At 56.9% G+C, this 121,896-nt stretch overlaps 8 protein-coding genes across 10 annotated transcripts; 5 read left to right on the top strand and 3 right to left on the bottom strand.

The window, feature by feature from the left end:
- The first annotated feature begins 9,070 nt into the window (after nt 1-9,070).
- Nucleotides 9,071-15,098, top strand: SLC25A35 (solute carrier family 25 member 35). 2 transcript variants are annotated; one of them, XM_029055980.2, is made up of 5 exons: nt 9,071-9,744; nt 12,872-12,937; nt 13,196-13,348; nt 14,039-14,173; nt 14,473-15,098. In XM_029055980.2, the coding sequence occupies exons 1-5, from the start codon at nt 9,370-9,372 to the stop codon at nt 14,656-14,658; spliced, it is 915 nt and encodes a 304-aa protein (XP_028911813.1). In that variant the 5' UTR covers nt 9,071-9,369; the 3' UTR covers nt 14,659-15,098. The 2 variants fall into 2 exon arrangements, with proteins under 2 accessions (XP_028911813.1, XP_028911812.1); XM_029055979.2 differs by lacking the exon at nt 13,196-13,348 and having other exon boundaries at nt 9,288-9,744.
- Nucleotides 15,099-15,347: 249 nt separating this feature from the next.
- On the bottom strand, nt 15,348-21,646 carry RANGRF (RAN guanine nucleotide release factor). Its single transcript, XM_029055982.2, is given in 6 exon segments — nt 15,348-15,513; nt 16,087-16,172; nt 17,837-17,953; nt 17,955-18,000; nt 20,163-20,279; nt 21,534-21,646. Coding segments are annotated over 6 exon segments (573 nt in total). The 5' UTR covers nt 21,611-21,646; the 3' UTR covers nt 15,348-15,383.
- Nucleotides 21,647-30,629: 8,983 nt separating this feature from the next.
- LOC100090636 (2-acylglycerol O-acyltransferase 2-A-like) lies at nt 30,630-34,338 on the top strand. Its single transcript, XM_029055978.2, has 6 exons — nt 30,630-30,884; nt 31,079-31,257; nt 31,975-32,179; nt 32,687-32,861; nt 32,956-33,134; nt 33,619-34,338. Exons 1-6 carry the CDS (start codon nt 30,791-30,793, stop codon nt 33,771-33,773), a joined length of 987 nt encoding a protein of 328 aa, XP_028911811.1. The 5' UTR covers nt 30,630-30,790; the 3' UTR covers nt 33,774-34,338.
- Nucleotides 34,339-34,612: 274 nt separating this feature from the next.
- On the top strand, nt 34,613-42,936 carry MOGAT3 (monoacylglycerol O-acyltransferase 3). Of its 2 annotated transcripts, XM_029055750.2 has the most exons (8): nt 34,613-34,732; nt 35,122-35,250; nt 35,375-35,482; nt 36,293-36,363; nt 37,860-38,064; nt 39,390-39,570; nt 41,405-41,607; nt 42,371-42,936. In XM_029055750.2, the coding sequence occupies exons 2-8, from the start codon at nt 35,181-35,183 to the stop codon at nt 42,523-42,525; spliced, it is 993 nt and encodes a 330-aa protein (XP_028911583.1). In that variant the 5' UTR covers nt 34,613-34,732; nt 35,122-35,180; the 3' UTR covers nt 42,526-42,936. The 2 variants fall into 2 exon arrangements, with proteins under 2 accessions (XP_028911583.1, XP_028911584.1); XM_029055751.2 differs by lacking the exon at nt 34,613-34,732 and having other exon boundaries at nt 34,827-35,250.
- Nucleotides 42,937-48,780: 5,844 nt separating this feature from the next.
- On the top strand, nt 48,781-49,992 carry NAT16 (N-acetyltransferase 16 (putative)). The gene is given in 4 exon segments (XM_029055553.1): nt 48,781-48,959; nt 49,655-49,740; nt 49,743-49,829; nt 49,832-49,992. Coding segments are annotated over 4 exon segments (513 nt in total).
- A 9,036-nt stretch (nt 49,993-59,028) lies between these two features.
- On the top strand, nt 59,029-60,840 carry VGF (VGF nerve growth factor inducible). Its single transcript, XM_029055552.2, is given in 3 exon segments — nt 59,029-60,429; nt 60,432-60,601; nt 60,760-60,840. Coding segments are annotated over 3 exon segments (1,632 nt in total). The 5' UTR covers nt 59,029-59,048.
- A 1,902-nt stretch (nt 60,841-62,742) lies between these two features.
- AP1S1 (adaptor related protein complex 1 subunit sigma 1) lies at nt 62,743-70,073 on the bottom strand. Its single transcript, XM_029056143.1, has 5 exons — nt 69,995-70,073; nt 67,316-67,494; nt 64,980-65,088; nt 63,920-64,057; nt 62,743-62,814 (listed from the first exon to the last, which is right to left on the bottom strand). The coding sequence occupies exons 1-5, from the start codon at nt 69,995-69,997 to the stop codon at nt 62,767-62,769; spliced, it is 477 nt and encodes a 158-aa protein (XP_028911976.1). The 5' UTR covers nt 69,998-70,073; the 3' UTR covers nt 62,743-62,766.
- Nucleotides 70,074-81,229: 11,156 nt separating this feature from the next.
- On the bottom strand, nt 81,230-95,842 carry SERPINE1 (serpin family E member 1). Its single transcript, XM_029056324.2, has 9 exons — nt 95,598-95,842; nt 92,475-92,746; nt 88,700-88,933; nt 87,743-87,937; nt 85,883-86,081; nt 84,133-84,233; nt 83,255-83,341; nt 82,604-82,687; nt 81,230-82,138 (listed from the first exon to the last, which is right to left on the bottom strand). The coding sequence occupies exons 2-9, from the start codon at nt 92,743-92,745 to the stop codon at nt 82,101-82,103; spliced, it is 1,209 nt and encodes a 402-aa protein (XP_028912157.1). The 5' UTR covers nt 92,746; nt 95,598-95,842; the 3' UTR covers nt 81,230-82,100.
- Between the last annotated feature and the right edge of the window lie 26,054 nt (nt 95,843-121,896).

Below are 121,896 nucleotides of genomic sequence, written 5' to 3'. Positions count from 1 at the left end.
CCCTGAACGTCTGCAGGCCGCATATCGTTGTACTGTCCTCTCCCAAGCGCTCAGTCCGGTGCTCCGCACACAGGGACGCTCAATAAATACACCCGAACGAACGAGTGATGGTTAGCTGCAACTGGCTACGTTCTGTATTGGTGGGTTCCAAGACTGTAAGCTCGTCGTGGGCAGGGAACTGCCTACTCTGTTAGGGTGTCCTCTCCCAAGCGCTTAGTAGAGTGTTCTGCACACCGTTAACACTCAATAATACGATTGATTGGTTGTCGGGTGTGCCTCTCCCTGTGTGGGTCTCTTTGCATGTGTGGATGGGTCTCTGGCTCCCCTGGTCTTTCCCTCTCCCCTCTACCCCGACTCCCTCTCCTCTTGGGATCCACGCGGTCTGTCTCCCCACCCCAGGGCCTCTGTTCCAGCTCGGAACCCCCAAATTCCATTCTTGGCTTCCACTTCCTACTGTCTCCCTCCCCTGCCCACCTCATTCGCTACCAGATCTCGAGCTGAGGGGGGTTGACAAGCTTCAGGGTGGGGGGCTGCGGGTACCTTGGATCTCCCACCTCCAGTCTCCAGTGCTGCTACTGGGGAAGCTGAGTTCCTTGGGCTGCAGTGAGATCTTGGGGGTGGCGGGTAGGTGAGTCCCGCGGAGGGGTGGGGTTTGGTGGGGGCGGGTTGACTCACCCAGCCTCGGATGGGAAGTGGGACACCCGGGTCCCAGGAGCGGCTGGGTGTCCTGCCAAGACTAAGGGAGGGGAAGAACCTGGGGGAGAAGCGAATTGAGGGGCGGCAAACGTCGCTGCTGGCCACCCTCTCCCTCCCCCCCGGCTCCCCGGTCATTACGAAACCTTCCCTAGGGTCACAACCTGAGTCGGTCTTATTTACCGAGGCCTCACTGCACTAAGCGCCGGGGAGAGTACAACGGGACACATTGCCTACCCACCATGAGCTTCCAACTTAGAGGACGAGACAGACAGTAGCAGAAATAAATAAATAAATGATGGATACGGACCGAAGCGGTGCGGGGCTGGGAGGGAGAAGCATTTATTGAGCACCTAGTGCGTGCAAAGCACTGTATTAAGCACTTTGGAGAGTATACAAGACACACTCCCTGCCCACAAGCTCACAGTCTAGAGGAGGAGACTGATATTACTGTATATAAATAAGCAACAGATCTATACATACGTGCTCTGGGGGTGGGAGGGAGGATGAATGAAAGAAGCAGTGTGGCTCAGTGGAAAAAGCACGGGCTGTGGAGTCAGGTCATGAGTTCGAATCCCAGCTCTGCCACTTGTCAGCTGTGTGACTGTGGGCAAGTCACTTAACTTCTCTGTGCCTCAGTGACCTCATCTGTAAAATGGGGATTAAGACTGTGGGCCCCTCGTGGGACAACCTGATTCCCCTATGTCTACCCCAGCGCTTAGAACAGTGCTCGGCACATAGTAAGCGCTTAACAAATACCTTAAAAAAAAAGCAAGCCAGGGAGACACAGAAGGGAGTGGGAGAAGAAGAGAGGAAGGCTGAGATAGGGAAGGCTTCTTGGGAGTGGGCCTTCAATAAGGCTTTGAAGTGGGGGAGAATCACGGTCTGCCGGGTGTGAGGGAGGGGGGTCCAGGTCAGAGGCAGGATGTAGGCGAGAGGTCGACGGCCAGATAGACGAGATGGAGGTACAGTGAGAAGGTTAGCCTTAGAGGACTGAAGTGTGAGGGGTGGAGCAGAAGGAGGTGAAAAAAGAGATCAAGTTAGAGCGACACAGAAGGGAGTGAGCGAAAACAGGAAAAGAGGGATTTAAGTAGCCCCTTCAGAGGGCAGGGCTTCCTCTGTCACTGACCCTTTCCTACTCTCTATAGGGGTTCATTTCTAAAGCAACCCCCCCCCCCCGGCTTCCAAATCTGCCCCCACTGACTGACTGATTGATTGATTGATTGATAGCACTAAGCATCCCCAAGTGCTGCCCTGTTTTAGCCTCCCTCATCATATAAATGGGCAGGGAAGGTCACTATTTACTGTTGTATTGTACTTTACCAAGTCCAGTGCTCTGCCCACAGTAAGCGCTCAATAAATACGATTGATTGAATGAATCTGACAGATCATCGTTCTCCCTCTCTTCAAACCCTTATAATAATAATGATGGCAGTTGTTAAGCGCTTACTAGGTGCAAAGCACTGTTCTAAGCGCTGGGGGGCTACAAGGTGATCAGGTTCCCCATTTTACAGATGAAGTAACTGAGGCCCAGAGAAGTTAAGTGACTTGCCCCAAGTCACACAGCTGACAAGTGGTGGAGTCAGGATTTGAACCCGTGACCACTGATTTCCAAACCCATGCTCTTTCCACTGAGCCACGCTGCTTCTCGTGCTGCTTCGCTGCTTACTAAAAGCACATCTCCTCCCACGGGTCCTCCCCGACTTTCCTCTTTTCCGCTTCTCCCACTCCCTTCTGTGTCACCCTTTCACCTGGATTTGCACCCTTAATTCATCCCTTCCTCGGCCCCACGGCTCTTATGTATATAACTGACATTTATTTATTTACATCAATGTCTATAACCCCCTCGTTGTGGCTCGTTATGGGCAGGGAACTGGGGCTACCATCTCTGTTATACTGGATTCTCCTCAGCGCTTAGCGCAGTGCTCTGCATGCAGTCCGCTCTCGATCAGTACGATCCGTTAATTGATCTCCTACCCGGGTGTCTGCCTTACACCTGATTGAGTAATTGTTCTTCAGTCCCCGGGTTCAATCAGTGGTATTTATCGAGCTCATACTGGCTGTAGGATACTGTGCTAAACACTTGGGAGAGTACAATACAGTTGATGGGCATGATCTTGGCTCACAAGGAGATGATAATGTAGTGGGGGAGGTGGGCAATAAATAAAGTTGGGGCTCTCCTCACCTCCCCACTCCTGGACTCTTCTAAACTCAGGCACCCTGCCCCAAGTCTTAGCTCTTTTGGATCAAGATATTCGGAGAAGCAGTACGGGCTTGGGAGTCAGAGGACCTGGGTTCTGCCACTTGTCTGCTGGGTGACCTTGGACAAGTCATTTAACTTCTCTGTGCCTCCGTTCTCTATCTGCAAAATGGGGATTCAGGACCTGTTCTCCCTCTTACTTGGACCGTGAGCCCTCTGTGGGACCCGGTTAACTTCTATCTACCCCAGCACTCAGTACAGTGCTTGGCACATAGTGAGCCCTTAACAATTATTATCATTATTTTTGTTATTATTTGGGAACCTGGGCCAATTTTTAAAATCCCCTTGTAGTAATAATTGTGGGACTTTGATCAGAAGAAGAAGGAAGGAGGGAGGGAGGAGAAAGAGGAGGAGATGGCCATCAAACACTATGCTAAGCACTGGGATAGATATAAGCAGATAATAATTGTGATTTTTTTAAGTGTTTACTATGTGCTAGGTACTTTACTAAGCACTGGGGTGGATACAAGCAAATCGGGTTGGACACAGTCCCTGTCCCATGGGGGGCTCATAGTCTCAATCCCCATTTGACAGATGAGGGAACTGAGGCACAGAGAAGTCAAGTGACTAAGAGTCACACGGCAGACAAGTGGCAGAGTCAGGATTAGAACCCATGACCTCCAGATCCCCACGCCCGGGTTCTATTCACTACACCAGATCCTGCTCCAATATGTGGCTCCCAGACTAGGGGAGAGGGAGAGCACGTATTTAATCTCCGTTTTCCAGATGAGGAAACTGAAACACGGAGAAGTGACATACCCAAGTGACAGCTTTGGAAATTATACAGAATGTGTGTTGTAATCTGACTGAAATTACATATCAGATCAACTTTTTTTAAAAAGAAAAGAACATATGTTATGCATTTGACTCCTTGGCTGGAGGAGACTAGGAAACAGGAGACCTGGATTCTAATCCCAGTTCCACCAATTGCCTACTGTGTGACCTTGGGTAAATCACTGAGGTAAACTCACTCTGGCAAGGCCACATGTCTGTTTATATTGTTGTGTTGTCCTCTCCCAAGCACTTAGTACAGTGCTCTGCATACAGTAAGCGCGCGATAAATACCTCTAATTGATTGACTGATTCAAGGAGTTTACAGTCCAGTGGGGGACCCGGACATAAAATAATTTACAGATTGGAGGGTGAGGGTAAAGTGGATATGTAGAGAACGTGTGTTATATTGTTGTGTTGTCCTCTCCTAAAGCACTTAGTACAGTGCTCTGCACACAGTAAGCGCGCGATAAATACCTCTGATTGATTGACTGATTCAAGGAGTTTACAGTCCAGTGGGGGACCCGGACATAAAATAATTTACAGATTGGAGGATGAGGGCAAAGTTGGGTATGTAGAGAACGTGGCCTAATGGAAGGAGCACAGGCCTGGGAGCCTGAGGACCTGGGTTCTAATCCCCGCTCTGTCAAATGCTTGCTCTGTGACCTTGGGCAAGTCACCTAATGTCTCCGAGCCTCCGTTCTCCCGTTCCCCCTCCTACTTAGACTGTGAGCCCCATGAAGGACAGGGACTTTGTCCAGTCTAATTCACTTATATCTACGCCCAGCTCTTAGAACGGTGCTTGCCCTCTTTCCCCCGGCTCACTCTCCATTCTGTATCATCTTTCCACTTGGGTCTGGGACCTTTGGACATTCGATATTGGCCCCACCCCAACCCCACAGCTCTTAGGTCCATATCTTTAAATTGTACGCTGTAAACTATTTATTCGTATTGTCCGTCTCCCCCCTTAGAGTGTAAGTTCGTTATGGTCAGGAACGAATCTGCCAATTCTGCTGCACTGTGCTCTCCCAAGAGCTTCGAACAGTGCTCCGCACACGGGAAGCGCTCGATAAATACCATCGGTTGATCGATTGATAGTAGACGCTTAACTATCCCGGCTCTGCCACTTGTCAGCTGTGTGACTGTGGGCAAGTCACTTATCTTCTCTGTGCCTCAGTTACCTCATCTGGAAAATGGGCATTAAGATTGTGAGCCTCACGTGGGACAACCTGATGACCCTGTATCTACCCCAGAGCTTAGAACAGTGCTCTGCACATAGTAAGCACTTAACAAATACCAACATTATTGTTATTAGTACTCTAAAAAATGTAGAAGAGGGTGGGCTTTAAGTAACGGGGTATGTAAAGTTTCTACTTAAACTGTGAGCCCCATGCGGGCCAGGAACCGTGTCCAACCTGCTTATCCCTGCTCATCGTGTCAGGGAATGTGTCTGTTATACTGTACACTCCCAAGTGCTTAGCAGAGTGCTCCGCACGCAGTCAGCGGTCAGGAAATATGATAATCAGGTATCTACCTCAGTGTTTAGAAGAGTGTTTGACACATAGTGAGCGGTTAACGGATTCCATAAAAAGTACAATAATAATAATGAAGTAAAATGTGTATGGAAGTGCTGTGGGTGGCTTGCGATATAAATATGGACATGATTTTATATCCGGCTTTACACGATAAACGAGCGTTTAACGCAACGCTGCCCCGGGCCGTGGCGGGACCCAGCTTCCAGCTCCTCATTCCCCTCCGGAACCCAGGTTCCGAGCAGCAGCGTGGCCTAATGAGAAGCCTGGGAGTCAGAGGACCTGGGTTCTAATCCCGACTCTGCCTCTTCTTTATGGTATTTGTTAAGTGCTTAGGGCGGGTCGGACACCGTTCTAAGCGCTGGGGTAGGGACAAGTTAATTAGGGCGGACACAGTCCCTGTCCCGCGTGGGGCTCACAGTCTACGCAGGAGGGAGGACAGGCATCCCCGTTTACAGTTGAGGAGACTGAGGCACAGAGAAGAATAATAATAATAACGTTGGTATTTGTTAAGCGCTTACTAGGTGCCAAGCACTGTTCTAAGCGCCGGGGTAGATTCAAGGTGATCGGATTGTTCCACGTGGGGCAGAGAAGTTAAGTGACTCGCCCCAGGTCACACAGCAAGCAATTGGCGAGTGACTGAGCCTCATGTAGACCAGGGACTGTGCCCAGCCTGATTCCGGAGCGTATAGAACAGTGCTTGACACATAGCCTGGAAAAGCTCCTTTAGACTGTAAACTCGTTTATGGGCAGGGAACGTGCCTGCTGATTCTACTGGGACAGGATGGTGCTCTGCACATACTAGGCGTTCAGTAAATACCACTAATTGGTGGATGGATTAATAATAATAAGCGTCTAATAAATACCAGAATAATAATTCTAATAATTCTTGGCTCCCAGGGACTTGCTCTCCCCCAACGCTGCTCCGACGCCTCCCTCTGGTGGCCGTACGGTTGTGTCTGTCGCCTAAGTAATTGCGGTATTTGTTAAGCTCCTACTGGGTGCTAAACACTGTTCTAAGTGCTGGGCCGGGGAGAAGAAAATGAGGTCCCCCATGGGGCTCCCAGTCTAAGCAGGAGGGAGAACAGGAATGGCATCCCCATTTTGCAGAGGAGGAAACTGAGGCCCAGAGAAGCGAAGCGACCGGCCCCAGGTCCCAAAGCGGGCAAGTGTCGGCTGCGGGGCTTCGGGCGAGTCACTTCGCTTCTCTGGGCCTCAGTTCCCTCATCTGTAAAACGGGGATGAAGCCCGGGAACCCCATGTGGGACCTGGACCGTGTCCGAGCTGATCAGCTTGAGTGTCCCCCACCGCTTTCATCATTCATTCAGTGGTATTTATTGAGCGCTTACTGTGTGCAGAGCCCTGGGAGAGTAAAATATAACAATAAGCAGACACATTCCATGCCCTTAACGAGCTCGCAGTCTAGAGGGGGAGAGAGACATTAATCTAAAGAAATGACAGATATGGACACGAGTGGTGTGCGGCCGGGAGGCGGGGGATGAAGAAAGGGAGCGAGTCGGGGCGAAGCCGAAGAGGGAGTGGAAGAGGAAAGGAGGGCTCAGTCAGGGAGGGCCTCTTGGAAGAGATGGGCCTTCGATAAGGCGGGGAGAGTCATTGTCGGATATGAGGAGGGATGGCGTTCCAGGCCGGAGGAAGGACGTGGGCGAGGGGGTCAGCGGCGAGCTAGACGAGATTGAAGAAGAGTGAGAGGGTTGGCATTAGAGAAGCGAAGCAGGCGGGCTGGACTTTGGTAGCGAGGGGAGGTAGGAGGGGGCGAGGTGATGGAGAACTTGGAAGCCAATGGTGAGAACAGCTCAGGACAGTTCCCGACTCATAGTAGGCACTTAACAAATACCATAAACACAAAAAAAGGGACGGATCAGGGATCAGAATCCAAGTCCTCCTCCTCCCCTCAGGCCCGTGTTCTTTCCTCTAGGCCACGCTGCTTCCAAAGGAGGTGGGGGTCCGCTTAGGGACACCCAGAGTCGGGTTGGCATAGAGCTAGTCGACCATATCTCTCTACCAGCCCCCCTTCCCAGACCCAGATAGAGAGTTTATTTTAGATCGGGGACTCTGCAAAAGCGGCAGGAAGCTGGGGGCGGGGCAGAGAGGAACCGATCCCGAAAGAAAGGTCACTCCCGGACGCCGAGCCGGTTGGCCAGTGGTTTCCTGACCTTCCCAGACTTGGCTCCTCTTTCCTCCCCAACCTCTAAACCTCCTTCTTGCGCCCCACCCCCTTTTACAAGGCAGGATCCTCAGGACACGGGCGGAACCATGGATCCCGAAGGAAAGGCGGGAGAACGGGCTTCAGACCTGAAGGGCAGGTGGAAGAGGGTGGGAGGAAAGCCGGGGCGCCTCTCCGGCCCGGTCCAGTGGGTCGAGCCCCGGCCCGGGAGTCACGAGGACCCGGGTTCTCATCCCGACACCCCGACTTGTCTGCTGGGTGACCTTGGGCAAGACACCGCACTTCTCTGGGTCTCCGTTCCCTCGTCTGTAAAATGGGGATGAGGCCTGGGAGCCCCATATGGGGCAGGAACTGGGTCCCACCCGGCTCTGCCACTTGTCAGTTGTGTGACCTTGGGCAAGTCGTTTCACTTCTCTGGGCCTCAGTTACCTCATCTGTGACACGCAGATTCGTGAAGCATTCGTATTTTTCTCATTTGCTCATTTGTATATACTTTTACTACCCTATTTATTTAGTTAATGAGGTGTACATCCCCTCGATTCTATTTACTGCTATTGTTTTTGTCCGTCTGTCTCCCCTGGTTAGACCGTAAGCCCCGTCGATGGGCAGGGATCGTCTCTATCTGCTGCCGAATTGTCCATTCCAAGCGCTTAGTACAGTGCTCTGCACATAGTAAGCGCTCAATTGAATGAATTGAATGAATAAAATGGGGATTGAGGCTGCGAGCCCGATGCGGGACAGGGACTGCGTCCAACCTGTTTAGCTTGGATCTACCCCAGTGCCTGGCATCTAGTAAGTGCTTAACAAATCTCATCATTTTTGTTATTATTATTATTATTCTCTACCCTAGCGCTTAGAACAGTCCTTGGCACATAGTAGGTGCTTAGTAAGCAATGCCATAGTAAGCAAACATAGTAAGCAATGCCAATATTCTTCTTCTTCTTCTCTGGGCCTCAGTTCTGGGTCGAGCTGGGGATGAAGACTGCGAGCCCCACCCGATCTGCTTGTAAGCGCTTAGCACAGCACTTAGCACATAGTAAGCGATTCAGAAATCTCACGATTGTTATCGTTATTTATTATTATTATTGTGATTATTAAGTACCGGTGGCCCTTCCTATTGGTGGAGCCGCTCCGGAGCCCCACCCCGTCGGCCTCCCCCATTGGCCGGCGGCGGCCGCGAACCGGCTGGGCGCTGATTGGTCGAGCCTCTCCGAAGCCCCACCCCGTCGGCCTCCCTCATTGGCCGGCGGCGGCCGCGAACCGGCTGGGCGCTGATTGGCCGGGGCGCTCCGGAGCCCCATCCCGTCGGCCTCTCCCATTGGCCGGCGGCGGGCCGCGGTGAGGCAGGCGCGGGCGCCGATTGGTCGGGCTGCGGGCCGCCGTCCGGGCCGGTCCAGGTGCAGGCGGCGGCGGCGGCGGCCGCTGTCCCGGCTGCTGTTGCTGCGTCCCGGCGTTGCTGCCTGCATCCCCCATTCCCGGATTCCCGATCCCGCAACCGGATCCTCCCCGCACGTGAGCGCCAACCCCGCCATCCCCCCCGCCTTCAAGCTGCCCCCAGGCCCATGGACTCCTTTGACCTCTGACCTCCCAGTCCCTTTTCCTCCCCCAAGCCCCTTGCCCCCGGGACACCCCTCAATTTCCCCCTCTGCACCCCGACCCCGGGTGCCCCCCTCCCCACTTCCCAACTCCATCCCTTCTGGAGCCCCCTGACCTTTGAACTCGACCTTCTCCTGACCCCGGATTTCATCCCTCCAACCCTTCCTGCTAAACACCTGCTCCCCGTCTCCCCCGGCCCCTGTCAAAGCCCCCCGGCCTTCGCCCAGCTGCCCCATCCATCCGGCCGCCCCATCCGTCCGGCCGCCCCATCCGTCCGGCCGCCCCATCCATCCGGCCGCCCCACCCATCCACCCCACCCAGCCACCCGAAGGATGGATTTCCTGCTGAGCGGGCTGGCGGCCTGCGGGGCCTGCCTCTTCACCAACCCGCTGGAGGTGGTGAAGACGCGGATGCAGCTTCAAGGGGAGCTGCGGGCCCCGGGGTCGTACCCCCGCCACTACCGCAACGTCTTCCACGCCTTCCTGACCATCGGGCGGGTGGACGGGCCGGCCGCCCTGCAGAGGGGTCTGGCGCCCGCCCTGCTCTACCAGTTCTGCATGAACGGGATCCGGCTGGGCGCCTACGGGCTGGCGGAGGCCGGCGGCTACCTGCGGGGACCGGACGGCGGGCTCAGCCCCGTCCGCAGCGCCGCCGCCGGGGCCCTGGCCGGGGTCATGGGGGCCTACCTGGGCAGCCCCATCTATATGGTGAGTCTCCCCTCCTGGGCCGCGGAACCCCGGGGGCCCGGAGGAGGAGAGACCCTTGGGATGATGACAGTGATCCCGGCGTCTGTTAAGCGCTTACTCTGTGCCGGGCACTCTGCCGAGCGCCGGCGTGGTTAGCGGCAAATCGGGTGGGGGACACAGTCCCCGTCCAGCGTGGGGGCCCACGGTCTTCATCCCCCTTTCACAGAACTGAGAAACAGAGAGGTGAAGTGGCGCGCCCGAAGCCACCCGGCGGACGAGCGGCGGAGCCGGGATTGGAACCCGTGACCGCCTGACTCCCAGACCCGTGCTCTAGCCGCTAGGCCACGCTGCTTCCCCTCTCGAGGCTTATTCGTTCTTCGTCCCCATTTTACAGACGAGGGAGACAGAGAGTTAACTGGCTTGCCCGAAGCCGTACAGCGGACGGGTGGCGGAGCCGGGATTAGAACCCATGACCTGACACCCAGGCCCGTGCTCTCTCCACGGTGCCACGCTGCTTCCCCTCTCGAGGCTTAATCATTTATTCTTCACGTTTATCGAGTGCTTACTGCGTGCAGAACACTGTACTAAGCACTTGGGAGAGTCAATATAACAATAGACACATTCCCTGCCCACAGCGAGTTTACAGTCTCAAGGCTTCATTCATTCAATAGTATTTATTGAGCGCTTACTATGTGCAGAGCACTGTACTAAGCGCTTGGAATGAACAAGTCGGCAACCGATAGCGACAGTCCCTGCCGTTTGACGGGCTTACGGTCGAATCGGGGGAGACGGACAGACGAGAACGATGGCGATAGATAGAGTCAAGGGGAAGACCGGTGGTCCGGGAGGGGAGAGCTAGGAGCGAAGGCTTCATCCCTCCCGGGGCCGGGGAGTCCGAGGGCCCGGAAACTCCAAGCGCGGGTGAGGGGGCAAGGCGAAGGGTTGGCCTTCCTTGGGGAGGGCCCACGAGGCATTCGTATTTATCGAACGCTTACTGTGGGCAGAGCACTGTGCTAAACGCTTGGGAGAGGACAGTCCCACAGAGTTGAGGGAGGGGTGAAGAAAGGGACCAGATCCAAGTGCAAAGGCGACGCAGAAGGGAGTGGGAATGAAGATTTTGTCAGGGAAGGCCTCTTGGGGGAGCCGGGAGCCGGGGAGAGAGATTGTCCGTCGGATGTGAAGGCAGGGTCCTCGGCCCCCGTGAGGGGGACGGGGAGGGCTGAGCGGGGGAGGAACCGGGGACCAGGCGCCCAAACAATCCGGGAGAAAGGGCCGGGAAGCCTGGGGGACGGCGCACGGTGAAACCAGAACGGTTTAGCGAGGAGAGAGCCCGAGAGGAAAAAGGCGGAGGGTGAGCTCTGGCCCGCGTCGGGTTCTGAAAGTGAAACGGGCAACTCATTTCCAGCCCATCCTCAATCTGGATCATCTCCCCGATCGGCCTCGGTGATTAGTTTTCCTTCAAGTGTTGGGGGCGGGAAGGGGGCTCTGTCCCATCCCTGTAAACGGGGGAGAGGGGTGTGAGCGCCACCCCTGGCGGGAAGCCTAGAAGGTTGTGTGCTCGGACCCTGTGCGGGCACAGGGGACTGGGTGTCCCGAACCCTCATGGGGCCCTGGGGCACCGTGGGGGGGCCGAGTCCACCTGGGGATGGGTTCCGGGAGGGGCCGGGGGAGGCCCTGTGTGACTTTGGCCTAGAGGGAACTCACCTCGGGACACTGGGCTGTGGAGAGGGAGGGAGGGCGGCTCACAGGTGGCAGGAGGAAGCGGAAGCTGGAGGAGTCCGTGACGGCTTAAACAGCCTGGGATTTGGGGGGCAAAGGGCCAGCAAGTGAGGAGGCAGAGGAAGGGGAAATCTCAGAGGGGCTGGGGGGGTGGGGAGCCGGAGATAGGACTGTGGCTTTGAAAGGTCGAGGGTGCCCGGAGGTCATTTCATCTGAGGAGAATTTGGGGGGCTCCAAGGGGCCGGGGGAGGCGGTGGCAAAGGGTGCCTTGGCCCCATCGGGTTCTGTTACTCCTTCCCGAAGCCACTCTAGGCCTCCGGGAAGATTCGTTCATTCGATCGCATTTATCGAGCGCTTGAGAGAAGCCCCGCGGCAGAGTGGAAGGAGCACGGGTTTAGGAGTCAGAGGACGTGGGTTCTAATCTCGGCCCCGCCACTTGCCGGCTGTGTGACCCTGGGTTGGGTCGCTTCGTTTCTCCGTGCCTCAGTTGCCTCGTCTGTAAAACGGGGATGAAGACGGTGAGCCCCACGTGGAACCGCCTGATTAACGTGTATCTACCCCAGCGCTTAGAACGGTGCTTGGCGCTCAGTAAGTGCTTAACAGATACCATAATTATTATTATTATTAATATTATTATCAGTCCCAACCCCTTGCCCTCAGGTGCTAAGTGCCCAGGTGGCCGGGGGAGGGGGGCAGGGAGGGAGAGGAGGGGAAGCTGGAGATCTGGAGTCTACCGGGGTCAGGGGCCCTGGAGACTAAAGTTTCAAGCGCTCTTTCTTTTTGGTTCAAACCGATAATTATCGGATTAAAGGATTTTTTTTTTCCCTGCCCCTCCCTCTCTGCCTTGGTGTGAGCACTGGATTCAGCGGGATCCTCCGGAACAGATCTGGGTGCTGGGCACGGTGGGCGGGGCAGAGCAGGGTGGTATTTAAGTGCTTACTATATGCCAGGCACTGTTGTTTTGTCGTCCGTCTCCCCCTTCTAGACTGTGAGCCCGCTGTTGGGTAGGGATCGTCTCTATCCGTCGCCCAGTTGGACTCTCCAAGCTCTTAGTACGGTGCTCTGCAGGCAGGAAGCGCTCAATAAACACGATCGAATGAATGAATGACTAAGCGCTGGGGTGGATTCAAGCCGGTCAGGTTGGACCCAGTCCCCATCCCGCATGGGGTTCACAGCCTCCTCCCCCATAGTACCGATGAGGTCACCGAGTCCCAGAGAAATGAAGTGGCTTGGCCAAGGTCCCGGAGCAGACGAGGGGCGGAGGTGGGATTGGAACCCAGGTCCTTCTGACTCCCAGGCCCGGGCTGCTGGGGGGGAGGGGTTTCGGGGAGAGTCGGGGTCCTAAGGGGGAACAGCAAGGGGCCTCTGGGGGCAGGGGCAGTTGAGGCACCCGTCCCGGGCGGTGACCCCCGCCTCTCTCCCCGTCCAGGTGAAGACTCACCTGCAGGCCCAGTCGGTCTCTGAAATTGCCGTGGGGCATCAGTACAACCACCAGGTGAGGGTGTTGGCCCGCCCCCCGCAACCCCCAGCCCCTCCTCGACCTCCGTCGGCATCCTCTCTGACCGAGCCCCTCCATCCCCTCCCCCCAGTCCCTCCGACCGGGGCAGGGGACCGGTTGCCAGGGCGACGTGCCGGACTGTCACCCTGGCAACCAACCTCCGAGGGGAGGGGGCAGGGAGGAAGAGGAGGGGGTGGCGTGGGCGCGTCAGAAAGCGTGCGTGTTCGTGTGTGTGTGTGTGTCTGTGTCCCACAGGGCATGGTGCAGGCACTCGTGCTGATTGGCCGGAAGCAGGGGCTGTGGGGACTGTGGCGAGGGGCCCTGGGGGGGCTGCCTCGGGTCATGGTGGGCTCCTCCACCCAGCTCTGCACCTTCTCCTCCGCCAAAGACCTGGTGACCCAGTGGGAGGTAGCGGTCCGAGGTGGAGGGAGGGGGACGGACCACTCGGCCAGGATGGGGGGGAGGCGGCGGGGAGCCGGAGGGGGCGGTCCAGGGGATATCACCCGGGTCCGGCCGTGGGGAGGGGAGAACGAGTGAATCAAATGTCATGATTATGAAGTGAATGGAGACCCCCCCCTCGGGGAGGGGGGCCGCCCCTCGAGGTTCATTCTTTCAATAGTATTTATTGAGCGCTTACTATGTGCAGAGCACTGGACTAAGCGCTTGGAATGGACAATTCGGCAACGGATAGAGACGATCCCTGCCCATCGACGGGCTCACGGTCTAATCGGGGGAGACGGACAAGAACAAGGTTGGACAGGAATGATGGGATGGGATGGATGATCATAATAATAATGGTGGTACTTGTTCGGCGAATACCGTGTGCCTCGCACTGTTCTAAGCGCTGGGGTCGGGCACGGTCCCTGTCCCACGTGGGCCTCACGGTCTCCGTCCCTATTTTCCAGATGAGGGAACCGAGGCCCAGAGAAGTGAAGTGACTTGCCCGAGGTCACCGGGACGGGGGGGGGATGATGGGTGGAGCCCCGGAAGTCAGTCAGAAAGGGGCGGAACTAGAGGCTGTGGGATGTAGAGGGAGGAAGGGTGGGACCCGAGTCTGACGCCCCTCCGTCCACCCGTCCGTCCATCCCCGCCTCCCAGCTGTTTCCTGCCCAGAGCTGGCAGACGGCCCTGGCCTCGGCCATGGTCAGCAGCGTGGTGGTGGTCCTGGCCATGACGCCCTTCGACGTGGCCAGCACGCGGCTCTACAACCAGCCCACCGATGCCCACGGCAAGGTCAGGGGGGCGGGGGACCCGGCGGAGCCGCGGGATCGTAGGCCGGGGGGCACGGGAAGTCCCGGTGGGGGGGCGGGGGCGGTCTCGGCCGCGGCCGGATACCGGGAGCGGTAGCGGGGGTCAGGAGGTGACGGGGACCCGGGGAGGGGGCGGGGAGGTTCGAGAGGGAGTCTGGGTTTCAGAGCCGGATGGGGCTGCACCCCTCCATCGGGACCGGAGCCGCCCAGGGGTCAGAGCTGATTTGGGGATGGGCTGGGGAAGCCTCCTGACCTCGGCCCCCCGCCCCCGTCCCCCCTCAGGGTCTGCTGTACCGGGGCCTGGTGGACGCCCTGACCCAGATTGCCAGAGCAGAGGGCTTCTTGGGCCTATACAAGGGCATTGGCGCGGCCTACTTCCGCCTGGGCCCCCACACCATCCTCTCCCTGCTCTTCTGGGACCAACTCCGCCACCTCTACACCCGGCACAGCCAGGGGGCCGGCCGGTGACCCCCGATCCCCGCCCCCCCGCCCCGGGCCTCTCCCTCCCTTCCCATCTTGCACTAGGAGAGGTCAGCCCTCCCTACCCTCTTTCCCCACACCCGACCTCCCCCGGCTCTCCCCAGCCCCTCCCTACTTCCGGGTGTCCCCGGGTCCCGGTGGCCTTTGGCCCTCAGCACTTTCCCCCCCCCATTCTCAGGGCCTCAGCACTCCTCGGGGCTCCCGCCCCAATGAATGATAGGCACAGGGCCGCCCGCGGCCCCCCGGCTGTAGGGGATCGGGGCGGGGAGGGGCTCAGGTCTCCTCCCGCCACCCCCCACAGCCGCATACCTTCTCTCCCCCCGGGCCTCCGCCCCGCTCCCACGGGGAGTGCCTCTCCTCGGTGCCAAGCCACCAAAAAGCCACAGAGATTGTTTCGTATAATAAAGGAAGGTTTATTTCTGCAGAGATGGAGGTGTCTGCGTCTGTCTGACCCAGGAGGGGAGGAGAGGGGACGGGAGCCAGGGGTCCCGTGCCCGAGCTCCCGCCCCGTTTCCTCCCGGGGACCCCAACGTCCCGCCTCGGCGGCCCCTTCGGCCTCCCGATCCCTCGGGGGACGCCCCCTCCTGCCCCCCACCCCGAAAGGTGCCTCGGCCCCTCGGGCCCACCTCTCCTCGCAGTCCTCTGAGACCCGGGGGTTCCGGCCCCGGGGACGGGGGGGGGGGGGGGCGTGAAGAGCTGGGGGGGGGGATCCCTCACGGGCCTCGCTGAGGGCCGAAGATGGCGGGATCCAGGAGCCGGAGGCTGGTCACCAGCAGCTCCAAGTCTTGCAGCGTCCAGGCTGGAGGGGTCTGAGGGAGCGGGACCGTCAAGCCGTCCTCAGGGCTGAGACACAGAGAGGAAGGACTGACCTGCGGGTGTCCTGTCCGGCTCCCCGCTTCCTCCTCCCTTCCCTCCGGCCCTGGGGTCTTCCCTGAATCATCGTGGTAACTGTGGTGTCGCTTAAGCGCTTACTATGTGTGCCAGGCGCCGTTCTGAGCGCTGGGGGAGCTACGAGATAATCCGGTTGGACGTAGTCCCATTGTGGGGCTCACAGTCTTAACGGCGTGGCGTCGTGGGTAGAGCACGGGCGATTAAAATGGCCATTAAGAGTGTGGGACAGGGACCGACTCGATGTGCTTGTATCCACCCCAGCGCTTAGTACAGAGCCTGGCACCCAGTAAGCGCTTCACCGCTACCATTATTATTATTCCCCATTTCACAGATGAGGGTACTGAGGCCCAGAGAAGCGAAGGGACTTGCTCAAGGTGACACAACAGACAAGGGGCAGAAAAGGAATTAGAACCCAGGTCCTTCTGACTCCCAAATCCGGGTTCCGTCCACCAGGCCACACTGCTTCTCTTTAACCCTTTACCCCCCCAGCTCTCCCCCGCCCTCCTCTCTCTGTCCGTCTCTCACAAGGGCTGGTTGAAGGTCAGCAGCAGGTCCGTCCCGTGCTGGGGCAGGCGAAGCAGGACTTGATGCAGGGTCACGTCTTTCTCTACCTACAGGGAGGCAAAGAGGCAGGGGGTGAGGAGGGGATGACGGGAGGATCCTCAGAGGCAGGAGTCCTGTCTCCTAAATACGAAATTATCCCAACCGCTTAATAAAATGCTCAGCGCACAAAAGGCTCTTATTAAGTAGGGGCGTAGCGGATCGAGCACAGGCCTGGGAATCCAAGGTCGTGGGTTCTAATTCCAGCTCCGCCACGTTTCTGCTGTGTGACCTTGGACAGGTCGCTTCACTTCTCTGCCCCTCAGTTTCCTCATCTGTAAAATGGGGATGGAGCCTGTGAACCCCAGGAGGGACAGGGACTCTGACCATCCCGCTTTGCTTGTATCCGACCCCGGGGCTTAGTACAGTATCTGCATATAGTAAGCGCTTAACAAATGCCATAATTATTCATTTGAATGATTCTTATTGATTAATAATAACAATAAGAGCGGTATTTGTTAAGTGCTTACCGGAAGGCGGGCACTGCGCTGAACACTGAGGTAGGTACAAGTCGGACCCGGTCCCCGACCCACGTAGGGCCTACAGTCTAAGTAGGAGGGAGAAGGGGTTTCGAAACCCCATTTCATAGATGAGGAACCTGAGGCCCGGAGGATTTAAGTGACTTGTCCAGAGTCGCCCAGCAGGAGAGCTGGGAGTTTGAACCCAAGTCTCCTGGCTCCCAGGCTCATGTTCTTTCCACTAGGCCACACTGCTTCTCTATCGACTGACGGAGGCCTTAATCCCCCCGGACGACGTATCGCCTATGCACGACTCCTCATTCCATGTGGATTTAGATGCCCCCCTCCACCCCCCCAGAGCCCTTAAGACCTTAAAATTCTGTGGCTTCCCCTACTTGACATTAATTTTAGTGTGTCTTCCCCCGCTAGATTGTAAGCATGTCCCCTAATTCTGCTATACTCTCCCAAGCACTTCGCAAAGTGCTCTGCCTGCAGTAGGCATGGGGCGCCCTTCTGGACTGTACGCTCCTCTTGGGCAGGGATCTTATCTAATATTAATAAGTATGGTATTTGTTAAGCGCTTACTACGAGCCAGGCGCTGTTCTAAGCGCCGGGGTAGATACAAGATGATCGGGTTGGACACAGTCCCTGTCCCACACAGGACTCACGGTCTTAACCCCCATTTTAGAGATGAGGGAACTGAGGCCCAGAGGAGGGGACTGAGGCCCAGAGAAGTGACTTGCCCAAGGTCACAGAGCAGACGTGGCAGAGCCGGGATTAGAACCCATGACCTTATGACTCCCTGGCCCGTGCTCTATCCGCTAGGCTGTGCTGCTTCTCCAAATTATAGTACGGGTATCTACCAACTCTCTGTAGTAAATTCTAAACTCTCCTTAGTACATTGCCTTGCACAACGGTAAGCGCTCAAATCGCTGATTCATTCATTCATTCATTCAATCGTATTTATTGAGCGCTTACTGTGTGCAGAGCACCGTACTAAGCGCTTGGAATGTACAATAAGGCAACGGATCAGTGTGGACCCCAACCCTCCCCCACTTCCTTCCTTTCGCCCCCATTTCTCCTCTTTCCCGCCAATGAATCAATCAGTGGTATTGATTGAGCGCTTACGATGTACAGAGCACTGTACTGAGCGCTGGGGAGAATCCAACAGAATTAGCAGACACATTCCCGACCCAAAACGAGCTTCCGGCCCTCACCTCCTCGTGTTCCTTGGCCACTCGCTGGTGTCCGGTAAGGAGCCACGCCTCCGAGCAGCCCTGCAGGGCCAGGGCGTCCAGGGGGAGGGGTCGCACGGACTCCACCTGCCCCGGCCCCGCTTCCTCGGCCCCCTGCAGCCCCCCCGACGTCCTCAAAGTGGAACCTGCCGGGACGGAAAGGAACCTGATCTAGTGGACTCCCTCAGCGCACTTAGGACAGCGCTCTGCCCACAGTAAACACTTGATAAATACGACCGATTGACTGAATAATAATAATGACGGCATTTGTTAAGCGCTTACTATGTACCAAGCACCGTTCTAAGCGCTGGCGGAGATACAACGTCATCAGGTTGTCCCACGTAGGGCTCACAGGCTTCATCCCCATTTGACAGATGAGGGAACTGAGGCCCAGAGAAGTGACCTGCCCAAAGTCACACGGCCGACAAGTGGCCGAGCCAGGATTAGAACCCCTGGCCTCTGACTCCTGAGTCCACGCTCTTTCCACGGAGCCACGCTGCCTCTCAGAATCAGAATCCATTTCTAATGGGACGTCTCCACCTGGATGTCGGCCCGTCACCTAAAACTCAACATGAGCAAGACTGAGTTCCTCATCTTCCCTCCCGAATCCGGTCCTCTCCCGGACTTCTCTATCGCCGTGGATGGCACGACCGTCCTTCCCGTCTCTCGGGCCCGCGATCTCGGTGTCGTCCTTGACTCGTCAATCTCGTTCGCCCCGCGCATCCTATCCGTTACCGAGACCTGCCGGTTTCACCTCTACAATATCGCCGAGATCCGCCCTTTCCTCTCCACCCAAACGGCTACCTTACTATTACGGGCTCTCGTTGTATCCCGGCTAGACTACCGTGTCGGCCTTCTCTCCGACCTCCCTTCCTCCTCTCTCGCCCCGCTCCGGTCTATTCTTCACTCCGCTGCCCGGCTCATCTTCCCGCGGAAACGATCTGGGCCTGTCACTCCCCTTCTTAAACAACTCCAGTGGTTGCCTATCGACCTCCGCTCCAAACAGAAACTCCTCACTCTAGGCTTCGAGGCTCTCCATCACCTTGCCCCTTCCTACCTCTCCTCCCTTCTCTCTTTCTACCGCCCACCCCGCACGCTCCGCTCCTCTGCCGCCCACCTCCTCGCCGTCCCTCGGTCTCGCCTATCCCGCCGTCGACCCCTGGGTCACGTCCTCCCGCGGTCCCGGAACGCCCTCCCTCCTCACCTCCGCCAAACTGATTCTCTTTCCCTCTTCAAAACCCTACTTAAAACTCACCTCCTCCAAGAGGCGTTCCCAGACTGAGCTCCTCTTCTCCCTCTACTCCCTCTGCCATCGCCCCTTTACCTCTCCGCAGCTAAACCCTCTTTTTCCCCTTTTCCCTCTGCTCCTCCACCTCTCCCTTCCCATCCCCACAGCACCGTACTTGTCCGCTCGACTGTATATATTTTCGTTACCCTATTTATTTTGTTAATGAATTGTACATCGCCTCGATTCTATTTAGTCGCCATTGTTTTTACGAGATGTTCTTCCCCTTGACTCTATTTATTGCCATTGTTCTCGTCCGTCCGTCTCCCCCGATTAGACCGTAAGCCCATCAAACGGCAGGGACCGTCTATCTGTTGCCGACTTGTTCATCCCAAGCGCTTAGTACAGTGCTCTGCACATAGTAAGCGCTCAATAAATACTATTGAATGAATGAATGAATTTAAGCGCTTACTCTCTGCCAAGCACTGTACTAAGCACTAGGATGGACACCAGCAAATCGGGTTGGACAATCTCTGTAGCACGTGGGGCTCAATCCCCATTTTACAGATGAGGCCCAGAGAGGTGAAGTGACTTGCCCCGAATCACGCAGCAGACACGTCTGTACTCGTCCGCTCAACTGTATATATTTTCATTACCCTATTTATTTTGTTAATGAGATGCACATCACCCTGATTCTATTTATTTGCTATTGTTTTAATGAGATGTTCATCCCCTCGATTCTATTTATTGCTATTGTTCTCGTCTGTCCGTCTCCCCCGATTAGACCGTAAGCCCGTCAAAGGGCAGGGACCGTCTCTCTCTGTTACCGATTTGTACATTCCAAGCGCTTAGTACAGTGCTGTGCACATAGTAAGCGCTCAATAAATACTATTGAATGAATGAAATTTATGGAGCCAGCATTAGAACTCGTGACCTCCTGACTCCCAGGCCCGGGCTCTTTCCGCTGCTTAGGTGTGGCCGACCACGGTCCCCTTTCCCGGTATTCCCACCTCGCACCCACATCCCCCCCAGCTTCCCAAGCCTCCCATTTGTGGGCTGGCTGTTCCGGCCGCGCCCTCTCACCTGGCGGCCCGCTCCCCTCGCACGTGGTCCTGCAATTCCAGCAGCTCCAGGATGAGGCTCTGCTCCGTCCCGCGGTGACAGAAAACTTCCTGGTTGTCGGGGACCGGTCTCAGGTCGCTGAGGAGGGAAGCGGGATGCAGGCTTATCTCTGGCAAACTTTCTCCCCCCCCCCCTTTTTTTAACTAAATAATATCGGTTAAGTGCTTCCGAGTCACAGGTCATGAGTTCGACTCCCGGCTCTGCCACTCGTCAGCGGCGTGACTGTGGGCAAGTCACTTCACTTCTCTGTGCCTCAGTTACCTCATCTGTAAAATGGGGATGAACTGTGAGCCTCACGTGGGACAAATTGATGACCCTGTAAATCTACCCCAGCGCTTAGAACAGTGCTCTGTACATAGTAAGTGCTTAACAAATACCAACATTATTATTATTATTATTAATCAGGTCGGACACAGTCCACGTCCTCCATGGGGACAGAGGAGAAGCAACGTGGCTCAGCGGAAAGAGCCCGGGCTTGGGAGTCAGAGGTCATGGGTTCTAATCTCGGCTCTACCGCTTGGCAACTGTGTGACTTTGGGGCAGTCACTTCACTTCTCTGGGCCTCAGTGACCTCATCTGTAAAATGGGGATGAAGACTGTGAGCCCCATGTGGGACAACCTAATTCCCTCGTAACTACCCCAGCGCTTAGACTAGTGCCTGGCACATAGTAAGCGCTTAACAAATACCAACATAATTATTTTTTATTCCCCCTTTATAAACTGTGAGCCCGTTGAGGGGCGGGATGGTCTCTATCTGTTGCCAAATTGTGCTTTCCCAGGGTTTAGTCCAGTGCTCTGTACCCAGTAGGCGCTCAATAAATACCCCTGAATGAATTCTTTGGATTCCCTCATCTGTAAAATGGGGATAAAAAGTGTTTTTCCCCCTATTATCCCCCCAAAGCTCAAAACAGTGCTTGGCACAAAGTAATAATACGAATAATAATGATGATGGCATTTGTTAAGCACTTACTAAGCAGCGTGGCTCGGTGGAAAGAGCCCGGGCTGGGGGGAGTCAGAGGTCGTGGGTTCTAATCCCACCTCTGCCAGCTGGGCGACTTTGGGCAAGTCACTTCTCTGGGCCTCAGTGACCTCATCTGCACAATGGGGATGAAAACTGTGAGCCCCACGTGGGCCAACCTGATGACCTTGTATCCCCCCAGGGCTTAGAACAGTGCTTTTGCACATAATAAGCGCTTAGCAAATACCACCATTATTATTATTACTACGTGCCCAGCACTGTTCTGAGCGCCGGGGGAGGCGATGGTAAGCAATTAATAAAGGCCATCGTTATTAGGGCGGGGTTATTAATGATTAATAATGATGATTATTCACCTGACGTCCTGCGCCCCGGCCGGCAGGGTGGCGGAGAAGGCGCCGCCGAAGAGGGGGTGGTCTCGGCTGGGCTCCATGACGGGGGGAGGGGCAGGGCGGGCCACGTGGGCCCGCGCGCCGCACGTGGGCCGGGGGGGTCACGTGGGCCGGCGCGCGCCGCACGTGGGCCGGGGGGAGGTCACGCGGGCCGGCGCGCGCCGCACGTGGGCCCGCGCCCCCTCCGCTCTGGCCAATCGGCGCCCGCGCCGGTCCGGGGTCCCCGCCCTCCGATTGGCCGACCCCCGCGCGCCGAGGCTTGGTGACGTCACCCGCTCCTCGAGCCAGCCCCGCCCCTCCCCGCTCTCTCCCCCAGAGCCCCACCTGCTCTTAATCCCCATTTTCATAATAATCATGTTGGGATTTGTTAAACGCTTACTCTGTGCAGAGCACTGTTCTAAGCGCTGGGGGAGATACGGGGTCATCAGGCCACGTGGGGCTCCCAGTCTTCATCCCCATTTGACAGATGAGGTCTCTGAGGCCCAGAGAAGTGAAGTGACGTGCCCAAGGTCACACAGCTGACAAGCGGCAGAGTCTGGATTTGAACCCATGACCTCTGACTCCCCAGCCCGGGCTCTTTCCACCGAGCCACGTACCCCAGCGCTTAGAAGAGTGCTTGACACATACGATATATACTATATTATCTATATACTGTATTAAGCACCGGGGTGGACACAAGCAGATCGCATTGGACACAGTCCCTGCCCCATGTGGGGATCATAATCTCAATCCCCATTTTGTAGATGAGGTCATTGAGGCCCAGGAAAGTGAAATAACTTGCCCAAGGTCCCACAGCAGACACGTGGCAGAGCTGGGATTAGAACCCATGACCTGACTCCCAGGCCTGTGTTCTATCCACTACACCACTATACAATATATTGTATAATACATATACAATGCATTGTGTATATTAATAATAATAATTAAGGTATTTGTTAAACGCTTACTATGTGCAGAGCACTGTTCTAAGCGCTGGGGTAGATACAGGGTGATCAGATTGTCCCTCGTGGGGCTCACATTTTTTAATCCCCATTTTTTTTTACAGATGAGGTCACTGAGGCCCAGAGAAGTTAAGTGACTTGCCCAAGGTCACACAGCAGGCAAGTGGTGGAGCCGGAATTAGAACCCACGACCTCTGACTCCCAAGCCCAGGCTCTTTCCACTAAGCCACTCTGCTTCTCTAATATACTTTATATTATACAATGTAACTGTGCTATATAGAGCACAATGAGGATAGGAGACACGATCTCTACCCTGAAGGAGTTTCTTATCTAGCCAGTGAGTCAGACTAAAGTAAATATCAGGCAGGATGAAGCAACTGAGGTAAAATGTATGTACATAGCCGGCTGCGATGGGGAGGGGTGAAAATATAGATATCTTGGGGCAGGAGGTGGCAGTGAGGGTGGTTGGGGGGATGAGATTTTGCAAGCCTTAGTCTCAGATTTAGTTTTAGACTTCATCTAAGTCTCAGCGCTTAACAATTATAATAATTAATTATAATGGTGATGGCATTTGTTAAGCGTTTACTATGTGCCAAAGCACTGTTCTAAGTGCTGAGGGGGATACAAGGTAATCAGGTTGTCCCACGTGGGGCTCACAGTCTTCATCCCCATTTTACAGATGAGGTCACTGAGGCCCAGACAAGTGAAATGATTTGTCCAAAGTCACACAGCTGACAAGTGGCCAATCAGGATTAGAACCCACGACCTCTCCCAAGCCCAGGCTCTTTCCACTAAACCACACTGCTTCTCAAGCTACGCCGCTAATAGAAACACATTACAGATACGGACATCTGTGCTGTGGGGCTGAGAGAGGAGTGAATAAAGGGTGCAAATAATAATAATGAGAAGCAGCGTGGTTCAGTGGAAAGAGCCTGGGCTTGGAAGTCAGAGGTCATGGGTTCTAATCCTGGCTCTGCCTCTTGTCAGCTGTTGGACTTTGGGCCAGTCACTGCACTTCTCTAGGCCTCATTTCCCTCATCTGTGAAATGGGGATGAAGACTGTGAGCCCCTTGTGGGACAGGGAATGGGTCCAACCCAATTCGCTTGTCTCTACCCCAGCGCTTAGAATTCCATTGTTGTTATTATTTATTGTTAACTGGGCCTAATTTTCTAACTTCCCCGGGAGGGAGGCAAAGGGGGACAGAGGAGGTTAAGCTAGCAGTGGGGACAGAGGAGGTTGGAGAAGAAGGAGGCGCTGAGCTCCAGGGGGTTGGGGGAGGAGGGGCTGGAGTTGGTTTTCTCAGAGGTGGCCAGAAAAACTGTGCAATCCAGCCAGGGCGGAAACCTCGCCCTCCCCGGGAAACCTCACACCAGGAAGCACGAGGAGCCACCCGGGACCTGCCGGGAGCGGGAGGGGGAGGGGGCCTCTTTCCTACTCACTGTGATTTTAGTACAGTGCTTGGGGCAGTGTAAGTGCTCAACCAAGCACTGGGGTTGACAGAAGGTCCTAGGGTCCCATAGGGGGCTCACGGTCTAAGTAGAAGGGAGAACAGGGATGGAAGCCCCATTTTGCAGATAAGGGAACTGAGGCCCAGAGAAGTGAAGTGACTTACCCAAGGCAACAACAGCAGACAAGCGGCAGAGCTGGGAGGTGAACCTAGGTTCTCCGACTCCCAGCCCCGGGTTCTTTCCACTAGGCCGCACTGCTTTCCCAAGTCCCCCACGAATTTTATGATATTTGTTGAAAAGCAGCGTGGCTTAGTGGAAAGAGCCTGGGCTTGGGAGTCAGAGGGCGTGGGTTCTAATCCCGGCTCCGCCACTTGTCTGCTGTGTGACCTTGGGACACACTTAACTTAACTTCTCTGGGCCTCAGTGACCTCATCTGTAAAAAAAATGTGTGCCCCACATGGGACAATCTGATTACCCTGTATCTACCCCAGCGCTTAGAACAGTGCTCTGCAAATAGTAAGCGCTTAACAAATACCATAATTATTATTAAGCACTAACTATGGGCCCGGCACTATACTAAATAACGGGGTCTTATGCTGTCAAGTCCTCTCCGACCCAAACTGATTCCATGGATGCATCTTTCCCAGAACACCCCCCCCCCCTTTCCAGTAGTCGATCCAGAGAGTTTTCTTGGTAAAACTACGGAAGTGGTTTACCATCGCCTCCTTCCACGCGGTAAACCTGAGTCTCTGCCCTCGACTCTCTCCCGTGCCGCTGCTGCCCAGCACGGGTGAGTTTTGACTTGTAGCAGATTGCCTGTCACTCGCTGGTCACTGCCCAACCTAGGAATGGAACGGGTCTAATAATTATGTTATTTGTTAAGTGCTTACTGTGTGCCAGGCCCTGTACTAAGTGCTGGAGCATGCCTCCCCTTCCCATAGCAGAGACTGGTAGAGTACTAGAAACTCTCCAGGTGCCATCCTGAGAGGGGAAATCAACGGGGTAGATATAAGCTAATCGGTTTGGACACAGTCCTTGTCCCACAGGGGGCTGGCTGACGGTCTTCATCTCCATTTTACAGACGAAGGAACTGAGGCACAGAGAAGTGAAGTGACGTGCCCAAGATCACACTAGTAACAGAGCCGGGATTAAACTCCACTCTCTGCTTTACCCTTCCTGCTGCCCAGATGGGGATAGGGGACTCTCCAAGGAGGACAGAATAGGGGAGGAACAGATATTCATTCATTCAATAGTATTTATTGAGCGCTTACTATGTGCAGAGCACTGTACTAAGCGCTTGGAATGTACAATTCGGCAGAGATATCATTACGGGGGCAATGAGAAGCAGCGTGGCCTAGTGGATAAAGCCCTGGCCTGGGAGTCAGAAAGACCTAAATCCTAATCCCTGCTTCTGCCACTTGCCTGCTGCACAACCTTGGGCAAGTCACTCCACTTCTTTGGGCCTCAGTGCCCTCATGTGTAAAATGGGGATTGTGAGTCTCATATGGGGCATGGACCATGTCCGGCCGATCTTGTATCTGCCCCAGTGTTTATTGCAGTGCCTCGCAGATAGTAAGTGTTTAACAGATACCTTTTTCATTCATTCATTCATTCATTCAATCGATCGTATTTCTTGAACATTTACTGAGGACAGTGCAGAGCACTCTACTAAGTGCTTGGGGAAGTACAATACAACAATAAACAGTGACATTCCCTGCCCACAACGATCTTAAGGTTTGGGCTGGGGGGAGATAGACATCAATAGAAATAAATAAATTGACAGATCTCCGTACAAGTGCTGTGGGGCTGGGAGGGGGGAAGAGCAAAGGGCTTACAGTCTAGAAGAGGGAAGACAAACATCAAAATAAGTAAACAGGCATCACTATAAATGGAATTATAGATGAGTACATATATACATAAGTGCTGTGGGGCTGAGAGGGGTGGGGAAGGGCAAAGGGAGCGAGTTGGGGTGATGGGGAGGGGAAGCTGAGGAAAAGGGGGGCTTAGTCTGGGAAGCCCTTTTGGAGGAGGTGAGCCTTCAAAGGGCTTTGAAGGGGGGAAGAGTGATTGTTTGGTGGATTTGAGGAGGGAGGGAGGGAGGGAGGGCGTTCCAGGGCAGAGGAAGGACGTGGGCCAGGGGTCGACGGCGGGACAGGCGTGAACAAGGCCCAGTTAGAAGGTGAGCGGCACCAGAGGAGCGGAGGGTGCGGCTGGGATGGAGAAGGAGAGAAGAGAGGTGAGGTTTAGACTGTGAGCCCGTTGTTGGACAGGGATTAGTCCAGTGCTCTGCACACAGTAAGCACTCAATTAATACGACTGAATGAAAGGTAAGAAGGGGCAAGGGGATGGAGAGCTTTGAAGCCAAGAGTGAGGAGTTTTTGTTTGATACTCTGGAGATTTTTGAGAAGGGGGGGTGACCTGCCCAGAACGTTTCTGTAGCAAGATAAATCGGGCAACGGAGTGAAGTAGAGACCAGAGTGGGGAGAGGCAGGAGGTTGGGAGGTCAGAAAGGAGACTGATGCAGTCATCCAGTCGCACATAGTAAGTATGAGTGCACATAGTAGCGCTCAATAAATGCTATTGAATGAATGAATGAATCCAGTCGGGTTAGGAGGAGTGATGCTCTTCCCCCGTTTTCCACGAGGGGGCGCCAGATGAGCCAGTGAAGGCCCGGGATTGGCGCCGGCCCTCCAGAGTCCACCAGGCGGCGCCAGAGAGTCAGGGAAGGCCCGGCCCGGCCATTGCAGCCCCCTCCGTTATAATAATAACGTTGGTATTTGTTAAGCGCTTACTACGTGCCAACCACTGTTCTAAGCGCTGGGGGAAATACAAGCTCATCAGGTTGTCCCACGAAATAATAATAATAATCATGTTGGTATTTGTTAAGTGCTTACCATGTGCAGAGCACTCTTCTAAGTGCTGGGGTAGATACAGGGTCATCAGGTTGTCCCACGAGAGGCTCCCAGTCTTCATCCCCATTTTACAGATGAGGTCACTGAGGCCCAGAGAAGTGAAGTGACTTGCCCACAGCTGACAAGTGGCAGAGCCGGGATTGGAACCCGTGACCTCTGACTCCCCAGCCCGGGCTCTTTCCACTGAGATACGCTGCTATCCACCAGGGGGCGCTAGAAAAGGTCAGGGAGTGACGCCCCCTCCGTTCCCCACCAGGGGGCGCCAGAGAAGGCCAGAAATCGACGCCCCTCCTTTGTCCAGCAGGGGGCGCCAGAGGGCCAGACAAGGCTCGGGGATTGGCGTCCTTCCTCCCCTCCACACGTTGTACGCAACATTTGCACACTATAAACACACGGGTTCATGTACTATTTAATTGCTCACTATTGTGTCTAGCACTTGTAGCCACATTCCCTTTTCTCTCTTGGATATCTGGCAATTACCTTTGCACCTACACCCCCATCTTTTGCCTCTTACGGCCTGGGGTCAGTGGTACGCACAGTAAGCATCGCTAAATGCTGGGGGTGTAGGGGGCCGTGGGCCATTCCTCTTATAATAATAATAATAATAATAATGTTGGTATCTGTTAAGCACTTATTATGTGCCAAGCTCTGTTCTAAGCGCTGGGGTGAATACAAGGTCATCAGGTTGTCCTACGTGGGGCTCACAGTCTTCATCCCCATTTTACTGAGGAGGTAAATGAGGCACAGAGAAGTTAAGTGACTTACCCACAGTCACACAGCTGACAGGCGGCGGAGCCGGGATTCAAACCCATGACCTCTGACTCCCAAGCCCGGGCTCTTTCCATTATAGTAATAATAATGTTGGTATTTTTTAAGCCCTTACTATGTGCCAAGCACTGTTCTAAGCGCTGAAGTAGATACAAGGTCATCAGGTTGTCCAATGTGGGGCTTCATCCCCATTTTACAGATGAGGTAACAGGCACAGAGAAGTTAAGTGACTTGTCCCAGGTCACACAGCTGACAAGCCGCAGAGCTGGGATTAGAACCCGTGACCTCTGACTCCCCAGCCCTTGCCTTTTCCACTATAGTAGATTAACTACTACGTCGGTTTTCTTTTTTTTAATGGTATCTGTGAAGTACTTACTATGTGCCAGGCACTGTACTAAGCAGTGGGGTCGATGTAAGCTATTCAGGTTGGATCCAGTCCATGTCCCACCGGGGACTCACAGTCTTAATCCTCATTTTTCAGCTGAGAGAACTGAGGCCCAGAGAAGCAAAGTGACTTGCCCAAGGCTACACAGCACACAAGTGATGGAGCTGGGATTAGAACCCAGGTCCTTCTGACGCCCAGGCCTGGGCCTTTTCCACTAGGCAACACTGCTTCCTGTCATCCCAGCCCCCTCTCTCCAGCCCCCATTTCAAATCATCTTTCTGAAAAGTGCTCCTGAAAGGTTTTCTCATTCCTTTCCACATCAATTAATGACTCTATCTTAAAGGTAATTAGCTCTCTCCTCCCACTGATGGTATTTACTGAGCACTTATTTTGGGCAGAGCACTGTAAATACAATAGCTGGCACACATTAAAATAAGTTATAATTAGGGGAAATAGAGTCTAAGAATATGTACATATGTGCTGAGGAGCTGGGGGGAATCAGAATGCTTAAAGGGTAATAATAATAATAATTATGATACTTAAGTGCTTACTATGTGCCAAGCACTCTTCTAAGCACTGGGTTAGTCACATAAGCAAGTGCTTACCATTCCACTCCGTAATTGGTTTGGATGTGGTTCAAGGGCTGGAGGATCAGTGATATTTATTGAGTACTTACTATTATTTATTGAGCCTTTACTCTGTGCAGAGCACTGTATTAAGCGCTTGGGACAGTCCAATACAGCAATAAAGAGTGACAAGCTCTGCCCACAACGAGTTCTCAGTGTGCAGAGCACAGTAAAACAGTCGGTGGTATTCACTGAGCACTTCGTGTGAAAGCACTGTACTAAACACTAGGGAGGGTACAATACAGCAGAGTTGTTCCCTGTCCCTAAGGAGTTTACAGTCCCGAGGAAGACAGACAGGAGGACACAAGGGCTCACAAGAAACCAGAATAAATTCTGTGGGAAGGGAACTAGAGAGGATGTCAGGGTACTTGAGAAGCAGAATTAGCAGACACTTTCCCTGCCCACAACAAGCTTACAGTCTAGAGGGGGGCACAGACATTAACAGATTTATTCCTGTTCCTCCCATTCCCCTCCCTCTAGACTGTAAACCCGCTGTGGGAGGGGATTGCCTCTCTTTATTGCTGTATTGTACTTTCCAAGTGCTTAGTACAGTGCTCTGCACACAATAAACGTTCAATAAATACCACTGAATAAATATAAGCACTCAATAAATATCAGTGATCCTCCAGCCCCGGAGTCACATCCAAATGAATTACTCTCTGCATACAGTAAGGGCTCTCAATAAATACGATTAAATGAATGAAAGGAATAAACGATTTATGTGACATAATTTAAAGATATATATAAATGCTGTGGGGTGGAGCAAATATCAAGTGGCCAAAGGTCACAGATCTGAGCAAAACATCCCCTCCCTACCCCCATCCCCTAGTTGGGAGACGGAGACCTGCCCCATTTGGTTGTTTTCCCTGCCTCCTAGGTGGGTCTACCAAAGCAAGGGCCTGGGAGTCAGAAGGTCATGGATTCTAATCCCACCGCTTTTCTGCTGTGTGGCCTTGGGCAAGGCATTTCACTTCTCTGTGCCTCAGGTACCTCATCTGTAGAATGGGGATTGAGACTGCGAGCCCCACGTGGGACAGTTGCTTGTATCCACTCCAGCACTTAGTGCCAGGAATGTAGGAAGCACTTACAGAGGCTCTATCATTCAATCAATCGTATTTATCGATTGCTTATGAGTGCAGAGCACTGTACTAAACGCTTGGGAGAGCACGGCACACCAGTATAACGGTTCGTTCACAGGGGGGCAACACCCCCACTGATTCCCCCCTCCCTCCACAACCTAGAAAAGACACTTAGCTATGTAAGGGGGGGGGATACATCCCCCTCCCCTCCAGGATCCATTCAATCAATCCTATCCACTGAGCACTTACTGGGTGCAGAGCACTGTACTAAGCGCTAGCATGGCATAAGAATAATAACGATGGTGCTTGTTAAGCGCTCACTACGCGCCCAGCACTGTTCTAAGCCCTGGAGTAGACACGAGGTTCTCCGGTTGTCCCACGTGGGGCTCCCGGTCTTCGTCCCCATTTTGCAGATGAGGGAACTGAGGCCCAGAGAAGTGAAGTGGCTCGCCCAAAGTCACACAGCTAAGTGGCGGAGGTGGGATTAGAACTCGCGAGCTCTGACTTCTAAATCCACGCGCCTTCCCCAGGTCACGGGCCTAGAAGTCATGGGTTCTAATTCCGGCTCGGCCACATGTCTGCCGGGGGACCTTGGGCGAGTGACTTCTGTCCTCTGGGCCTCAGTCCCCTCATCTGCGAAAGGGGGACTGAGAGGGTGAGCCCCGCGGGGGACGGGGGTCCAACCTCATTAACTCGTGTCCACCCCGGGGCTCGGGCCAGTGCTTGGCACATAATGAGCGTTTAAGGAGCACCTTAACGACTATTATTACCATGACAAGATGCAGGCCCTCCAACTCTTCGGCGACGCCCCTTCGGGGGAGGTTTAAGCCCCCGCCCCCATCCCCACCGCCGATTGGTGGGGGTCTCCCCTGGGCCCCGCCCTCCTCCCACGGTACCCGATTAACCCTTCCCGGCCCGCTGGGCCGTCGGGAAGGTGACCCCCGGGGGTCAGTGGGGAGGCGGATGAGAGAGGAGGGACCCCGGGGGCGGGGCTGAGGAGGATAAGAGTCCCGGTTGGGGTCGGGCCCACCTCCCGCCTCCCTCCCGGCCCGACCCCCAGCATGCGACCCGGAGGCTGCCCTTCGGGCCCAGCGCTTCGCAGACGGCTGCAGACCGCGGCCGTGATCCAGTGGGTCTTCTCCTTCCTGGGGCTCGGTGAGTCCCCGTCACCCCCTCCCCAAAGGCCGGAGGGTCCAACCACCTCCACCCCCCTTGCACTGACCTGCGAGGGGTCAAAGGTCGTGCCGCCCCTCTCCACTGCCCCGTGGGGGTCCATTCCTTGATCTGCGGCAGATTTGGGGAGGGGGCCGGCGGGGGCGTCGGTGTTGAGGCCGCCCCCCGTCCCCCAGGCCCGCTGTGTCTGGTCCTGTTCGCCCTGACGTTGGTCAGCCGGGCCTGGCTGGTGGCCCTGGGCTACGCCGCCTGGCTGTTCTGGGACCGGGAGACCCCCCGCGCCGGAGGGCGTCGAAACGCCTGGGTCCGCAACTGGCCCGTCTGGACCCACTTCCGAGACTATTTCCCCATCTCCGTGAGTCCCCCCAAGCCCGCGACGGGGGGGAAAAAGGGGGCCACCCACGTTCAGGGTCCTTGAGGAGGAGGGGGCAAGTTGTGGGGGCGCAGGGAGAAGCAGCGTTGCCCAGCGGGGAGGGCACGGGCTTTCCTTCCCATCGTTTGTCTGCCGAGAGACCTCGGGCCAGTCGCTTCTCTGGGCCTCATCCGGAAAATGGGGATTAATAGTAATTGTGGTATTATTCATTCATTCATTCAATAGTATTTATTGAGCGCTTACTATGTGCAGAGCACTGTACTAAGCGCTTGGGATGAACAAGTCGGCAACAGATAGAGACAGTCCCTGCCGTTTGACGGGTTTACGGTCTAATCGGGGGAGACGGACAGACAAGAACAATGGCGATAAACAGCGTCAAGGGGAAGAACATCTCGTAAAAACAATGGCGACTAAATAGAATCAAGGCGACGTACAATTCATTAACAAAATAAATAGGGTAACGAAAATATGTGGTATTATGCCAGGGACTGAACTAAGCGCCGGGATTAAGAGTGTGAGCCCCGCGTGGGACAGGGACTGCACCCGACCCGATCTGCTCGTATGCACCCCAGCACCCAGAACGGTGCCGGCCGTTGAGTTAGCGCCCGACAGATGCCGAAAGGAAGAAGCGGGGAGAGGAGGGGGCTCGGACCGAGGGGATGATGAGAAATGGCTAACTCTTTCGGCCCTGGCTCTCAGCTGGTGAAGACCGCTGAGCTCTGTCCGTCCCGAAACTACCTGTTCGCCTTCCACCCTCACGGGGTCCTGGTGGCCGGGGCGTTCGCCAACTTCTGCACGGAGGCCACCGGCTTCTCGCGGCTCTTCCCGGGCCTGCGGCCTTACCTGCTCATGCTGCCCTGCTGGTTCCGTCTCCCGCTCTTCCGGGACTACATCATGAGTGGCGGTGAGACCCCCCTTCCAGTCCCCAGCCACGACCCCCGACCCCCAGCCCCAACCCACGGGAGGGCCGGCTCTGCTGCGGGACCCTCTACACCGTCAGCTCGTTGTGGGCAGGGAACCCATCAACTCTTTTCTACTGGACTCTCCCAAGTGCTTAGTCCAGTGCTCTGCACGCAGTAGATCCTCAATAAATACCATGGATTAGCCCTTCCCTGCAGGCGCGAAAGTCAGAGAGAGGGCCCCCCTCCACTCCCCTCATTGCTATGGCTATCTCTCCCCCCCCCCGGGGGGCGTTCCCCACTCATTCAATGGTATTTATTGAGCGCTTACTGTGTGCAGCACATTGTACTAAGTCCTTGGGAGAGTCCAGTACAACAATAAACAGACACAGAGACAAGGAGTGTCCAGTCTAGAGTGTCCTGCATAGGCCCGGCTATCTCTCCCCGCCGAGGGTGGGGGACGGGTCCGCCACCCCCCACGAAGTCCCTTGTGCGTCTCTCCTTCCACCCAGGTCTGGTCTCCTCGGACAAGGCCAGCGCCTCTCACGTGCTGGGCCAGGCCGGGGGCGGGCAGGTGGCCGTGATCGCGGTGGGCGGCCCCGCCGAGGCACTGGAGGCCAGACCCGCAGCCTTGACCCTGCACCTCCGCAACCGGATGGGATTCATCAAGCTGGCCCTGGAACACGGGTGCGGGACCAGGGAAGGGAGGGGGGCGGGCAGGGGGCGGCGGAAGAAGGAGGTGTGAGTCGGCGGCGTCGGCGTCCCCCTCTTCCCCGCGCAGGGCTTCCCTGGTCCCCGTCTTCTCCTTCGGCGAGAACGATCTGTACGACCAAGTCCCCAATCCGCGGGGCTCGGGCCTGCGCCGCGTCCAGGATTGGCTCCTCCGCCGGCTGGGCCTCGCCTTCCCTCTCTTCCACGCCCACGGCCTCCTGCCCTTCCGCAGCCCGGTGACCACAGTCGGTGAGCGCCGTCCCCGCCGCCCCCGGTCTGCTGGCAACGATAATAATAACGCTGGTGTTTGTTAAGCGCTTACTATGCGCCAGGCACCGTTCTAAGCCCCAGGGTAGAGACAAGGTAAGCAGTTTGGCCCACGTCTTCATCCCCGTTTTACAGATGAGGTAACTGAGGCACAGCGGACAAGTGGGGGAGGCGAGATTAGAACTCAGGTCCTCTGACTCCCTCTTGCCACTAAGCCAGACTGCTTCCCTGCTCCTTTCCCCGTCCCCAGCCTGGTCTCTCTTCCCCGGGCCTCCAGGACTTGGGCTTCTGCTCTCCGCCTTCTGTCGTGGACTTTGGCGACCTCTCCCCGGCCCTGGACTCTGGCCTGACACGTGGGGGCGGGGCGGTGAGGGAGCGTGGGGGGCAGCGGAGGGTCGCCCGGTCCATCGGGGCGTGGGCTGGGTCCTTCCCCTTCCCCTCCATCCGGTGTTTTGTCATCCCGTAGTGGGCGCCCCCCTCCCCGTGCCCCGGACGGCGCAGCCCAGCCGGGCTCAGGTGTCCAGCCTCCACCGGACCTACGTGGCCGCGCTCATCCGCCTGTTCGAGGAGCACAAAGGCCGCTACGGGGTCCCCCCGGACCGACACCTGGTCATCGACTAGACGTCCCCCGGACCTGGTCACCCGCCGGTCCCCCCGTCTGCCACCTGGTCACCGACTGGTTCCCCGGCCCCCCGGTCTGACACCTGGTCATCGACTCATTCCCCCCCCAACCCCGAACGACACGTGGTCATCGACTAGATGCCCTCCCGGCCCCATACCTGGTCACGGACTGGTTCTCCTCCCTCCTAGTCTGCCAGCTGGTCATCGACTGGTTCCCCCCTCCCAGACCGACACCTGGTCATCGCCTAGACACCCCCCGGCCCCATACCTGGTCACCGAGTGGGGGGACACCGGCCCGAACCCTGGTCATCCACTAGATGACCCCCACACCGTCGCTATGGGGTTCCCCAGGACCTGGTCATCCACCAGACGCCCCCCTCTCGGCCCTACAGCTGGTCATCGACTAGCCCACCGCCCCCCACACCCCCACCATGGCGGGGCGCCGCGGACCCCCTCTCCCTCCTCTCGTTCCCGGTGTCCCCCCGGGGCCCGGGTCTGTCTCTGCCCCCTCCCCCAGCCCCGGGAGCCGCTACTGCAATCTAAATAAAAAGGAGTCTGCCACGTGTCTGTGGATGGGCCGGGGGTGGGCTTGGCGCGGAGAGACCCCGCAGGGGACGAGGGGAGCGGAAGCCGAGACTCCATTTCGCCCCCTCCCCTAGTTCCCGCCCCCGTGACCCCGTGACCCCTGCAACCGCGTGTGTCTGTGTGATTTGGGGGTCGTTCATCCCCTCCAAGGCCGAGCTCCAGGAGCCCTGCTCTCCCCGCCCCCCCCCCCACTCAGGACCCCGACTGGGCACCCCTGCCTCCCTCCCCCCACCCCACCTTCGTCCCCACCCTGCCACACCCCGGACTTTGGAACTGCCCCGACTGCCAAAGTTCAAAGATTAACCGGGGAAGGAGGCTGGGGGCTCAGACTGGGAGCAGGGCCTCCCTCCTCTCGCACCCGTGACCTAGTTCAGGTGAGTTCGCCCCCTCCCCTCTCCCCGCAGCCCCCTCCCTTCTCCCTCCCCGCCCCCTCTCTGACCCCTTCCTCGAGGTCCCCGTCCCTATTTTCCATCCTTGGGATCTGGGCATTCAAAACGTTCCCCTCAAGCCGCCTTCTCCCCCAGGTAGGGGGTTTCTCCCCCATACCCCCTGGTTTCTCTCCCAGGCCTGCCCGGAGACCCTCCCTCTTTTCCCCTAACCGGTTGTTTCTTCCCCAGACCGGTCCGAAGACCCTCCCCTTATTCTCCAGGCCGGACCAGAGACCCTCCCCTTAATTTCCCAGGCCGGTCCAGAGACCTATTCTTCCCCAGGCCTGTCCGGAGCCCCTGCCCCCTTTTCCCCTAACCGGTGATTTCTCCCCCAGGCCGGTCCGGAGACCCTCCCCCTTCTTCCTCCGCACCACCCCGGTCGCCCCCCAGCAACATGATTTTGGGGAAGCAGCAGTTGGAAGTCTTGTCCGCCTATCAGTTTGTGTTGTCCTTTCTCTTTATGGGTGAGGCGAGGGCTGGGGAGGGGGCGCCGAGCTCAGGGGACACACGGGGGGGGGGAAGGATGGGGGTGGGACAGGGTCTAATCGTCCAGCCCGACCCCCCCCCCCCCCCTTTTCTGTCTCCCAGGCATTGGCTTTACTCTCCTCCTTGTGTACCTGCTGTTCACTTGGCTGTGGTCCGTTTCGGTCCTCTACCTGATCTGGCTCTACCTGGACTGGGACACCCCGCAGAAAGGTGCGGGGCGACCAACGGGGCTGCTCCTTCTCTGGTAGTGAACTCTCCCGAGCGCTCAGCGCAGTGCTCCGCACGCTGTCAGCCCTCAATAAATACCATCGTATGATGGAGCTCCTTAAGGGCCGGGAACCGGTCCGCTCGTTGCGTTTGGGCCTCTGCTTGGGCAGGGACTGTCCCTCCTTGGTGCTGAATTGTAATTTCCAAGCGCTTAGTACAGTGCTCTGCACGCAGTAAGCGCTCAATAGACTGAATTATCGGCACACCGTCAGCGCTCAATAAATACTACTGATTGATGGAGCTCGTTATGGGAGGGGAACGTCTCCACCGATTCAGTTGTGTTGTACTGTCCCTAGCTCTGCACGTAGTAAGCGTCCTAGAAATAATAATGACGATGGTATTTGTTAAGCGCTTACTATGTGCCGAGCACCATTCTAAGCACTGGGGGAGGGACAGGGTTATCAGGTTGTCCCACGTGGGGCTCACAGTCTTAATCCCCATTTTCCAGATGAGGTAACTGAGGCACACAGTTCACAACCTTGATTGTAAGCAGGGGGCGGGGAGGCAGGAGTTGGGGGAGAGGGAGAAAGTTGGTATGTGTGTATGTATGCATGTGTGTATGTATGCATGTGTGTATGTATGCATGTATGTATGCATGTATGGGGACTTTGTCTCCAACTTCCTCCTCTAGATTCTAGGCCTCGAGGGCGGGAATGGATACTTTAGGCACCTGGGACTGTCTTCGTGCCCTCAGAAGGTGCTCAGTAAATACTTGTTGAGACCCAAATTCTGAAGGTCCTTCTCCCAATCCAGGCGGACGTCCCTCGGAATGGATCAAGGGTTGGAAGATTTGGGAGCACGTGCGAGATTATTATCCCGTCAAGGTGAGAGGGCATCGCCACTACCTCCCCGTCAAGCCGCCACACAACCCATAGAGCCCCGGGTCTGGAGTCAGATGGCTTGAGTTTGAAATCCCACTCTGGCACTTACCTGCTGTGTGACCCTGGACAAATTGCAACTTCTCTGGGCCTCAGTTTCCTCATCTATAAAATGGGGATTCAGCACCTGATTTCCCCCCATCATCTTAGACTGGGGGCCCCGGGTGGGCAGGGATTATCATCATTATTAGCATTAATAATAATGACAACACTTAATAGCAAGCACGCTACTAAGCACTGGGTTGGATACAAGATAAGCACGTTGGACAGTCTCCGTTCCACATAGGGGTCCCAGTCTTAATCCCCATTTTACAGGTGAGGTAACTAAGGCCCAGACAAGCGAAGCAGCTTCCCCAAGGTCCCACGGCAGACAAGTGGCAGACTCGGGATTAGAACCCAAGTCCTCTGTCTTCCAGGCCTGGGGTCTTCCCACGAGCTTCTCACTGTATTCAACCTGATTACCTTGCATCTTACCCCAGTGCTTAGTACAATGCTTGGCACATAGTAAGCACTTTCATTCATTCATTCAATAGTATTTATTGAGCGCTTACTATGTGCAGAGCACTGTACTAAGCGCTTGGGATGAACAAGTCGGCAACAGATAGAGACGGTCCCTGCCGTTTGACGGGCTTACGGTCTAATCGGGGGAGACGGACAGACGAGAACGATGGCGATAAACAGCGTCGAGGGGAAGAACATCTCGTAAAAACAATGGCAACTAAATAGAATCAAGGCGATGTACAATTCATTAACAAAATAAATAGGGTAACGAAAATATATACAGTCGAGCGGACGAGTACAGTGCTGTGGGGATGGGAAGGGAGAGGTGGAGGAGCAGAGGGAAAAGGGGAAAATGAGGCTTTAGCTGCGGAGAGGTAAAGGGGGGATGGCAGAGGGAGTAGAGGGGGAAGAGGAGCTCAGTCTGGGAACGCCTCTTGGAGGAGGTGATTTTTAAGTAGGGTTTTGAAGAGGGAAAGAGAATCAGTTTGGCGGAGGTGAGGAGGGAGGGCGTTCCGGGACCGCGGGAGGACGTGACCCGGGGGTCGACGGCGGGATAGGCGAGACCGAGGGACGGTGAGGAGGTGGGCGGCACACTTAATACCAGTTATTATCTCCCTCATTCCACCTCAACAGAGGGGGCTCCCAATTCCTTCCTTGCTTCCCCGCCCCCGTCTGCTTATGTCCTGCTGTGTGACCCTGGGCAAGTCGCTTCACTTCTCTGTGCCAGTTACCTCATCTGTAAAACGGGGACGAAGACTGGGAGCCTCAGGTGGGATGGGGCCTGTGGCCAACCCAACTACCTTGCATCTATCCCAGCACGTAGTCCAGTGCATGGCACATAGTAAGGGCTTAACAAATACATTATTACCATTATTACTATAACAGATACATTATTACTACTATTTATTACCCCTGGCCTATCCCCCACTCCCTTCCTCTAGCTGGTGAAGACGGCCGAGCTGCCACCCCAGGGGAAGTACATCTTTGGCTACCATCCTCACGGGATCATGTGCATCGGCTGCTTCTGTAACTTCAACACCAACACCACCGGTTTCTCCCGCCTCTTCCCCGGCCTCCGGGTTTCCGTGGCCGGACTGGCCGGTCTCTTCAAGCTCCCGATCTACCGTGACTACCTCATGAGTGTCGGTGAGCTAGGGCCTGGGTCAGAAGACCCGTTGCCTGGGGAACAGAGAGGGGATGCAGCGGAGAAGCCTCTTGCTCTCGAGGAGACAGAGGCTGTGCAAGAGAAGAATCTTGCCCCCGGGAACAAAGGGGGGGATGCAGAGGAGAAGGCTTTCATTCTTGGGGAAATAGAGGCTGTGGAAGAAAAGGCTCTTGCCCTGGGAACAGAGGGGGCTGCAGAAAGGCAGTGTGACCTAGTGGAGAGAGCCTGGACCCTGGAGTCAGAGAACCTGGGTTCTAATCCCGGCTCCGCCACTTGTCTGCTGGGCAGCTTTGGGCAAGTCTTTGAACTTCTCTGAGCCTACTATCCCATCTGGAAAACGGGGATTAAGTCTGTGAGCCCCACGTGGGATATTGACTATGTCCAACCTGATTAGCTTGTATATCCCAGCATCTAGTCCAGTGCCTGGCGCATAGAAAGCAAATGCCATTGAAAAGGGAAAAAAAAATAAAGGGTGCCTCATGGTTACAGGGGCTGTGGAGGAGAAGACCGCTCACTCCTGGGATATGGAGCTGTGGAGGAGAAGGCTCTCTTTCTCTCCTGGGTTACTGGGGCTACAGGGGAAGTAGTGGATAGAGCCCAGGCCTGGGAGTCATAAGGACCTGGGTTCCAATGCTGGCTCTGCCACTTGTCTGCTGAGACCTGGGGCAAGTCACTTCACCTCTCTGTGCCTCAGTTCCCTCATCTGTAAAATGGGGATGAAGACGGTGAGCCTCACGTGGGACAATCTGATGACCCTGTATCTCCCCCAGCGCTTAGAACAGGGCTCTGCACATAGTAAGTGCTTAACAAATACCAACATTATTATTAAATGCTTACTACTTGCCAGACACTGTAATAACAGTGCAGAAGCAGCGTGGCTCAGTGGAAAGACGGGCTTGGGAGTCAGCGATCAGGGGTTCCAATCCCGGCTCCGCCACTTGGCAGCTGTGTGACTTTGGGCAAGTCACTGCACTTCTCTGGGCCTCAGTGACCTCATCTGTAAAATAGGGACTAAGACTGGGACAACCTGATCACTTTGTATCCCCCCCGACGCGCTTAGAACAGTGCTTTGCACATAGGAAGCGCTTAAATACCATTATTATTATTATTTGGTATTTGGTATTACGTGCCAAGCACTGTTCTAAGCGCTGGGGTGGATCAAGTTAGACACAGCCCCAAGTGGGGTTCACGGTCTCCACCCCCATTTTACAGAGGAGGTGACTGAGGATAAGGGAAGTGAAAGGACTGGCCCCAGGTCACAAGGCAGGCAAGTGGGATTGGAAGCCAACTCTCCATCCTTTGGCAGGTCTGTGCCCCGTGAGCAGCGAATCCCTGGACTTTCTCCTGTCCGGTCCCGGGCGAGGCGGCGGGCAGGCCGTCGTCATCGTCGTCGGAGGAGCCAACGAGTCCCTCGACGGCGCCCCGGGCGAACACCGCCTCACTCTGCGCAGGCGCAAGGGCTTCGTGCGCCTGGCGCTGAAGCACGGGTCAGTGCGCAGGCGTCGGGCCAAGAAAGCCTCCGGCGGGGGGGGGTGGAGCTCAAGTGCGCAGGCGCCGCTCCGGGGGGGGGGCAAGTGCGCAGGCGCCGCTCCGGGTGGGCGGGGCTTAGTGACGAAATACCTTTCGAACGTGTCTGCCCGGGCGGCCTACTGACGTTCCCTGCCCTTGGGTCCCCGGTTCGAGACCCGGGCCGGGATAGAATAATAATTATAATTATAATCATAACGACGATATTTGTTAAGCCCTTTCTATGTGCCAAGCACTATTCTAAGCGCTGGAGCACTATTCATTCATTCAGTCGTATTTACTGACCAATTACTGTGCGCAGAGCACTGGACTGGACTAAGCGCTTGGACAGGACAATTCAGCCCCAGAGGAAATCCCCGCCCACAACGGGTTCAAAGTCTAAAAGCTAATGGCGTTTGGGAGAGTCCAATAGAACAGACACATTCCCTGCCCACAACGAGTTTATAGCCTGGGGGTGGGTGGGGTAGACAGATATTAATATAAATTAATTACATATATGGACATAAGTGTAGTGGGGATGGGAGGGGGGATGATTAATAATAATAATGTTGGTATTTGTTAAGCGCTTACTATGATCAGAGCACTGTTCTAAGCGCTGGGGTAGAGACATTCAAAAGATTCATTCAATCGTATCTACTGAGCACTTACTGTGTGCAGAGCACTGTACTAAGAGCTTGTACAGTACAATTCAGGGACAGAGATAATCCCCGCCCACAAAAGGTTGAAAGTCTAAAAGCTAATGGTGTTAAGCGCTTACTATGTGCCAGGCACCGTACTAGGTGCCGAGGTGGATACAAGGTAATCAGGTGGGACACAGTCTTTGCCCCATGTGGGGCTCACTGTCTTAATCTCCATTTTACAGATGAGGTCACTGAGGCACAGAGAAGTTAAGCATCTTGCCCACAGTCACACAGCTGACAAGTGGCAGAGCCAGGATTCGAGCCCATGACCTCTGACTCCCAAGCCAATGCTCTTTCCACTGAGCCACGCTGATTAGACTGTGAGCCCATTATTGGGCAGGGATTGCCTCTATCTGTTGCCGAATTGTACACTCCAAGCGCTTAGTACAGTGCTCTGTACATAGTAAAAACTCAATAAATGCTATTGAATGAATAAAACACAAACACACACACCCACACACAAACTGTACACACGCTGCGGCTAGAAGGGAAATTTCTTGAGGCACAGAAAGGAAAAGGGAAGCAGCGTGGCCTAGTGGATAGAGCCCGGGCCTGGAAGTCAGAAGGACCTGGGTTCTAATTCCGGCTCTGCCACTTGGAAGCAAAGTGGCCTAGTGGATAGAACCCAGCCCTGGAAATCAGAAGGACCTGGGTTCTAATTCCGGCTCTGCCACTTGGAAGCAGCGTGGCCTAGTGGATAGAACCCAGCCCTGGAAATCAGAAGGACCCGGGTTCTAATTCCGACTCTGCCACTTGTCCGCTGTGTGACAGGTCACTGCACTTCCCTGGGCCTCAGTTACTTCATCTGTAAAATGGGGATGAAGATTGTGAGCCCCACATGGGGCAAAGACTGTGTCCCACCTGATTACCTTGTATCCACCCCGGCGCCTAGTACAGTGCCTGGCACATAATAAGCGCTTAACACCGTTAACTTTTAGACTTTCAACCCGTTGTGGGCGGGGATTGTCTCTGTGGCTGAATTGTACCGTCCAAGCGCTTAATACAGTGATCTGCACACAGTAAGGGCTCAGTAAATACGATCGAATGAACATGTGTCAATCTGGGGGGGGTGAAAATAGGCTTGTCCCCCTCCCTTACTGTCCCTCTCCCACAGGGCCTCCCTGGTCCCGGTTTACTCCTTTGGCGAGAACGAGATCTTCTCCCAGCTGGTATTCAAGGAGGGGAGCTGGGCCCGCAGGCTGCAGCAGGTCTTCAAGAACATCATGGGCTTCTCGCCCTGCCTCTTCTGGGGCCGCGGCCTGATCTGGCCCCGCTCCTGGGGCCTCCTGCCCTTCCGCAAGCCCGTCACCACCGTCGGTGAGCATCCCGTCCGGTCGGACCCTTCTTCTCCAGAGAGTTTCACAGGCCCTCCGCCTGGCGGGAGAGCCTGCTTTTCTGCCCCGAGCTGACCTAATCGATCAATAATATTTATTGAGTACTTACGAGGCACAGAGCACTGTACTAAGCCCTTGGGAGAGCGATAATAATAATTGTGGTATTGAGCACTTACTGGGTGCAGAGCACTGTAGTAAGTGCTTGGGAGAGTAACAATTATTATTATTACATTATTATTGAGCACTTACCGTGTGCAAATCACTGTACTTAGTGCTTGGGAGAATAACAATAATAATAATAATTGTATTTATTGAGCACTTGTAAGCAAAGCACTGTACCAAGAGCTTGGGGGAGTAATAATAATAACTGTGGTCTTTGTTAAGCGCTTACTATGGACCGGGCACTGTTCTAAGCCCCGGGGCAGATACAAGATAATCGGATTGGACACAGTCCCTGTCCCATATGGGGCTTACAGTCTTCATCCCCATTTTACAGAGGAGGGAACTGAGGCCCAGAGAAGTGAAGTGACTCGCTCGAGGTCCAAGAGCAGTCAAGTGGCGGAGCCGGCATTAGAACCCAGGTTCCTGTGACTCCCAGACCCACGCTCCATCCTCTAGGCCACGCCGATTCTTATGACGGAATTGGAAGACACGTTCCCTGCCCCAGTGAGCTGACGGTCTAGAGGGGGAGACCGACATTAATCTCTCTCTCTCTCTCTCCCCCTCCTCCCCCCAACCCCTGGCAGTGGGCCGCCCGATCCCGGTTCCCCACAGCCCGAACCCGACCCCGGAGGAGGTTAACCACTACCACCGGCTCTACATGGAAGCCATAGAGGAGATGTTCGAAGAGCACAAGGCCAGCTGTGGAGTCCCGCCCGACAAGCACCTTGTCTTCTACTAAGGGTGTGTGTGTTTGGGGGGGGGGTCCTTCTTCCCCTTCCCACTCAAACACCATTACCTTAAGGACTGCAGCCCCACCTTTACCTCCCCCCGGCCCCGTTTTCCTCAGTCCCTTGTGGAATTCAGGGAGCAAAAGCCCTCTGGGCTTCTATGAGCCACGAGAGTGAGCCCGTCGTATAGACTGTGAGCCCGTCGTCGGGCAGGGATTGTCTCTATCTGTTGCCCAATTGTACATTCCAGGCGCTTAGTCCAGTGCTCTGCACAGAGTAAGCGCTCAATAAATACGACTGAATGAATGAGAGGCGTCTCTGGGGCCACCGAGAGTATGGAATTGAGGGATTGCCCTGAGCCCCGGGAGGGAAGACTTGGCTTTTGCTCGGGCAATAAAGTTGTCTCCCCTGTCATGGATATACACTTAGGCCACGTGTGTGTGTGTGTTCACCTGACCTGTTCCTTTCCAGGAGGGGGAATCGAACACTAACTCCGCCCCTGTGTCATCATGGAAATTGCATCTGCCTCGGGTGTTTGGAGGGGCAGGGGCACATCTAGCCCTTCTCCTCATCCCCTTCCCACCTAGCAAGAAGATGACCTGGAGGGGAACTAACTGGAGAAGGTGGTGGAGGCGAGGCGTGTACGACACGCCAATGGAATCCAGCCTGGGCGACTGTCTCTGTCTCTGATGTTGTGTCTGCCTCTCTCCCTGCCTGTCCTCCCTCCGTCTGTGTCTCTCTCTGCCCCACTGCTAGCTGAGTCGGGGGAGGAGATCGATGGAGCATCGTGGGCAGTAGCGGGAGGGTCACTCACGTGGACCCCTCTTCTCTGAGAATATTCATTCAGTTGTATTTATGGAGCGCTTACTGTGTGCAGAGCACTGTACTTAGCACTTGGGAGAGGACAATACAACAATCCACAGACACACTCCCTGCCCACAATGGCCTTACAATCTAGAGGAGGGGAGACGGACGTCAATGCAAATAAATAAATGACGGATATGGACATAAGTGCTGTGGGGCTGGGAGAAGGGAAGAACAAAGGGAGCAAGTCAGGATGATGCTGAAGGGAATGGGAGAAGAGGAAAGGAGGGGTTTAGTCTGGGAAGGCCTCCTGGAGGAGATGCACCCTCAAGAAGGCTTTGAAGCAGGGTAATTGTCAGATTCATTCAGCCTTACTTATTGAGCACTTACTTTGTGCAGAGCGCTTTACTAAGTGCTCGGGAGAGTACGATACCACAGTAAACAGACACATGCCCTGCCCACAATGAACTTTGAGGAAGGAGGGTGTTGCAGGCCAAGGATTGAAGGCCAAGAGGAAATCTGGGCATAATCACCATGATAATAATAACAGTAATGGAATGATATTTGTTAAGCACTGACTACGGGCCGAGCACTGTTTTAAGCGCTGAGGTAAATACAAGGCAATCGGGTTGGTCACAGTCCCTGTCTTTTGTGGGGCTCACGCTCCCATTCCTCATTTTACTGATGAGGTAACTGAGGCCCAGAGAGATGAAGTGACTTACCCAAGGTCACGCAGCAGTCACGTGGCAGAGCCGGGATTAGAACCCACGTCCTCTGACTCCCAGGCCCGGTCTCTATGCACTAGACCCCGTTGCTTCCCGGCTGTTCCAGTTCACTCTGCTCAGGTAGGAGCGAATCTTTCCTTTCTCTCAGCGCCTCAGATTGATTTTTCTGGTCCCTCAAGACTGTAAGCTCATCGTGGGCAGGGAATTTATTGTAATGTCCTCTCCCAGGTGCTCGGTACAGTGCTCTGCACGTAGAGAGCGCTCAAAAAATACGATCGAATGAATCTCTAACAGGTAAACGACTGTAACTCGTAAAAATTCCCCAGTCGTTTCCTTTCCCGAATGACAAGAGGAGGACAACTTGTTTTCCCTGAGCTAGCCAAACTGCTGCAAAACAGTCGGTGGTGGAAAAAGAACAGCCAGACCCATTTCCTTTAGTAAAATTCACACCTCCTGTGAAGAGACAAACAAAACAGTTGGGACTCCTGGCCATCCGCATGTTTGCATTGGCTTTGAGAGGGGCGTGACCATCCCATTCTCCGGGAATATTTGAGTTATCTTGCCATGGGGCAACGGGAGGGGTGGGGTCTGGCAAAGAAAGGAAGAGGCCTCCAATTTGGACTGTATTGATTGTGATAGCATTCTATAGGAGTAACTGACAGGTAAATCATTCCGCCGCATGGACCTTCGAATGCGCACCCCTCTGAGAGGGATGATGTGGGGGGCCTGGATTAGGGGCGGAGCGGGGCCTTCAGATGGCTCCATTTCCCCCAGAGAAGGGAGCTAAGCTCTTAGGTAGGAAGCAGCTTGGCCTGGTGGAAAGAGCATGGGCCTGGGAGTCAGTAGGACCTGGCTTTTAATCCCAGTTCCGCCACATAATACTAATAATAATGATAGAATTTGTTAAGCACTTACCAAGTGTCCAGTTCTAAATACAAGGTAATCAGGGTGGGCACCATCCCTGTCCCACATGGGCTCTCACTCCCAATCCCCACCTTACAGATGAGGTAACTGAGGCCCAGAGAAATGAAGTGACTTGATCAAGGTCACACAGCAGACAAGAGGCAGAGCGGGGATGAGAATTCGAAGGTCCATGTGGCAGAATGATTTACTTGTCAGGTACTCCTATGGAACACTATCACAGTCAACACAGTCCAAATCGGAGGCGTCTTCCTTTCTTTGCCTTCGGACTCCCAGGCCCGTGTTTTATCCACTAGGCCATGTCTGCTGTGTGACCGTGGGCAGGTGACATCACCTCTCTGGAGCGCAGTTACCCCATCTGTAAAATGGGCATTAAGACCATGAGACCTATATGGGACATGAACCGGAACGAACTTGATTATTGAGGGAACTACCCCAGCGCCAGGTTGTCAACTCACTGTGAGCAGGGAACGTGTCTATTCTATTGTCCTCTCCCCAGCGCTTGGAACAGTGCTCCGCACACGGTAAGCTCTCAGTAAATACAGCCGACAGATGGTTCAGCTACAGTGCCTGGCCCCTCGTAAGCCCTTAACCAATACCCTAAAAAAAATCACGACAAGTGAACAGCAACGCAGAGCACACAGTTGAGATGCTTATGTCAGTGGGATATCGGGGCGAGGTGGGTATGAGAGGGCGTTTAACACAAACCAGATAATTTGGAGAGTCTGTTGACAAACCAGGTGGCTGAAGAAAATCGGAGCAATGTGCTTTTTGGCAAATGCATGTGTAATGTGTGCTCGCCCACCCAGAACCAGATGCTTAGTAGCATCAGTTTTCGGAAGAAAAATCCCAACAGGGACTGTGGGTCTGGTCCAGATTGACCAAAATCCAGCAAACATCAGACAGGCTAGCCTTCTGATTCGTTCCTGTCTGGGGTGTGAAGCGTAATAATAGTAATAATAATAATCATGGTACTAGCTAAGTGCTTACTATGTGACAAGAATTGTTCTTCCTACTAAGCTGCTTCTCTAGAGACAATCCTGACCCAACAAAGAGCTCACAGTCTAAAGGCGGGAGACAGTCTACAAAACAAAGCAAAACAAGGTCGAGGGAGGGAGGGGGGCAGAGTGTCCATCTCTGTCTCAGTCCCTCCATCTTTCTGCTGACCTCTTCCCATCCGTCCGCCTTTCCCCATCCCCTCACTCTTCTGCTCTATTTCCCCAGGTCACTAAATCCGCTGGGCCAAGGGTGGGCCGGCTGGTGAAGGGGGGAGGAGGAGGGAGTCGGGAAGGGTCTCAGTTTTGGGGGGACCGGGGCGGGGTGGGGAGTCCCTAACGTCAATAATAAACAATAATGATGGGATTTGTTAAGTGCTTACTATGTGCCAGGCACTGTACTAAGCCCTGGGGTGGATACAAATAAACCAGGTTGGATGCAAGTCCCGCTCCCATGTGGGGCTCACAGTCTCCATCCCCGTTTTACAGATGAGGAAACCGAGGCACAGAGAAGTAAAATGACTTGCACAAGGTCACACAGCCCCCCCCCCCCCCCCCCGACAGTGTAGGAGCATGGAGGAGCATGGCCCAGTGTAGAGTCCAGGCCTGGGAGTCAGAAGGCCCTGGGTTCTAATCCCGGCTCTGCCGCTTGTCTGCTGGGTGACCCTGACCAAGTCACTTCACTTCTCTGGGCCTCAATTCCCTCATCCGTCGAATGGTGATTAAGACCGTGAGCCCCATGTGGGACAGGGAGTGGGTCCAACCCGATTAGCTTGGACCTCCCCCAGCGCTTAGATCAGTGCCTGGCACATAGTGAGCGCTTAACAAATACCATAGAAAAAAGAGAGAGAGGGTGGAGTTTGGGGGTCGGCGGAATAAAGGGGTCGAGGCTACAGCAGCACTTGGAGCCGCTGGGGTTGGAGCACCCACATTGCCAGAGACGTCCCCCCAAACTCTGGAACTGAACCCCCAATTCTCTGCGGATCCGTCCCGGATTTTTGCCCCCCAGACCCTCCCCAGGATCCAGATCCCGCTCTTGCCAAGGTATAGGGGTCGTGCGGGATGGGGGGAGGAGGGAAGGGAGGAAACCCCCCAGAGGAAGGGGGCTCCAACCGTGTCCCCCCCCGGCCTTCCCTGCCATCACCCCCCGTCCACAATAATTGAGGGAAGGGGGCGATTTCCTCTGCTGTCGGAAAGGCTCCCCTTCCCCTCACCCCCCGGCAACGGATCCAATAAGAAGAAGAATTAAGAATAATAATGACGGTATTGGTTAAGCGCTTACTATGTGTCAAGCACTGTTCTAAGCGCTGGAGTAAATACAGATAAGCAGGTTGCCCCACGAGGGGTTCACAGTCCTACTCCCCATTTCACAGATGAGGGAGCTGAGGCCCAGAGAAGTGAAGTGGCTCGCCTAAGGCCACACAGCAGACAAGTGGCGGAGGCGGGTTAGAACCCACGACCTTTGCCTCCCAAGCCTGGGCTCTTGCCACTAAGCCATGCTACTTCTGCATCCAACACCCTTGACCCCCGGTGGGGACATCCCCTTCCCCAAACCCCAGCATCCCCCAGAGAAAGGGACAGAGCCTGAGGACAGGAAAGGGAGGCCGGACCGTCTCACTTCCTCACTGGCCGCCCCCCACCTCGACCAAGGCCCCCCATCACTTTGGCCTCTGTCTCTCCCCCATCTCTGTCTCGCCCTCCGTCACTGAGCCCTCCTGCTTGTCCGCCCTCTCCATCTCCCCTCCTCTGCCCACCAGCTGCTGCCTCACTTTCTCCATTTCCATCTCTGGCCCCTCGGAGCCTCCCTTCTCCCTCTCTTCCCTCGGCTCAGACCCTAGGCGGCCCAGAGACGGAGTGGCTGGGGACGGGGGTCGGGGAGGGGAAGGGGTCACACTTGGGTCCATTTATAGCTCTGGGGGCGGCAGGGATGGTTTTGGCAAGAGATGAGGTATGGGTGTCGGAGCTGGGTCTTCCTGTCTCTAGCGGCCTCTCTGACTCTCTTTATCAGTCTCGCTGGGCTCCTCTTGCTTTCTTTTATGGTATTTGTCGAGCGCTTACTGCATGCCAGGCACCGTACTAAGCGCTGGGCACGATAGGTTGGACGCAGTCCCTATCCCCCCTGGGCTCCGTCTTCATCCCCATTTTACAGATGAGGTAACCGAGGTCCAGAGAAGTGTAGCGACTTGCCCAAGGTCACGCAGCAGACAAGGGGCAGAGCTGGGAATAGAACCCAGGTCCTTCTCACTATCTTGGTACAGATTCCCCTCACCTCTCACAGTCCCCTAGGGCCTCCCTGGCTTCAATCCTCCTTTCTTTCCTTCCCTTACCTCAGAGGTGGTTGATTCTTAAAGCTGTGGGCAGACCAGATCTTAGCCCCGGGGGCAAACAGGATTGATGCCTCCCATCCGAGGAAACGGGAGCGGGTGGGCAGAGACTGGTTGAGCAAGAATGGGAGATGGGATATGAAGGGGCACTGATAAAAAAAAGTTCTGGAAAATAAGATGGAAGTCTAACACGCCATTAATCCATCGATCATACGTCTTGAGCGCTTACCGTGTTCTGCTGAGCACTGGAACAAGTGGTTGGGTGAGTCCAACATAAACTGAGTTGGTAGACGCAGCTTCTGTCAACGAGTCTAGACTGGGATACAGACATGGGTGTGAATAAAGAGCTAACGGAAACGCGCCCGATGACTTGAATGAACCGGATGCGTTCAAATCCGCAGGCCACCTTCGTCCCATCCTCCTCTCCCCTTCCCGGACCCTGACCCTTGCCCCCCGACCCCACCCCCTCCCAGGTGGCGCCGGCGTCGGTGCGTGCGATGGACACGGGGGAGACGGCGCTGGCGCCGTGGGAGCGGGCCCAGGGCGAGGCCGGTCACCTGCACCGCTTCTGCAGCCAGCCGGTCAAGCGCAGGCCCCCGGGGGTCAGGGTGGCCCGGCTCACGCGCGACGACCGGCTCCGACCGCGGGACCTCGAGAAATACCGCCTCATCGCCAAGCGGGTGACCCCTTCCCTCTCCCACCCCCTTCTTTGCCGCCTCCTCTTCCTTCTCCTTCCCTCCTTAATATTAGTAACGTTGATGGTATTTGTTAAGCGCTTACTATGTGCCGGGCACTGTTCTAAGTGCTGGAATAGATACAAGGTGATCAGGTTGTGCCACGTGGAGCTCACGGTCCTCATCCCCGTTTTCCAGAGGAGCACACTGAGGCCCGGAGAAGTTAAATGACTTGCCCAAAGTCACCCAGCGGGATGAGAACCCACGACCTCTGACTCCCCGGGCTCTTTCCACTAAGTCACGCTGCTTCTCTGCCCCTTCCCCTTCTTTCCCCCTCCTCTTCCTTCTCCCCCCTACTTTTCCTCTTCCTCCTAATAATGATAATAGTATTCGTTAACTACTTACTACGTGCCAAGGACTGTTCTAAGCGCTGGGTCCCTCCCTCCCCCGCTGCCCCCCCTCCTTCCCTGCCCCTTTTCCCCCTCCCCTCCCTCCCGGGCCCCGGCCTCGGCCTCTCCTCGGTGACCCAGGCGCCCGTCCCCCCCCCCCCCCCCCGGTCAGGGCATCCTGCAGTTGCGTTCCCGGGGTGTCGGAGCCGCTGGCGAGGCTGCGGCCGGTCCCGGCGGCCCTGCGGGCCCCGCTGCCGCCGTTGGAGCTCCTGGAGGAGACGTCGGGGGACGTGTGGCGGCTGCTGCAGGATCCCCGCCGTCCAGCGGGACGTCCTGCCCGGCGGCGCCATCGTCCAGGACTGGCAGCCCCTCCGGCCCTGCCGGGGCAACCTGCGGCCGCCGTCCGGGAGCGGGCCCGGCCCCGGCTGGTCACCCTGTGCGGCCGCCCCTTCCCCGTCCCGTTGGGCGGCGACGGGTCCCGACGGCGGACGCCTTCGGCGGGGTCGCGGCCCGGGTCCGCGGCCAGCCGCTCGGCCATCTCGAGAGGCTGGTCCCGACCCGCGCCGGCCACGATGTCGCCTGCCAGCTCTCCCTGGCCCCGGACCTCTGGCCGCCTTCTGCCAGGTTGCCCTGGGCCTCGAGCTGAACAAGGGCCACTCCAGTTCTGCTGGAGGTAGACATCTAGGCCCAGGCCTCGGCCCCGGCCCTTCCGGGGGAGATGAAGCCCTCCGGGCAGCTCCTCCTGAATGCCCCCCACCCCCAACTATCCCCTTCCCGACCCTTCCCCCCAGGCTCCTCGCCCCCCACCCCACCCCACCTCTTCCTGAGTCTCTGGGCCTCTTTCTCTCCTCGCCCCCGGCCACAGTTTGACCCTTTTTCTACTTCTGGGTCTGCCTCCTCCCCTCCCACTTTGCTACCTTTCTTTTTTCTCTCCCCTTGGTCTTCCCCCCACCCCATCATCGCCCCCCCCCTTTATCTTTTCCCCGTCCTCCGGGGCTTCTCCAGCCCTATAAACAACCCTCCCCGTCCCCACTCCATCCTCTCCCTCTTTGTGTACCCCAAAATGTGCAATACATAGTAAGAGAAAAGCTGCAAATGAGATAAATTTCGAACGTCAACAACTGGAGAGTCCCTCAGCCTGCCCCCTGCCCCCGAAACCTGCTTCCACCAGATCTCGACTCTCCCCTCGCTGCCCCCAACTAGGGGGAGAACGGCCAGAAGGCCGGACTCTCCATTCAGGGCGTCCGATGTGGGGGGGACAGGATGGGGTCTCTAGCCTCTGCTCGGGCACACCCTTTGTGGTGGTGGCTCCTCTGCACCCTCCACTTTTAACTCTTTTCCCCAATCCATTGTACCTCTCCCCCTGGTCCCTTCCCACCCTCAATTCACCACGTACCCACCTCTCCATCTTACCTTTTCCCTCTCCTCACCTCCTCCCTTGCCCCCATGGACTTTAACATTCTCCCCACCTGGAGTCCCCCCGGCAGGTCTCCCCACTCCAGGGGTACCCCAGCTCCTCACATTTATCTCCTCCTTATTCACCACCTCACTTTGATTTACCCTCTCCAAAAGGTGTATTGCAATAAAAAGCACCCACTCTCTCCTCTTCCTATCTCTCCGTGTTTCTCTGGGGCGAGAGGGAGGCGGGTGGGGGAAACTGAGTCGGTCCTCGCCACTCCTCCTGGGTTCCAGGGGATCTCAGCGGTGGGAAACGACAGATCCAGCGGATTCTCAGGGAAAGGTCCTCTAGACAGTAAGCTCGTCGTGAGTAGGGAATGTCCCTACCAACTCTGTTACCGTGTCCGCTCCCAAGCGCTTAGTACAGCGGAGCACGGAAGCAGCATGATTTAGTAGTTAGAGCATGGACTTGGCAGGCAGAGGGACGTGAGCTCCGCCACATGTCTTCTGCGCGATCCCGGGCAGGTCACTTCACTTGTCCGGGCCTCGGTTACCTCGTCTGCCGCGGGGTCTCCGTAATGGGCAGAGGGTACACATCCCCCGTAATGGCCATTAAAACCGTGAGCCCTATTTGGGCCAGGGACTGTGTCCAACCCGAATGACTTGCCCCTACCCCAGCGCTCAGAACTGTGCTTGGTATATAGTCAGCGCTTAACCGACACCATAATAACGATTACTATCACAGCGCTCTGCACGAAGTGAGAGCTCAGTAAACACCACCGTCCATCACACCCTCCAGACTGCGAGCTCGTGGCGGGCGGGGGAACGTGTCCGTCCGGGGTTGTAAGGGGAGCGCCCTGCACAGAGTAAGCGCTCCATTGGATTGGATTGAACTGGGCTGAATATCCTCCCCCAGAGGGGCAGGGGGACTGGGGGAGACGGAGATTCTACCTTCCTTCCTCACCTTCAGGCCTTTGAAGAGTCGGGAGTCCAAACCTCCTCCGTCCGGCCCAAGTCACCTCGCCGTCCGAGGGCCGGGCCCGACCCGCCGCAGTCCCGGACGACACCACACGGGGGCGCTCGGGACACGCCGAGCGTTAAGCGGGGAAGGGGGGGGGGAGATCGGGGTGTGTGTGTGTGTGTGTGTGTGTGTGTGTGCCTCTTTGTACGTCTGTGAGTCTGGCCGGCCGGTCCTTTCTGCACGTACCTGTGCTCGCCTCTTTCTGTGTGTCGTAGGGAGCCCTGCGAGCGCCAGTAAGGGAGAGCGGCCCCTTGGGAGCGTGTGTGTGTGTGTGTGTGTGCGGGTCTGACAGTGTCAGGGTGTGTGCCGGGCTTGTGTCTCTCTGCACCTGCTTTTGTGACTCAGTGTGCGTGCGTTTGGGCGTGGGTCAGAGGCAGAGAAGGGTCACCGTTACTTTGATTCTCTCCGCTTCTATCGTGGGTGGGGGGTGACTGAGGGAGGGAGGAGAGAACTACAGGTGTCCGTCCCCCCGCCCCCCGCCCCCGGAACTCTCGCCCTCTGTCTCTGCCTCGCTCCTCTATCTCTCTCGGTGTGTCCACCTCTCTGTGTCTCTGTGACTCTCTCTCTCTCTCTCCCTCCCTTCCTCTCTCCCTCCCCTTCTGGGTGACTCATCTCTGCGGCGGTCTTTCTCTCTCTCGGGTCTTTTATCCCCCTCTCTGGGGGTGGGCTGCGGGGGGAGTTGGGGGCGCAGGGTCCCCAGGACAAGATCCCGAGATCTGTCGTCGCATTATTGCCCCCCCCTTGTCACTTCCCTAGTCACCCTCCCCCCCCAACCTCTGACCCCCCCCCTTCTCCCCCAAGCCCCTTCCCCAGGGCGCCCCGATGTGGAAGCGGGTGTGGCTGGGGCGGGGGAGGGGGCGACAGGTGGGGGTGAGAAGTAGCGGGAGGTGCAGGGGTGACCTTCCCCCTCGACGTCTAAGACTGAAGCCCCCCCCCCATCCCCACCCCCTCATCGCTGCGCCCCCTCCCCCCGGTGCTGACGCACCGGCTGCAGAGGTGAGTCACCGGAGGGAGGGGGGAGATGGAGGGGAAGCGAGATGCGGGACTGAGGACCCCCCGCCTCCCCATCTTCACCGGGGGTCCTGGCTCCCCTCGTCACTCCCAACTTGGGAACCAGTCTTTCTGGCCCTCGGTCCCCTCATGGACCCAAGAATCCCGCCGCCCACCGCCGCTGGCTCTTCCACCAGCCTTCATCCGGGACCCTCTTTGGGGGGGGGGGTCCATTTTCCGCCCCAACCTCTGCCCAGAGGGTGACAGAGACGCAGAGAGACGGAGACAGGGAGGCGAAAAGAGAACGACAGAAATGGGGAGAGACAGACTGGAGGACGGATAGGCAGAGAAACCGAGGCGGATAGAGTTACACCAAAAGAGAGAGAAGGAAACAAAATATCCCCATCAATGGTCTGTATTGCCCACTGACTGGGGGCAGAGCACTGGGTGGAGACATTAGGGGGAGAGACAGAGACAGACCGGCAGGGAGACAAAGAGAGAGGCAGAGAGACGTAGAGAGTTCAAGAGATTCTTCGAGAGACAGAGATAGATTCAAAGAAATAAAGGGAGAGAGGAAGGTTGAGAGAGACAGGCACACAGAGAGGCTGAGAGAGTTGGGGAGAGAGACAGAGAGAGAGAGAGAAGGGTCACAGTCGGAGTCTGTCGGAGTTGGAGGGGTGTGGAAATTTTGGAAAGATTGAGAGAGACCCAGGGAATACGAGGCAGCAAGAAAGAGAGACACGGAGAGACAGGCTGAGAGAAACCAAGATTGAGAAAGGCAGAGATAGAGAGAACCGAGAGAGACTTTTTGAGAGAGGCAGAGCGGTAGAGCAGGGGCAGTTAGAGAAACAGAGAGACACGAAGGCAGAGTCTCCGAGACCTACACATATAGGGAGTCTTAGCATTAAAGTAGGAAAAAATGGAGAGAGCCAGATGCATGAAAGCCAGAAAGAAGGGGACGGGGACAGGGACGGAGACCTAGAGAGAAAGTGGCAGAGACGGAAGGAAAAAAGGGAGATGGAGCGTGTCTCTCCAGGGGGGCCTCACTCCATCTTTCCTCCTTCCCCTCTCCGCCGCCCCCGGCCCAGCCCCCTCTGAGGCTCATAAAGGCGGCCGGGTGTGAAGGACGCCAGATGCGGCGAGGAGGAGGCGGGGGTGGGGTCGCTGACCCGGCGAGGAGGGAGAAACAGAGGCAGAGACAGAGGCAGAGAGACAATCGCCGATCGGGAGAGACCCAGGGGTAGCCGCAGAAGCAGAGGAAAAGAAAGGAGAGACGGATGCAGAGACAGAGACAAAGGGGAGCGGAGGGCAGAGAAGGAGAGAAGGAAGGGAGACACGGGAAGAGAGAAAGGGGTGGGAAGAGACAGACGGAGAGACAGAGGGGTAAGAGGAAAAGAGAGACACAGAGCAGGAGGAGATGACGGAGACTAGAGATAGTAAGAGGAAAAAGACGTAGAGACAGGTGGAGGTCGACAGAGACTAGAGTCAGAGGCAGTAGGAGGTAAAGAGAGACACAGAGACAGAGGCGGAGATCGACAGAGACTAGAGACAGAGGGAGTAAGAGGAAAAAGAGACACAGAGACAGGTGGAGGGCGACAGAGACCAGAGACAAAGACAGTAAGAGAAAAAGAGAGACACAGAGACGGGTGGAGGTGGACAGAGATTAGAGCGAGAGGCAGTAAGAGGAAAAAGAGAGACACAGAGGCAGAGATAGGCAGAGACTAGAGACAGAGACAGTAAGAGAGAAAGAGAGAGACAGAGGCGGAGATCGACAGAGACAAGAGTCAGAGTCGGTAAGAGGAAGAAAGAGACACAGAGACAGAGATAGACAGAGACTAGAGACAGAGACGGGAAGAGAAAGAGGAAGACAGAGAGACAGAGGCAGAGGTAGAGACAGAAGTTATAAGTGACTAGGGGTGATGGGGCAAACAGAGATTAGAGACGGGAGGAGACGCAGAAGAGAGGCAGAGATAGAGACCAGAGACAAGGGGAGACCGGAGCACAGGAAGAGATGGACAGAGACTAAGATAAGGGGAGACACAGAGATAGAGGCAGAGAGAGACGGGGATTAGGGATAAGGGGAGACAGAGAGAGACAGAGATAGGCAGGGCCTCGAGAGAGATAAGGGGAGACACAGAGAGAGAGAGAGAGATGGACAAGAGAGGAGACAGTCTTCATCGACCTCCTCCCGTCTCCTAGCAGAAGAGCCCCCGGTCCTGGGAGCGCTTTTCCTTCGACTGACCACATGCCCCCCCGCCCCCCGAAAGGGACCCAGGCGTCCCACCCCCGGGCCGGGAAGTGGGGAAGGGGCGGGGCGGCCTCGGGGAAATGGACGAGGAGAGAAGCGGGAAGGGGAGAAAGGGAAGAGGGAGGAAAGAGGAAGAGCTGGGGAGGGGGACTTGGTGGGGGCAGCGGGGAGGGCGCTCTCCAGTCTCGGGGGGGACGGGGGCGCACAAACACCTCTTCCTCCCCTCCCCCTGCAGCCCCTCCCTCAAACACACATGCACATATGCTCAAATTCCTAGCCGTGGATCAGGCAGCCCCCTGCCCAGAGACCCCCCTCCCCCCCCCCCCAGACCCTCCCGTCACGCCCCTACACCTAGTGAGCCCCGCCTGCCCGGCTCTCCCCGTCTCTCTTCATCTCTATTTCTCTGCCTCCATCTCTCTCCTTCTCTGTCTCTAGCTCGAGTTTTCTGCCTCCATCTCTCTCTCTTCCGTCTCTAGCTCTGGATCCTCTGCTTCTCTGCCTCCATCTCTCCCCCGTCTCCATCTCTCTCCAGCTCTATTTCTCTGCCTCCATCTCGCTCCTGTCTCCAGCTCTATTTCTCTACCTCCATCTCTCTCCGTGTCTATTTCTCTTCCTTCATCTCTCTCCTGTTTCCCTGCCCCCGCCTCACTCCCTGCTGTCTCCATCTCTATTTCCCTGTCCCCATCCCTATTTCTCTTCCTTCACCTCTCTTTTCCTGTCTCCGGCTCCGTTTCTATTTCCCTCCCTCCATCTCTCTCCTGCCCCCACCTCTATTTCTCTTCCTCCATCTCCCTTTACTCTCTCCAGCTCTATTTCCCTTCCTCCTGCTCCCTCCTCTGCCTCTAGCTCCATTTCTCTGCCTTCATCATCTCTCCCCCCGCGTCTCTGTCTCCGTTACACTCTCCCCTTCGATTCTGGGTCTGAATCCACCATATCTCTGGGTGTCCGCTCCTCCCGCCTCAGCCTCCACCTGCCTCCCTGGGTCTCCCCTCCCCCTTCCAGATGTCTCAGGATGTCTCTGATTCATCCTCCTCGGGATGGGAACGTGACGTGACACTCCCCCCGCCCCCCGCCCCCCGCCCCCCCAGGACCCGGGGCGATAGCGGGGTGGAGGGGAGGGAAGGGGAATGGGGAAGGGAGGGGCCGGGGCAAGAGACAAGTTGGGGAACAAAATGGACAATGGGGAGGGGTCCTCTCTCCCCTCCCTACCGTTTCTAACCCTTCCCCCTGCAAAATTTCAATCTTTGCCGCTCTTCTTTTCCCTTTCCCCCTCTACCTGTGTGACTCCTTTTCAATCTGTATGAGCCCCCCTCTCTCTCTTTTCTCTCCCGATTACAAGTGGACGTGGTGGTGGCCGCGGTTGGAGGGGAGGGGGCTGGAGAGGAGGGGGCTCCCTTCCCACCCATAAGGCTCTCTCTCTGTCTCTCTCTCTCTGTCTCTCTACCTCGCTCTCTCACCCTCCCCGCAGAGCTGATGGGCAGATCTTCTGGGAAAGTCACCAGCTGATGGAGCCGAGAAGTCAGCCTGCTAAGGAGAGGAAAGCACGTGAGAGATGGGGAGGGGGATGGGGAGGGGATTGAGTGTGTGTGTGTGTGTGTGTGTGTGTCTGTGAGAGAGAGAGAGATTCAGGCCGAGGGAAATCGAGCCACGGGGAAGGAAGGAGCGGTGAGGTCGGGCGAAGGTGCCAGTGTTTCTGGGAGGGTGCGAGCCTCCGATTCGGTCCGGGTCCGGCTGTGAACGCGTGTGCATGTGTCACACCCCGTGTGCCTCGTATACGGTGAGGCTCCGGGTGTTTCTTTGTGTGTCTCTTCTGTCCCCTCCCTCCCCGTGGCGCCCCCTCCCCCTCATTCCTGCGGGCGGGCCCCCCCCCCTCCCCCCCATTTCCGTCCCCCGCCCCCGGCCGGTCCCCCTTCACCGGCCCCGGCTCGCTGATGGATGCGCTCTGCGCAATGTGTGCGTCATCGCCCCCGCCGGTCCCCCCCGACCGGAACCTCCGGACGCCCTGAGCCCCCTCCCCTCAACCCTCCCCCCCCCTCCGCCCTGGACGGGGACATCGCAAGGAAAACGACCCCGGCTCTGACCCCGGGGAGAAACGGGAAAAAGAGCGAGAGAGCGATGTGTGTGCGTGGGCGTGCGTGGGAGCAACACCCCCTCCCCAGCGCAGCCCCCTCCCCAAGTGGGCTCGCCCTCCAAACGTCCTTCCAATGGGGATGCGGGGGCGGGCGGGAGCGGGGCCGACCGAGCGCGGGGAAGAAGGGGGAGCGGAGGTGAGGGAGAGGAAAGCCATGGAGGATGCGGGGCCGCAAAGACCCGCGTGGGAGCGGGGGAGGGGCGGGGGGCGGAAGGGCGAAGGGTCGGGGCGACGCCCCCGCAGCCCCGTCCCCACAGATCCATACCCTGCGGGGGGGGCCGGGGGGGAGCCACGCCTGCACCGGACAGACGCAGACGGGCTCGGTGAAACACACAGACCCCCGCCCACCAGCGCGCCCGCCCCCCTCGAGCCTCGAACACCGTAGAAACACAAGCCCGTCCCGTCCAGGGGAGAGGCACAGGGCCGCCCCGTCGGGCGCCTTCCCTCCCTCACGCCTGGACACACCCCGTGCTTCTCCCTCATTCAACTCCGGCCTCGCTTGGTTGGAGGGGAGGGGGCCGGAGGGCGGGAGGGGGCGGCGGCGGCGGCGGCGGCGGGGGGGGGGTGTCTCCCTCCCTCCCTCCCTCCCTCCCTCCCGCCCCCGGCCGCCCCCTTCCCCGGCCCCGGGCCTCCGCCTCGTGGGATGTCGAGGAGCGGGAAGGACGTCCCGGAGTTCTCCGGCTGCGCCTTCCCGGGCGCTCGGGTTTCATTCATCCTCCCCCCCTCCGGGTTGATTATTTCTTTCTTGATTTTTATTTTTTGCCCATCTTCCCCTCCCTCCATTCATCCCTCCACTCATTCATCCGTTCCCCCCCCCCCTCCCCCCCCCGCCCCCCGCTTTCATTCATCCCCTCTCCGCCCTCGCTCCGTTCATTCATCTCCCCCGGCGCTCGGCTCTCGCGCGCCGCCCCGCGGCCGCCGCCGCCCCTTGGGGGTGGGCGGGAGGCAGCGCGCAGGCGCGGGGGGCGGCGGGCGCGGAAGGGGGGAGCGGGGGAGGGGGGGGGAGGCCGGAGCGTCCAATGGGCGCGCGGCTCCCCGTCCAATGGGCGCGCGGCTCTCCCTCCCCGCGCTCGGCCCGCTTCGCCATGAATGAACGGTGACGTCAATGGGGCGGGGCCTCCCGGTCACGTGTCCCGGCGGGCTCCGCTTTATAAGGCGGGCGGGCGGGCGGGCGGGCGCTGTCCGCCGTGCTGAACGCGGCGGCGGGGGCGGGGGGCGAAGGACCGGACCCTCCGACCGAGCGCCAGCGCCAGCGCCGAGCCGTCCCCGGCCGGAGCGGACGAGGAGCCGAGCCCCGGCGGCGGAGACCCCCTCCCCTCCCCTCCCCCTTCCCCCTCCATCCCCCCCCAGCTGCAGCCGCTCTACCCGGTAAAGACCCTCCGTCTGTCTCGGCCGCCCCCCGGGAGGCCGGGAGCGGGTGGGGAAGGGGGTTGGGTGGGTGGGTGGGTGGGGAGGCGTCGGAGGAGGAGGAGGACGGACGGACGGACGGGCGGGGGGGGGGGTCTCCGCTCCATCCCCGCCCCCTCCCCGGGCGATCCCGTCTGGCTCCGAGGAAAGCCGAGATTGGATTTTGCATCTTTTTCGGTCCCCCTCCCCGGAGGGGTGGGCGGGGACGGGGTGGGGGGTGGGGGGAAGAGCGCTTCGGAGAGGAGGCGAATCCGGCGGGGCGTCTCCTCCCGCGTCATTGTGGCGGCCGGGGCTCTCCTCGTCCTCGTCCTGGCCGAGGGAAGGACCGGCCGGGCTGCGGAGGAGGAGGAGGAGGATGGAGGGGAAGGAAGGAGCGGGGCGGGGGGGGGGGGGTCCTCCGGGGGTCCTCGGAGCGAAGGGAGCCTTGACGGCCGCCCCCCCCCCCCCCGTCTTTCCCCCGCCCTCTGTGCTCCGCCTAGGTTTCTCCGCCCTCCCCGCCCCCCGGCCATGAGGTGTCCCCGGCTCCCGGCCGCCGCCCTCTCCCTGTGCCTCCTCCTGCAGCTGCGGGGGCTCCACGCCGCCCCTCCGGGCCGCCCCGAGCCCCCGCCGCCCCCCGGCCCCGCGGCGCCCGGAGGCCACGGCCCCCCGCCGCCCGAGGCCGAGGCCCCGTTCCGGGGGGCCGACCCCAAGGAGCTGGCCGCCGTGCTGCTGCAGGCGCTGGACCGCCCGGCCCGGCGCCCCCAGGACGGGCGGGAGGCCCCGACGCTGAGCGAAGCGCCGCGCGGCCAGAGCCGCGGCCGCCGGCCGGCCCCGCGGACCCCGGAGCCCCCCGGCCCGGACGCCGAGGGGCTGGAGGCCCTGCTCCGGGAGCTCCGCGCCTACCTGCCGGTGGGCGCCAAGAGGCAGCAGGAGGCGGAGGCGGCGGCGGGGGCGCGGACCCACGCCCTGACCCGCGTGGACCTGGAGAGCTCGGGGCCCGGGCCGGGCCGAGCCTGGAGGGCCTCCTGGGGGGCCTTCGAGGCCCACCTGCCCGGCAGCGCGACCCTCCCCCAGCCGCGTCGCCATCGAGGCGGGGGCGCGCAGCCCGTCGAGGCGCGGAAAGGCGAGGGGGCCCAGGACGACGACGACGACGACGACGACCACGACCACGACGACGACGAGGAGCAGGAGCAGGAGGAGGAGCAGGAGGCCGGGGAGAGGCTCCTGGAGCGGGGCCTGGCGCAGGTGGAGGCGGGCAGGAGGCAGGCCGAGGCCACCCGCCAGGCCGCCGCCCGGGAGGAGAGGCTGGCCGACCTGGCCTCGGACCTGCTGCTCCAGTACCTGCTCCGCGGGGGGGGGGACGACAGGGGACAGAAGCTCGACGACCGCCACCACCGCCGGGGAGGGGAGGGGCGGGAGGAGCAGGAGGAGCAGGAGGAGCAGGAGGAAGGGGAGCGGGAGACGGGGGAGGACACGGGGGCTGACGACGAGGACGACGAGGACGACGACGAGGAGGACGACGAGGAGGAGGAGGAGGAGCGCGGGAGGCAGAACGCGCTGCTCTTCGCCGAGGAAGAGGACGACGACGAAGCGGGGGAGGGAGGGGAGGCCGGAGCCGAGGACAAGCGCTCCCAGGAGGAGGAGGGGCCGGCCCGCAAGTGGAAAGGGCAGGGGGCGGCAGGGGGGGAGGAAGAAGAAGAGGCAGAGGACGACGACGACGACGACGACGACGACGACGACGACGACGAGATGGACCCCCAGACCATCGACAGCCTCATCGAGCTGTCCACCAAGCTGCACCTCCCGGCCGACGACGTGGTCAGCATCATCGAGGAGGTGGAGGAGAAGCGGAAGAGGAAGAAGAACGCCCCCCCCGAGCCGGCGGCCCCGCCGCCGCCGCCCCCGCCGCCCCCGCCCCGCCGGGCCCGGCCCCGGCCCCGGCCCCGGCCCAACCGGACGCCTGGAACGAGGTGCTGCCGCCCCGGGAGCGGGAGCCGGAGGCCGAGGCCGAGCTCCTCCCGGGGCCCCAGCGCCCCTTCCCCAACGCCATCCGCCCCCGGACGTTCCCGCCGCCCCGCCGGGCCCCGCCGCCCTCCCACCGCGCCCGCCCCCGCCCCGCCCCCGCCCCCGCCGGCCGGAGCCGGGCCCCGACGCGGCGCGGTATCACCGGGGCCGGGGGCCCCGCGGGAGGCCCGGGGAGGCGGCCCCGGCCTGGGAGGCGCGGCGGCGGCGGCGGCAGCGGCAGCGGGACCGGCAGGACGAGGAGATGGAGAATTACATCGAGCACGTGCTGCTGCGGGGCCCCGACGCCTTCCCGTGAAGCCCCGCCAGCCCCCGCCGCCCCGTTTGCATGCCGCGCCCCCGATAATAAAAGCAGTTGTGTCGAAGCCTCGTCGTCCGTCCCAAGCCCCGCCCTGCCCGCCCCCCACCCGCCCCTTTAACCGCCTCTCCGAATGAACGCCTCCTCCTCCTCCTCCTCCCCCGTGCCTGTTGTAAATACTCCCCCCCCACCCCCCCCCCACCGAGGAATTAGTTTTGCTAAGAAATAAAAGTGACTATTTTATTAGGACTTTCTTCTCTGTTATTCAGCAGCCCCCCCCCCCCCCAGGCCCACTCCTTAAACCCCCCCATCTCGGGGAGGAAGGGACTCCTTTCCACCTACCGCGTGACGCCTCTCGCCCCCCTTCCGTTAAGAGTCGATTAAAAATGAGGGCCGGGGGCCTTCCCGCCCCCCCCCATCTCCCTCGCCGCCCATCTCTCGTCCCTCGCCCCTCCGCTCGACGCCCGCGGACCGGCGCCCAGGGCGACTGAACGGTCCCCCTCCTGTCCTCACCTCCCTCCCAGGATAAGAAAGTGTAATTGGGGGGTGGGGGCGGCTGGCATCTCATCCCCCGCTCCCGCCTCCCATGACCCCCCTCCCCGCCCCCCAGGGCCGTGTGACGGCTTAGAACGGCGCTCGGCCGTAGTCGGCGTGTAACGGATGCCGTCGTCATTAACGGGAACCGGTGGGAGGAAACTGACCGCCGGGAGACGACCTCCACCCGCCTCCCCGGGCTCCGCCGTCCTCAGGCGGGTCCGCTCGGGACGGCGCTCGGCCCGTAGTAAGCGCGTAACGGATGCCGTCGTCGTCATCGTTAACCGGGACCCCCGGGGGGTGACCCCCGCCCGCCTCCCCGGCCTCGGCGGAAGAGCGCGGGGGTGGGAGCGCTCTTGAGCGGGTCCGGCTTCAAGTCCGGCGGTGGGCCGGATCCTCCGGGCGTTCCCCGATCCGGACCCGAGGGAGAGCAGGGACCCCGGGCCTCGGTGCTCCTCCCGCGCTCCGCTTCAGGAGACGCCAGATCCAGAAACCATTTTCCTTTTATTTCGGAGGAAAGCGCCCTGCAGCCAGACCCTGTCCTCGGCAACCCCCCCGCGCCCTCCCGGGCTTCCGGGGAGAGGGGAGGGCGAGGTGCCGAGGGAAGGGGCGGGCAGGGCGGCTGGGGGACCGGCGCGCTCCCCCGCCCCACCCCATCACAAAATTACGAGATTAGAAAAATCGGCCGTCTTGGGGGCGGAGGATGGGGAGATAGAGGAGGGGGCCCTCCGCGATCGATCACGCTTCGATTCTGGATGCCGCCGTTCCTCCTCCCGGGGAAGAGGGGTGGGAACGAGGAAGGGGATCCCCTCGCTTCCCGCGCCCCGCTGCGTGGAGCCAACTTCCCCTCCCGGGGACCAGGAAGCCGGGGGGGGGGGGGGGGCGGGGAGAGAGGGCAGGGGCCCGGCCCTCCTAGCCGTGGCGAGGGAGGACCCCTCCCTCCCCCTTAATCTCACATCGTATTTATATATTTACAGGGTTCGGGCGAGGCGGAGACGGGGAGCACGAGGGCAGGCCTGGGGGACGGGGACTCTTCCACCGCCACCGGAGAAAGGGGACGAGATTTGGAGCGGGGGAGGTCAGGGTCATTCCCCGTCGGCCCCCTCCCCAAAAAACGTCTCCCCCGGAGGAAAGGCGAGGAGCTCCTTGGAATGACTGGACGGGGCGGGTGGAGGGAAAGGGATGGGGAGAGGAGAGGAGGGACGGGGAGGAGAGCGGGGCTCCGGAGCACAGCTCGTCCCAAGAGGAAGCGGGGAGAGCGGGGAGGGGGCAGCCGTGTCCCACGGAGGGTCCGGGGGAAGTGGAGCAGTCCCGGCGGCCCCATCCCCTGGCTCCGCAACCAAGGCACTGGGGGGGGGGGAGGTGGGGGGGGGCGGGGGGGAGGGGAGAGGATTAGGCCAGTCCCATCTCCTCCAGAACGCTGCGTGGTGATTCGTCCTCCTAAGGCAGAGAGAGAGAGACGCACGCACACACACACCCGGGCACACACGGACACAGAGGGAGAAGAGAAGGGGAGACAGACGAAGAACCGAAGGGCGTGAAAGTTAGGCAGAGGCGATCGAGAGAGGGACCGGAGAAAAAGAGGGGAGAGACAGAGAAGCCCAGTGAGACAACAAGTAGGGTAGCCGGGAGCCTCCCACGGAAGCTCCCCAGCCTCCCGAGACCCTCCCCCGCCCTCTGCGGCACAGGGTCGGGTCTGGGGGTCGGCGGGGACGGGGGTCAGCCCGCCACCGACGGCAGGACACCAAAAGCCGGGAGCGGGGAGGGCCCGGGGCCCCGGGGGTGCCCAGGAGCCGGGGGTCTGAGGGAAGCGGGGGCGGGGGGGCGGGGAGGGACGAGGCAGTCCGGCCCCCTTCCTCCGCAGCCCGAGCCCCCCACCCCTCCCCGCCCGGCCACACCACGGCTTGGCTCCCGTCACTGCGGATTTTGGTGACTCATCCCCTGCACCAGGCGCTTGGAAGCGGCCGACGCAGAGGGGGCGGGTATGGAATGGGGGGGGGGGGGAGAAGGGACACGACGACGAGGACGGGAGGGGCGCGCGGGGACCCGGTGGCCCTCCGGCCCACCGGCCGGTCATCCTCCCCGACGTCCAGAGGGGTGGAGGGAGGGCGCGAGAGAACGGGGTGCGGCGGCGGGGAGACGGGACGGTCCCGCGGCCCCGTCTCCCGCCGTTCCAGTTGGGGGAAGGCGGGACCGCGGAGGGCCGAGCGAAGGGCTCGGTGGGCGGGGGCGGGGAGGACGCCGGGAGGACGGGCCGCGGGTCGGGAAGAGGCGGCGGCGGGAGGCCCGGGGTTCCCCCGGCGCCGCCCCGCCCCGCCGACGGTCGCCGGGGGGGGGGGGGGGGCGGTCACAGGGAGAGCCGGGCGGCGGGGCGGGACGGGGGCTGGACGCCGCGGGGCGGGGGGCCTCCCCGGCGGCGGCAAGGGGGCGGGCGGCGGTGCTGGCGGAAGCGGGCGGGGTGCCGTGGGGGGAGGGGGCCCCCCGCCCCGCCCCGGCACTCTTCCTCCTCCTCCTCCTCCTCCTCCAGGCGGCCGCCGGCCCGTACCTCCTGCAGCAGGTCGGCCTGCTCGATGGCCTTCAGGACGCTCTTCTTGGACGTGTCCTGCACGTCCCCGCCCATGAGGAACTCGTCCAGGATGAAGTACGCCTTCTCGAAGTTGAAGATGATGTCCAGCTCGCACACCTGCGGAGGGGCGGCGGGGAAGACGGGAGGGACGGGAGCCGACGGGGGTCGGGGGAGAGATGCCGCCTTGCCTCCCCCCGGCCTCCTGACCCCGACCCCTCCCAGTGACGACGATAATAATTATGGTATTCGGTGAGTGCCTCCTGTGAGCCGGGGTGGATCCGGGCAAATCGGGTCGACCGGAGTCCCTGCCCTACCTGGGGCCCCCAGGCTCAAACCCCATTTTACAAATGAGGCGACGGGCCCAGAGACGTGAAACGACTTGCCCGGGGTCACCCGGCAGCCGGGTCCTTTCTCCGCTTCTCTCCCCCGCTCCGCCCGCATCATCCTCTCCACACCCGTTTCCCTCCCTGTGCCTGCTCTCTCTCGCTCTAAGGTGTCTGTTCGGCGCCCACTCTGGGCCGGGAACCGTACTAAGCGCCGGGCAGACGCACGCTAGTCGGGCGGGACACATCCCTGTCCCACGTGGGGCTCCCGCTCTTAATCCCCCTTTTACGGATGAGGGAACTGAGGCACGGAGAAGGGAAGCGACCGGCCCGAGGTCCCGCGGCGGACAAGCGGCGGAGGCGGGATCAGAACTCGGGTCCTTCCGACTCCCGGGCCCCAGCCACTAGGCTGCGCCGCTGTCTTCCGCCCTCCGCCCGGCTCCGCCCCGCCCCTCCTCCCCTCGGGCGCCTCCTCCCCCTTCCCCTCTGCCCCCCCGCCACGCTTTGGCAAGGCTGCGGTTTGGGAATCACGCCAGTCCCCTGAAAAGGCTAATTAAGGGGCACGGCTAATAGGCTTAACGAACGGGGAGGATTAATACTCCTTGCCCCGGCTTAACACCCTTCCTTTTCCCGTCCCGCGGGGGAGCCGGGTCCGAACGGCGGGGGGGGGGGGGCGGGAGGGGAGAGAAGGGGAGATGCGGGGGAGAGGGACTCACGCTGCCAAAATACTTGTCCAGCAGTTCGACGTATCGGTGGATCAGCTCCAGGGTGATGAGCTCATTGTCTTGGCCCTCGATGGCACAGCAGAAGTAGAGGCTGGCGTACCTGGGGGCGGGGGGACCCTCAGCTGGGGATGCGGCGGGACCCTGGGATCCTCTCCTCTGAGTCAACTCCCCCTCCCCGCCCCCCAGCTTCCTCTGTGGGTTTCGGGGCCAACGTCCGTCGTGTTGGGTCATCTGCTCCGTCGTATTTATCGACAGCCTACTAGGTGAAGAGACCGCACCAAGCACCCGGGAGACTACATCAGATCGAGCGCTCAGTACAGTGCTTTGCACACAGCGAGCGCTCAACAGATACGATAAACAGACACGCTCCCCGCCCGCAGTGAGCTTAGACCGCCGTAAGCATCTCCCATCGTCCCGAACTTTGTTAAGAACGGAGGGTACGCGCGTCGCGGGCAGGGAATGTGTCCGTTCTACTGTGGCGCTGAACTCCCCCAAGCGCTCAGCACGGTGCCCCGCACGCGATAAGCGCTCAGTCGATACGACCGATCGACGGATACTAAGTGCTCGGGAGAGTACGATATAACGGAGTCGACAGCCCCGTCGGTGGCGTTTATCGAGCGCCGTCCACAGCGAGCTCCCGGTTTAGACGGGGCTCAGCGCTCAACCCACGTAGTCAATCACTAGATCCGGCCGGTTCGACTTCCGCGACGTCGCTACGATCCGTCCTTTCCTCTCCGTCCAAATCGCCGCCGCGTTAATCCGAGCCCTTCTTCTACCCCGCCTCGATCGCCGCCTCGGCCTCCACGCCGACCTCCCCGCCTCTTGTGCCTCCCCACTCCAGTCCGTACTTCGCTCCGCTGCCCGGATCGTTCTTCTACAAAAACGTTCGGTCCGTGTTACCCCGCTCCCCAAGAACCTCCGGCGGTCGTCCGTCCACTACCATGTGAAACAGAAACTCCTCGCCGTCGGCTCTAAAGCCCTCAATCCCCTCACCTCGCTGCTCTCCGACTCCCACCCAGACCGCACGCTTTGCTCCTCCAATGCCCACCTGCTCACCGCCCCTCCATCTCCTCTATCTCGCCGCCGACCTCTCACTCACATCCCGTCTCTGAACGCCCTCCCTCTCTCCTCATATCCGCCAGAGACTCTCCCCAGCTTTAAAAGCCTCATCCAAGGCCCATCTCCTCCAAGAGGCCTTCCCTGACTAAACCCTCCTCTCCTCTTCTCCCACTCCCTTCCGCGTCGCCCGGCTCCACGGAACGTCCGTCCGTCTCCAGGATTCCTTGATTTCTATTAACGTCTGTCTCCCGCTCCACCCTGTAAGCTCGTTGTGGGCAGGGAACGTACGTTACGCTGCTGCGTTGCACTCTCCCAAGCGCTCGTACGGCGCCCTGTGCAAGGTGAGCGCTCGATAGAGACGACCGATCGGCAAATACCGATCGACTGATGGGTTCGGACCACCTGCTTCTCCGCTCACCTCCCCCGGCCCAGCGTCCACTCTCCTCTGGACCCCCGCCTCCCGTCTCCCCTCCTCCTCCGTCCCCCCAGATCCCGGGAGATCCGCCCTCTCGGGCCCCGGGTCTCTCCCCTCTCGGCTCCCCCGGCTCGATTCGAGAGCTCCGGCTCCGGGGAGGAGGACGGCGGCGGGAAGGGGAAGTTTATCGGAGGTTAAGACGGGCTCTTCCCGCCCGCCCGCCCGCCCCGGACCCAGCGACCCCCCTCGGAGACGAGCCAGAGAAGCCTGCCCGGAGACACTCCGGGACTGGGCGGAGGGGCGGGCGCCGAGGGCTTCTCCTCCTCCTCCTCCCGCCCTTTGACCCGACCCTCCCACGCGCCACCTGAGTCAGCGGGAAGCGCCCCCCACCCCCGATTGGTCTACCCGTTGGCAGGAGCGGCAGGGGGAGGGGCTGCACCGGCCCGACGATTGGTGCCCGCGGGCCAGGGAGGGACGGGCTTAGGGTGCCCGGGGAAAGGGGGCGGAGGGCCCAGGAAGAGGTGGGCGGACAGAGATGATGCAAAAGGGCAGGGGAGGAAATAGGTGACACATTTTTTTTGGGGGGGGGGGGGAGTGTGGGGGTGTTTCAGAAATAAGGGGAGAGTGAATATGGCCTCAGGAAGCAGATGCGGAGAAGGGAGGGCCCGGGAGGAGGCGAAGGGCAGGCGAAGAACGCTGGGTGAGGGAGGCTAACTCCCATCCCGGGACCCGGGCGTCTTACCCTTTCACCTCGCCCAGGCTCCTGCCGCTCTCCGGGCCTGGGGGGATCCCCCCCGCGACACCCAAAAGCCCTCGGGGCGGACGTTACGAGGGAGGGGGGCTGGGCAGTCACCTCTTGTAGACAACCTTGAGGTCCCTCCACTCCAGGAAGCTGCACATCTTGGGCTTGCGGGCCAGGACCACCTGCATCAGCTCCCGCACCATCTTCTTGCGTTCCCTGTCGGACGTGGCCAGGTACCATTTCTGCAGCCGCAGCTTGCCCTGCCGGCTGAACAGCAGCATGAACCGCATCTGGGGGGAGGGCCGGGGGGGTGGGGAAGGAAGGACGGACACACACAGACACACACACACACACACACGCAACGCAAAGGGGAGTCAGCGGGGAGGGACGGGGTGGGGGGCAGGGGAGTCCGGCGGTCACCGTTTCAGAAAGGAACCCGGGCATCTCACCCCACCCTGCGGCCCCGCAGCGCTGTGAAAACTATGTAGCCATAATTGTTTCATATTAATACTGATATCGTCCATCTCCCCGCTCCGGATGGAAGCTTCTTCTGGGCGGGGAGCGTGTCGAGCCATTTGGTCGTATTGCACTTTCCCCAGAATTTAGGCCAGTGCTCTGCACACGGTAAGCGTTCAGTGAATTCACGCATTCGTCGGTATTTATTGAGCGCTTACTCTGCGCAGGGCACTGGACTGAGCGCTTGGGAGAGTACGATGCCGCAATAAACGGACACATCTCCCGCCCACGACGAGCTGACGCAAACAACCCCCGGTCACGGCAGCTCGGAGAGGGTTCCACTGATGGACCGTGGGCGGGGATCACGTCTGCCGACTCTGTCGTATCGGACTCCCCCCGGCCCTTAGCACAGCGCTCTGCCCACGGTAAGCACTCGATAGATACCACCGACTGATTGCGGGCAGGGACCGTAACCACCGACTGTGGCGATGGACTTTCCCAAGCACGCAGCGCGGCGCTCGGCGTACGGTGAGCGTTCGGTAAATGCCACTGATTGATTGCGGGCCCGGATCGTGTCCACCGACCGTTGTATTAAACTCCCTCGGGCACTTAGCACGGTGCTCTGCGCACGGTAAGCATTCGATAAATACCACTGATTGATCGGGGGCAGGGACTGCGTCTACCAAATCTGTTGTATCGCTATCAGGGACTCAGTACGGCGCTCTGCACACAGCGAGTGCTCCAGAAACACCCCGATTAACTCCCGTACTCCGCCAGGCATCCGGTACACTCCTCTGCACGCAGGAAGCGCTCAGTAAATAACACGGACCGGACCCAAGCATCACGGACCGCCGAGCACAGACCAGGCCCCTTTCCGAGTGAGGATGGGAGGGGGTGGACCGACGGTTTCGGGGGGCTTGAGCGGGAGGTGAAGGTTGCAAGGATAGAGAGATGGACGCCCTCCCCTTCCAAAGCAACCCTCGCCTCCCACATCACCCCCGGCCTTCCAACCGTTGCCCCCGACGGACAGAGGGCCGGGCCCGGCGGTGGGCAGGACTCCTGGGTCCGGGGTATTTGGTAAACGCTTACTACGTGCCCAAGCGCCGTTCTGAGTGCCGGGGCAGATGCAGGGTCAACAGGTCGTCCCACGTGGGGCTCACGGTCTCCATCCCCATTTCCCGGATACGGCGACCGAGGTCCCGAGAAGTGAAGTGGCTTGTCCGAGATCCCACAGCGGACGGGTCGAGGAGGCGGGATTAGAACCCGCGTCCTCTGTCGCCCAAGCCCGGGGGTCTCGCCGCTAAGCCACGAATTGTTTTAATGAGCTGCTCATCCCCTCGATTCTATTTACTGCTATCGTTTTTGTCTGTCTCCCCCGATCGGACCGTAAGCCCGTCAATGGGCGGGGGCTGTGTCTGTTGCCGATTTGTCCATTCCAAGCGCTTAGGACAGTGCCCTGCACGTAGTTAGCGCTCAATAAATACTAGTCAATGAATGAGTTGGGCCTCCTTTTCTGCAGAGGGACCTTGGGCCAGTCAGGCTAACTTCTCTGGGCCTCAGTTCCCTCATCTGTAGAATGGGGATTGAGACTGTGAGCCCCGCGTGGGGCACCCTGATTCCCTTGCATCTCCCCCAGCGCTCAGAACAGTGCTGGGCACGTAGTACACTTGACTTGTCCACTCCGAGCGCTTAGTACAGTGCTCTGCACATAGTAAGCGCTCAATAAATGCTATTGAATGAACAGTAAGCGCTCAACGAACACCACATTAGTGGAGGAAACCGGCGGAGGCCTCGGGGGGCGGGGAAGGGGAGGCGGACCCGGGCTCGGGAAGGGGCGGGGGGCTGGGGGCAGTTTGCAAATCGCCCCCCCACCCCTGCCGGCGCTTAGGACAGTGCTGGGCCCATAGTAGGCGCTTACCAAATACCCCATTACTGTTATCACTCCCCTCCTCCTAAAGGTGCCTGCTTCCGGGCCCCTATGGAAGGACCTGTTCGCTCCCCGGCCTCGCCCTATAGGCTCCTCCCCCGCTCAACCGAGAGTCCGAAGTCGCCCCCTAAACCCCCTGCGGAAAAGGGGGGGGTCTCTCCCCCAGGCCGGGGGGGGGGGGACACCCTATAGATCCGCCTGCTCCCCTATAGATCCGCCTGCTCCCCTATAGGGGGATGCACCCTCCTTTCCTCTTCCTCCAGGGGCCGGGGCTCCTATAGGCGGCAGGGAGAGGATGGGGCAGGGCCCCTATAGGCAGCGGCCCGTCCATGCGCGCGCGCCCCCCCCCCCCCAAAGCCCCCGCAGCAGGTGCAGCTGGGCGCCCCTCCCCCTTCCGCGCTCCTCACCATCGTGCAGCCCCCGGCCGGTCGCGTCCCTCGTCGGCCACCGTCCCCCGCCGGCCCCGCCCCCTCCCCATGGCGGCGCCAGGACGACGGACCGCGCAGGCGCCCGGCCGGGAGGAAGGGGAGGGGCCGGAGGGGAAGGGGTGGGAGGGGGGAGGGGGGGAAGGGGGGGGGGGGGCGGGGCGGAAACCATGGCAACGCGGCCCCGCTCGCGCGCCTCGCCGCGCCTCGCGCCGTCACCCCGGGCAACGGCGGCCTCGCGCCTCGGGGCGCCGAGCGGGGCGAAAAGGGCGGGAAGGGGCAGGGACGGACGAGGCCTTGAAGGACGGATACGAGGCGGGGGGACGGGGAGAGGAAAAGAAAGGGACACAGAGGAGGGAATAGTAAAAATAAAAATAATAATAATGATGATGTTGGTATTTCTTAAGCGTTTATTATGTGCCAAGCACTGTTCCAAGCGCTTGGGGAGGTACAAGGCTTAGTTCAGTGCTCTGCACATAGTAAGCGCTCAATAAATACTATTGAATGAATTGAATGAATGAATACAAGGTCACCAGGTTGACCCACGTGGACCTCCCAGCCTTCATCCCTATTTTAATAACGTTGGTATTTGTTAAACGCTTACTTTGTGCCGAGCACTGTTACATACAGGGTAATCAAGTTGTCCCGCGTGAGGCTCACGGTCTTAATCCCCATTTTCCAGATGAGGTGACTGAGGCCCAGAGATGTGAAGTGACTTGCCCACAGTCACACAGCCGACAAGGGGCGGAGCCGGGATTCGAACCCGTGACCTTCTGACTCCCAGGCTCCATCCACTATGCCAACAGAGAAGCGAATTGACTTGCCCAAGGTCACACAGCTGACAAGCGGCCGTGCGGGGATTAGAGAAGCGGCGTGGCTCAGCAGAAAGAGCCCGGGCTTGGGAGTCAGAGGTCACGGGTTCGAATCCCGGCTCCGCCCCTTGTCGGCTGTGTGTCTGTGGGCAAGTCACTTCACATCTCTGGGCTTCAGTCACCTCATCTGTAAAATGGGGATTAAGACCGTGAGCCTCACGTGGGACAACTTGATTACTCTGTATGTAACCCAGCGCTTCGAACAGTGCTCTGCATATAGTAAGCGCTTAACAAATACCAACATTATTATTATTATTATTATGACCTCTAGGGAGAGGAGCGTCCCCCGGGGTGGGAAGAAGCGGGGAAGATGTGAGGAAAAGGGGAGAAATGGGAACGAGGAAAGGGGAAGCATAGGGGGTGGGGTTAATCATCATCATCATCATCATCATCAGGCTATTTCTTAAGCGCTTACTCTGTGCCAAGCACTGTTCGAAGTGCCGGGGAGGTAGAGGGTCATCAGGTGGTCCCATTTGGGCTTCACACTCTTCGTCCCCATTTTGCAGATGAGGGAACGGAGGCCCAGAGAAGTGAAGTGGCTTGCCCAAGGTCCCGCAGCAGACAAGGGGAGGAGCCGGGATTAGAACCCACGACCTCTGACGCCCAGGCCCGGGCTCTTTCCACTAAGCCAGGATGCTTCTACAGGAGGAAAAGGGGGAATGAGGAAAGGGGAAACAGAGGGGATGGAGTTAAATAATAATAATCACGATATAAGGATACCAACACAATATCATCACAATATAACATGATATGCCATCTATAATATATATTATATATAACATGTCACATATTAGATAATTATATATAATATAGCACATATAATATATAATATACATTGCATAATATTATAATCTATAATATAATATCATCATAAAATCATGATAGTAATTATATGTGTTAAGCACATACTGAGTACCAGCACTGCACTAAATACTGGGGTGAATACATTCATTCATTCAGTCAATCGTATTTATTGAGCACTTACTATGTACAGAGCACTGTACTAAGCGCTTGGAACGTACAGTTCGGCCACAGATAGAGACAATCCCTGCCCCACAATGGGCTCACAGTCTAAACGGAATACAAGCACATCAGTTTGGACACAGTCCCTGTCCCACATGGGGTTCACAGTCGGAATCCCCATTTTACAGATAGGGGAACTGAGGCCCAGAGAAGTGAAGTGACTTCATTCGTTCAATCGAATTTATGGAACGTTAACTGTGGGCAGAGCACTGTACTAAACGCTCGGGAGTACAATTCAGCAACGAACAGAGACAATCCCTGCCCACAGTGGCCTCACAGCCTAGACTTGCCCACGGTCACACAGCTGACAAGTGACGGCTTAGGTTCATGGAGTCTGGCCAAGAGATATCATTTGGGGCCTCCAGGTACCTAATTTTGATCGATCGACTCTCCTATACTGAGTTCTTCCAAGCGCTTAGTACGGTGCTCTGCACGCAGTAATCCCTCAGTAAATACCACTGATTGACTCAGAAGCAAGTTGGACATCTTCCATTTCAGCTTCACCCAAGTTCCGGAAAGAACCTAGGTTAAAACCTGTCAGTTAAAGAAAGAATCGGAGACGGGGTGGACAGCGGATGTATCTGTTAACTCTGTCAAACTCTCCTAAGTGCTTAGTACGGTGCTTTGTACGTAGTAAGCGGTCATTAAACACCACTTATTGATGGATCACCTTCAAAATGTGGTAGACCCTCCTCCTCCTACTCGGAACTCGGTCACCCTCTCCTAATAATAACTGGGGTATTTGATGAGAAGCAGCGTGGCTCAGTGGAAAGAGCCCGGGCTTGGGAGCCAGAGGTTGTGGGTTCTAATCCCGGCTCTGCTGCTTGTCAGCTGGGTGACCTTGGGCAAGTCACTTAACTTCTCTGGACCTCAGTTACCTCATCTGCAAAAAAAAAAAAAAAAACGGGGATGAAGACTGCGAGCCCTGTGTGGAACAACCTGATGACCTTGTATCTACTTTAGCGCCTAGAACAGTGTTTGGCAGATAGTAAGCGCATAACAAATGCCAACATTACTATTATTATTAACGGTTTACTATGAGTCCAAGCATTGTGCTGAGCGCTGAGGTGAATATAGGATAATTAAATCGGACACAATCCCTGCCTCACCTGGGGCTCTCAGTCTAAGGGGGAAGGAGAACACTACTGTACACAGTAAGCGCTCAGTAAGTACGACTGAATGAATGAACACTATGGTTGCTACTGGCAAAGGGAATATGAAGGAAAGGTGAGATGCAGGAGGAAAAGAAGAGAAAAAGAGTGATAAATATGAGGGGAGAGGGAGAAAATACGAGGGAGTGGGGAAATCAAGCGGAAAGAGAGCCAACTGAGAACCGGGGAGAAGAATAAGAAGGCAAAGAGGAAAATGTGAGGGTTTAAAAAGATCATAGTGGCAAGTGGTCAGCGGACAAAGATATTTTAAAAATGAGCAGAGGAAACAAAGGGTAAAAGAACATGAGGGATAAAGGAAGGGGATAAATGCCAGCTGAGTTGGGAAGGAAAAAGGGGAAAAATGTTCTATGGCTACCTGAAAAAACTGGTTGAACAAAGTTTTTCCACAGGTTACCATATAATAATATTGATGGCATTTGTTAAGCGCTTACTATGTGCAAAGCACTCTTCTAAGCGCTGGGGAGGTTACAAGGTGATCAGGTTGTCCCGCTTGGGGCTCACAGTCTTAAATCCCATTTGACAGATGAGGTAAATGAGGCACAGAGAAGTCAAGTGACCTGCTCAAAGTCACACAGCTGACAAGCGGCGGAGCCGGGATTTGAACCCATACACCCTATATAAGCGTTTTACACAACGAGGCACAAATGAGCTTAAGGTCACTATTTCAAACTTCTGATTTTTAGGTAGGGGTCCACCACCCAGAGGACATACTGTGTATGGAGCTACTGTACCTTTCCTTCTCCCAGTTTCCACACCCATACCTTCTAAAAAAACCCCACGCGTACGTACAGCGAGGGCCATGGAGGATTCGTGGTCGTACATAGATTCCTCTATGAGCTAGAAAGGAAGAGTGAGGAATGAGTGGATGAGAAGTGGGAAGCGCAGAGTCGGGAAGTGGGAAGCGCAGAGTCGGGAAGTGAGAAATTCCAACTGGGATGAGGGGGAAGCGTAAGGGAGAAGAGGTGAGCACTGACGGGAATGATGGGGCGTGCAAAAGAGAGATGCAGAGAAGAGGGGAATGGTCGATGGGGCAGCCGAATAGTAATAATAATAATTGTGATATTGGTTAAGAGCTTAGAGTGCCAGTGATCGAATTCATTCATTCAATCGTATTTATTGAGAGCTTACTATGTGCAGAGCACTGTACTAAGCGCTTGCAATGTACAATTCAGCAACAGATAGAGACAATCCCCGCCCACCAACAGGGAGACCGGTAGTAAGCATCGGGTTAGATACAAGATAATCGGGTCGGACACGGTCCCCGTCCCATGTGGGACTCACGCTCCTAATCCGCGCTTTACAGATGAGGGAACTGAAGCACAGAGATGTGAAGTGACTTGCCCGAGCTCACAAAGCAGACAAGTGGAGGGAGCAGGATTAGGATGCGGGGTCCTTCTGACTCCCGGGCCCAGGCTCTACCCACTAGGCCACGCTGCTTCTCGCATAAAGGGAACCGGCCAGACAGCGGCAGCCCATTGGAGTGATCTTTTGTTTGCAATCACTTCTGACAGGAAAATGGAAAACTCTTACTTCTGGAGAAGCTGACCCAACTAGCGTTTCCCCCCGATTCTTCCCTTTCTGGGGGGCACAGAATGAGCCTCAGAGACAGTTAGGCTTGTCAGAATCATATTCTAAGATGCATCGGTCAGGCTGGGATCCGCATTTATTTCTTTGTTTATATATTTGTGTTACGCTTCTAATTTATTCAGCTATTTCACCCTGAGGAATTTGTACTTCTACCCGGTAGAAGTATTCCCTGATTTCCCCTCCTGCTGCCACTATTTGCAAATCTTTCTCGATCATATTCGTCCCTCTCCCCCATTGGGTCGAAACCCCCTTGAGAGCAGGGCAGCTTGGCTTAGTAGAAAGAGCCCGGGTTTGGGAGTCGGAGGACGTGGGTTCGAATCCCGGCTCTGCCACTCATCAGCTGTGGGTCTCTGGGGAAGTCAAATCGCTTCAGGGTGGCTCCGTGGAAAGAGCCTGGGCTGGAGAGTCAGAGGTCGTGGGTTCGACTCCCGGCTCTGCCTCTTGTCAGCTGTGCGACTGTGGGCAAGTCACTTCACTTCTCTGGGCCTCAGTGACCTCATCTGTAAAACGGGGATTAACCGTGAGCCTCGCGTGGGACCACCTGATGACCCTGCGTCTACCCCAGCGCTTAGAACAGTGCTCTGCACATAGTAAGCGCCTAACAGATACCAACGTTATGATTCTCTGGGCCTCGGTTCCCTCCTTTGTAAAATGAAGACGTGGGACCACCTGATTGCCTGGTAGCTCCCCAAGCGCTTGGAGCGGTGCTTGGCACATGGTAAGCGCTTAACAAATATCATCCTTATTATATCTTTTTAAAAATGTTATTGATTAAGCCCTTCCTACGCGTTTCACGAACAGTATAAAGAAAAAGAAAAAGAGAATGAATGGCAATGTGTTCCGGGCGGGGATTCCGCGGTTCAGGAGCAGGGTTTTTTTCCCTGGTGTCGAAGCGACCCCTCGTGGTCCGATAAAATCATGCGCGACCCAATGTTCACAAGGCAGAAAGTCCAAGAACCCGAAACTCAGTTTACCCGGCCGCGCCTGGCCGTGGTGCCCCAGTTGGGTGAGTGGAGGGAGTCCATCTCGTCCCCGACCCCTCGCCTGGACTGCCCTCCCTCCTCTCATCAGACAACGACTCTGCCCCCCTTCAGAGAGAAGCAGCCCGGCCTAGCGGATAGAGGCCGGGACCTGGGAGTCGGAAGGTCATGGGTTCTAATGCCGGCTCCTCCACATATCTGCCGCGTGACCTTGGGCAAGACACTTTACTTCGCTGGGCCTCAGTTCCCTCATCTGTAAAATGGGGATTGAGACGGTCAGCCCCAGTAGGGACCGATTTGCTTGCTTAGAACAGCGCTTGGCACGTAGCACGTAGCACTTAGCACAGACCACAGTTATTATTCAAAGCCTTATTGAAGGCACATCACCTCCAAGAGGCTTTCCCCGACCGAGCCCTCCTTTCCTCTTCTCCGACTCCCTTCCGCATCGCCCTGACTTGCTTTCTTCATTCACCAGCCCCACGGCACTCATGTCCATAACTGTCATTTATTTATTTCTATTCACGTCTTGTCTTCCACTCTGGACTGTAAGCTCGTGGTGGGCAGGGAATGTGTCTGTTTATTGTTCTACTGTCCTCTCCCAAGCTCTTAGTACGGTGCTCTGCACACAGTGAGCGCTCAATAAATAGGATCGAATGAATGAGAGAGAAAAAGATACACGCCTCATCCCTGTGCAGTCCTGCAGAACTCACCTGGGCCCGGGAGTCAAAAGGACCTGGGTTCTAATCCCAACTCTGCCACTGGTCTGCCGAGTGACCTTGGGCAAGTCACTTTTCTGTACCTCAGTATCCTCAGCTGTAAAATGGAGATTGAGACTGTGAGCCCACGTGGGACAGGGACTGCATCCAACCTGATCAGCTTGTATCTACCCCAGTTCTTAGAATAGCGTCCGCCACATCGTAAGCGCTTAACAGATACCATAAAAAAACCAAACAAACGAGTAAAAAAAAAAACCAACCAGACCCCTCAGGATGCAGAGTTCAGCAACCAGAATCTGGAAGTTCTCCATGACTCGGAGAAGCTGCAGGGAGGGGAGGGCAAATATCACTCTTTCCATCTGAGGTCCACTGGCCGGGTGCCCAGGTCTAAAGTAAGACAGGTAGCGGGATCATGAAAGACACTTAACTTTGCCCTTCTTGGCTAATACACCCCTCGGGTTTAGCGAGAAGTTCCTTTCCCTGGTAGCCTTGAGATTATTTTTAGCCCTGGACCAGCTGTGGATGAAATAATGGGCAGGAGGAGGAGATGAAACTCCTGAAGCCAACCTACTTACTGTACCTCTTTCTCATCTCTCTCTGTCTCTCCCTCACCACGGACCTCTAGCTCAGTGCTCAACTTGTGCCTGGAATTCCCTCCTCCTTCATCTCCATCAACCCACTGCTCTCCCCATCCTCAAATCCCTTCTGAATTCACAGCTCTTCCAAGAGTCCTTCCCATGCTAAGAAGCAGCACGGTTAAGCGGATAGAGCACGGGCCTGGGGGGAGGGGGGGCAGAAGGACCTAATAATAATAATAATGATGTTGGTATTCGTTAAGGGCTTACTACGTGCCGAGCACTGTTCTAAGCGCTGGGGGAGATACAGGGGAATCAGGTTGTCCCACGTGAGGCTCACAGTTAATCCCCATTTTACAGATGAGGTAACTGAGGCCCAGAGAAGTGAAGTGACTCGCCCACGGTCACACAGCTGACAAGTGGCAGAGCCGGGAGTCGAACTCATGACCTCTGACTCCGAAGCCCAGGCTCTTTTCCACTGAGCCACGCTGCTGGGTTCTAATCCCGGCTCCGCCACTTTTCCGGTGCGTGGCCTTGGGCAAGTCACTTCACTGCCCTGTGCCTCATTTCCCTCATCTGTAAAATGGGGATTAAGGTTGCGAACCCCCCGTAGAACAGGGACTGTGTCCAACCCGATTTGCTTGTATTCATCCCAGGGTTTAGTACAGTACCTGGCTCAGAGTAAGTGCTTAACAAATACCATCAGGACTACTAATGATATTGTGCTCTCCCAAGAACTAAGAGCCATGCTGCTTCTCTAATCCCCGCCCTCAATGATTTTATAATCTAGCAGGGGAGACAGACACTATAAGCGATTAAGATAGGGGACTAAACCTTGTCTAATGACTCTTCCCGTCATGCGAGGGAGGGCTTTGGGAAAGAGTCCGGCTGCAGGCAGAGATGGTTTTGTTCTCTGAACCAAACGAGAGGAGGGGAGCAAGAGAACAGCATGGTGGGGTAGGTGAGATATTTGGCAAGGAGTGAGCTATTTGGAACCCGTCTGGAAGGGAGCTTGATTCCCCCCCCCCGCCCCCGGGCCCTTCGATCATCTCTAAGGGACCAAGGTGGGGAAGAAGAACTGTAACTCCCTCCCTCTAGGCTGGAAGCATCTGAGGGGCAGGGATTGTATCGACCAACTCTGTCGATACAAAGGAGAGGTAGACTGTACAGTAGACCGTAAGCTCCTTGAGGGCAGGGATGTTGTCTAGCCAACTCTAGTATATCATCCTCTCCAAAACTCTGGACTGGAAGCTCCTTGAGGGCAGGGATCGTGTCTACCAACTCTAAGATATTGTCCTCTCCCAAGGGCTTAATCCAGTACTCTGGACTGGAAGCTCCTCGAGGGCAGGGACCCCGCCTACCAACCCTAGTGTACTGCCCTCTCCCAGGTGCAGAGTTCAGTGCTCTGCTCACAGTAAGCGCCTAATAAATGCCACCGATTAATGTGCCGATTGATCGAAGAGATTATTGCGACCAGTCGTCCCCTGGCCTACACCCTCTCCCTGGTGGTTCATTCATTCTTTCAGTGGTATTTATTGAGCGCTTGGTGTGGAAAGCACTGTACTTGGTTTGGTCATCTAGACCCCTGAAACAGTGACACACTGATTATTATTATTATAATTTGCTAAGCGTTTACTATACGTCGAACACCGTTCTTAGCGCTGGGGAAGATACGGACCAATCAGGTTGGACACAGTCCCTCTCCCACATGGGACTCAGAGTCTTAATCCTTATTTGACGGATGAGGTAACCGAGGCACAGACAACTTAATAATAATCTTTATAATTATGGTTCGTTAAGTGCTTACTGTGTGCCGAACACTGTTCTAAGCGCTGAAGTGACTGGTTGGTTGGCAGATTCCATTTCTAATCTCTAGGCTGAGATTAGAGTCACTGTTTTCTTACCCATGGTTAGATCTTGGCTTTGAATCCGGTAAGGACGGCAAGCGGAACTCGCTGTGGGCAGGGAGCCTGTCTGCTCGTCGTTCATTCATTCGGTCGCGCTTATTGAGCGCTCACTGTGTCCAGAGCACTGTATTAAGCGCTTGGGAGGGTACGATACAACAATAAACAGTGGCATTCCCTGCCCACGATGAGCTCACAGTCTAGAGCCGGGGAGACAGGCGTCAATACAAATAAATAAAACGACAGTTCTGGACGTAAGTGTTTTGGGGCCGGGAGGGGGGAAGAGCAAAGGGAGTGAGTCAGGGCAATGCAGAAGGGAGTGGGAGGTGAGGAAAAGTGTTGTACTGTCCTCTCCCAAGCGCTTAGAACAGCGCTCTGCACCCAGTAAGCGCGCAGTAAATACGACTGAACGAACAAACTGCCAAATACACGGAAGTGAAAGAATATCAGTCATGCTTACTGGGTACGCACCACTGGACTAAGTGCTTGGGAGAATACAGTATTCATTCATTCATTCAATAGTATTTATTGAGCGCTTACTATGTGCGAAGCACTGTACTAAGCGCTTGGAATGAATAAATCGGCAACAGATAGAGACAGATAGAGACAGTCCCTGCCGTTTGACGGGCTTACAGTCTAATCGGGGGAGACGGGCAGACAAGAACAATGGCAATTAAAATAAATAACTAAATAAAAATAACAGTATAGCAGAGTTGGTTGACCTGTTCCCTGCCCACGGTGAATCTGTCTTGTCTCCTGCCGCGGCGGCGTCTCCGACCCACAGCGACTCCACGGACACATCTCCGCGCTGCACTGACCGCTCCGGAGAGGACTGTAGCATTGGGAGGCCGGACCCCTCCCCCCAAAGGCTCTCATGACCTAGAGGGGGACGATGACCGAGCTTGTGTTGGGGGCGAGGGGAGAGAGACAGAGCCGGCTCTCATTTTGACGTTTCTCTTTTTATTTATAAAATTCCCAGTGTCATGTACACATCAAAAGTGCGACAAGATACACAACCCTGTGTTCAATCTGTGGTAAGAAACCGGGCCTAGTTTGGCTCCGGGTACTTGGCGTGCATAACGAAGAGGGAGAACGTGGCGGGGGGGGGATGGAGAGGAAGGGGCCGGGGTAGTGGGGCAGTCTGTGGTGGGCTGACAGGGGGACATAGAGGAACAGTCTCCCCGGTCACCCCCTCACCATCTGCCCCCTAATCCGGATCCTTTCCCCCTCAGTGGGCACCAGCGTCCGTGTGGTTGGGAAGCATCAGTTTGGGGCACATTTTTCCCCCTCGCTGTTGCTCACCAGGGCCTATACCCTCTCCCACCCTAAAATGGCCTCTGAAAGAAAAAAAAAGCACCCGCCCCGCAGAGGAGCCCCGAGAAGTGACCCGGGGGTGGTCCACCGGCCCACAAATCTGGGACGGAAGGAGCCATGCCCCGAACCCCGCCCGGAGCCACAGCTTTTCCCCCCTCTGAAAGAGGGAAGCGCCTTTGGCCTCGTGCTGGGGAATCCCTTCTGTTCCCACAGGAGGAGAGAGTAGAGCGTCACCCCCAAACTTCCCCTTCTCCCCTCATGCGCCCAGGGCTGTCCCAATAGAGAAGCAGCGTGGCTCAGTGGAAAGAGCCCGGGCTTGGGAGTCAGGTGGCCTGGGTTCGAATCCCGTCTCTGCCACTTAGCTGGGTGACTGTGGGCCAGTCGCTTCACCTCTCTGGGCCTCAGTGACCTCCGCTGGAAAACGGGGGTGAAGACTGTGAGCCTCACGTGGGACGACCTGATGACCCCGTCTCTCCCCCAGCGCTTAGAACAGCGCTCGGCACATAGAAGGCGCTTAACAAATACCAACATTAGCGTGGCTCAGTGGAAAAGAGCCTGGGCTTCGGAGTCTGAGGTCATGAGTTCGACTCCCGGCTCTGCCGCTTGTCAGCTGTGTGACCGTGGGCGCGTCACTTCACTTCTCCGGGCTTCAGTTACCTCATCTATAAAAGGGGGATTAACTGTGAGCCTCACGTGGGACAAGCTGATGACCCTGGATCTGCCCCAGCGCTTAGAACAGTGCTCTGCACGTAGTAAGCGCTTAATAAATACCAACATTATTATTATTAATAATATTCTTATTCCCTGAGGAGGGCAGGGAAGGGAGAAGGGCGTGGTGTCTCTGTAGCCACAAGGTGGCGCTGCTGCTCTCTCTGTCTCTCTGTCTCTGTCTGTGTCTCTGTGTGTGTCTCTGTGTCTCTGTCTGTGTCTCTGCATCTCTCTCCTCCACTTAGATCCCTGGCATTTGAGCAATCGACCAGCAGGATTACCTGGGAAAACTTCGAAAAGCTTCCGGATTCCAGTTATGACCCCTATCAGGCAAAGACAACCTAAGTGCAAAGGACGACGCTGATGTAGGGTATATATACATATATAATCTTTATCTATATATTAATCTCGTCTTACATTCCTTTCTGTCTCAGGCACACGAGGGCGGGGGAAGAGGAAACGTTCACACCTACAGCCAGGGTCTCTTTCTGCCAATCGGGAAGTTGGGGAGAAAATCCCGGCGCATCCGTTCATCTGGACGTTCCCCGTCTCCGCCTGGAAGCAGAGGGGCAAGAGGGAGCCAGGCCCTCGCGCTTTCTTGGTAAACGGGTTCACTCTAGTCCAGTCATCTCGGCTCCCGCATGGTGGGAGAGGGAGGAAACCAGGTGAGGGGTGGGTGGATCTTCATAAAAAGTCTCAGGACCCTGTCCCCTCGTTCCAGGGAGGCCAGAAATCCCGCCTCGGTTCCAGCGTGCTGTCTCGGCTCACCTCTGGCCTCCCCTTTCCCCGGCTCCTCCCGACCTCGGGACGGAGAGACGACAGTGTCCTCAGCGGACGGCCTGGGCCAGGGACGTGGAAGTAGCGGCCGCCACGGCCGTCGCCGCCTCCGTCTCCGTACCCCGTCTCCCCGGGCTTTTCTCCTTCCCCCCTTTCCGGGAGGGTCTCGGTCGACCCCCAGAGAGTTCTCAGGTGGCCAGGTGACCCGGGCGTCCGGAAGAGTGCGGTTAGGGAATCAGGTTCAAGGACTTCTCCGTGCTGGGGCAGGAGATAGAGTGGAGGTCTCGGTTCCGCCTCCTCGGCCCGGGGAGGGAAGGGCGGGCCAAGGTCTCTTGGTCAGTGAACAGGTGATCTTTCAAAAGGCAGAAGGCTGACGTTCGCATGAGGAAAAAGCAATGGCCGATGGATCCTGTCTTCGGGGGTCCCTCTGGGTAGTGGCTGTCCGGCTGATGGGTCAGTGTCAGGGCTCCATCACTTGCCCCGTGAAGAGAATGGTTCCTGGAGGGGAGAAGAGGGGAGGGGTGTCACGGAGGAGAGGTGGAAATCTCCTTCAGAGACCTCAGTGAACTGGAGAAGCAGCGTGGCCCAGCCAGTCCTGGCTCCATCATTTGCTTGCTGGGTGACCTTGGGCAAATCACACTTCACTTCTCTGGGCCTCTGTTTCCTCAACTGTAAAACGAGGCTCCTCCTGCTTTGGCTGGGAGCCCCAGGTGGGACAGGGACTGTGTCCTGACCTGATAAACTTCGATGTACCCCAGCGTTCGGAACAGTGTCTGACCCGTAGTGAGCGTTTAACCAGCACCGTAAAAAAGCAGAAAACAAACCAGGAGGGACTCCCTTGTCCACCCGAGCGCTGGGGAGGGGAAGGGCGAGGCGAGGCCTCAGAGCATCCTGTGCGGGTAGGGGGAGGAGGGCCGGTACGGCGTGACCCCGTGGAGGTTTTGGGATTCTGTGACCCCTCACCTGTGGGATTGTGCCGCACCAGGAAGAGGAAGGGCCGGTCCATGATGACCTCCAGGGGGACCATTCGGGCGGAGATCCTGATCGCTGGAAAAAAATAAGACGGGGCTCTTAGAAGCCTGGCAGCCCCTCTTTGCCAAGATGGGACTCTTAGGAGCCCGGCAGCCCCTCCTCCCCAGAGGAGCTGGGGGAGGGCCTGCCATCTTCCAGAGGGGGAAGGAGTCGGCAAGGCCCGTTGTCAGGGCAGGGACATGAGGTCTGGGAAAATGGGCCACCCCCGGAGGAGGAGCTTTGCTCAAAGAAACGCTAGATCGGAACTTCTCGAGGGCAGCAGGGATCGTGTCTCCCAACTCTATCACCCTCTCCCAAGTGGTTAGTGGAGTGGTCCGCAGAGGAAGTACTCAACAGATAGCGCTGATGAAGGAAAGAAAGCTGGGCTGGGCAAAGGAACGGACTTCTCTCCGCCTCCTTCCTCTCTCCGCCGCACCTCCAGCTGAGGCAGGGGAGGGGGTTCTGATCACGTGCTCCGCTCCAAGGCAGCCCCTGGATCTCGGTTGTAACTGGGGGGAAGGGTGAAGGACCCCCCACCTCCTCTTCCTCCGCCCGCCCTGGTCAGGGCCCTCCCCTACACCTAGGGTCCGCTTCCTCTCGTACCTGTGGCGGCGGAAGCCACCGTGCCACTCTCGTTCACCTCAATCTTGGCTTTCTGCAGGGCCCGGGACACGTACAGGGCCTCTTGGTCTGTAGGAGAAGCCGCACGCGGTCAGTCGGCCACATTTCTCGGAGAGAGAGTCGCCTTTCTCTGGCCCCTCCCGACCGGCACTGTTTTTGACTCACCGGTTTAGGGGAGATGGAGAGACAGAGAGGTGGAGGGTGAGACAGAGACAGATGCAGAGAGAGAGAGAAGGTGAGGCAGAGAGAGGTCAGTCAGCTACATTTTTCAGAGAGAAGTGGCCCATCTCTTCCCCTTCCCGGCCAGGCCGTTTTTGACTCGCCAGGTTAGGGGAGAGAGAGAGAGAGACAGAGGTAGGGGGGAGGCAGAGACAGAGAGAGAAAGAGAGTCACAGAGAGAGAGAGACAGAGAGGGAGGGGAGAGATGGAGATAAAGAGCAAGAGAGGGGGTGAGAAAGAGGGAGACAGAGAGAGGTCGATCAGCCACCTTTCTCAGCGAGAAGTCGCCGTTCTCTTCCCCTTCCCACTCGTACTGTTTTTGACTCTCCAGTTTAGGTGGGGGGAGAGAGAGAGAGAGAGACAGAGGGGTAGAGGGTGAGGCAGAGACAGAAAGAAAAAGAGAGATGCAGAGAGAGAGAGGGTGAGAAAGAGGGAGACTGAGAGAGTCAGGTCAGCCACATTTCTCAGCAAGAACTTGCATTTCTCTTCCCCTTCCTGCCCGGACCGCTTTCGACGCCAGCTCGGGGGAGAGAGAGAAGAGAGAGAGAGAGAGAGGGTGAGACGTAGACGAGAGAGAAACCAAGAGAAGGTGAAAAAGAGACAGAGAGACCGAGAGAGAAAGAGAGCCGTCGGGGCCGCACCTGAGAGGCTGCTGAAGTCGGCGAGGCTCGGTTTGAACATATCCTTCATCCCCAAGCTCTCCAGGGGTCTCCTCAGGTCGGCTTCAAACTCCAGGGAGAATCTGCAATGCCACAGAGACTCAGTTCCTGAACCCCCCCCCCTCCCCCCACCAGGTTTAAGCTGGGGTAGATACAAGCTCATCGGGTTGGACACAATCCCTGTCCCACATGGGGCTCAGAGCCTCAGTCTCCATTTTACAGATGAGGGAACTGGAGCCCAGAGAGGCGAAGCGACTGGCCCGAGGTCACGCAGCGGACGGGTGGCGGAGGCCCAGTTCCTTCCGACTCCCAGGCCCGGCCTCTATGCCGCTTCATTTCTCGGGTGGGCAAGGAACGGGTCTGCCAACTCTGTTCTAGTGTACTCTTCCAAGCGCTTAGCACCCCTCCCTGTACACAGTAATCGCTCAATAAATACGATCGATCGATGGACTGTGGCCCTTGTAATCTGGACCGCAATGCTTCCGTGTAAGGACTCTGGCTGATTTCTGCTAATGGCCGACAGCGATCGAGGAAGCTGGTGAGGGAATCGGGGAGGGAGGCCGAGGGTCCGGGGACAGATGGACTTGGGGCGTTAATGGGCCCGTCCGTCCGGGGCCGCTCTCGTCCCTTCGCCGAAGCGACCCACCATTTTGGCCTGGAGTTTCCCCCCCCAGCAGAGTTGGGGGCCAAGGTCAAATGCTTCCTCTGCAAGGACGTTTGAGAGAGAGAGAAAAAAAATCTGGTCTGCAGATTGCGCTTTCTTGAGTGAGCTGTGAAGAGGATTCAAGCCGTGAGGCTTTTTGGCTCTCCAGTTCTCTCCAGGGGAGGATTGATTATGATTGCCACGATTTAGAAAAGATGGCTCTGGAAAAAAAAAAAAGCAGCTCCTCTTCACCCTCCCCCTCCACTCCTCTCCCCCCCCCGCCCCAGAATCTTCCCCGGCCTGTCATTGGGAACGTCGGGAAGTCTGAAGGCCGGGGGCGGCTCAGGGAGAGGTTTCCCTAGAGTGCCGAAGTTACCCAACCAGGGCCTCCTGCCCCCGCAGAAAGATTTCGTAAATCCCCATTATTTTGACCGGGCTCTGACGTCGGAACTGCGGTTTCGGATTGTCACTTGAGCAGAAACGGACCCACATCCCCCTCTTCCTGCCCCTCCCTGGCCCCAAGGTTTTCTTTGGAAGGACGGGGCTGAAAAACAGTCCTTTAAGAAAAGCGAAAAATCCAGAAGTAGACGACATTCCCGTGTCCCATCCCTCCCCCCGCGGGGCTCCTTTCTCCCTGCGTGGGTCCCCACATGAGGAGCGGCATGGCCTAGTGGATAGAACACAGGCCTGGGTGTCAGAAGGACCTGGGTTCTAGTCCTGGCTCTGCCGCTTGTGGGCCGGGTCACCTTGGGCAGCTCACTTCACTTCCCTGTGCCTCGGTTCCCTCATCTGGAAAATGGGGATTACGACCGCGCGCCCATGTGGGACACGGACCGTGTCCCACCTGATCATCCTCCTATCTACCCCTACGCTTAGAACGGTGCCTGGCACGTAGTAAGAACAAATGCCATTTTGTTTTTTAAAATAACCAGATGCGAGAGTGCTGATTTTTATCCGATACGGGCCACCGGTGATTTCCCATCCCCCTCCCACACGTCCTCTCTTAGTCACATTCCCAACGCCGGGCCGGCGGACGGGGTGGGGGAGGCGCCGGGGAAGGTGGCGGGTGAGGGCGAGGGGGGCACTTACTTGGGCAGGATCAGAAGGCGGGTCAGCCTGGTCATGTTGCGCTTCCATTGGTCGATGAGCTGGGCGTCCAGGATGCTCGTGAGGGCGGAGAGGGGGACGGTCTTGTCGTAGGGGGCAGCGACGATCATGCTGAGGGAGTCTCCGTGGTAGGGCAGCTCCAGGATGTCGTAGATGCGGCCGTCGGAGGTGGAGAACTCGGCTGAGGCGGGGGAGAAGACCGGCGGAGAAATCCACTGAGAGAAGTCGAGCGCTTCTCTCGACGTAGGCCTCGGTCAGATCTCCCACCCCCGTTCCTCCCCGCCGGCCTCTGAATCCATTTCAGGCACCCCCTTTCGATGTTTATTTTTCCCCCAACGCGCCCCTGTTCCGCCCCACGGGAGACTGGCTGTCCTCTCTTTCATTCAATTCATTCATTCAATAGTATTTATTGAGCGCTTACTATGTGCAGAGCACTGTACTAAGCGCTTGGGATGAACAAGTCGGCAACAGATAGAGACAGTCCCTGCCGTTTGACGGGCTTACGGTCTAATCGGGGGAGACGGACAGACAAGAACGATGGCACTAAACAGCGTCGAGGGGAAGAACATCTCGTAAAAACAATGGCAACTAAATAGAATCAAGGCGATGTACAATTCATTAACAAAATAAATAGGGTAACGAAAATATATACAGTCGAGCGGACGGGTACGGTGCTGTGGGGATGGGAAGGGAGAGGTGGAGGAGCAGAGGGAAAAGGGGAAAATGAGGCTTTAGCTGCGGAGAGGTAAAGGGGGGATGGCAGAGGGAGTAGAGGGGGAAGAGGAGCTCAGTCTGGGAAGGCCTCTTGGAGGAGGTGATTTTTAAGTAAGGTTTTGAAGAGGGAAAGAGAATCGGTTTGGCGGAGGTGAGGAGGGAGGGCGTTCCGGGACCGCGGGAGGACGTGACCCGGGGGTCGACGGCGGGATGGGCGAGACCGAGGGACGGCGAGGAGGTGGGCGGCAGAGGAGCGGAGCGTGCGGGGTGGGCGGTAGAAAGAGAGAAGGGAGGAGAGGTAGGAAGGGGCAAGGTGATGGAGAGCCTCGAAGCCTAGAGTGAGGAGTTTTTGTTTGGAGCGGAGGTCGATAGGCAACCACTGGAGTTGTTTAAGAAGGGGAGTGACAGGCCCAGATCGTTTCTGCAGGAAGATGAGCCGGGCAGCGGAGTGAAGAATAGACCGGAGCGGGGCGAGAGAGGAGGAAGGGAGGTCAGAGAGACCTCTCTGGGCTAACGGTCAGTCAGTTGTATCTGTTCAACGCTTACTGTGTTCGGAGCACTGTGTGAAACGCTCGGGAGCGTACAATACGACTTTAAACGGACACGTTCCCCGCCCACCACGCGTTTACGGTCTAGAGGGGGCGTAGAACTAAACAAATGACGGAGTAGGACGTAAGCGGTGTGGGGCTGGGAGGGGGTGAATAGAAGGAGGAAGTCGGGGCGTCGCAGGAGGGGGTGGGAAGGAGGGCTTCGTCAGGGAAGGCCTCTTGGAGGAGACGGGCCTTCAGTGAGGCTTTGAAAAGGGGACGGGTCGTTGTCCGTCGGATATGAGGAGCGACGGCGTTCCAGGCCAGAGGCGGGACGTGGGCGAGAGGTCGGCGGCCAGATAGACGAGATGCAAGTACGGCGAGAAGGTTGCCATTGGAAGAGCGAAATCTGCGGGCCGGGTGGGTGTCGGAGAGCAGCGGGGCGAGGTAGGAGGGGGCGAGGGGATGGAGGGCCCTAAAGCCGACGGGGAGGGGTTTCTGTCGGCGGTGGATGGGCGACCGCTGGAGGCTCTCGAGGAGCAGGTGGGGAGACACGGACTGAACTCTGCCGTGGCGAGGGAGGGAGGGCGGCCTCACTTACTGTAGTTGAACTTGCCCAACTGGGCCATCATGCGCACGGAGACGGCGCTGCCGTCGGACTTGTGGAAGAGCCGGTCGTGGGTGTTCTTGACGGGGAAGGGCAGCTTCCACTGCCCCTTGAAAGAGAGGGCGTTCACCAGCACCAGGCGAGTCAGCTGGTCCACCGCACCCTCTCCCAGGAAGTCACCGATCATGCCTGAGGGGGAAGAGGGACGGTCAGCGAGGGCACTTCCTCCTCACGCAATCGATCGATCCTATTCATTGAGCGCTTGTTGTGTGCCGAGCGCTCGGGAGAGTATTCGCGGGCTCATATTTACGGAGCGCTCACCCCGTACCGAGCACCTGGAAGAGGACAACGGAACAGTAAACGGGCACATTCCCACAGCTCCTCCCCATCCTCAGTGGAAGGTGCGATGGGAAGAGCCCCGCGGAAACCGAGGTGGATTCGATCGATTCCTCCGCTATCTAATGATAATAACGATAATTACGGCACTCGTTAAGCACTTACTACGTGCCGAGCTCTGGGGTAGATACAGTTAATCGGGTTGGACGCGGTCCCTGTCCCACATGGGGCTCAGGCTCTTAATCTACCCATCCCTCAGTCTGCCCGTCAGTCGACTCTCACAGCTTCCGCTCTCTAGAGTTCCAGCAAAGCCTTTAATCCGGCACGTTCTCCCGGCTCCGTTTGACCTTCGCAACTGCTCGCCTTGGCCTTCGGCTGAGACCGCCATTTTGTCCGCTCCCCTCTACCCTTTCCGATGGGCCGGGGCCGTCCGGTTTTGAGTGAGTTCTGACGGCTCGGCGGCTTAACCGTCGAAGAACCCCTTTAGCCAACGCTCTGTGCTGGCCCTCCGCGACGGGCCCGAGGAAATGGGCTGTAGAATTCAGGCTTCCCCGGCCAAACCGGGCCTCGGCCCGCCCCGCCCCCGACGCACGCCTCCCCGGCCGGCTCTCTCACCTTCCGTGTGTTTCTTCACCCAGTCGTTGATGATGTAGAGGGCCCGGTCCACCTCAGAGAAATCCACTTGCTTGACCGTGGTCCGGAAGGCACTGAAGAAATGAGGCATGAAGCCGGGAACCAGCTCCACGTCCCTCTGGACGAAGACGGCGTCCACCGTGCTGACCTCATCCTTGTTCTGGGGCCCCGTGAGCTCCTTCCTGAGCCGCCGGAGATCGAGGGCCAGGCCCTTTTCTGAAAGACACGCGCAGTCCATCGCCGGTATGTAGCGAGCGCCGCTCGTGGGCAGAGCACCGTACCGAGGGCTCAGCGCCGGGCGAGAACGGCAGGTCGTTAGAAAGAGTCCCCAGTTCGGTCGGGTTGCAGGTTGGCCGTGTCCCGGGCAGCTAACCCGCTCGTTTTCCTTAATCAACCACTCAATCAATCAATCGTATTTATTGAACGCTTACTGCGAACTCCCCCTCCCTTCACATCCATCGGTCAGGAAATCGATCGCAGTTACCGAGCGGTTACTGCGTGCGGAGCACTGTACTAAGCGGTGGGGAGAGCGCAGTACGACAGAGTCGGTGGACGGGCTTCCAGCCCAGAAGGAGCTTTTCGTCTAGAGGGGCTGTATCTGACTCTCCCCACCTTCAAAACCTTATGAAAATCCCATCTCCTCCCAGAGGTCTTCCCGGACTACGCCTTCCTCTCTCAGAGAAGCATCGTCTCAGAGAAGCAGCGTGGCTCAGTGGAAAGAGCCCGGGTTTGGGAGTCACAGGTCATGGATTCGAATCCCGGTTCTGCCACTTGGCAGCTGTGTGACTGGGGGCAGGTCACTTCACTTCTCTGGGCCTCAGTGACCTCGTCTGGAAAATGGGGATGAAGACTGCGAGCCTCACGTGGGACAACCCGATTACCCTGGAAATCTCCCCCAGCGCTTAGAACAGCGCTCTGCACATAGTAAGTGCTTAACAGTACCGATATTATTCTTATTATAGTGAGCACTTAACAAATACTAACATTATTATTATTATTATTATTATCTCTCTTCCTTCTGCATTGCCCTCTGGTCTTGAACCCGAACCTTTTAAGCATTCTTAAGCATTCTTGTATCTACCTAGCGCTTAGAACAGTGCTTGGCACATAGTAAGCGCTTAACAAATACCGTAATCACTATTATTTATGCCCCATCCATCATGTGTGTTAATGCCTGTCTCCCCCGCTAGGCTGTAAGCTCTTTGAGGGCGGGGACTATATCTACCAACTCTGTTGTATTGGACTCTCCCAAACGCTTAGCACAGTGCTCAATAAATACCTTTGATTGATTGAGTGATGGATTGCAGAGCACTGTACTGGGAGGAAGTCATTCATTCAGTCACTCGTATTTATTGAGCCCTTTCTGTCACAGTACTGAGCGGTTGGGAGAGTAATAATAATAATAATAATAATAATGTTGGTATTTGTTAAGCGCTCACTGTTCTAAGCGCTGGGGGAGATTTACAGGGTAATCGGGTTGTCCCACGTGAGGCTCGCAGTCTTCATCCCCATTTTCCAGATGAGGTCACTGAGGTCCAGAGAAGTGAAGTGACTTGCCCACTGTCACCCAGCTGACAAGCGGCAGGGCCGGGATTCGCACCCATGACCTCTGACTCCCAAGCCCGGGCTCTTTCCACTGAGCCACGCTACCATAAACAGATCCATTCCTTGCCACCCACAAGTTTAGAGGAGGGCGCTCCGTACTTTCCCAAGTGTTTAGTACAGTGCTCTGCACGTAATAAGCCCTTAATAAATACGACTGAATGTATGAATGAATGAATGGTCTTTATCCTTAAGACAATCCATCCATCCATCAGCGGAATTTACTGAACGCTTGCCGTGGGCGAAGTACCAAGCGCCGGGGTAGATATGAGGTAATCGGGTCGGACACGGTCCCTGTCCCCCGTGGAACTCCCTGTCTTAATCCCCATTTTCCAGACGAGGGAATTTCCCAAGAGAGGACGGAGCGCGAGTCTCCGACCCTGTGCCTGTCGGGCAACGGAAATGCCTGAGATGCCTGAAATCCCTATCCCGCCAGCTCCCTGTGGGCAGGGGACCCGTCTACCAACTATTTCAAACTGGCATTTATTATTAATATTGATTATGGTAGTTGTTGAGCGCTTACTATGTGCCAGGCACCGTCCTGAGCGCCGGGGTAGTCTCAAGATGATCAGGTTGTCCCACGTGGGGCTCACGGTCTTCATCCCCGTTTTCCAGATGCGGTAACTGAGGCCCAGAGAAGTGAAGTGACTTGCTCAAGGTCACCCGGCAGACAAGCGGCGGAGCCGGGATTAGAACCCACAGCCCCCGACACCCGAGCCCGGGCTCTTTCCGCTAGGCCACGCTGCTTCCCTTGTATTCGTTCAGCGCTAACTATGTGCCAGGCGCTGTACTAAGCACCGGGGCAGATGCGAGGTGATCAAGCTGGACACAGTCCGTGTCCCCTGTGGGGCTCACAGTCTTAAATCCCATTTTACGAATGAGGGGACTCCCAAGTGTTTTGCACAGTGTTCTAGTCATAGTGGGTGCTCAATAAATGCCAACGATGAATCGATTAATTGATAGATCGAGGGCAGGGATCGAGCCTCTGTGATAACGTACTCTCTCAAGCACTCAGTTCGGTGCTCTGCACGATAAATCCGGATCGACTGAGGGCAGGGATCGCGTTTCCCTGTTCTACTGTACTCCCTCGAGCACTCAGTACAGTGCTCGGCACAGTGTAAGCGCTCAGTGAAGGCGATGGATCGACTGGTCGAGGGCAGGGATCGTTTCTCCGTATTCTAATGTACCGTCCCACTCGCCCCGTACGGGCCCCGGGCGCAACGTAAGCGCTCGCTCGTCTGCTCGGTGACCTTGGCCAAGTCACTTCGCTTCTCTGTGCCTCAACGACCTCATCTGTGAAATGGAGATTAAGGCTGCGAGCTCCCTGCCGGACGGGGACCGGGTCCAACCTGTTAACCTTGTATCTATCCCAGTGCTCGCTACGGTGCCCGGCACGGAGTAAGCCCTCGACGGATACCGTAAAATAAGCCCGATCGATCGATCGGCCGAGGGCAAAGATCGCGTCTCGCTCTCCTAACGTCCTCTCCCAAGCCCTCAGTACGGCGCCCTGCACGGTGCGAGCGCTCAGTAAGTAGGATCGACCGATCGGTCGAGGGCGGGGACCGCGTCTCCGATTCTGCCGTGCTCTCCCAAGCGCTCCATACGGGCTTACGCAAATGGCGAGCGCTCAGTAAATAGGACCGATGGATCGTTCGAGGGCAGGAATCGCCTCCCCGTTGGAATGGACTCTCCCAGATGCTTATGCAATTGGCGAGCGCTCAATAAGTAGGATCGACGGATCGGTTGAGGGCAGGGACCGCAACTGAAGCAGCGTGGCTCATGGGCAAGAGCCCGGCCTTGGGAGTCGGGGGTCATGGGTTCGAACCCCGGCTCCGCCGCCTGTCGACCGTGTGACCGCGGGCAGGTCACTTCACCGCTCTGGGCCTCAGTGACCTCATCCGTATAATGGGGATGAAGACGGTGAGCCTCGCGTGGGACAATCTGATGCCTCTGTATCCACCCCACTGCTTAGAAGAGTGCTCTGCCCAGAGTAAGCGCTTAACCAATACCGACATTATTATTATCATTGTTATCTCCCTATTCTGAGGTACTCTCCCAGGCGGGCCGAACAGCCCTGCGCGCGTGGGGAGCGCTCGACAGATCCACCCCGTCCTGCGTCCGTCCCCTCCTCCGTCCCGGCCCCGCCGCCTCTTACCGTCCGGGTCGTAGCCCATGGCGTCCCCGAGCTGCCTCCGCGTCCTCCCCGCGGCCGTCAGCTGGAGCATGCCGAGCGCCGAGGACACGCCGTAGGGCGAGAAGACCACGTTGCGGTCCCCCGACCCCCGGACCACCTCCCGGTAGACCTTCACCCCGAAGTCCGTGGCCAGGCGGGCCGCCCGGGAGGGCCCGCCGTGGGGCCGGCCTTCCGACCCCCGGGACGGGAGGGACAGGAGGACCAGGCAGGCGACCGCGGCCGTCAGCTGCATCCTGAAAGAGCGGAGGGGGTGGTGGGGGTGAGGTGGATCGCTCCATCCGTCGATCGACCGATCAGTCGTATTCGTTACGGTAAGAATGACGGTGAGGGTAGTCGGTAAGCCACGTGTCGAGCACCGTTCTAAACGCTGGGGGAGGTGATGATACTAACGGTATTTACTAAGCTCTAACTAGTCTAAGTCGATTAGACCGCGAGCCCGTCAGCGGGCAGGGGTCGTCTCTATCCGTCGCCGGCTTGTACATTCCGAGCGCTTGGTACAGTGCTCTGCACGTGGTGAGCGCTCGATCAATAGTATTGAACGAATAAGTACTAAACGCCGGGACGGATACCAGCAAACCGGGTCGGACGCAGTCCCCGGCCCACGTGGGGCCCGCGGCCTCCAACCCCGTTTTACAGATGAGGAGACTGAGGCACGGAGAAGCCAAGTGGCTGGCGCACGGTCGCGCCGCGGGTGAATGGAGGAGCCGGGATCAGAACCCCGGTCCTTCGGACTCTCAGGCCCGTGTTCGATCCACCGGGCCGTGCCGCTCCCCGGCGTGGAAAGTATTATTCCCACAGTAATACTTGCGGTATCTTCATCTATTCAGTCATGTTTACACGTTCGACACTTACTAGGTGCCAAGCACTGTACTAAACGCTGGGGCGGAGACGGGGTAATCGGATCGGGCACGATCCCTGTTCCGTGTGGGGCTCAGTCTTAATCCCCATTTGACAGACGAGGGAACTGAGGCCCGGAGAAGTGGCTTCCCCGAAGTCACACAACAGAGAAATGGGAGAGCTGGGATGAGAACCCAGGTCCTTCTGATTCCCGGGCCCGGGCTCTAGCCAGAAGGCCACGCTGCTTCCCTTCTCGAGCGCTTACCATGCGCAGAGCGCTGGACTAAACCCCCGGGAAGAGAAGCAGCCCGGCTTAATGGCAAGAGCCCGGGCTTGGGATTCAGACGTCGTGGGTTCCGGTCCCGGCTCCGCCACCCGTCAGCTGTGTCATTTCACTCCTCGCTGCCTCAGTTCCCTCATCTGTCAAATGGGGGGGGGGGGGGCGAAGCCTTCACCTAGAGAAGCCGCGTGGCTCAGTGGAAAGAGCACGGGCTCTGGAGTCAGAGGTCATGAGTTCGAATCCCAGCTCTGCCACTTGTCAGCTGTGTGACTGTGGGCGAGCCACTTCGCTTCTCTGGGCCTCAGTGACCTCATCTGTAAAATGGGGATGAAGACCGTGAACCCCACGTGGGACAACCCGATTCCCCCGTGTCTCCCCCAGCGCTTAGAACAGTGCTCTGCACATAGTGAGCGCTTAACAAATACTAACAAATAAACCATCTTCTCCCCTCTTTCCCTCTGCTCCTCCCCCTCTCCCGTCCCATCCCCTCAGTCCTGTGCTCGTCCGCTCAACCGTATGTATCTTCATTACCCTATTTATTCTGTTAACGGGACGTACATCACCCTGATTCTATTTATTGCCACCGTTCTCGTCCGACCATCTCCCCCGATTAGACCGTAAGCCCCTCAGAGGGCAGGGACCGTCTCTATCCGTTACCGATTTGTCCATTCCAAACGCTTAGTACAGTGCTCTGCACATAGTAAGTGCTCCATAAATACTATTGAATGAATGACTGTGAGCCCCACGTGGGACAACCCGTTAACCTTGTATCTCCCGCAGCGCTCAGAATAGTGCTTGGCACATAGCAAGCGCTTAACGAATACCATCACCGTTATCATTATTATTATCGGGAGGGTCCGGCACAACAGAAGGAGCAGAATGCCCTACCACGAGCCGACGGGCTAGGGGTGAGCGCCCAGCGTCCGCGAGCGTGGAGGACGGGGACGGACGATGGCGGGTTCCATTTGCCAAGAGTTTGGGAGCCCGGGAACTCACCTTCTCCCTGCTCTTTCTCCTTCTCTCTCCACGTCTGTGTGTCCGTCCGTCCCCTAACGCTCCTCGTCGCCCCTCAGTAGGCCCAGCCATTCTCCGCCAGAAGCAGCGCGGCCCAGTGGCTAGGGCCCGGGCCTGGGAGTCAGGAGGACCCGGCTTCTCCCCCCCCCGTTCCTCCGTCCTACGCCGCGTAACCTCGGGCAGGTCGCGTCACTTCCCTGGGCCTCAGTTCCCCCGTATGTCGAATGGGGATGAAGACGGGGACTGTGTCCCGATCTGCTTGTCTCCACCCCTACGCTTAGCACGGCGCCGGGCACAGGGTAAGCGCTTAACAAATACCACCGTTATTATTAGTGACGTCCCATCCCTTCCTGACCCCAAGCTAGGGAGAAGGCCTGATCTGGGGGTCTTCGGCGGCGGGAACGGAGGAGGGGGAGAGAAGTAGTGCGGCTTAATGGGTTCCAAGCACTTAGTACAGTGCTCTGCGCAGAGTAAGCGCTCAATAAATACCATCGAATGAACGAATGAAAGAGCACAGGTTTGGAAGTCAGAGGTCTCGGGTTCTAATTCCGGCTCCGCCACTCATCAGCCGTACGGCTAAGGGTAGGTCACTTAACTTCTCTGTGCCTCGGTTCCCTCGTCTGTCAAATGGGGATTAAGACTGTGGGGATTGCCTTGTATCCACCCCAGCGCTTGGGGCAGCGCTCAACAAATAGCATCATTATTATCATTACTGTTATTATCGAGTGACCTCAGAGGGAGAAACCGACGTTCGAAGGGAGGAAGCGCGGGACCGAACTCGGGGGGTGAGACTCTCTCCCCCGAGCTCCGGCCACCGTCCCCCCGAAAGAGCTGCGGCCCGTTTCGTCGCCCGTCCCGGCCTGCGGATGGACAAGGGGTGGAGGGGTCCCGCCTGGGGGATGTGAGGGCCGGGGGCCCGTGTGGAGCGGGAGAGAGGAGAAGAGTGAGCCTACCTCTTCTCTGGAAGTCCTGGCCGGTGTCTGGGATCGGTGGTTTTCGGGGGGGCGGCCGAGTCTGCGGTGGCGGCTCCTCCGCGGCCGAGAGGCCCCTCTGGGGTCTGGGGGAGGGTGGTCTCCGGATGGCGGGGGCGGGAGGACCCTTCTGGACTCCAGCTGTTTACCCGGTGGCTGGAGGCCGCTGTTCTGGGAGCTCCTCCTGACTCCCCTCTTTATATCCACCCTGCTCACTCCGCCCGCGCCACAGGGCAGGAAATATTCGATGAAATCATCCCAGACCTTCCCCACCCACTTTTTGGCCTGGAAATTCTTCAGTACAAAATGTCTGGCTCCTCCAGCAGGCCCCCCTCCCGCCAACCCCCCCGCCCCCCAACCCCTTCCCCGGTCTGGCACCGTCCCAGGCTTGGCCGGAACGTGTGAGTGATTCCGCACGCGCACGTGTTTGTGAGTGTGGTTGTGTGTACGTACGTGTCGATTACACGGGGAAGGGGGCTCTGTGCCCCGAGGGGTTTCCGGTGGAGGGGAGGCAGAGTGGTCGTTTTCGGCCCCCCGACCCTCAGGGCTGGACCCCCGGCCTCGCTGACCCTCCTTCTCCGGGAGGATCCGAGAAACTCCCGGGGAGGCTGACAGGGTTTCTCCGAGGGGGTCACTGGGACCCCCCAGATCTGGACTCTCTTCCAAACGCATCCCTTGCGTCCCTTTTGCTCCCCCATCCCCCAGATCCCCCCCACCTCTTGCCCCACCCGCCCCATCCGAAGTGAAAAGTCATCCGTGAGCGAGAAAGGGTGGAGAGCAAGAGAGAATCAATCCTCAGTGGCTATTTATTGAGCACCTACTGCACGCAACGCACTGGGCGAAACGCTGGAGAGAGTCCAATTTCACCGAGTCGGTAGACATGCTCTCTGCCCCCAGTGAGGCCGTCGTAGGGAAGCGGCTTGGCTTAGTGGAAAGAGCCCGGGCTTGGGAGTCAAAGGTCGTGGGTTCTAATCTTGGCTCTGTCACCTGTCAGCTGTGTGACCTTGGCAAAGTCACTTCGCTTCCCTGTGCCTCAGTCACCTCCTCTGTCAAATGGGGATGAAGACTGGGAGCCCCACGGGGGACAACCCGATTCCCTTGTATCTCCCCCAGCGCTTAGAACGGTGCTTGGCACCTAGTGAGCGCTTGACAAATGCCCTTATTCTTCTTATCATCTGAAGTGGTCTTTATTGAGCACCTACTGCGCACAGCGCGCTGTACTAGACGTTTGAGAGAGTCTAGTTTCACAGAGTTGGGAGACACGCTCCCTGCCCACGGAGCTTCCAGTCCGGAGGGCGAAGGTAATAATGATGTCGGTATTTGTTAAGCGCTTACTATGTGCAGAGCACCGTTCTAAGCGCTGGGGTAGATACGGGGTCATCGGGTTGTCCCACGTGAGGCTCACAGTTAATCCCCATTTTCCGGATGAGGGAACTGAGGCCCGGAGAAGCGAAGTGACTCGCCCCCAGTCACACAGCCGACAAGTGGCAGAGCCGGGAGTCGAACCCATGACCTCTGACTCCGAAGCCCGGGCTCTTTTCCGCTGAGCCACGCCGCTTCCCCGAAGATGGCCCGGATTAGGCTCCGCTCAGGGTCGGGGGGCAAGAGAGAATCGGTTCCCCCTCATTTCACTCCCCTCGCTCCTTTCGTCCTACGGACGCCCGGGTCCCCCAGGCCAAACGGGTCGGAGAAGAGGAACTCCTGGGGCCCCGGGCCCGGACCCTCTTTTGCTGGTCAGGTTCTACTGGAAAAACTTGGACGAAGGCTGGGAAATCTCCAGAGGAAAGCACCTAATAACGTTGGCATTTGTTAAGCGCTTACTACGTGCAGAGCACTGTTCGAAGCACTGGGATAGATACAGGCTAATCAGGTCGTCCCACGTGAGGCTCACAGTTAATCCCCATTTTACAGATGAGGGAACTGAGGCACAGAGAAGTGAAGTGACTTGCCCACGGTCACACAGCTGACACGTGGCAGGGGCGGCATTCGAACCCATGACCTCGGGCTCCCAAGCCCGGCCTCTTTCCCCCGGGCCACGCTGCTTCTCTAACTTGGCTGCTTCTTGGACCTAGGAGCGTCCGAGCGGTACTCGGAGCGCACGCGGATCGGCGCGGATCAGCCAGTCGATCGCATCGACCGTGCGCTCCTCTGTCGTCCTCTTCCGGGCTCTTAGCACAGTGCTCTGCACGCAGTAAGGGCTCAATAAATACGACCGAATGAATGAACGACTGCCTGAAGGTGCAGAGCACTGCCTAAGCTCTGGAGAGAGGAGAGGAGGAGGATATAAAAGATACATTCCCTGCCGAAAGTGAGCTTGCAGTCTAGCGGGGCCATGGCTCAGTGGAAAGAGCACGGGCTTGGGAGTCAGAGGCCACGGGTTCGAATTCCAGCTCTATCACTTGTCAGCTGGGTGACTGTGGGCAAGTCGCTTTACTTCTCTGGGCCTCAGTGACCTCATCTGGAAAATGGGGATGAAGACTATGAACCCCACCTGGGACAACCTGATTACCCTGAATCTCCCCCAGTGCTTAGAACAGTGCTCTGCACATAGTAAGGGCTTAACAAATACCAACATTATTGTAATTTTGGGGCATACGAGAAGCAGTGTGGCCCAGTGGCTAGAGCCCGGGCCTGGGAGCCAGAAGGACCTAGGTTCTAATCCCCTCTCTGCCACTTGTCTGCCGGGTGACCTCTGGCAAGTCACTTCGCTTCTCTGTGCCTCAGTTACTCATTTAGTCTTATGTTGTCCTCTCCCCAGCGCTTAGTACAGTGCTCTGTGTAGAGTAAGTGCTCAGTAAATACAGGAGAATGAATGATTAAAAGAATAAATGAACCATCTGTAACGTGGGGATGGAGACTGTGAGCCCCGTGTGGGTCAGAGACCGTGTCCAACCCGACTGCCTTGTGTCGTGTCGCAGTGCTTAGAACAGTGCTCGGCGCGTAGTAAGCTCTTAACGGATGCCGTTATTACCGTTAGACGCGCGTGGGCGTCCGAATCTGGACGTTCGGGGTTTTCTCCCCGTGGGCAGGGAATGTGTCCGCCACGTCTGTTATATCATACTCTCCCAAGCGCTTAGTACAGAGCTCTGCGTACAGTCGAGCGCTCAATAAATACGACTGACGGACTCGGGAAAAATCCTTCCCACACCTTTCTTCCCTTCGTCGCTGTCAGAAATATCAGTCGATCGATCGATAGTGTTTATTGAGCGCTCACTACCGTGCAGAACACTGCAGTAAGCGTTTGGGAGAGTCCGGTACAGCAGAATTTCTTAAGGGGGCTTCCGGTGTGCCAGGCTCCGTTCTAAGCACTGGGGTAGATATAGGATAATCAGGTTGGACACAGTCCCTGCCCCACGTAGGGCAAACGGTCTTAATCCCCCTTTTGCAGGTGAGGCCCAGAGAAGTGACGTGACCACGGGGTCACGCAGCAGAGGCGGGATTAGAACCCAGGGCTCCTGACTCCCAGGCCCCGGGTTCTTGCCACCGGGCCCCGCCGTTTCTTTCCATCAGCCCAGGGCACGGAAGCCGTGGCAAGCCGCCCTCCTCCTCTGCCCGTCTGCTCCCCCGGGCGCCATCGCCTCAGGTGCCCGAGCGGCAGGCGATGATGCACGGTGACTGCGCTCGCCCAACCCCGCCCGGTCCCCGCCCGCCGAGCCTCTCCGGGAAACCCAGAGCGCCCTCTGCGACCTTGGGCAGGTCACTTCTCTGGGCCTCAGTTCCCTCATCTGGAAAATGGGGATGAAGACTGGGAACCCTGTGAGGGACAGGGACCGGGTCCAACCCGATTATCTTGTATCGACCCCAGCGGTCGGGACGGTGCCCGGCGCATAGCAAGCGCTTGAAAATATCGCGATTATTAGCATTATTAGTGACTGGAGGTGTGAATGTCCGGGTAAGGGGAGTGGAGTGGGATGAGGGTGTGGGGAGAGACATTTTAGTGGTGACCCTGTTCTTAGATGCCATGGGAGGGAGTTAGGATACTTTCCCTCTGCTCCTCCCCCTCTCCCTTCCCCTCCCCTCAGCACTGTGCTCGTTTGTATTTATTTTTATTACCTTATTTATTTTGTTAATGAGGTGTCCATCCCCTTGATTCTATTTATTGCGATTAAGTTGTCTTGTTTTCGTCCGTCTCTCTCCCCCGATTAATAATAATGTTGGTATTTGTTAAGCGCTTACTATGTGCCGAGCACTGTTCTAAGCGCTGGGGAAGACATAGGGGAATCAGGTTGTCCCACGTGGGGCTCACAGTCTTAATCCCCATTTTACAGATGAGGGAACTGAGGCACAGAGAAGTTAAGTGACTTGCCCACAGTCACACAGCCTACAAGTGGCAGAGTCGGGATTCGAACTCATGAGCCCTGACTCCAAAGCCCGTGCTCTTTCCACTGAGCCACGCTGCTTCTCATAGACCGTGAGCCCGTCGACGGGCAGGGATTGTCTCTATCTGTTGCCGAATTGTCCATTCCAAGCGCTTAGTACAGTGATCTGCACATAGTAAGCGCTCAGTAAATACTATTGAACATTGTGGTGTTGTCCTGTGTAGGTTGGGTTTATCTGTATATTGGAGTGTCTAAAGCTCTGTGAAGATGCCCAGGCCTTGCCCTGCTGGGCACCAGAGGTGAGGGCATCTTCGAGAAAGATGGCGTGTGTGCGCGTAATTTATTTATGTTAATGTCATTCTCCCCCTCTAATAACAATAATTGTAATAGTTAAGGTATTCGTTAAATGCTTACTATGTGCCGGGCACCGTATTAAGCGCCGGGATGGATCCGCGCAAACCAGGTCCGACACGGTCCCTGTCCCACGTGGGCCTCGCCGTCTCGATCCCCATCTGTCAGATGAGGTCACGGAGGCCCAGAGAAGTGAAGTGACTTGCTCGAGGTCTCGCAGCCAACAAGTGGTGGAGCCGGGAGATTCTCAGAGGAAATCCTCAGTGGTCTGTGGGAAGGTGGGAATGGAAGACGGGTAGGTATTCCTGGGATGGAGTATTTAAAAAAATGTAATGAAAAAAGCACTTCCCAGAGAAGCGGTGCGACCTAGTGGGGAGAGCTTGGGCCCGGGAGACGGAAGTTCCGATTCGGACTCTGCTACTTATCTGCTCTGTGACCTGGGGCGGGTCGCTTCGCTTCTCTGGGCCTCGGTTCACTCAGCTGTGAAATGGGGATGAAGATCGCGAGCACCGTGTAGGACAGGGACCCAGTCCAACCCGATTACCTTCCCCAGCGTTAGTACAGCGTTCGGCCGGCCCGGCTCCGTACTGAGCAGTGGGGTGAATACTAAGCAGACGGGACTGGACCCAGTCTCTTGTCCCACGTGGGGCTCACGAGCTCAATCCCCATTTTACAGATGAGGTAACCGAGGCACAGGGAAGCGAAGTGACTTCCCCAAGGTCCTACGGCAGACATCCGTTCCCCGTGGACGAGGTTCACTTGGAGACAAGCTCTTACACATCTTGTCCTTGAGATAATCACAGGGTTCGTTTCCTGGTCAAGTTCTAGTTGGGAAAGCCGGGGGCAGGTCGGGAAACCTCCAGGGGAGGGATCTTGGAGCATCTGAGCCGGGCTCTCAGTTGGCGTGTATTTGTGCACATGTGTGTGGGAGTCAGAGCTTCGGTGTTTTGTTTGGGATTTTCTCAGTAAATAGTTCCCAAAGTCAACTCCACCCAAACCCATCCCCGCCCCCGGCCCCCAGAGAAATCCCAGTTTTCTGTGGCCCGTCTCACCCTTTGTTCTCTCTGCTAGGTGATCTCCGGCTCATTGCCCAGCCCTGATTTTTATGGCCTCCTCTTCCTTTCCCTGTTTTCACGCCTTCAAAATCTCCTAGATTTCCCTCCTCTTCTCTTCCACCCCACACCTCTCCTTCTTTTCCTCCCTCACCCCTCCTCCGTGTCTTCCTCTCCTCCTCCTCTTCTTCCTCCTTTTCCTCTTCCTCCCTCCTCCTCCTCCCTCTCCTCCTCTCTGTTCTTTTCCTCCCTCCTCCTCCTCTCTTCCTCCCACTTCCTCCCTTCTCTTCCCTCTCTGTCCTTCTCCTCCTCCTCGTCTTCCTCCTTCTCCTTCCTCTCCCCCTTTCCCGTTCCATCCTCCTCCTCCTCCTCCTTTTCCCTCTCTCTCTTCCTCCTTCTTCTCCTCCTCCTCCTCTGGTCCTCCTCCTTCCCTTCCTCCTTCTCCTCTCCCCCTTTCCCGTTCCATCCTCCTCCTCCTCCTCCTTTTCCCTCTCCCTCTTCCTCCTTCTCCTCCTCCTCCTCTGGTCCTCCTCCTTCCCTTCCTCCTTCCCTTCCTCCTCCTTCTCTTCCTTTTCCATCTTCCTCCACCTCTTCCTTTTCCCTCTCTCTTCCTCCTCCTCGTCCTCTGGTTCTCTTCCTCCTCCTTCTCCTCCTTCTCCTCCTCCTCCTCTTCTTCTTCCCCCTCCTGGTCCTGCTCCCGTTCCCGATAGTCATCCTCTGACTAATCCCCCACCTCCGGGGCAGACTATGCCATCAGCCATCCTGGCCCCCCTGGGCAGATGGGATTCTTGACTGGTCATCTCTCTTAACTGCTCACTTCTCTCTGGACCACTCGGATCTCTGACTCGCTCTTTTACCCGTAGGGTTTTCGGCAGGCGGATCCGCTGGTTCCCCCCTCTCCCCGGCCGTCGACTGTGAGCCCCTCGAAGGCGGGGGCAGGGAAGGGGCCTCGTACTTCGGGGCTCTTTTGGCGACGTCCCCCGGGGACGCTCGGCTGCGGGCGGCGGGAAGGAGAGAGCGGGAAGCGGAGCCATTCCCCGCTCCCAGATGAGTTGAGCTCTCGGGCCCTGAGTCCCCCAGGACCCCAATCAGTCCATCGGTCGTTCTGACTGAGTGTCTACTGGGTGCCGAGCACTGTACTAAGCACTTCGGGGAGTCCAACGTAACTGAGCCGGTAGACACGTTCCCCGCCCGCAGGAAGCCTACCGTCTAGCCTTACAGCTCGAAGGGCCTCCCCCGTCCCCTGTAGGAGGCCACAGGCCGGCCGGAGGGTGGGAACTTTGCGGGAGGGGGCGTCGCGGGGGCGGGAAGCCACATCCCCGCCTGCCTAAGGAGCGTCCCCCCACTCCCCGTCTCGTGGCATCGCCAGGTCCCCAAAATCGGGTGGAGCCTGGGCCTGAGAGTCAGAGGATCTGGGTTCTAATCCCGGCTTCACCTCCGGGTGACCTCGGGCAACCCGCTTCACTGCTCTGGGCCTCAGTTCCCTCATCTGGATTCAAACTGTCAGCCCCGTGGGGGTTCAGGGACTGTGTCCAACCCGATTAGTGCCCGTCTACCTAGTACAGTGCCCGGCACATAGTAAGCGCCTAACAAGTACCTTTTAAAGAAAAAATAAAGCAGGAAGAAGGAACCCAAGGGGACCACAAGCCACAGTATCTTTAGGGCCCTTTCATTTTCCCCTGTTGCGGTTGCTGGAGGGAAGAATGAGTTGGGGGAGGGAGGGCGGGCTTGGGTGGGCAGATTGTGCAATTTCTCTGGAGAAGCCGTTTCTCTCTCTCTTCCTCTCTTCTTCTCTCTCTCCTTTCCCCATTTGTGGTTGGCATTTTCTGGAGGGAGGGGGATTTTTACGTGAAATTTTTTTTAAATCGCATTCGTTACGCACTTACTGTGTGTCGGGCACTGTACTGAGCCTCGGGTAAATGCAAGGTAATTGGGTTGGACCCAGCGCCTGACCCATATCGGGCTCACAGTCTTAACCCCTAATTTACAGACGAGGGAACCGAGGCCCGGAGAAGTGAAGCGGCTTGCCCAAGATCACACGGCTGACGAGCGGCGGAGCCAGGTCCTTCTGACTCCCAGGCCCAGGCTCTACCCACTAGGCCACGCTGCTTCTCACTTACCCTCTCTGGGCCTCAGTTTCCTCATCTGTAAATCAGGGAAGCGGTGCCTGTTCTCCCTCCTACTCAGACCGTGAGCCCACGAGGGACGGGGCCCGTGTCCGACTCGATTACCTCGCACCCGGCGCGGTGCTTGGAACAGAGTAAACGCTTAGCAGTGATTATTACGCACCTTCAGGGTAACCTTGCCTGGGAGGGGCTGGTGGAGCTATAATAATTATAATTACGGGATTGGTTAAGCACTTTCTATACCCGCCTCAGGGCAGCCTGATGGGTGAAGCTGGCTCTGCTGCGGGAGGAAGGGGGAGGGAAAGATCGCCACACCCTCCGTCCACCCCAAGAAACCCAGAAGGAACCCGCGTTGACCCCGGTTCCCCCCTCGCCCGCTGCCCACCCTCTCCCGGTTCCCAGGCAACTACTTCTGTTTATCTCGCCGCAGACCTCTCGCCCGTGACCTGCCTCTTGCCCGGAGCGTCCGCCTTCCTCATATCCGACAGACCGTGACTCTCCCCTGCCTTCAGAGCCTAATCGAAGGCCCATCTCCTCCAAGAGGCCTTCCCTGACTGAACCCTCCTTTCCTCCTCTCCCACTCCCTCCTGCGTCACCCTGACTCGCTCCCTTTATTCATCCCCCCTTCCCGGCCCCACAGCACGTATGTCCATCTCTGTCATCTATTTATTTCTCTTTATGCCTGTCTCCCACTTTGGACCGTAAGGTCACCGTGGGCAGGGAATGTGTCTGTTGTATGCTTCTGTTGTACTTTCCCAAGCACTTAGTAATAATAATAATAATAATTATGGCCTTTGTTAAGCGCTTATTATGTTCATGAATTCATTCAATAGTATTTACTGAGCGCTTACTATGTGCAGAGCACTGTACTGAGCGCTTGGAATGGACAATCCGGCAACAGCTAGAGACAATCCCCGCCCACTGACGGGCTTTTAAGCAGAGCTCTAAGCGCTGGGGTAGATACAGGGTGATCAGGTTGTCCCACGTGGGGCTCACACTTTTAATCCCCATTTTACAGATGAGGGAACCGAGGCACAGTGACTTGCCCAAGGTCACACAGCAGAAGAGTGGCGGAGGCGGGATTAGAACCCCCGTCCTCTGACTCCCAAGCCTGAGCTCTTTCCACTAAGCCACGCTGCTTCTGTACGCAGTAAACACTCTTCTAGACCGCGAACCCGTCGTTGGGAAGGGATTGTCTCTATTTGTTGCCCAATTGTCCTTTCCAAGAGCTTAGTACAGTAAGCCCTCAATTAATACAATCGAATGAGTGAATAAATACGATCGACTAACTGACTAACTTCCGGGAGCCTCGAGGGGAGAACTGACTATGCAAAGCCAGAGTTGGTTTATATCTGCGAATGTCTGTTAAACTCCAGAGGAATCCGTCAAGGAATCCCAAGCGAGTGAGCAAGCCCTGAGTGAAAGTGTTGAGAAAACCTTTCCCAGGATGAGTGAACGCACCAAAACAGTGTCCGGGGGCTCCGGTCCAGCTCTCCAGCCTGATGGCGGGGGCCGGGAGAGGCGTGGGAGGGCAGGGCGTGTTCGGAAAGTCCTCAGCTACTCGGCCTTTGAACTTGGAGCTCTATCCTTTGGGCACTTTTTTCTTCTTGTATGGCATTTATTAAGCTCTTACTACACTCCAGGCGCTGGACTAGATATAATCCGGTTGGATACGGCCCCTGTTCCACATCCCCATTTTACCGATGAAGGAACCGAGGCCCCGAGAAGTGGCGGGGCCGGGATGAGAAGCCAGGTCCTTCTGCCTTCCAGGCCCGGGCACTCTCCGCTAGGCCACGCTGCCTCACAGGGACATGGTATTCACCCCACCCTCGGCCCCATGGCACTTACCTGTCTGCTGTGTGACCTTGGGCGAGTCGCTTAACTTCTCTGTGCCTCAAATACCTCATCTGTAAAAACGGGGCTTCAAAAATGCGAGCCCCTCAATGGGACAGCCCTGTGTCCACCCCAGCGCTTAGGACAGTGCTCCGCACATAGTAAGTGCTTTACAAATACCATAATTATCATAATTATGATTGCGCACGTATCCGTAATCTATCTGTTTGGGTTGGCGTCGGTCTCACCCTCTAGACTGCGATTTCACGGTGGGCAGGGAGCGTGTCTACCGACCCCTGCGTGGTCCTCTCCCAAGCGCTTAGTTCAGTGATCGGCCCCCCCAGGAAGCGCTCAGTCAGTACCGTGGATCGATTGCGGCTGTGGAAAATGGCTGCCACTCTGGACCCTCCTCCCTCCGGCTTATTCCCCTCGGCATCTAAGCCCCCTCAGAGGGGTCTCCGCCTTCGCGGAGAGGGGCACGGGACCGCAGGGCGATTCTCCTCAACCCCCTGGAAGGTCTGGGGTGGCGAGCGACCTCACCTCGGGTGCCAGAAGACTGCAGCACCCCGCGCCAGGAGCACCCTCCCCTGCTATTTTTTTTAATGACGGTATCTGTTAAGCACTTACTATGAGCCAAGCACTGTACTAAACACTGGGGTAGATACAGCCTAATCAAGTCGGATACAGTCCCTATCCTCCACTGGGCTCCCCGTCTTCATCCCCATTTTACCGACGAGGGAACCGAGGCACAGAGAAGTGAGGTGACTTTTTCTTCCCCTTATCTCAATTGTTAAACGCTCACCATGTGCCAGGCACTGTACTAAGCACTGGGATAGAGACACACTAAGAACTTGGACACAGTCCGGGTCCCACCGGGGGCCGACGGTTTTAATCCCCGTTTTACAGATGAGGGAACTGAGGTCCAGAGGAGTGACGTGACTTGCTGAAGGTGTCCCGGTGGATAAGCAGCGGAGTCAGGATTAGACCCCAGGTCCTCCTGCCTCCCAGCCCCGGGCTCTGTCCGCCAATAATAATAATAATTGCGGTACTTATTAAGCGCTTACTCTGTGCTAAGCGCTGGGGTAGATACAAGCAAACCGGGTCGGACACAGTCCCTGTCCCACGTGGGGCTCGCGGTCTTAATCCCCGTTTTACAGATGAGGGAACCGAGGCCCGGAGAAACAGGACGACTAGCCCCAGGCCACACAGCCGACACACGGTGGAGCCGGGATTAGAACCCGGATCCTTCTGACCCCCAGGCCCACGCTGAATGCCCTGGGCCACGTCGCTGCTCGGCTTAGATAGCTTTTGGAAGAAGGGTCAGGTTTGAGGCCAGAACCGGATTCCGGCGGTCAGAGTGAAGCCGTCGGACGGCTGAAGTGTGTGTTTGGGGGGCGGCGCCTCCGGAGTAGTTCGTGACTTTAGGATCATCGGGAGAGAACGGAGGAAACCCCACGGCAAATGCCCCTTCCCAGCTATTGCTTTTCACTCCCGTAATCTCCTCAGACCCTTCAGTTGACCTCTCCTTCCTCCCTCCCATTAATCAGAGTATAGCCTCTCCAGAGGTCTCAGGGCCCAACTTCGGGCTTGAGTCAGGGGCCATCGCCGGGGCCGTCGTCATCATCATCCAGTTGCCTTCTCCCATTCCCGGGGCCACAGCTGCAAACCGGGAGGGACGAATGGGAAAGAAAAGAAAAAAAAGCCCATTTTTGAAATCCAGGGCTCTGGCTCACGAACAGGCAGAGATAAGCAGGATGAGTTTCCCCTCTGTTTTCTGGGGAAGTTCCAGGCAGGGTCGGGGCAGGAAACTCTTTTTTTTTTTTAAACGGTATTTGTGAAACACTTACTATGAGCCATGTGCTGTACTAAGTGCCGGGGTCGAGCGCACGAGATCATCAGGTTGGACGCAGTCCGCATCCCACGTGGGGTTCACTGTCTCAATGCCCATTTTAATGCCGCAAAAATGCAAATGGTCAATTCTGCGGTGTTTCCAGTGACCATTTATTATGGATCCGAAAGCTGGAAGGTGAAAAAACGGGATAGAAGGAACATCGATTCTTTTGAAATGCGGTGTTGGAGAAGGCTTCTGTAAATCACGTGGGCTGCCCGAAAAACAAACAGATGGATTTTAGGGCAAATTAAGCCAAAGCGGTCTTTGGAAGGCCAAAGAACTCAATTTAGAGCAGCATATTTTGGGCACTAAATCAACAGGACCGATTCTCTGGAGAAGACACTAATGCTAGGAAAAGTCCAGGGAAAACGTGGAAGAGGCAGACCGGCAGCTAGATGGATAGAGACCATAACAACGATAACGGAAGAACCGTTAGAAAGGTTGCAGGTTATGGCAGAGGACGGGATTTTCTGGAAAGAAATATATCCACGGAGTTGCTCTGAATTGGAAACGACTAGACGGCACACAATAGAAGCAGCGTGGCTCAGTGGAAAGAGCAGGGGCTTTGGAGTCAGAGGTCATGGGTTCGAATCCCGGCTCGGCCACTTGTCAGCCGTGTGACTTTGGGCGAGTCACTTAACTTCTCGGTGCCTCAGTTCCCGCATCTGTAAAATGGGGATTGAGACTGTGAGCCCCACGTGGGACAACCTGATTCCCCCGTGTCTACCCCAAGCGCTTAGAACAGTGCTCAGCACATAGTAAGCGCTTAACAAAATACCAACATTAATAATAATGATGGCATTATTTAGCGCTTACCATGTGCCAGAAACTGTACTAAGCGCTGGGGTGGCTCTAAGCAAATCCGGTTGAACGAAGTTCCTGACCCACATGGGGCTCACAGTCTCAATCCCCATTTTGCAGGTGAGGTAACTGAGGTCCAGAGAAGTGTAAGGGGCTTGCCTGAGGTCCCACCGCAGAGATGGGAATAGAACCCGTGACCTTCTGACTCCCAGGCCGGGCTCTATCCCCTACGCCAATACAGACGAAGGAAATGAGGCCCAGAGAATCAATCAATCAATCAGTGGTATTTATTGAGTATTTACTATGTGCTGAGCACCTTGCCTGGTGTTTGGAAGAGGACAGTAAAATAAAATTAGCAGACGGTTTCCCTGCCCATGACGAATGTACAGTCTAGAGGGGGAGAAGCAAAGCGATTTGCCCAAGCTCACACAGTAGACAATCCCAACTCCGCCGATCGCTCCCTGTGTGACCTTGGGTAAATCAGTTCACTTCTCTGCGCCCCAGTTCTCCTGTTCTCCCTCCTATTTAGACTGTGAGCACCATGTGGGGTGGGGTCTGTGTCCATCCTGATAACTCGTACCTACCCCAGCGCTCAGTACGGTGTTTGACACACAGGAAGCACTTCACGAATACCACAATAAAATAAATAAATAAAACCGGCAGTCGGGATTAGAACCCACATCCTTCTGAATCTTCCCAGAAAGCTCTTCCCAGAAAGCTCTTCCCAGGAAGGGCAAGGGGGACATGATAGATTCCCTCCCACACCTCCCAACCCGACCAGATTTTTCTTTCAGCAGCCAAGGCTGAATCTCTTTTTCCATTGTGTTTTTTGTTTTTTCATCGTTGGTACCCCTGATGGTTGAATAAAAATTTCTTTGTTCACACCCCATCCCCCTCCTACACCCACTTCCCACTCCCACTTCCTCTCTTCCCTCACCCCGTCTCAATTTCTTCCTCTTTCTCGCTCAGCCCATCTCCGGGTGGGTGCCCGGTATGATGGCTTGAGTGTTTCAGGATTTCTATTTCCACCACTCGGTCCAGGGAATCCTCGAGAAGACCCCGTCAGTAGCCCCCGGCTCGTAGTCTTCGGCACTGAAGAAGTCGCCTCTGGTCACCGCCCCCCAACCCCCTCCGTCTATTCCCTCCCGTCTTCCTCCCCTCTTCCTCTACCCACCTTCCAGAGCTGAAGAAACGCGCTGACTTGACTTCCTTTCCACCACCCGTCTTCTCGAAGCTCCGCCGAGAAACAGCGTGGCTTTAGTGGCTAGAGCCCGGGCCCGCTAGTCAGAGGGACCTGGATTTTAATCCCGGCTCCGCCACGTGTCTGCTGGGTGACCTTAGGCAGGTCACTACACCCCTCAGGGCCTCGGTTACCTCATCTGTAAATTGGGGATGAAGACCGTGAGCCCCGTGGGGAACAGGGACCGGACCCAAGGGGATTAGCTTCTATCTACCCCAGCGCTTAGAATAGTGCTTGACACATAGTATGCGCTTAATGCGTACTATAATTACTAATTATTATTATTGTTTTCGCCTCCTTCACTTCTCTCAATCCACACTCTCCAGTGACTTCTTCAAAGCCAAGTCCAATGGACCCTTCGGCGGATAGAGTCCGGGTCTGGGAGTCAGAAAGACTTGGTTTCTAATCCCCGCTCCTCCGCTTGTCTGCTGTGTGTGACCTTGGGCAAGTCGCTTTACTTCTCTGTAGCTCAGATCCCTCCACCGTGAGTCCAGTGAGAGACAGGGACTGTCTGACCCGATGCTCTTATATCCACGCCAACATTTAGTACGTGCTCGACGTGTAGTGAGAGCTTATCAAATATTACCGTTAATCAATTAACAGAGAAAGGAAAATGAGAAGCCATAGAAGAGGCCTGGTGGAAGGGGAATCAGAGGATCTGGGAACTAATCTTGGCTCTGCCAATCGTTTTCTGTGTGACCTTGGGCAGCCGAATCAATCAATCGTATTTACTGAGCGCTTACTGTGGGCAGAACACTGTATTAAGTGCTTGGGAGAGTATATTATAACAGCTTCACTGCCCAGAATGAGCTTACGGTCTAAAGGGTTAATAAGCAATTAGCGGTGGTATTTTTTGAGCTCTTACTATGTGTCGAGCACCGTGCTAAGCGACCGGGTAGATGCAAGTTAATCGGGTTAGATACAGCCCCTGTTCCACATCAGCGTTCACTCTAAGGGAGAACAGGTAGCGTATACCCATTTTACCGATGGGAAACTGAGGCCCGGAGACCGGCCCAGCGTTCCTCAGCACCAAGAGGCAGAGCCGGTATAATAATAATACTAATAACTGTGGCATTTGTTAAGCACTGACTATGTGCCAGGCACTGTACTAAGCACTGGGGTGGATGCAAACAATCGGGATGGGGCACAGTCCTTGCCCCACGTGGGGCTCACGGTCTCGATCCCCGTTTTACAGCTGAGGGAACCGAGGCCCGGAGAAGCGGAGTGACTCGCCCAAGGTCACGCAGCAGACGAGGGGCGGAGCCGGGATTCGAGCCCACGACCTTCTGACTCCCGGGCCCGGACTCTAGCCACTATGTTATCAGAACCCAGGTCCTTCGACTCCCAGATCCAGACTCTCTCCACCAGGCCACGCACCTTCTCCGTGACTTTATCTCACCCGCTCCTTTTCCTTCCGTCTAACTCCCTTCCTCTGTCTTGGTCTCTGTTGCCCTCCCCGCCCCCCCACCAGCTCTCTTTCCTTTTCATCGTCTCTCTAGCTCCATTTTACAGCAAAATATGCGGCCTTCCCAGCCCTTCCTGGGATGTTACACAGCCCCCTTGGAATGTTGGGCAGAAGAACTCCCGATGTCCAGTGATTTCACTGGAGAAGGAGAGACCGGGGAGGAGCCCGGACGTCCCGAGAGTAGAGTCGAGCTATTTCGGGTCTTGGTCTCACTCCAAACCACAGGCTCCCTGAAAATAGACTCCGAGCTCCCCGCTCTTTCTGGCAGCCTGTCTGAGGGTGACGTCGGTGGATGATACTCTCCGCAGACTCTCCGGCCCCTCACGTGGGAAGGAGGGGAAGCCCCAGACCTGGCTTCCAGCACTGGGGGAGATATAAGATCATCAGGTTGGACGCGGTCCTTGTCCCACGTGGGGGGCTCACGGTCTTCATCCCCGTTTTACAGACGAGGCAACTGAGGCACAGAGAAGTGAAGTGACTTGCCCGGGGTCACGTGGAAGACAAGCGGAGGAGCCGGGGTGAGAACGCTGGTCCTTCGACGCCCAGACCCGAGCGCTATCCACTGGGCCGCCGTGCTTCTCTTCCAGATCCTCTCCCCCCTTTCATTCGGAAAAGAGAGGAAACCCCAGGCCTGACCTTCCAGCACCGGGGGAGATTTAAGATCATCGGGTTGGACGCCGACCCCGTCGCACACGGGGCCCGCGGTCTTCATCCCCATTTTCCAGACGAGGGAACCGAAGCCGGGAGAAACGAACAGACTTGCCCAGGGTCACACAGCAGACACGTGGCGGGGCTGAGATCAGAACCCAGGTCCTTCTGACTCCCAGGCCTGGGTCCTATCTGCTAGGCCATGCTGCTTCCCTCGTGTTCCGAGACGTTCCAAGTGAGGAAGAAGGGCACTTCCGTTTCTGAATTTAGACTGTGTTTTCAGCTGTCCAGTGCATCCATTTTTGAGGGGACAGCACCAGCCTCCTCTCCGGGGATGCGGGATGGGCGAGGGAGACTTTCGGGAAATGGGGAAACGAACGAAAAAAGCCACAGAGTCGGCCGGGGTTGGGGGGAAAGGAGTACTGTGGCTGCGTGAATCTGGGCAAGTCACTTCACTTCTCTGGGCCTCAGTCTCCTCATCTGGAAAATGGGGATAAAGACAGTGAGCCCCAGGTGAGACAGGGCCTGTGTCCAACCTGATTATCTGGGATCTACCCCAGCACTTAGTAGAGTGCCCGGCACATAGTAAGCGCTTAACGGATGCCATTAAAAAAAAGATCCCAAACCACACAACCGCCGTAAAAACAAGAAAAACATAATCTTTGTTCCGACAAACGTAATTATTTATGTTGTTTGCCCCCAGCTCTTTACCGTAAGCTCGTTGTGGGCAGGGAGTGGGTCTGTTTATTGATATATTGTACTCTCCCTAGCATTTAGTACAGTGCTCTGCACACACCGCTCAATAAATATCAGTGACCGACAGACCGACGGACGACGGGAAACTCGGCTCTCCTATCGTGGAACTTCTCTGACTCATTTTTTATTTTTTAATGGTCCTTGTTAAGCACTGACTTTGGGCCCAGCACTGTTCTAAGGGCTGGGGTAGATAAAAGGTAATCAGGTCAGGCACAGTCTCGGTCTCACGTGGGGCTCACGGTCTAAGTCCGAGGGAGTAGGATCTAATCCCTACTTTACAGGTGAGATAACGGAGGCACAGAGAAGCGAAACGACTTGCTCAAGGTCACACAGCAGACAAGGCTGTGAGCCCCATGTGGGACATGGACCGTGTCCAACCCGATTAGCTTGCGTCTACCCCAGTGCTTAGTACAGTGCCTGGTACGTAGCAAGCGCTTAACGAATGCCACTAAAAAAAAAAATGCTATCGCACTCTCCTAAGTGCTTAGGGCAGCGTTCCGTGGGCAGAGAATGTGTCTTGATTGTTCTCTTGTTAATAATAATAATAACGGTGGTATTTAAGTACTTAGTATGTGCAAAGCACTGTTCTAAGCGCTGGGGGGGTTACAAGGTGATCAGGTCGTCCCTCGTGGGGCTCACAGTCTTCATCCCCATGTGACAGATGAGGCCCAGAGAAGTGAAGTGACTTGCCCAAAGTCACACAGCTGGCAAGCGGCGGAGCCGGGAGTAGAGCCCATGACCTCTGACTCCCAAACCCGGGCTCTTTCCACTGAGCCACGCTGCTCCCAATCGCTTAGTACAGTGCTCTGCACACAGTAAATGCTCAATGAATACAATTGACCGACAGAAGGCGCTCAATAAATGGGACTGCCCGGTTGACGAGAGAAACGGTGCGGTCTTCACTTTATGATTCAAGACGCGGTTTCCGCGGCTCAGTAAGTAGATTTCTGAACGGAGGTGGCCTCGGGTGAGTCACTTCGCTTTTCAGTGCCTCAGTTCCCTCACCTGTAAAATGGGGATTAAGACTGTGAGTCCCATGCGGGACAGGGACTGTCTCGATTTGCTTGCGTCCACCCCAGCGCTTAGTACGGTACGTGGCACATAGTAAGCATTTAACGAATACCGTAATTCCACAGTTATTAGGTAGGCCGGATGGAATTTGCCTCTTGGAGCTCGGGCACCAGAGCGACTCATCAGGGCCTCTTCCGTAAGGCCGAGCAGCGGCCTCTGTACGTGCCGCCCCCCTCTACCCGCTCCCCCCCACGGGGACGGGGTCAGTGGCTCCCGTTACTCACTCCCCCCCACTCAGCCCAGCAGGCAGCCGCCGAGTCACAGCAGCAGGACGGCAGCTGCCGCGTCTAGCTCAGCCGGGGGCGGGCTTCGGGAGCTCTCCCGGGCCCGGTCCTCCCCCACCGAGCCGGGCTCCGGTCCAGCTGGCAAAGTGAAACTCAGGGTCCGGCTCGCTCAAGCGCCCTTGATACGTCCTCGTTTGATGGACGCCCCGCCAAGATTTGACTGATTTGCCGCCTTAAGTCTGACTGACATGCCCCCCTAGGTTGGACTGAAGCGCCGGCCCAGGTATGACTGACAGGCCGCCTCAGCTTTGACTGACATGCCGCCCTAGGTTGGATTGAAACGCCGCTCCAGGTATGGCGGACATGCCGCCTCAGCTTTGATTGACATGCCGCCCTAGGTTTGACTGACACGCCGCCTCAGCTTTGACTGACATGCTGCCCCAGGTGCCTTAGCGCCATAAGTTTGACTGACATGCTGCCCCAAGTCTGACGGACTTACTACCCTGGGTTTCCCTGACATGCCACTCCAGGTTTGCCTTAAACACCACTCTAGGTTTACCTGACATGTTGTCCCAAGTTTAACCGTGGGCGGGAATTGTCTCTCTTTATTGCTGAATTGTCCTTTCCAAGCGCTTAGTACAGTGCTCTGCACACAGTAAGGTCTCAATAAATATGATTGAATGAATGACGGACCGCCCCAGATTTGATTGACAAGTCAGTTTCGAATGACTCGCCGCCCCAGATTTGACTGACGTACCCCCCCCCCCCAAGTTTGACTGACATACTACCCCAAGTTTGAGTGACATGTCGCCCCGTGTTTGACTGACCTGACATCCTAGGGGGGGCTGCCCCTCTACTAATCTAAGTGGGCTCCATCTGGAGTCAGATCCTCACAGGAAATATAACCGCCTCAAATTCATTCATTCACTCAGTCGTATTTATCGAGCTCTTACCGTGCGCCGAGCACTGTGCCGAGCGGTCGGAAAGTACGATTCGGCAACAGAGAGGGACCGTCCCTAGCCGACGACGGGCTCACGGCCTGGAAGGGGGGAGACGGGCAGCAAAACACAACAGGTAGACAGGCATCGCTACGGTCAAAATAAATAAACAGACGCCGTCTCTCCTTCAGGCTGCTTCGGGACAGCGGACGACGTTCAAATGTTAGGCCTTGCAGCTCTTCAGCTCCGGGGAAGGGGTGAAGGGGGGTGATGTCCGCCCTGCTCGCCTTCTCCCCAGATACTCTCTCTGCACCCCTGCTCTCTCCCCCTCCATTCCTGCCCTCAGGGAGGAGCCTCAAGTTGGTCCGAGTGCTCCCTCAGTGTCGTCAGGCCAGAGGGAAGGCCATGCTCCCCCGACCCGAATGCCAAACCCAGGACTCTGGGCTCCCAGCCCCCTATTCCTGTCCCCCACAGGGAAGGGAGCTTCAGGGAGAGAATTCCCAAGCTTCCCACTCACCTGCCTCAGCTCCCCCCGCCCCACCGGACGGCGGTCCTCCCCTTTCCGGGGGCCTGTTATCCCCCCAGAGGGCAGGGACCCGCAGCTCGTTAGATCCCTCGTGCCTAATAGCTAAACGATCCGTCCACCCTTTTCTAAATAAGGCCAAGCTGGAGCCCGGCATTCTGGAAGGAGAGGGTGGCCTCCTAAGTGGAAACAGCCACTACGGGTCCGCTCTCCATTAGTCACTTTCGATGACTCGGAGAGGTCTCCGGCCGGGAGGGGGGGGGCGCGGGGAGAGGGGTGAGCGGGATGCGGGGTGGCCTGTCCCCCTGACGCTTCAGATCCAAACCATGTGGAGATGGGAGGTGGCGGGAGGAGATGAGGAGGAGGAGAAAGAGGAATCTCCATATTTTGTGGTGGATTTTTGGGCAGGGCAGATGCTCTGGAATTCTGGTCCTCAGGGCCATCCAGCTGCAGAAGAAGGAGGGTGTCTGGAGAAGACAGGAAGCTGCTCTGCCCCTTCTGCCCTCGCATTTCCCACCACCCTGGCGTCCCCCGGCGGGAGAGAGTCTCCCGGAACCCTCTTTTTTTTTTAAACGGCGATCGTTAAGCCGTTCACTCCGTGCCAGGCACTGTACTGAGCCCCGGGATCGAAACAAGCCCTCCGGGTGGGGCACAGTCCAGGTTCCACATGGGGCCGGCAGCGCTTGTCTGCTGTGTGACCTTGGATAAGTCACTTCACTCGATTTCCCCGTATCCCGGCCCAGCGCTTAGTGCGGTACCTGCACACAGCGAGCACTTGATAAATGCCGTTATTATTATTATTGTTCTGCGGGACCGAGTGACCTCATCCGTCACGTGGGGATTAAGGCCAACCCAGCCTCCCTTCGGGGTGAAAAGCCCCACCCCAGGTTTTTGACCGTCAAGAAGGTGGTGGCGATTTGTAATCCGAGACGACCTGGATGGGAGAGGTACAAGGGTGGGGGTGGGAGGGACTGTCATCTCTCAAGTACCATTTTAGTGGAGGCTTTTATTCCAGTGGATACTTTTATCGTTTTCCCAGCCTTGTTTCTCGTTTGTTGTGTTTCCGTGGCGCCCTTGTGTTTTCTTCTCGTCGGCAAACACCCTCTTGGCTTCCGAGGGCCAGGGACCGGTTTGAATTTGATCTTCTCGGATTCACCCGGGTGCCCGGTAAACCTAATAGGGCCTTAGTATACGGCAATGAAACCTCCCGGGTTGATGGCACGGGGGTGACGTCTGGGGATATAACCTTCCGAGGAGATGACGATGACGACGATGACGGCCTTTGCTGAGTGTTTACTGTGTGCCAGGTACTGTACTAAGCGCTGGGGTGGAGACGAGCAAATCTAGCCGGACACAGACCCTGTCCCACGTGGGGCTTACGGTCTCCATCCCCATTTTCCAGATGAGGTAATTGAGGCCCAGAGAAGTGAAGTGACTTGGCCACTTGAGCCGGGATTCCCAGACGTGCCCTCTATTCCGTCTCCCCGGAAGCTCATATCCCCGGGAGTATCCTCCCCATGTGAGAAGCGGCATGGCGAAGTGGATAGAGCACGGGCCTGGGAGTCAGGAAGTCGTGGGTTCTAATCCTGTCTCTGCCACTGGTCTGCTGTGTGACCTTGGCAAATCGCTTTACTTCTCCGGGCCTCAGTTCCCTCGGCTGGAAAATGGGGATGGAGACCGTGAGCCCAACGTGGGACAGGGACCGTGTCCCACCTGATTTGCTTGTACTCACCCTAACGCTCGGTACGGGGCCCGGCACCTAGTAAGCACTTAACCAACACCACAGTTCAGTCTCCCCCCTTCTAGACTGCGAGCCCGTTGTTGGGGAGGAATTGACTCTGTTGCCGAATTGTACTTTCCAAGCGCTCAGTTCGGGGCTCTGCACACAGTAAGCGCTCAATAAATACGATTGGGTGAAGGAATTACTGGACTAGCTTATAATCCGGTCGGTGAGGCGGGCCTGGAAATGAAGTATCGCTAAAGAAAGCATCGAAGTATGAAGGATATGAGAAGCAGCGTGGCTCAGTGGAAAGAGCCCGGCTTAGGAGTCAGAGGTCGTGGGTTCTAATCCCGGCTCCGCCGCCTGTCAGCTCTGTGACTTGGGGCAAGTCACTTCATTTCTCGGTGCCTCAGTGGCCTCATCTGTTATATGGGGATTAAGACCGTGAGCCTCACGTGGGACAACCTGATGAACCTGTATCTACCCCAGCGCTTAGAACAGCGCTCGGCACATAGTAAGCGCTAAACGAATACCAACATTATTAATGAGGGGCTGGAGGTGGGGTGAGTATCAAGGGGTTTAAGGAGTTCAGACCCAAGTGCCAAGGCGTCGCAGAAAAGTAGAGCAATGAAAGGTTAGTCAGGGAAGGCTTCCTGGGGGAGATGTGGTTTTAGCGGGACTCTGAAGATGCATTTTTGACTCCTCCTAAGCGCTTAGTAAATAATAATAGTTTTTCCACAGGTTACCATATAATAACATCGATGGCATTTGTTAAGCGCTTACTATGTGCAAAGCACTGTTCTAAGCGCAGGGGGGATACTTGTCATCCCTCGTGGAGCTCACAGTTTTCATCCCCATTTTACAGATGAGGGAACTGAGGCACAGAGAGTGACTTGCCCGAAACCACACAGCTGGCAAGTGGAGGAGCTGGGATTCGAACCCATGACCTCTGACTCCCAGGCCCGGGCCCTTTCCACTAAGCCACGCTGCTTCTCCCTGCACTCAGTAGGTGTTCAGTAAATACCTTCCTCCTCCTCCACCCCCTTCTACTATTACCAGTACGACGCCTAACGCGGCGACTAGAAGCAGCGTGGCTCAGTGGCAAGAGCCCAGGCTTGGGAATCAGAGGTCGTGGGTTCTAATCCCGGCTCGGCCGCTTATCGCCGGGTGACTCGGGGCAAGTCGCTTCACTTCTCCGGGCCTCAGTTCGCGCCTCTGTCAAATGGAGACTGAGACCGGGATCCCCACGTGGGACAGGGACTGGGTCCAACCCGCTTGGCTTGTATCCGGCCCGACGTTTAGAACGGTACCTGGTGCATCCAGTCATATCTACTGAGCGCTTACGGTGCAGAGCACTGTACTAAGCGCTTGGAAGGTACAATTCGGCAACAGATAGAGACAATCCCCACCCAACAAGGGGCTCACGGCCTAGTGAAGAGTAAACCCCTAACAAATACCCCAATTACTGCTATTGTTACTAGAGAATCAGCGTGACTCAGTGAAAAGAGCCCAGGCTTGGGAGTCGGAGGTGGTGGGTTCTAATCCCAGCTCCGCCGCTTGTCAGCTGTGTGACTTTGGGCGAATCACTTCACTTCTCTGTGCCTCAGTTCCCTCGTCTGTCAGATGGGGATGAAGACCGGGAGCCCCACGTGGGACAACCTGATGACCTCGTCTCCCCCCCGGCGCTTAGAATGGTACTCCGCACATAGTAAGCGCTTAACAAATACCATCATTATTACTATTCTTACTTCCACCACACTATTACTACCATCATCCAGGGGCTCTGAGCTGCTTGACACATCAGAAGCGGCCTACCCGCTTTGAGTGGCTGCCCAAACGTGGGGGCTCCCGGCCGGAGGGACCCCGATTCCCGCCTTCCGCTGTCAGCCGCGGCAAAAGCTGCCGGCGAGCCCACGGAGCCAACTCAGCCTTCCCTCGGCGCCCTGCCCCCCGGCCCTGGATCCTGGAGGGCGGCCAGCCGCGGCGGGACGGGAGGAAACCGGCGATACAAGAAGCGGCAGGAACGGCACGAAAAAGGTCAAGTCATCCCGGAGCAGGAATTCCACTACCGGAAAGAAAACAGCTTGGCTACGCGGGCCGTCACCCACCTTGGGGACGGAAGGCGGCCGGGGAGAGCTCAGTCTTCGGGCAACCGACGCCGTAAACAAAACCCAAACAGGAATCCTCTCAGGGCGGGCGTGTTCCGGGGGCTCCCCTCAGATTGTCTTGGCTTGTCTTGTTTTTGTTTCGTTCTGTTTGCTCTGCCATCTGTCTCCCCGATTAGACTGCGAGCCCGTCGTTGGGCAGGGATTGTCTCTATCTGTTGCCAGATTGTACATTCCGAGTGCTTAGTGCAGTGCTGTGCACATAGTAAGCGCTCAATAAATACTGTTGAATGAATGAATGAAAGACCCCTCCTCCACTCAGCTCCCTGATTGTGGAAGGGGAGAGATCTCCTCCCGTCCTCCTGCCGGGGGACGGGGGTGGGTGTCAGATGAATAATAATAATAGTAACGATGGCATTTGTTAAGCGCTTACTATGCGCCGAACACTGTTCTAAGCGCCGGGGTAGATACAAGGTCATCAGGTTGTCTCACAGTCTTAATCCCCATTTTCCAGATGAGGCAACTGAGGCCCCCCAAAAGTTAAATGACTTGCCAAAGGTCACGCAGCAGCTACGTGGCTCAGCCGGGATTAGAACCCAGGTGTTTTATCCCTCAGGCCCGGGCTCTTTCCACCAGGCCACATTGCTTCCAATGCAGAGCACTGAGCTAAGCACTTGGGAGAGTCCAATACAGCAGAGTTGGTGGGTCCAATCTCTGTCCAAGAGGAGCTTCCAGTCTAGAGGTGGGGACGGACATTAGGATAAACTACAAGCTCTGGCCAGGTCTGAGGATTTGGAAATACGTGCTGTGGGGCTGGGGGTGGGGTTGAGAAGCAAAGTGATTAAGAGATACAGTAACTAGAGAAGCAGGGTGGCCTAGCAGATAAAGCACTGTCTTGGGAGTCAAAAGGTCGTGGGTTCTAATTCAGGCTCCGCCATTTGTCTGCCGTGTGACCCCGGACAAGTCGCTTCACCTCTCTGGTTACCTCATCTGTAAAGTGGGGATTAATAATAACGACGGTACTCGTTAAGCGCTTGCTATGTGCCAAGCACTGCTTTTAGCGCTGGGGTAGATACCGGGTAATCAGGTGGTCCCACGTGGGGCTCGCAGTCTTAATCCCCATTTTACAGATGAGGTCACCGAGGCCAGAGAAGTTAAATGAGCTGACAAGTGACGGAGCCGGGATCAGAACCCAGGACCTCCGACTCCCAAGCCCGGGCTCTTGCCACTAAGCCGGGCTGCTCAAGAGCGTGAGCCTTCGGTGGGACCGGGATTGTGTCCAATCTGATTAACTTGCATCTACCCCGGCATGTAGAACAGTGCTTAGCGTATAGTCAGTGCTTAACAGGTATTATTATTATTATTATTATTAGGGAGAAAATCTCCATTCCCCAGTAGTCAGCAGGATCTGCCAGGGGTCAGCTTATTTCTCAGTAGCCGGGTCTTACCCTGGCCCACCGAGACAGGGACCTTTCTCAGAGATCTCCACCGAATCAATCCATCCACCCGTCGATCAGTGGTATTGATTGATTTCGGAGCAATGTACTAAAGGCTTGGAGGAGAACAGTCCAACAGAATTAGCAGACCCGTTCCCTGCCCATAGTGAGCTCAGTCAATCAGTGATATTTACTGAGCACTGAGCATTTGAAGAGCACTGTAGTAAGCGCTTGGGAGAGGCCAATCCAGCAGAATTAGAAGCCGTGCCCATAAGCTCAATCAGTCCATCAATTGTTGAGTGCTTATTATGTACAGAGCAACTGTACTAAGCGCCTGGGGGAGTCCGATCCAACAGAATTAGCCAGACACGTCCCCTGCCCATAACGAGCTCAATCCGTCAGTCAGTCGGAGGTATTTATTGAGCGCCGACCGTGTTCAGAGCCGTAAGCACTTGGGGAAGTCCGATCCAACAGAAATGGCAGACACCTTTCCCGCCCGTAACGAGGTCAGTAAATCAGTCAGTGGTATTTATTGACCACTTATTATAAATGAATAACCGCTTCTTATAAATAAATGGTACTCACTGCTCCGTTTATTATGTGCAGAGCACTGTACTAAGCCCTTGGGGCAGTCCGGTCCGACGGAATTGGCAGACACCATTTCCTGCCCCATAATGAGCTCAATCAGTCAGTCAGTGGTATTTATTGACCACTTATTATAAATGAATAGCCCCTTCTTATAAATAAATGGTACTTATTGCTCCGTTTATTATGAGCAGGGCACTGTACTAAGCACCTGGGGGAGTCCGATCCAACAGAATTAGCAGATACGTCCCCCGCCCACAACGAGCTCAATCCGTCAATCAGTGGTATTCATTGAGCGCTGACCGTGTGCAAGCACTAAGCACCTGGGGGAGTCCGATCCAACAGAATTGGCAGACACGTTCCCCGCCCGCAACGTTGCTCGATCCATCAATCAGTGGTATTTACTGAGCGCTGACTCTGTGGACTGAGGGCTCGGAACAGTCCGGTAGGATAGACCTGGGAGACGTGATCCCTGCCCTCGAGCGACTTAGAGTGTAAGGGGGAGACGGTTGGTAGGGCAACTTCCAGGAACTCCCGATTTCTCACTGCGGCGACTTCTTCTCACCTTCCCCCGCCTGAACCTGTCTCTTAGTCAGCAGCTCCTCCCCATCCCTCCCTGTCTGATCCACGAGCGAGGGCTGGGTGAGGCAGCTCTTATTCACAGACTCCTGCCCGCCTCCAGTCGCCTCCCCCTCTTGACCCTAGACCCGGACGTTGGCGGCCGGGATCGGCTCTCTGGTCGCCCCCACCCTGCCCCTGGCCCACCGTCAGCTAATAATGATAAGGATGGTATTCGCTGAGCGCTCACCTACGCGCCCGAGCGCCGTTCCGAGCGCTGGGGAGGATACAAGGTTGGACAAATCCCAGTCCACGTGGGGCTCGTGGTCTTGATCCCCGCTTTCCAGCCGAGGTAACTGAGGCACTGAGAAGCGAAGTGACTGGCCCAAGGTCACAAAGCAGACAGGTGGCAGAAGCGGGATTAGAACCCAGATCCTTCTGACTCCCGGGCCCGGGCTCTATCCGTTAGGCCACGCTGGTCCTCTAAATTAAACTGAACGGAACCCCTCATCTTCCCGCTCAACCCCCGTCCTCCCCGTGACTCTCTCATCACTGTAGTCGGCCCCATCGTCTTTCCCATCTCACAGGCCCGTAACCTTGGCGTTATCCTTGACCCCTCTCTCTCTCTTTCAATCCGTC

The sequence above is a fragment of the Ornithorhynchus anatinus genome, chromosome X5, assembly GCF_004115215.2.
Source record: "Ornithorhynchus anatinus isolate Pmale09 chromosome X5, mOrnAna1.pri.v4, whole genome shotgun sequence".
NCBI lineage: Eukaryota > Metazoa > Chordata > Mammalia > Monotremata > Ornithorhynchidae > Ornithorhynchus > Ornithorhynchus anatinus.
This window is presented reverse-complemented; position numbering and strand designations above follow the sequence as displayed.

Excerpts from the sequence above, each read along its gene's own strand:
- SLC25A35 (XM_029055980.2), top strand. The coding sequence starts at position 9,370 with ATGGATTTCCTGCTGAGCGGGCTGGCGGCCTGCGGGGCCTGCCTCTTC. Across the intron at positions 13,349-14,038 it reads ACCTGGTGACCCAGTGGGAG|CTGTTTCCTGCCCAGAGCTG; the intron begins GTAGCGGTCCGA and ends CCCGCCTCCCAG. Across the intron at positions 14,174-14,472 it reads CCACCGATGCCCACGGCAAG|GGTCTGCTGTACCGGGGCCT; the intron begins GTCAGGGGGGCG and ends GTCCCCCCTCAG.
- LOC100090636 (XM_029055978.2), top strand. The coding sequence starts at position 30,791 with ATGCGACCCGGAGGCTGCCCTTCGGGCCCAGCGCTTCGCAGACGGCTG. Across the intron at positions 32,180-32,686 it reads GGACTACATCATGAGTGGCG|GTCTGGTCTCCTCGGACAAG; the intron begins GTGAGACCCCCC and ends CCTTCCACCCAG. Across the intron at positions 33,135-33,618 it reads CAGCCCGGTGACCACAGTCG|TGGGCGCCCCCCTCCCCGTG; the intron begins GTGAGCGCCGTC and ends GTCATCCCGTAG.
- MOGAT3 (XM_029055750.2), top strand. The coding sequence starts at position 35,181 with ATGATTTTGGGGAAGCAGCAGTTGGAAGTCTTGTCCGCCTATCAGTTT. Across the intron at positions 36,364-37,859 it reads GAGATTATTATCCCGTCAAG|CTGGTGAAGACGGCCGAGCT; the intron begins GTGAGAGGGCAT and ends CCCTTCCTCTAG. Across the intron at positions 38,065-39,389 it reads TGACTACCTCATGAGTGTCG|GTCTGTGCCCCGTGAGCAGC; the intron begins GTGAGCTAGGGC and ends ATCCTTTGGCAG.
- AP1S1 (XM_029056143.1), bottom strand. Across the intron at positions 64,058-64,979 it reads TGGACAAGTATTTTGGCAGC|GTGTGCGAGCTGGACATCAT; the intron begins GTGAGTCCCTCT and ends GCCCCTCCGCAG. Across the intron at positions 62,815-63,919 it reads AGGCCGACCTGCTGCAGGAG|GAGGACGAATCACCACGCAG; the intron begins GTACGGGCCGGC and ends TCTCTGCCTTAG.
- SERPINE1 (XM_029056324.2), bottom strand. The coding sequence starts at position 92,745 with ATGCAGCTGACGGCCGCGGTCGCCTGCCTGGTCCTCCTGTCCCTCCCG. Across the intron at positions 87,938-88,699 it reads GGTGAAGAAACACACGGAAG|GCATGATCGGTGACTTCCTG; the intron begins GTGAGAGAGCCG and ends CTTCCCCCTCAG. Across the intron at positions 82,139-82,603 it reads GGTGCGGCACAATCCCACAG|GAACCATTCTCTTCACGGGG; the intron begins GTGAGGGGTCAC and ends TCTCCCCTCCAG.